Source organism: Phaseolus vulgaris, chromosome 11 (genome assembly GCF_051622355.1).
Source record: "Phaseolus vulgaris cultivar YP4 chromosome 11, ASM5162235v1, whole genome shotgun sequence".
Classification (NCBI taxonomy): domain Eukaryota; kingdom Viridiplantae; phylum Streptophyta; class Magnoliopsida; order Fabales; family Fabaceae; genus Phaseolus; species Phaseolus vulgaris.
The window spans coordinates 42,616,491-42,746,283 of NC_143508.1; the positions used below are offsets into that span (position 1 = coordinate 42,616,491).

The window sequence follows — 129,793 nt, forward strand, 5'->3', positions numbered from 1 at the left end:
TTGGAAAGTTTTCTAGATGTTATATTGTTACCTTTTTTAAAAATTGACATAAAAGAATAAACATATTGCAATCAATTATTGGGAAATTAGGAGCTTTTATGAAAGGCCGAAGAATCAAACTTAATTTCATTTAGTTCGTCTGTAAATATCAAGAACTGCTAGTGAAAGAAATGAATTAATAAAAAAATATTTGTGATTAGAAAGGTTTAGCCTAAATGTGATCCATTACATTGGGCATTTATAGGGTTTGAATTTAAAATTTAAGTGGTTATATATTTACACTTACTTACTGTGTGTACATTTATTAATAATTAAATCGAATCGAATTGGTTTTAAACTAACTATACACTTTTGATTTTGCACTAATGCAAATAAACGAAAAAAAAAATTCAAATAAAAAAAATTCTATTTGCAAAACTACAATCTATTTCAATATGGTCTTATGCAAAACTAAATATTTATTAATTTTGGGGGTCACCTACCACAGTCATTTAGGAATGAATTTTCCAAAAAGAGAAATACGCATTCCAAAAAGTACACACAAAAAAAATAGAGATGAACAAAAATATAATAAATCGGAAACGTGAAGATTAGAAAAGAAAACTTGTGTTTGCATTAAGGGAGATTAGAGTAAATACTAGAAAAAGATTATTGAAGTATTTAACGTGATGATTGTGAAAATATTCTAATTTTTAATGATGTAAAATTTAAATTTACTATAAGAAATTTAAAATTTAAAATATGAATGATTTTTTGTGTGTAAATTTTAATTAATTAAAATAATATAAAATTAAAATTATAAATAAAAAATAAAAAATAAAAAATAAAAATAAAATAATGATAATAAAAATAATAAATTAAATACTTTTGTGTTATATTAAAAATTTATTTTACTATTCATTTTATTAATTAATATTATTTAATTTTATTAATAATATAATTAAATATTTTTGTTAGTTAAGTTTATTTATTTAGATAATTTTAATATTATTTATGATTATTTCATTTGTATTATATTAATTATATTTATTTTATTTATATAAGAATATTTTATTATTATTTTTATATTTATATTATAATTTGATAATTTTTTTATTAAAATTTATTGCTATGCATACAGATTAAAAGAACATAATTCTATTTTGTTTGAAGCTAACGTCCTGATTTTTCTTTGCAAACTGAAGATATGAACAGTACTAATTCATAACTTAGTCACTCCCTTTTTTTCATCAAATTAATAGATCAAAACCTAATTTATTCTCACTTTCCGTCGTCGACAACAGTAGATCAATCTGTTGAACTAAACACAATGTTAAAGTCAACATATCTGTATTTTATATTATGGACCATGACATGTGTACTCCCATAATTTTATCTTCCTAACCTCACCTATTTTATGGAAAAAACTTTATTATTTTTTTTTATTCTCTAGGTACTTACAAAAAAATTATTTAAATAGACTATCACTATTGAAGATTGTTTTAATTATGTGAAAAAGGGAATTTGCAAATTTGTTTAATGTTAAACTTAGAAAAAAAATTATCCTATTAAAACTCTCCATTTTTAGATACTTGAAACAAAGCCCTTTGCTCATGTTGATACACCCATTAACAAAGACCAGCAAAAAATGTTGTATAAGAATTGTTAGAAATTAGAATAGACAACTAATTAGTCTAGCTTCACCCACAAAGTGCCCTAATGTCTAAAATTTAAAATTTAGTGGAATGTAATGCTTCCATGACTAAACATGCCACGTGGTCCAAAATAAATATAATTTAATTTAAACAAGTAATGGAGGGTTTTACTTCCTGCAACCTCATAATTACTAATTGAACCTTATATTAAGAGGGGAAAAAAACTACTACTATCGGCAGCCACCACTGCACCGTTTATTATACCCCCGTTCTCCGTTACTGCTGCAGTCTTCGAGAGGGAAAAGAATAATTGATAAGCTCTAAAAGATTTATTTTGAATGGTTGTTCTAGAAAATTCATTCATGAAAGTATCTTGTGTTTTCCAAAATTTGTTCAAAAAATACTATTTCATAATTTTCATTCCAAAATTCAATTCATGTTTCAGAAAGTTAGTTCTAAAAATCCTATATTCTTGTTCTCAATGTCATGTTCTAATAATTAGAGAAAACTTATTCCAGAATATTTTTGAAATAAATAATCCGAAATTAGGAGGATGCAGAAAGAAAAAACCGTAGTGGGGGAATAATGGTTCCCTTATTCTCAAGTCTCTTCTTTTATTGGATCTTCAATCCGAATGTAAACGAGATATTGAAGGCGATTTTCAGAATATGCTCAAGAAACATAAATGTATACTTACCAGCTGTTTATCTTAATCAGTTCAGATTAAACATATAATTGATGATTCCCACATTCAATATATTCTCTGCCTATAATTATTGTGTTATCTTGCTATATTATTTAGTATCCATGGTTTTTCATGTTTTATCTCACTAGAAAATGGAAAAATAATTACAGTAGTTACAATTTCAGTAAATTATTAATACTAAAGACTTCTACAATTTAGCATTTTCCTAAAATTAAATGTCAACTCACAAAAACTGTTTGATTTTCAATTTTGAAATCAAGTGTATTTTATAATAGCAATAATTAATGGTTGATTGATTGATCAACATACCTAAATTCTCACTCACCAATTCTAATTTATTTCAAGGATTGAGTAACACCATTCAGTGAATTATCACCGTTAACATTATTTTACCTCAGTTCATGTGTCTAAGGGGTAAACCTGTTGTCATGCTCAAAACAAAAGAGTCATTCATGGTTCAATCAACATAGCTCTATAACATTATCTAAACAAGTGGTCATAATGATAATCCGGTTTCCCACAACATACAGAATGGGAAAATAACCCCAAAAACAGTCACATGCAAACTTGTACATCTACATGAAAGTATATACCACTTCGTAACAAAAAAACATTCTTCCAAAGCCTAAAGGAACCCAGATCATATCAAGCCATACAAAATCATCCATAATCTTTCCACAGGAAATGCTCTAAGTACAACCTGACAGGAAGAGAAAGAGAGCACTCTACAACCATTTCCACCTATCCCTTCGGATCAGAAACATTCTGTAATCCAGTGAAAAAAACTATCACAAGGGCGGAATGAAGATGTATGGGATTTATGAAGACATTACTACATAAGAAAGCATAAACAAAAACAGCATCAAAGGTTGTTAACTATAGTGAAACAAGTACTTTGGGCCCAAACAAAAAGAACAAAGGAAAAAATAATGCGCTTGACTTGACACCATCCAATGACAAAAATATAAAACAAAATTCTTTTACATCCAAATGCACAAAGTAGGGACAAAAAGGAGCTAAGCGCATACCTTCAGAGACAGGGATGAAGTGATGAGTTGGCTCCAACTAATCCTCTGCCCAAAGCAACCAACAAATATGAAGTTAATTTTCAACTTCACAAACAGCATAAATGAATTGCACATCAATGACAAAGACAAGCAAATATCAATAATCAAATATAGTGAAATCAAGTGCAGATATGACTATTTTAAATAAGTGGAACATACAAATCACATTCATGTGTTAGAAGACTTCAAAGTAACCAAAGCATACTTAAAATGATTTTTTGATCGAAATAAATTTATCAAATCAACATTCAAACCCACAAATACATTAAATATTCATATTAACAGAAACTTCAACATTCAACCCTAGAATACATTAAATATTCGTATAAACAGAAACTATCTAGTTTTCATCCTGAGTTGATTTATGGCATATGCGTGACAAACCAACAAGAAGTGCAGATAAAACAAGAAAAACACAGCAGTGTATTTCAAATCTAGCAAAGCTCATCAAATGCTGTATTGAGAGTGTTACATCTGAGACAAAAAAGAGAAGTGGAAAACCATAAACAACAAATGATAAATTAAATTGATCATTGTGGCTTACATACTTTCCTTAGAAAAATGAGTAAAAGGCAGTTAACTTTAATATCTTCCTTTAAAAACCCACAACAACTTGCATTTACTCCAAATCCAGAACAAGCTAACATGTTAATCAAGCATGTGCTATGTATGGTAACTTAGCAGTATGACTACATAAACAAACAACAACAGAGACCACAGAAGGCAAAGAAAACTCAATTTTCTTTTAGAATTCATATCTCCCTGGTTGCTTTTCAAGTACATCATTTTATAGGCCAAATGAAAGACACTCTAAATTCCATATTAATCCTCACTAAGGAACCCTTCATGCCCACTAATAATTAACTCCCACTAGTAATTAACTACTATATGCATCATTATTTCCCACCATGTAAACATAAATGATTCACCTTGTTGTATTATTTTATGTTTCCACGTGATCATTCAACCACTTAATTAGAAACATAATAAATAATAAAAGTTACAAAAGAAAAAGAAAACATAATTATATTGACCCTTTAAAGACCATATCAATTTTCATCTTTAACAAGTTAGGAACTCGAAGAAATCTAGTGACTAATCTACGCATTGAAGGAACCTGATCAACAACTAAAATTTGGTAACATACATGATTAAAACTCGAGTGTAGGCTTCTCAGAATTAGGACCATGCTTATCAAGTTTTTTGTTGTTGTCCTCCAATGAATCCAACACCAAAAATCTCTTCAATTCTTCTACTGTAGCCAAGCCTTTGCTACGTGTGAGATCATATCATCATTGGTTTGTGTTAGAAAGGCTACTCTGAGTTGCATCAAAGATATGTTGAATGTTATTAGCAAAAATATTTGAACCTTTTTTTGAAAGGAAGAACATGTCTTAAACAATGTCAAAATTTCTAAGACATCCTCTTCAACTAATTTCCTTAAAACAACACATAATTAGAAGTCTAGTTTCTGCCACTGAAGTTTTTCTTTATCCGAAACAGCAATGACATCTTTCTCCAAATGGATGTAGACCAAAATAAATAGTTTTTCAAATTGAGCTTTGGTGTGGTAATAGTAGGAGTAGTAGAAAAAGTAGAAGTCGTTCCAAAGTCAACCACAAATGGATTTAAGGACAAAAGGAAAAACCCTAGCCTTGAAGGGAATAAATCCTAGTCATGAACTACTCTACCAACGAACCACAAGGAAAAAAGGGAAAAAAACATGTCCAGAAGGTGCCGACGAGACAAACGACGGCGGTCGAATGTGATTCTGACACGGAGAATACAACACGTGGGAGACACACGCCTAATGAGCAATTGGCGGTGCATGGCAACGCATCAAAGAGATTTTGAATAAGTAACCACCAATGATGGGTCATGCTATAAGGATGAAAAAGGGGGACCAGCCCGGTGGGTAGACGTCATTTAGGAGAGATGAGTCAACTTTTTGAACCCTCTAGCCCATATTGGCTCCGACGAGCCACATACAGGGCGAGATAGCCCACCAACCTGCTCTTCTTTATTTTTTGCACTTTTAAAGAGAAATATTAGGCTTTTGAAATTAAAATGGGTGGTGATCAATGTTTTATATAGAATTTCATTTACATTAATTTATTTATATATCATTTGATTCATTGAAATATTGTTGATATTTATTTTATTTTGCTAGGCATTAAACATTCTTTCATTCGAATATTAAAGTTTAATTCAATTTTATAGCTCTTTCTTACATTTTTATTTAACTACAACCAAGTACATAGATCCAAAATAAAAAAATTACAAAAGAAAGAAAAGAATTGAAAGTGGTGGGCCAACTCGCCAACCCAGCCTACGATGGAATGGGATACTAATTTCAGACAGTATAACCTTAGTGGGCCAGCCCGGCACAACCCACTTTTGGCGGGCTAGTGCATGGTACGAGCTAGAATAGGCTGAACTAGTCGTATTTCCACCCCTAGTCATGCTCCTTACGATGACCTAATCATAAGTTTTCCGAAAGAAAGACGACGACAACAGCGATGATGAGAACAACAACGATGGCGAATGGCAACGACACTTGCTGGACAATTGCGACAACTATCAGGGATAGAGATCAGAGGTGACCAGGGCTCCAGATACCAACTTGGATAGATAAGATGGAGAAGATATAGGATATTCAACTTACACTATTTTACCTATATATATGGCAAGGCACCTTACCGTATACCCTAAGCCTAAAGCTAGGTACATAGAAAAGAAAAAAGTAATAAAATAACATTCAATTTCAACAATACCTAGTCCAATCAATTCACAATCAATTTGGATGCATTTGCAATCACATGTCATCAACAAATAAGAAACCATACAATAACCTTTAGAAACAAAAACATCCACACCATTAGAGTAGTTTATCACCATTCAAACATCTTCAAACCCTGTCCACACTGATTCTTGAACCATTGCATGGCAGGAGCTCACGTCTCACAATATTAAAACAATCCACTTAATGATTCAAGACAGAAACACCCTCAATCCCTAAACCTATCATGTTAAACTCCACCAACCAAAACCCAACCCTTTTCTTTGCCTTACAACAAGATAATAGAACCCACAATATCCCCACTAACCTCGATCAACCAAAACCAAAACCTGATACCCTATCACAACCCTACTCAAGATGCACTTGTCATCATTCTATCCAACAACAAAATCACCAAGCTATCACATCAATCCATAACATTACAATAATCACGTTAACTATATTCCAAAATTCTAAACACACGGTCCTTGACATTGCAGACAAATGCAGCAGCAACGCAATAAGAGAATCCAAAATATTGAAGTTGCAACAGAACTCATGGTCACAGACCTCTTTTAAAACCAAGCCATATTCCAATAAGCAATGTTTTAACAGTCCACGAACACCATGAATATAGAAAGGTTTAAAGGTCAACGTTTGGCGTTTCATTTTATTGGGTCCCGAAGACTGCAACTGTGTCCGCATTTTCCAACAATATCAAGAAAATGAGTGTTGGCAGAACACTCTCTAGCCCATACTATATAATTAATTGAAAATTATTGAAAACCTCAAAAATTTATTAAAAGCTACGAATCAATAAGGAAAAAGACTTGTTAAACATGAGGTGCAGGGACTTGCCAAAATTTGTAAATTATAATAAATTTTTGTAATCAAGAGACTATGTTTGCCAACATATTTCAATATTTCCAAAAACTTCAACCGAACCACAGTAGTTAATTAATGTATTCAAAAGACAAAAGGCAGTGTAAAACCGTGAAGACAAGCTTAACCAATGAAGAAGCTAAAAGCCCCTAACCTTTCTTGTGGGGCTGGACCACCGCCTCGCTCCCATCCCCCTCCTTCACCGCCACAACGGCCTCAGCCGTCGCAGCAAGATCATCAGGATAACGCACAACAACCACAGGACAAACACAGTGATGCACACAGTAATCACTCACACTCCCAAGCTTCCCATCGCTCCCGCGCCTCACAGCACCAAACCCACGGCTCCCCATGATGACCGCGCTCAGCCCGAGCCTCTCCACCTCCAAACACAGTCTCTCCTTCATGTCGTGGTCCTTCACGATGTGGATCTTGAACGGAATCTGCACTTCCCTTAACGGTTTCGCGAGATCCGCGGCCTTCGACGCCGTGAACGCGTCGAAGTCGTCCTCCAGCTTGCGCTTGCTGGTGTGGTCGTTATTGTTCACAGCGTTAACGGCCTCCTCATCGGAATTCGGGTCGGTGTTTATGGAGAGGTCGATAGAGCCCCAGTCGGCGCCGAAGAGGACGTTAGTAGGGCTGACGTGGAGCAGGATCACGGCGTCACCGGGACGGATGTAGTGATGTACGGCCCAGCGCACCGCGTAGGCGCTCTCGTCGGAGAGGTCCACGGCCACGCCGATTTTGCGGCGCGCGCCGGCGGTGGGCGTGGGGGTTGCCCCCGCAGGGGAGGGGTGACGGGGTGAAGAGGGATGGTGGATTTTGATTTGGGGCAGCTGCGGGTCGGAATCCAGTGCAGGAAGGTTCTGGTAAGGCTGCATTTTTTTCAAGGTTCTACAGACTTTTTTTTTGTTTTGCTTACTTAGTGAGAGAAGAAGTGAAGAACTGTTTGAAGGAATGAACCGTGTTTGTGTTTTGTTTGTTGGAAAAGTTGAAGTGACTGTGTTTGTGCTTTGTTTGTTGGAAAAGTTGAAGTGACGGTGTCTGTGTTATGAATATATATATAGAAGGGAACAACGAGTTGGGCTTTGGGTTAACTTGGTTGGGCCTACGTGATGACCCACTTGTATGATCTTTCTTCTTGAGAGTTTTGAGAGGAAGTTTCTCAAATATGATATAACATTACTCTTTCAATAATTTATTTCACATAATATGACTACGTTTTACCTTCTTAGAAAAAAAAAAGGACTATGTAATCTTGTAAGTATGTTAAATAAAAGTTACTAGATTTCATTAAACGTTGATGTTGAAATCAAGATGAAACACTTGTAACTATATGTTTTTTTTTTTCAATTAGTGCCAAAAAAACAAGCATATTAATATATGATTAACTGAAATTGCATTTAAAGCTTGTGTGTGTTCATTCAATTATTTTCTAATGTTTTCTACTAATGTTAATATAGATTATTAAAAAGTTTTAAGAAATAAATTAATAGTATTCAGGAACAGATAAATATTTCTCTCTTCAAAATCGTTTTGGTGCGGCTAGGATTTGTGTGGGTGATCGTTCATTCTCCAGTTTGGTGGTGGACGGTGGCGGCGCAAAGGTCGTGGGTGCTGGTCGGTGGCGGCGCGGCAATCTGTCGAGATGCTGGCGATGGCGCGACGACTCTCTTTGTCTGCATCCAATGTGTATTCTTTCCTTCAATTTCTTCTTGAAAATTCTATTGCACACAAACAAAGTTGCCACCTTTTTCAAGTAGTCAGTTCTAATTTGTGGTAAAGTCAAGATATTTATCAAAATTTGTACTAAAGTCAAGATTTTTATCAAAATTTGTGGTAAAGTCAAGCTTTTTATCAACATTTATGGTAAAGTCAACATTTTTATCAAGAAACGTGTGCGGGTACTATTGGCGGGGGTGTCAAAGCATTGCATACCAAGAAAGTTGTCTCCTTTTACATGTAGCCACATCTAATTTAAGGTAAAGTCCAAATTTTAATAAAGAAACGTGTGTGGGTGCTGCAGGCGGTGTGTCAAGGCATTGCACACAACAAAAGTTGCCACCTTTTATGCCTACTCTGGTGCAGCTGGTGCGCAAAGGTGGTGCGGCCAATGGGACAGTGATGGTTGGGGTGGGCTGGTCAGCAGCTTATTAGCCTTTGAGAATGGTGGAGGGTTCTACGGGTTTCCTCATCTCATGGGCTTGTTTGATAGATCGAGAAGTGTTTCCTAATAAGAAAGTGTTTGTTATGCCAAGTGAAATGAAGACTTTTGCTCAGGCTTTGGGAAAAACATGTGGCATTCCTTTGTCCTAACTACCTACTCCTTGTATTAAGGGAGACATGGTTGTTGTCCGGGTTGATGAGGAAGATTACTTGGCTAGTCTTGAAGATTGCAAGACCCATCTACATGGTCGAATTATTCTATCTAAGGGGGATAAACCTCTCTCACACCTTGATTTAACTAAAAAACTGCAGCTTGTGTGGAAGGCTATTGAACCGTGGAAAGCAATCCCTCTTGGGAAGGGTTTTTATGAGTTTAAGTTATCTTCTTTAGAAGACATGCGGTGGGTTCATTGCAATTATCTCCTGGTTTCTTAAGATTGTTTGCTTGGACAAAAGACTTTGTTCCATTTACTATGAAGAGTACTAAAATCCAGGTCTGGGTTAGAATCTACCATTTTCCTTTGGAATATTGGAGACCAAGGGTGATAATTTTCATCACCAGAGGCATTGGTACTCCTTTGTCTTTGGATGATCATACCATGAGAAAAAATAGGGGTTTGTTTGCTAGAGTGCTGGTGGATATTGATTTGTTGTCCCCTCTTTCCGACCAGCTCTTGGTTGAATGTTTAGACTTTGCTTTTGTAGCCGACGTGGAATATGAATGGCTCCCTTCATTTTGCTCTCACTATAAGATGATTGGGCATGAGCTTGCTCAGTTCCGCGTGATTCATGATCAAGGTCGTGTTCTTGGACCTCAACATAAGCCTTTTCAGAAGAAAACTCTTGATTAACGGGAACAGAGGAAGGTCGTTATTCCTAAACAACATAAAGAGTATCGGAAGAAAGATCCGCAAACGAAGCTCGTGGAAAGCCCTATTGTTAGAATATATGGCCTTAAACAATAGGGGGTGAATTGTTTATGAAATATTTTCGCAAACTTTGAAGGTATAATGAAGTTCAAATCAGAATCACATATATAGAAATCCAGAAAGCAATCAATTACAGAAAATCAACCGGTTGTTTTTGCGATTCAACCGGTTGTTTATATCAGCAGAATTGAAAACAACTTAAAAGCGTAATTTAAATGAGTTCAGGGTAAGAGAAAAACACACAAGTAATTTATACTAGTTCACTCTTATGCCAAGAGCTACATCCAGTCCCCAGAAACCACTGGGTATCTACTATGCAATCAAAATCCAGATTACAAACACACCACCAAAGAAGTGACCTTGAACACCTCAAGTCACACCACAGAAATCAGAACACCCTCTGATTATGCACCTACACACCAGTATTCAGAAATACAAGAGATACAGAAAGGATTACACCTGATGAAGATCAAATCAAAAGATTACAGCAATCCTATTCCACTTCTTTGAGAAAACCCAAAAGCTTGAATGCAAATCTTGAAAACTCAAATCTGTTTTCACACTTTCACAAAATGTCTCAAAACTGTTATCAAACTTTAAGAGAGTATAACAACCTCTTTAAATACTCCAAAAGCTGTTAAAAACATTTAAAGCAGGAGCATATTCAGTTAGAAAACATTTAAAGTTGATTTGCAAACATAACAGAAATTTTGTTATGGATTTTCAACAAACAATCAGTTGAATCCTCGAAACAACCGATTCAATTGGTTTGACAACAAAGTCAACCAAGTCAAACTACTTCAAACCCTTTTCAAAAACCTCGAAATGATAAACAACTGATTGAAACGACAAAAGAACATGTTGTTTTTCCACTTCATAAAACAAACTTTTTCAAAAAGGTTTTGATTTCAAACTATTTTAGATTCAAACAAAGAGTGAATTACACATCATTCTACCCAAAACCCACCCACACACACAACAACTCCAGCCTTCCATCAAACACCATGGATTTGTAGACATCAAAGCTTCAAGATCATCTTTGATCAATAATCTCCTTCTATTTGATGAACACAAATCCCTGGTTGCTTATGTTGATCTGTTTAAATCTGAACTAACACCTGCAAAATAGAAACTATACAAACACAGAGCATATAAAGTAGCAGGTTATCAAGGCACACTTACTAGTTTAAAGCATAATTAAAACAACAACAAAACTAGTCTAAAAAGGTGCCAAAAATAGTGAGTGTAGCAGCAGCAATGCAACAGAATTATAAACTTCAAATGAGAGTTTGTAGCAGCAGCATACACAACACATAAACCAACACCTTCTCCCCAATGAATAAAGGGATAAAAACTGAATTAAGAAATAAATTGTCCAAAAATTAAAGCAAGATAAGCATAAACAATAACTAAACTTTGTTTCAATCTTCTTTTCTATACTGCAGCTCAAATAGTTGGTTTTGAACAGCTTCAATCTGTTCATCATGGTTCTGGAAACGTGTATCCATGCTTTGGAATTTTTCATCAAAGTTCTGAAAATTTGTAGCACATAATTCATGGAGATTCCTTTGGTTTTCAGCAAAGTTGTCCATCCTATTAACCATAAACCTCTCAAAAGGAGACATTGAGAGAATCCTTTCTCCTTAATTTCCAACACTTGTTCCAGTACCTATATCAGCAACAACATGTTCTTCTTGAGCATCAACTCCAACACCTTCAGCAACATCAAGATCTTCCTCTTCTTGTCCAGCTTGCACACCACTTGAGGAACCACCTTGATCACCATCTTTGCTCACTCATTTTCCACCAATCTTGGTGAAACTCATCTTGCTAAGTGAACCATTGTTCACTTCAAGAGATGATTTCACAACTTTAGTTTGTTCTTCCTCAAGGTCCACTTCAAAATAATTCAAGAATTTAGAAATCAATACAGCATATGGATAGTGATAGTCACTTAACCTCATTGATTTCTGCATGTGTTCCTTGATGATGTGGATCCAATTGATCTTGACCTTGTTCATAATGCAATACATGTAGAAAAGATTCTCCTCAACAAGCACAAAATGATTGTTCCCCCTAGGTTTGAGCATCCATGTCACAATCAAGGCAATTAGCCTTTCATTTAACTTAAGACCTCCCACTGAAAATTTTCTCACTTTAGCTTGAGGATTCTTCAAGCAATTCTTGTAAAATTGAATTTTGTTAAATTCCTCTATCACACCCATGTTCCCTTTGTTGATTCGTAGTGATGGCAGTCCATACTTCATGTGTAATCTCCATATCAACCCCTTTTACATGAGAAACAAGGTTATTTCCAACAAATTGGAGGTTGGTATAAAATATCTTTATAAAATCAAGATAAATGTTCCCTGACATCTCCAAGAACCTCTTCAACATTTGTTCCTTGAGAAGACTTCTCAGCTCAGCCAGCTTCTGCTCCTTTAACCAATTGAAAGAGATAACCTTTGGGTTGTTTATTGTCTTCCTACTTGTTTCATGAAGATATTTCTCAATCTTTTCATCTTCACCCGAGAACCATGCCTCAATGCGTCCTCCCCTTCTTACAATCCTTGTTTTTATCCTCTTTGATGAAGGGGATGTTGGTTCCATGAAGACAAAGAAAAAAACTGAAAAGCAGAATGAGATTTGTGGCAGATTTACAAACCAACAAGAGATGTGGCAATGGGTTATTTTTTTGAAGAAAAACAACTACATGAATTTATATAGTCACAGAAGACAGTTCCAATCCTTGAAATTTAGTGGGTTTAAGTCTTCAAGAAAGAGAATTTGGTCCAAGACTACACATTGGCACGTCACTCAGTGGCAGATTTCACATGGAAGCACATGAAGACTTTGACTAGTTATAAAGGTTCTTAATTTTCCAAGAAATTATGGAATATATTCCATTTATGACAAAAGTAACACCCTTTTGAACGAAATCAGACCCATGATAAATGCACTTTGACCCATAAATACTTGAAGAAAGAATCCTTTGCAGACAGAATGCAAAAAAAAAAAAAATCAATTTAATACAGCGTTGTCAGGGAGAAACAATCGGTTGTTTCTTGAAAACAATCGATTGTTTTTCTGTGATAGCAACTGAAGCATTTCACAGATTCAGAATTGACAGGCAAAGATGAATTAGAAAGGAAGGCTTTATATACACCTTACATAGATGAAAGATAAAGACATCAATCAATATTTTTCATACTACAGAATTAAAGAAAAATTCAATAGAAGAATATAAAAACAAGGAAAGTCTTATCCTTTTGACAAAGTAGTTCTTTCAATAAGTCATTGTTCATGATCAAGAAATTTCACTTGGCTTCCAAGAGGACTAAGCTGGTACTACACAGTAATTTGAAGTCCAGAGGGTCCCTTCATAAGCTTGATATTGTGAATCAAGACTCCTTGATCTCTTAGTAATCCTGCAAAACCATGAAATCAAGCAATAAGATTTGGTCCCCTTACAAATGTGGGTCCTTTGACATTAACTTTATCACGAGGAACCTCAAAATTTTTGGGAATCCATCTCATAACACCTTTAGGAACAAAATATTCCCTAATATTGCAGAATCTAACAGTGTGGCCTCTCTTCATGCAATAAAAGCAAGTAACAGCCGGTTGTTTTGATTTTTCAATCGGTTGTTTTTCTGGCAGTTTTGAAAAAGACTTTGAAAACTCATTCTTCTTGCCCTGTGGATTAAAACCTAAACCTGCTTTTCCAAAAACAAAATTTTGAGATGCCAAGACATTCTCAAATGGATTTACCCTTTGAAAGCCTATCCACAATTTTCACAAGGTAGTGAACCTTCTTTTCAAGAGATTCACAATTTTTCACAAACAAGAGAGTCACAGTTGCAAGAAAAGTTCTTGTAAAGCATTTCTAGATTTTCAAAATCAATTTTTGAATTCTTCAACTCTTTTTCCAGTGCCTTGACTATGTTTTCAAGCCAGTTATTCAACCATTTCAATCGGTTGTTTATGAGTGCCAAACGATTAGCTTCCTTATGTGTTTCTTTAAAATCTTGAAGAAGTTGACTATAAATTTCAACATTTAAAGAAGTACAAGAACTTACACTACTTTCATCATCCTCTTCCTTGGCCATCAAACACAAATTTGCTTTTTCATCTTCACTTGATGAGGAGCTAGATGAAAAGACATCATTTTCATCCCAAGCAATGTAGGCTTTTTTTGATTTTGCTTTCTTTTCCTTCTTGTTTGACTTCTCTTCTTTATTTGTGCATTCAGCCTTTATGTGTCCATGCTCTCCACAACCATAACAAGTATAATTGTTAGCATTAAAATCATTAGTTTTCTTGTTGCCATACCTTTCTTTATTGGAGTCTTTGTTGCGGTTCTTCTTCAAGAATTTGCCGAACTTTTTGGACAACAAACTAAGAGTTTCTCCTTCACTCTCATCACTTGAAACTTAATTGTTCTTGTGCTTGGCAGTTTTCAAGGCAATGTTTCTTACATGCTTATCTTTACTCTTTTGAATGTTGAGTCTATTCTTCTCCAACTCATGCTCCCTAAGCTTTCGAAACAAGGAGGTTGTAGTCAAAGATGTCAAGTCCCTTGATTATGAGATAGCTGTGACTTTAGGTTGCCAAGATCTATCAAGACATTTGAGAATCTTGATATTCAACTCTTCTTTGTCAAAGACTTTTCCAAGACTCATGAGGTGATTGACAATGTGAGTGAACCGCTTTTGCACATCCGCAATTGATTCTCCTTTGAGCATTTTGAACATCTCATACTCTTGAATTAGAGTATGTTTCATTGCCCTCTTTATATCGTTCGTTCCTTCATGAGTTACCTCTAGAATATCCCACATCTCCTTAGAAGATCCGCATTGAGAGACCCTGAAAAACTCATCAGAATTTAAGGCAAAGGTGATAATATTTTTTGCAATGCAATCAAACTTAGCTCTTCTGTTTTCTGCATCAGTCCATTGGTGTTAGAATGTATGGCTTTAAACTAGAGGGGGGTGAATGTTTTAAAGGGGGTTTTCAAAAACTTTATAGGATAGATTGAAATTCTTTGCAAGAAACCAGATTTAAAAATTCAGTTTGCCAAGAACAAAGCTCAAAACAGAAAAGCAACAGAAAAACAATCGGTTGTTTCGCAGAAACAATTAGTTGTTTATACCAGTAATATAACATCAACTGAAATTAAAGAGTTTAAGGAAGAGAGAATTGCACAAACAGTTTATACTGGTTCACTCTTAACCCAAGAGCTACATCAAGTTTCCCAGAAACCACTGGGGAATCCACTAGGTAATCAAATCCAGATTACATACACACACCACCAAAGAAGTGACCTTGATCCCCTCAAGACACACACTTCCTTTGGCTCAGCACATACACCACCAAGAATGTTGATCTTGACAACCTCAAGAGCACATAACCCTTCTTGGCTTTACAACACCAGAATGTACACAAATCACAGAACGAATTACACCGTTACAGAATCAACTGAAATCAATACAGAGTAATCATATTCCACTTCTCTCTTGAATAACCAAAGCTCAAGTTCAAACTCAAAATGCTTCAAAACTCTTTGAAAAACTCAAATATGTTTTTCTTTCTTGTTGTTTATTATAAAACATTAATAAACTATTTATAGTATTCAAATCTTGGTCAAAGCATTTAAAGCATGACCGTATTCAGTTATGAAATCAATTAAAGCTCATTTAACAAACAAAACTGTTTTTTGTTAGGATTCTAAACAAACAATCGGTTGAAATAGTGAATCAATCGGTTGTTTGGGTTTGACAGCAAGTCAACCATCCAAAACAGTTTTCAAACTTTTTCGAAAACACCTAACTATAAAACAATTGGTTGTTTCGACAAAATAACAGGTTGTTTTTCACTTAGTTTGAAAAAACACTTTAATCTTAAAAGATTTGAAAACACTTAAGCTTTAGATTCAACATAGAGTGGATTACAAATATAATCTACCCCAGATCCTCTTCTAAAGCACCTTAGCAACAACAAGCACATCTAGCCTTCCATCAAACACAAAGGATTTGGATTCTTCAAAGCTTGAACACACTTGATTCAACAATCTCCCCCTATTTGATGAAGACAAATCCCTGGTTGCTTGTGTTGGACTTGATTGAATCTGAAGCAATTCCTGTAAGAACAACATATATACAATCCAGTGTTTCCTACAATAGCAGGTTAGTTTTTCACATTTTGAAAACAATATACCAGACAAACAATCGGTTGTTTGCACGAAACAATCGGTTATTTCTGTCAGCAAAAGCAAAAACAATTATGATATCAGAGATTTTAGCATATTTAAAACACTTTTTCAGAGAAAGACACACAAGAACCAATCAATTCTCCCCCTGTTTTTCTTCACAATAGACTATAACATTTATAAGATAGTTTTAGGAAAGATTTTGAGAGTCAAGAATGTCTAACTCATTTCTTAAAAAGAAGAACCTTTCTTTTGGTAGTGGTTTTGTGAAGATATCAGCTAGTTGCAGTTTTGTCTCAATGAACTTCACTTCACAGTCTCTATTGTTCACATGATCCCTTATGAAATGATGGCGAATCTCAATGTGCTTAGTTCTTGAGTGCTGAATCTGATTTTTGGTAAGATTGATGGCACTTGTGTTGTCACACATCAAGGGAACCTTGCTAATCTTTAATCCAAAGTCTGCAAATTGCTGTTTAAGCCAGAGAATTTGTGCACAACAGCTTCCAGTAGCAATGTATTCAACCTCTGCAGTAGAGAGAGCCACACAAGCTTGCTTCTTACTATGCCATGAGATGAAACTTGAACCAAGAAGATGGCAAGTACCACTTGTGCTTTTTCTGTCCAACTTACATCCTGCAAAATCAGAATCTGAATAGCCAATTAAATGTATAGGAGAGTGAGAAGGATACCGTAGACCAACATTTGTTGTTCCTTTGAGATATTTCATAATCCTCTTTGCAGCTTTGAAGTGGGATTCCTTTGGATTTACTTGATATCTTGCACAAAGGCATACCGCAAACATTATGTCTGGTCTACTTGCTGTGAGATAGAGCAAAGAGCCAATCAAACCTCTATATTTTGTTTGATCTACCCCTTTTCCAGCAACATCTGCATCCATATAACAACTTGAGAGCATAGGTGTGCTTGCTTCCTTGCAACTCTCCATTTCAAATTTCTTGAGAATTTCTTTACAATACTTTGATTGACATAGAAAGATTCCATCCTTTGTTTGCTTGACCTGTAATCCAAGAAAGAAAGAAAGTTCTCCCATCATAGACATTTCAAACTCACCTTTCATAGCTGCCACAAATTCTTCACACAAACTATCTTGTGTAGCACCAAAGATGATGTCATCAACATAGATTTGCACAAGGATAATTTCAGAATTTGACTTCTTGATGAAGAGAGTCTTATCAATCATTCCTCTTTCATAACCATGTGACAAAAGGAAGTTGCTAAGCCTTTCATACCACTGCCTTGGAGCTTGCTTCAGCCCATACAAAGCCTTTTTCAGCTTGAAGACATGATTAAGGTGTTGATGATCTTCAAAGCCCGGTGGTTGATCCACATACACTTCCTCATTGATGTAGCCATTGAGAAAAGCACTCTTGACATCCATTTGAAAGAGTTTAAATCCACTCATACATGAAAAAGCCAGCAGGAACCTCATAGCTTCCAATCTTGCAACAGGAGCAAAGGTTTCCCCATAGTCAATTCCCTCCTCTTGATTGTAGCCTTTGGCAACTAGCCTTGCTTTGTTCCTTGTGATCATACCATCCTCATCCAGTTTGTTTCTGAAGACCCACTTCGATCCAATGATGTTCATCTCAGCTGTTTTAGGGACAAGAAACCATACCTCATTTCTTGCAAACTGATTCAGCTCTTCATGCATAGCTTCAACCCACTTTTCATCCTTGAGAGCTTCCTCAATTGACTTTGGTTCAATTTGAGAGACAAAAGCAGTGTGCTTGCAGAAGTTTGAGATAGAGCGACGTGTAGAAACACCCTCCTTTATCTGCCCAATGATGTTCTCCATTGACAAATTTCTAGGAATCCTCCATTCTTTGGGCAACTCACTCTGCTGCAGAATTTTAATCAATTGTTTCGAGCAATCAATCGGTTGTTTTTCTGCACAGAAGTCCAGCTTCTCCAAACTGATGTTCTGCTCATCCTCTTCAGCACTGTTCTTTGAGATTTGAATGCTCTTGCGATCCACTTCATCAAAAACCACGTGAACAGACTCTTCTACAGTCATTAGCCTCTTGTTGTAGATTCTATATGCATGACTATTTAGGGAATAACCAATGAAGATACCATGATCAGCTTTTTCATCAAATTTCCCTAGGTTTTCCTTTCCATTGTTTAGAACAAAACAGCTGCAACCGAAAACTCTGAGGTCATTGATGTTTGGTTTCCTTCCATTGAAGAGTTCATAGGGAGTCTTCTTCAAGATTGACCTTATTAGCACTCTATTCATCACATAGCAAGAGGTACTAACAGTATCAGCCCAAAAGTACTTGGGTAGAGAAGATTCACTTAGCACGGTTCTTGCTAATTCTTCAAGGGATGTGTTCTTCCTTTCCACTACACCATTCTGTTGTGGAGTTCTTGGAGCTAAGAAATTGTGCAAAATTCCCATCTTTTCACAGAATTTGCTGAATTTGTCATTTTGAAATTCCCCACCATGATCACTTCTTATTGAGCAATGTTGTTGTTCTTTGTGTTTTGCAACCTTCTAGCAACCTTCTTGAAGGTAGAGAAGGAATCACTCTTTGATTCCAAGAAGAGAGTTCAAGTGAACCTAGAAAAATCATCCACAATAACAAGAGCATAATAGTTGCCACCAAGGCTCATGGTTCTTGAAGGTCCAAATAGATCCATGTGAAGTAGCTCAAGGGGTTTTAAGGAAGAAACAACATTTTTTATTTTAAAAGAGTTTTTCACTTGTTTCCCCTTTTGGCAAGCTTCACAAATGTGGTCCTTCTCAAACTTGAGCTTGGGCAGCACAATCACAAGATCTTTAGATATTAATTTGTTTAAGTGATTCATGTGAATGTGAGCAATTCTTCTATGTCATAGCCAAGACTCATCATGCTTAGAAAGAAGGAAACCAATAGAACAAGGAGAAGAGATATCCAAGAGATAAACATTATTGATTCTCTTACCAATCAACATGACCTTTTTTGAGTTGGGAAGATAGATTTCACATGAGTTTGTCTTGAAGATCACTTGATATCCTTTGTCACACAGTTGGCTAATGCTTAGCAAGTTGTGCTTTAAGCCTTCTACATAAAGAACATCATGGATGATCAAGATATCTTTGTCTCCTATGGATCCTCTTCCAAGAATCCTTCCCTTGTTGTTGTCTCCATAGGTTACATGCCCTTCTTGCTTAAAGGAGATGCTTAGAAACTTTGATTTATCCCTAGTCATGTGCTTAAAGCATCCACTGTCCAGATACCATTGTTGCATGCTCTCCTTTAAGGTTTCCTACAAAGTAGATTTTCAAGTACAAAGATTTGGTCCCCTTATGAATGTGGGTCCATTTGGTTTACATTCATCATTTGAAGCTTTACAACATTTGGGAATCCATTTCATAAAACCTCTAGGAACTGCATATTTCCTGATTTTATAGAATCTGACAGAATGACCTCTTTTCATGCAATAAAAACATGTAACAACCGGTTGTTTTGACAGATCAATCGGTTGTTTTTCTAGCATTTTGGAAAATGACTTTGAAAATTTACCTTGCTTGTTCTGTGGATTAAAACTTAATCCTGCTTTTCCAAAAACACAATTTTAAGATGCCAAGACATTTTCAAAGTTGGATTGACCTTTTGAAAGCTTATCCACAGTTTTAACAAGATAATGAATTTTCTGTTAGAATGTATGGCTTTAAACTAGAGGGGGGTGAATGGTTTAAAGAGGGTTTTCACAAACTTTTTAGTCTAGAATGAAATTCCTTCGAGAAAACTTGATTCAGAATCCAGTGAGCCAAAAACACAAAGCAATTTAATACAACACCAGAAAAACAATCGGTTGTTTCGCAGAAAGAATCGGTTGTTTATACCAGTTGACAAATATACAAACTGAAATTAAAGAGTTTAAGGGAGAGAGAGATTGCACTCACACTTTATACTGGTTCACTCTTAAACCAAGAGCTACATCCAGTTCCCCAGAAACCACTGGGAATCCACTAAGTAACCAAACCTAGATTACTTACACACACCACCAAAGAAGTGACCTTGATCCCCTCAAGAAACACACATCCTTTGGCTCAGCACATACACCACCAAGAATGTTGATCTTGACAACCTCAAGAGCACACAACACGTCTTGGCCTATCACAGTAGAGTTTACACAAAGTACAAAAGGATTACACTTGTAACATAATGATCTGAAATTAATACAAATGAAATCCTATTCCACTCTCTCTTGATCAAAGCAAGCTTCAAAGCAATTTTTAACTCTTGAAAGCAAAATCAGTGAAAAACTCAAATCTGTTTTTCTATGATTTAAATCTCAGTTCTTGTTTGTTACAAAAGATGAAAAAACTATTTATAGCTTTCAAAGAATGGTCAAAGCATTTAAAACAGGAGCGCATTCAGTTACAAAACATTTAAAGCTCAGTCAACACAAAACAATTTTTTGTTATGATTTGAAAACAAACAATCGGTTGAATGTGCGAATCAATCAGTTGTTTTGGTTTGACAGCAAGTCAACCACAAAAAACAGTTTTTAACCTTTCTCAAAACACCTAAGAGTAAAACAATCAGTTGTTTCGACAAAACAACAGGTTGTTTTTCACTTAGTTTGAAAAACACTTTCAATTCAAAAGGTTTGAAAATACTTTAGCTTTGGATTCAATCAAGAGTGGATTTACACAGTATAATCTATCCCAGATCCTATTCTAAAGCACCTCAGCAACAACAAGCACATCCAACCTTCCATCAAACTCAAAGGATTTGGATTCTTCAAAGCTTGAACACACTTGATTCAACAATCTTCCCCTATTTGATGAAGACAAATCCCTGGTTGCTTGTGTTGGACTTGATTGAATCTGAAGCAGTTCCTGCAAAACAAAGTTTAAGCAAAGCACAATATCTCTGATAGAAGGTTAGAGCAGTAAATCAAAAACAACATATCAACAACATTAGAATACCAGCCTATCAGCAGAAAAGCAGTAGAATTAAAGCTCATTTAAACAAAACATAGAGTTTGCAGAAAATAAAAGACAACACAACATAAAATCTTCCCCTATTTGTCTTCACAAATAGACAATAAGAAGAGATAAAAAAAAAAGGCAATTGTTCCAGATTATACAAAATTGAAAAACAAAAGCACTTAAACTGATACAGGGCAAAAACAATCGGTTGTTTCGAGCATTCAACCGGTTTTTTTTCCTTTAATCATCCTTGCCATACTGAAGTTCAAAGATCTGATTCTGAACAACTTCAATTTGTTCATCCAAGGTCATAAACCGAGTATCCATGTTGTTGAACCTGTTGTCAATGCTCTGGAAGTTGGTCACACAAAGATCATGGACATTTCTTTGATTCTCGGCAAAGCCATCAAGCCTATTCACCATGTATCTTCCAAAAGAAGACATAGAAGGCATCTCATCTCCTTGATCTCCTGCACTGTTTCCAACACCAAAATTGGTTGCAGGCTGTTCTTCATGGTAATATCCTGCACTGGTTCCAGCACCAAAATTGTTGTGCTCTCGCTGGATGACTGCAACATGATAAATGTTTTAGCTTTGCAGGTGTTTATGGTGCTAACAGATACTTGGTTATATAGTTTTTGTGGAGGGGTCTTAGTTTCTTCACAGGGCCTTGGTGTATTCTGGGAGATTTTAATGATGTGCTCTGGGCGGACAACTGCAAAGGGGGTGACTCCTAATCAGGTTTCTTGTAATGAATTCCTTAATTGGATTAATACTAATGATCTTTCTTGTATGCCTTTTAATGGACCTTGTTATACATGGTGAAATGGAAGGAGATGTTGAACCAAGTGGTGTTCAAGCTTTGAAGAATCCAAACCCTTTGAAGGATGTTGAAGGCTAGGTTGTGCTTGCTGTTGTTGAGCTGTCTTAGATAGGATCTGGGGTAGATTGAGTTTTGTAGTCCACTCTTGATTGAATCCAAAGCATAGGCATTCTCAATCTTTTTAAAAGAAAAGTGTTTTTCAAACTAAGTGAAAAACAACCGATTGTTTTGTCGAAACAACCAATTGTTTTATACTTAGGTGTTTTTAGAAAAGGTCGAAAACTGTTTTTATGGTTGATTTGCTGTCAAAACCAAAACAACCGATTGATTCGTGGAAACAACCGATTATTTGTTTTGGTACCATAACAGAAAAATTGTTTTGTGTTTTGACTAAGCATTAAATGATTTTCTAACTGTTTACGCTCCAGTTTTTAATGCTTTAACCAATCTTTAAATGCAATTAATAGTTTGTTAAGATTTGATAACAAACAACAACTTTGTTTTACAAATAGAAAAACAGATTTGGGTTTTTCACAACTTACTGATTTTGAAAGAGTTGAGATTGCTTAGAGATTAAGTTTGATCAAAGAGTGTGAGATAGGATTTTCTCTTGTATTGAATTCAGATTTCATTCTGTAACAAGTGTAATCCTTGTATCTGTTGAAAGAAACTTTGTGTGTTTGCTGAGAAGTGTTGTGTGTTCTTGAGGGGATCAAGTTCAGCATTCTTAGTGTTGGTGTGTTGGCCAAGAGAAGTGTGTGTCTTGAGGGGATCAAGGTCACTTTCTTGGTTGTGGTGTAAGTGATCTAGGTTTGATTGCTTAGTGGAATTCCTCAGTGGTTTCTGAGAAGATTGGATGTAGCTCTGGGTTTAGAGTGAACCAGTATAAACATCTGTGTGCATTCTCTCTATCCTTAATCTCTTTAAATTCAGTTTTAATATTTGCAAACTGGTATAAACAACTGATTGTTTCTGTGAAACAACCGATTGTTTTTCTGGTGCTGTTGTTTTTGCTTTGTGTTTTGGCAAACTGAATTTCTTATCATTTGTTTCTTGAAGTAATTTCATTCTTGCCTTAAAAGTTTGCGAAAACCCTCTTTAAACAATTCACCCCCCCCTCTAGTTTAAAGCCATCCTTTCTAATAGGAGAGGGTTGCATAGAATTCATATAAGACTAGATAAGGCTTTATGTAAAGGAGTGTGTCTGGATGAATGTAATTCTTGTACATATCAGGTTCTTGTTAAAAAAAATTTAACCATTTCTCTATTCTTGCTAGTCTTGTTAGTAATTCTTTAAGGAAGGTTAGCAATTTTTATTTCTTTTCTATGTGGCTTTAGTACATGAAGCTTATTCATGATTCTTGGGCTAATAAGGTTTTTAGTTGTCCTATGTTTATTTTTCAACATAAGTTAAAAAGGTTGAAAATTGAGCTCCAAGAATTGAATAAAAATTCTTTTGGTAATGTTCACAATGCAATTCTTCTTAAGTAGGGTCTCCTCCTTGATATTCAACAAACCTTAAAGATTGCTAGTTTGTCCGATATTGATGGGCTTCTCTGCTAAGAAAAGATTGCTAAGGAGGAGCTTGACGATGCTCTTCACTGTCAATATTTGTTTTGGAAAGAAAGGGCCAAGATGCTTTGGTTTAAAGATGGGGATAGAATACTACTTTTTTTCCATGTTGAGGTCAAGAGGAGAAATAATTATAGTGGGATTCATCGTCTACGGATTGATAATGAGGTTATTGAGGATCTTAAACTCATCGAGGATCATATTTTGGACTTTTATAAAATCTTTATGTTGAGTCTATTTCTAATGTTCAGGATACAAGCAATATGGAAGATTTTATTGGTACTTATATTTCTGAGTTGGTTTCCTCAGAGAAGAATATGATGTTGATTAAATGTTCTGATTTTTTGGAAATGAAGAATGTTGTTTTTAATCTTAATGGTAATAATGGTCCTGATCCTAATTGTTTTGGTGGTGTTTTCTATCATTCTTGTTGGAAAATTATTGGGACAGATTTTTGCAATGTTGTTCAACAATTTTTTAAACAAACTTGGGTTCTTCCTTGAATGAACAGTAATGTGGTATCTCTTATTCCTAAGATTCAGGGTGTTGAATCCATTAATGATTACATGCCAATTGTTGTTGCTAATTTCAAATTTAAGATTATATCCAAGATACTGGTGGATAAGCTTGCACTTGTGGTTACTAGAATCATTTCTCCTAACCAATATGGGTTTGTGCAAGGTAGATAGATTCAGGATTGTATTGGTATTGTTTCTGAAGCTATTAATATGATTTCTAAAGAGGTTAGAGGAGGTAATGTGGCTTGCAAATTTGAAATTCATAAAGTCTTTGACACTTTGAGTTGGAAGTTCTTATCATTAGTTTTGACACGCTTTGGTTTTCACCTCTCATTTGTTGGTTGGATTAGTACAATTCAACGTTCAACTTTGCTTTCTATCATAATAAATGGCATTTTGGTGGGTTTTTTTTTCCTTGTAGTAGAGGTGTCAGACAAGGTGATCCTTTGTCTCCTTTACGCGTATCTTCTTAAGCTTGCTTGGAACTTTGCATACAGCAACAAACCTTGGTCTTTTCTCCTGAAAACCAGGGTTCTTAAATCAAATATACGAGTTTAGAATGGTTTATAGATCCTCATCTCTTTGGCTTGGAATTAAGAAATTTTATTCTACTATACTTGATAATACTTCTTGAACTGTTGGTACATGTACTTTTATTAATTTCTGGAATGATAAATGGTGTTCTACCACTTTTTTATCAAATATTGCAGGATTATCTAATAGTGCTAGCATTCTGGATACAGTCTCTCAGTTTTGGACTAGTTGTGATTGGAATATTCCCTTGTATTTACAGCAGATGCCTCATTTTTTTAATCATATCACGGTTAGGGAGGAACATGATCTCCCTAATTAAATTCTAGATGAGTCTGGTCGTTTCACTCTTAAATCGGCTAAGACTTTTCTCTTGGAATCAGGAGTTCTCTGTGGTTGGGGTAAATTCATTTGGTTTTCATATATTCCGCCTTCCGAAACTCTAGTACTCTAGAAAGTTTTTCATGGGCGGTTTCCTACATATCAACATATTCAAAATAAAGGTTTGCATATATGTTTTATGTGTACACTTTGTGAAAAGCACGAGGAATTTATTCAGCATTTATTTTTTGAATATTCTAATGTTTTGCATATTTGGAGTTGGCTTCGGCAGATTTTTCTTACTTCTCATTTCTCTAATAAGGATGATATTCTTTCTTTTATTAAAAGTGATGGTAGTCATTTGGTTAAATTGATTAAGCTTGTTGTGATAACTTTTTCTATTTGGATGATATGGCATATGAGGAAATATGCTATATTTCAGGATAAGATTGGTGTTTCTAAAGCTATTTCGTAATTAAAAATTTAACTTGTCTAGTGGAAATTCGTCTAAAGCTTCAATGAAGAATGCTATGTTGGATTTCAATGTGATTAAGTTTTTGGTATTAATACTCGTACTCGTAAATTATGTAAATTTTATAAAACTATATCATATTTCATAACATTGCGTCCATGATTTATGTAAATTTGTCTAAATTGAACTTTTCTTCGAAATTTTATGCACAAATTGCTAACAGAATAGGTCATATAATCACAAAATGTAAGCTCAAAATATGAACTTAGTTAATTGCAGTAATTCGAAAATCAAGAGCAATGTAACGTCTTGCTCAAGCTTTTTCAGTCTTTAACATCCAGGCTTTTGCAATTTATCAACTTTTTCTAGTTTGTTTTTGGATGGGCCTTTTTTTTCACAAGATCACTAACACTTTGAAGTTCTCAATTCTAAAATTTCATCCAATTTGAAGATGTATTTAAGTCACAATAATATTTTTTTCAAATCCAGAGTAAATTCACAAAAAAATGGCAGCAAAGAAGAAACCTAAAGAATTTAATGAAATAGAACAAAACTTCAAGACACAATGGAATCAATGTAATATGACACTACTACTGATCTAATAGCAAGTCAAGAACTTAAGATTCAAAACGAAAAGGCACCAAATGCTTATACACTTAATTTGACTCAAATCACTTTATTAAACAATTTATGTGCTTTTAATTAGAATTTTTTTCCAAACACTTAGTAAACTAGGCACAAGTCATGAATTGATGTCAAATTTGGAGAAACAAGAGGTAAGACATGACATGAAAAGGTCATAAATTGAAAATCAACACCTAATAACACTTTTGCACCCATTAAAATCAACAAAAACTCAAGAAATTACTATACATCACAAAATAGTGAAGAACCTAAGTGAAACTTTGTTATTTGCGGTTCAAGAAAGAATTGAAGAAGTTGAAGAACCTAAGTTTCCTCAATTTGATTTTGATTATGATATTATGGCTGAAAGAACTTTGAGAGAACTTATTGCATCAGATGTTGCCATCCAAACTCTGCATTTTATATCTTGATCAAGATGTTCAATGTGAATTAAAATCTGGTTTAATACACTTGTTGCCAAAGTTTCATGCTCTTGCACACCCACACAAGCATCTAAAGGAGTTTCACATAGTGTGCACCATTCTCACATCTAGAGGAGCACATTAAACTGAAGGCATTTCCATTCTCACTCCAAGAAGCAACAAAAGATTAGTTGTACTAATTACCAACATGTTCAATGACTAGTTGGGAGAATATGAAGAGATGTTCTTAAAGAAAAATTTACAAGCATCTAAAGTCATTTCTATTACAAAGGAGATATGTGGGATTAGACAATTGGACAGAGAAAGTTCCTACAAGTATTGGAAAAGATATAAGAGACTTTGTACAAGTTATTCATGCCACCAAATCCATGAGTAGTTGCTTATCGAGTATTTTTATGAAGGGTTGAAGGCCATTAATAGGCAAATGATAGATACTCCTCTTATTCATTTCCAAAGTGAGTCACTCCATGCAAAACAAGTCCTACATTTCTCATTTCTTTGATTTTTCAAGTGTTTATAAGCTTCAATACTCCTTCACTTGTTGCTTGGTCATGTGACCTTGTAGGTGAACATGTAGACTCTCTTCTTACGTCTCCAATTAAGGTCTTGTTTACTTTCCTAAATGAAAGAGTTGCACCTTGACTTCCAATTAGGCCTTAGACTCTCCAAAACAAGTTCCTATTCATTTTTAGAGGATTAAAAATAAGGAAAAGATTTTAATGTTCTTCTCTCAAATGTTGGTTATTCCTTTGTGAGGCTTTTATCTTCTCCATTCTTCTTAGTCAACAATGTAGTGGTTGGATGTTTTTTTATCAAACGATCTACAATTAAAAGGAAGAAACTTGCATGAAGTGCAAATAAAGAATAATTGTTTGAATAAAGTAATGTATTTCATCTAAGTATTCAAAAGTAGTAAGATTTTCCAGAGTTTTAACTAATCATCTGACAAGAATTAAATATCATATAAAAGTATATTTAATTTGGATTCATGTCTTAATAATCTTTAACTTGACTCTATAATTTAAGGATATTTAACTCGACATCATTTTTTTTAGTTTCTCTAACTTGGTTTCACATCTTGAACATATGTTCCTTAGTTTACGCCTTGAGCATCTATAAATTGACATTGTGTTTAGAGCAAATTTTTTCCAACCCCAATTTCACTAATAACATCAATAAAGTAAATTACAACATTCAAAGTATTGTCTACGTTAGAACTTGGAGGTTTCATTACGATTTTGTTCTTTAAAGACATTTTGGTGATTTAAGAAAAGATAATGTATATGAACTAATTGATTTCGACTTTTAAACAATGTCACATTTTATCATATAAAAACTTGTAGACCAAATTACATCAAATATTAAAAGTTGTACACCAAATTAAATCAGGAGCGTAAAAACTTCAAACAAGTACTAAAAGTTGTATACCAACCTATATAAAGAACCTAAATGATGGTGTTCGCTAGCATTGAAGAGAGTGCTCCAATTAGCTTACAATGAAGAATTTGCAATATTCTACAACGTGCACCATCATCTAGTCGACTACAATAAACATTGTGCACCAATATCTTCTTGATTTAGCACCAAATAGTTGTGTACCATCTAATTTGTAATGCAATAAAGAATTCACATAAATCACTGCTTAAGTACTAAACAGTATGTACTATCTAATTGGTTAGACAATTAAAAGTCTGTACCGATCTATTCATGGTTTAACACGAATCTTTGTGCGCCAACCTCTTTTGTAACCCTTGTGCATCAATTTATGGACTCTTTCTTACAGCACCTCTATATCTTTTCTCACCTTCATAAACTTTTGATATTCTAAAAATGTCTCTATGTAATATTTTGGATTACGTAATTTGGAAGTCTTTTTTCCAAATTCATAATTAGTTTTTGGATTATGTAATCCGAAAGTTTTTTTCAGATGTATGATTAGTTTTCGAATTACATAATCTTGAAGTCTAAATTAGCTTCCAGATTAGCCTTTTTTCAAATGTGTGTCCAGATTGCATAATTCGGAAGCTACTCTCAAACCCCGATTTTCAGATCATATAATTCGAAATACCAATTTTTAAAAATATATTCTGGATTACATAATTCGTAAGCTATTTCCAAATCCAATATTAACTTCTGGATTATGTAATCTAGAATATGGGGTGGCACAACAAGAATAAAAATATTTTTTCATGTTTTGTATGGGGTGGCAAAAGAACATATGAAGGTGCAGAAAGAAACAGTTCAATTTATGCAGTAATCATTATGTATTGACTTTTTCTTCCTACACCTTCATACCTTCTTGTGCCACCCACATACTAAATGTGAAAATACTGTTTTATCCTTTTTTTTGTGTCACCCTCATACATAATTTGGAAGATGTTTTTGAATTCGGAAGTGTTCTTTAGATTTATAAAATCCATAACCCTTTTTTGAATTTGAAATAAGCCTATGGATTATGTAATTCGGATATATTTCAGATTAATCTAGAAGTCATTCTCATATTTAGAAAAGACTTTTGGATTATGTAATCCGGAAGCTAATCACACATCTGAAAAAAAGGCTTCCAGATTACATAATCCGGAAGCTAAACTTATCTATAGAAAAGACTTCCGGATTATGTAATCCAGAATATTAAAACAGGGTATTTTTGGAATACAAAAAACTTATGGGAGTGGCACAAGAAGGTACGGAGGTGCAGGAAGAAACAGCCTTATGTATTACACTCTGTAAAGCCCAAAACATTATTCACCAATCTCTATAAAAATAAGGCTTCTTCTTCCTGCACCCCATGTTTTTCTTCCTACACCCCCATAATTTTAAAAATTCCAACATTACCCTTGACCTAAAATTTGAAAATGGCACCGTTCTGCATTTCCACAATCACTGATCATCTTTATCCTTGGGTATCAACTGCAATGTCAAATTTAAATAAAGTTTACTACAAAACCTACTATAATTGTTGACCCAAACATTAAATAAAGTTTAAATATAATACCAAGCAAAACACTACAAAATCTTGACCCAATATAATTGTTGTTTACTAATTTGAGTAACACAAACACAAACTCATTATTCCGGACACATCAATCCGGTACAATACCGGATCCATAAATTCGGAAGCTTACCGGATCCTGAAATCCGGAACATTCTCGAAATCAGAAATTCAGGATTTTACCATATCCATAAGTTCGGAATGTAAAAAAATGATTATGGAAACATAAATCCATGGAAAAAACTAATTTGTAAATCCAAAAAACAAAGAAATTTACTTACCTCTTTGTGAAGAGCACTCTAAATCACCAAAAAAGAATGAGATTGAAAGAAGAATGTTGTGGAAGTGTCGCTATACTACTGTGGGAGAGAAAAACGCTGCGCAAATGAGAAAATCAACGTTGCCTTCATTTTAGGGTTTTTTCATACTAGGGATACGTTTGGAATTTTGAAAACTAATAAGGGTGATTTCGTCTTTGTACAAGAATGTGGGGTGCAGGAAGAAAAAAGTGGGGGTGCAGGAAGAAATTGCCTAAAAATAATCTAATAACTCTTGGATTAAGTACTAATAGCCGAGCTTCGATCTTTAATAAACAAAAAACTAATAATATACAATAACAACTCCACCAAATGAGGCATCATCTCAAGTAACACTCCCACTTTACATTTATGAATATTTACTCCAAGTGAAATATCTTTTAGAATCATTTCATACTAAGACATTATCCACGCGAAACTATCTCCTCTGATTTCTAAGCTCAACATAAGGATCTCTTACCTTCTAAACATTCATTCAACAACACTCCACATGTTCATAAAAACATTGAGTTTTACAATAATTGCCTTATAAGTTATATTACTAATAATTCCTAATTGATTTGATTGTATTAATAATAAAAAAATGGGATTTTGCATTATAAAGAACCAACAAGCCACAACTTGTAACATTCGGTAATTTATTAGATGATGCACTTCAGAGAAAATATTATCGCTATATAGGGAAAGGATAATGGATGTGTATTGCTTGAGCCAGTAAAAACCCATTTGTCAAAAGGCAACCTCATCAATCCCATCTAAGTCCACCATTGTAATTAAGCATATATATACAAGTGATGGAACAGAACTACAGTGACAAAAATATGCTCCTTAATAAGAATATCTAAATTTGTCATATTTAGCAGAATTACACATGGACATGATGTTTCATTGGGGTCCTTGTGTGAGTCTCTGCATTTCACTCTGGTCAGTGAGAGTATCAATGAGAAGGGGTGGTGCATACTGGGCTGTTCCTTGGTGCTCTTCAGAATCCTGGCAGAATGAGAGAACTATGGTATCAATTGACATCTCCACAACTGCAAAGAAAAGGGTTGCAACAATGTATCCAAGAGCCCAACAAACCTGCATTACACAAAATAAGGTTAAGACAATTGTTGAAAATTCACATTTGATGGTGAACTAGTAGACTTTAATATTTAAACTCCCCAGCACTTGGTCTCTTAAATAAAAATAACTTTATTGAGAAGTAAATATGTAAGAAACTATAAATTAACTTATACATAAACAAATTTTAGATTATAGAACACGTATTTCAATCTTTATCATTTCCTGAAAATATTTATGAAGAAATTTATCTGCACATGCTTTTATTCATGGCAATGTTGAATGCAGGAGTTAGTCACTTGTAATGTGTTTTTGCTTTTTTGGTTCTCAATCCAGCAAGCAGACAATTGGTTGCTTCTCATAAATTGTGCTTTGGAACATGAGCTTCTCATATATGAAAATTGTATATAATAACAGACCATTATATTGGCAGAGAGGTATGAAATTTAATAATAGAAGATGAACAATTTGAAAAACTTTCCCCTATGAAGAGCAAAGAAATTTTTTATGTTTAAATATTGAATTAGTGATTAATGATCCTAGTCATCTAGTCACAAAACTAGAACATAGAAAACATACCACAACAGGTAAGAGTGGAGACGATGTCTTGTTATGAGCAGATTTGTACTTGTGAGTGTCTAACATGAGGAATGCAAACAAAGCACATGAGAGGCTGACACACAGTTTTCCAAGGAACAAAATGACATCTCCAATCACGTTAAGACGACCAATCTTTAGAATATTATTCATTATCAGATCTGCCGCAATAGAAGAAGCACCAAAGAAACTTTTGCCTGTTATAGCAATCTGCAAGTGCCAAAAAGACACTGTTAAAAACCAAGTAAAAAAAGGTAACAAAGTCTGAAGAAACTATTGCAAATTATAGCAATCTAAGAAAATCTAAGGTATATGTACGAGCACGAGTCAGCAGCAGATAAGACAATCTAAGGTAAATAACTTCTGCCAAGACACTTTTATCATCACGTTTACTTTTTCACAGAACTACAATAGCATTTTCTCGATGCAACCTACTAGAATACAGAGCTCTAGGACATGTTTTGCTTTCTACGATGCACACCTTACAAAAAACACACCAAAGCAGGGAAATCAAATTCAGCCTCTATGGAGCACTTAAATCACAATGCAACTGAGTACAAGCGAACCAGCTTTCACTTGCATTTTCTCTTACTATACTATATCCCTATTCTCAAATAATGTATTGCACCACAATAACAAAACACATGCCATCACAATGCATGCATAAAAAATCTTCTTTACTGTAGATTAACAAAATTTACCATGATGTAAGCATTTCGATTTACTGATTTCATGGTCCATTCAATACACTTGAGAAGACATTGTGAAGATTGGTATGCAGCCTTGCCTATGCAACTGTCGTGCCCATCACTTGAGCCTTTTAGTTTGCGACGAATAGCTTCAAGCAGAAAGCGTATTGATTCTACAAATGATACAATCAGAGAGCCAAGAGCCACAGACCCGAGACTGTACCGCATAAGCCGCTTCATGGAGGAAAAGACAGAAAGAAAAGGAATTTCTGGCTGCATTGTGAAATGTGAATCATATTTAGCAGCATAGATAAAAAGAATTTTGTATGTGAAAACCAAAATACTTAATTAATAGATGATCTCATTCATATACATAAACCAAGAAAGCACAAGAGATTTGCAAGTTAGGTATGAATTAGGCTTTTACAAAGCAGTGAATCCACCTCGACTTCTTGACATTTGAAACAAATAGTTAAACACAATCCTGCACCATATTATTGTTTTATTTGATAAAATGTGTCTTTGAATAATTCATTACGGTACTTTATACTGATCAGGAACCAATTCTGAACTCAAACAATTTACTGTGCCATACTTAAGCCGGGAGCAAATTCATTCAATATAATAAAATTGGTGTTCTATTGACTGCATGAGAAAATCACTGAATTATCTAAATTGCATTATGCATTTTGGACAAGGCATACAACTTACAGATGTTTCACCATGGGCCCAGTAATACGACGCAACAGATCCAGCAATCACTGTCGAGGAGCAAGCTATGAAAAATTGTGTAACCCAATAACAGCCAAATAGGTGGAAAAGGATGGCAACTCCAATATGTGGTGTGTAATGAATGCTATAACCACAACAACGATCACAGTTCACCCGTTTTGCAGCAAGATCATATGTGCAGCAGTTAGAGTTGCAATTATTCTGAACAACCTGGCCAGAGCTGAACATATGAAGAGAAGCTGAAATCCAGAACATGTAAAACACAACAAGGATACCGTATGGTATGAGTGGGAAAATAATGAGGGCTTGAACTTCTCCTATCACTTTTGCAGCAACCTGTGAACAAGCATTAAATCAGTTAAATTGATTGACTCTGTAATGGAAATAATTAAGCATTATAATTTCAAGCTTACTGGTTTCTAGCCTAGGCGTTGTGACGACAGGATGTAATAACACTACACATCATATGGGAGTAAAAGTCGCAAAAGTGTGTGGGTTAGGTGGGTAGAGATCATTCAATGAGGATGAGATGCATAGTATATCTACACAAAAAAGTGTTAAAGTTCGTGAAAAGTACAGCTGTCAGAGAGGAGGATAAAAGTTGCAGGATTTATTCATTGTTAAATAAGAGGAATGATAGGTTAAATCTATATGGCCATAGTTGGATAAAGCTGTCAATATTTCCATTGTAATATGGAAAATAAGCAAAATAGCACTGGCTTCAAAGTCTTATTTCCCCCGCACAGATCTATAAGTGTACCCCAACTGCTCCTCCGTAGCCAGTAAAACTATACTCATAGTGTATGGTACTATGAGTATTCATATAATTGATTTATACTGAGATCTTTGGGCTAGACCATGGTAACACCTTCTCTCCAATTACCATGTAGGAAGACATTTTTGACATCCAGCTGATAAAAGGATCAACATTGAAGAGCAACCACGGCTAAAAATAATCTGACTAAGGTCATCTTGGCCCTTGGAGAGAAGGTGTCACCATAGTTTAGCTGAAAGATCTGAGTATAAGCTTTGCAACCGAATAAGCTTTGATTCGACCAACAGTGCAATAAGGAGATCAGACACAAGGGGAAAGCCCAAAGGGGACGAAGGAGGTGGCATCAAAGTAGAGTCAAAAGTTGGCCCGTGTAGATGTTGTTGACAATGACAAATCCAAAGATGAGGCGGAGGTGTTGGGGCATAGTCTCAGAGGGTAAGGAATTGGACTTAATGTAGAGAGAACATTCAAAGAAAGCAACATCATCAGAGATCAATAACAATGAAGGGAGGGTAAGAAACATTTATACCCTATTTGAGACCTAGGGTAGCCTAAAAAGAAACTTGAGACTAAGCTAATAGTTTATCAAGTTTTGGATGATGAACAAAAGAGGTAGATCCAAAGATTTAAGGAGTTAAAGGATGGATAGGGTTGACATGGAACAAAATAGAGCGAGATATTTGGTTGTTGAGGACAAAACTCATGCGATTGATGAGATACCTAGAGATGAAAACATCACCCCATCAATAAGGTGTCGATTCTTATGCTCTACCACCCCATTTCGTTGAGGGGTATATGCATAGGAAGTCTAATGAAAAATACAGTGGGAGGACATGAAAGTGTGAAAGGGATGGGAAAGGTACTCATGAGCATTATCACTACAGAAAGTAGGAATAGAAACACTAAATTGATTTTTAACTTCATCATAAAAGGATTGAAAATATGAAAAATAACTCAAAACGACTTTTTATTATGATCAACCATGTACATAGAAAATAATCATTAATAAAAGTAATAAAATATTGAAATCCTAAAGTAGACTTAACATGACTCAGTCCCGAAATATGTAGTGAACTAAAGCAAAGGAGACAAGGCTAGTTTAGTGATACACTAATGAAACGAACTACGACTATATTTTCCTAATTGACACGACTCATACGAGAAAGTAGATAACTTAAACAGACATGGTACAAGTGTTGAAAGGGGAATCCACCACCGAACCAGCATGAGTAAAAGTCCATAGTAGATGAAGGTCATGAGACTTACATCCGATGACAATCATCCGTCTCAAGCTTCGGTACTATAAGAAAACAGGATCTTTAGTAAAAAGATAAGACAGGGAACGGGTGAGACGATTAAAGGATATAATAAATTAAACATAGATAAGGAGACTAAGAGGACATTGTCTAGGGAGAGAAAAAGAAGATGGACAATACTACCACCACGAGAGTCAGCGCAAAAGCCAGTAAAAGACCAGAAGTGGAAAAGGATGACAAAAGAGACTTGTTACCATGTATATGATAGGTGACACCAGAGACAAGAACCCAAGGGCCAAGAGAGGTGAAGTAAAACAGATTAACACATGAGGTGTTTGTCGTACAACAAAAGCAATGGAGCTAGAGGCTTGATGTTCCTCATACCATTTTAGGAAGTCGTGGAAGAGAGACAGAGGTCCAAAACTATCAGATGGGGAGGCACCAACATCAAGTGTAATAGGGAGGACAACAAGAGTAGCAATAGCTGACTGAGGAGGGTAACCATGTATGGCATAAATTAGTTAATGGTGTGACTGAGCTTGATGGAAAACCATCCAACCCAAATATCCACAAAATAAGGAGATTGAAGACCTAGAGTTTTGTTCAAGGACTTATTAGCATAAATAGACCTAATTGGGCTTTTATCTATCTTTTGTAAGTCCAATAAAAAGGACAAATATAGGAGGAAGAAATGTACAAGTATATCTAAGAAGATCTCCATACCATAAAAGAACAACTAGAGCATTAGGCAACAAACTACAAGAAGACTAGAACTCAACTGGCTTCAACAGGACCACGTCATCATTTTTGGGCCAAACTCTACTTTAAATAATTGTATAGTGTAGTTTAGAATTTCATGGGCCAAGTAGTATAGAATAATACGGCTATGAATTTGGGTCAAGTAGAGTAGGATTTTGGGCTTGTATGTGGACATATGATAGATTAGGGTTTTGTCAAACCTAGCTAGGGTTTTAACTGGGCTTCTAAAGGTTCAAGAGAAACCCTAGGCTAGTCATACAAGGAAAGGGGTGTTCTAACTTGGGCTCCAAGCTAGGGTTTTGTAGTTTGCCTTCCAAGTTTCTCCTGTGTGGAAGGTATGACTAGACTTGGGCTCCAAGTTTCAACTAGAAGCTTCCCTCACACTCTTCCTCTTTTAGATGACCAAACCTCCTATAAATAAGACTACCCTCTTGTTTTTTTTAACTTGGAATTAGTAATGAAATGCTGCCCATTTTAGGTCATTCTACTTGTTCCTAAGTTCTCCCTGGGTTATTCCCCTTCAAGACTCTTTCCCAGTGAGTTGGCCTCACCTCTTACTCTCACATATTCCTCTATTCCTCTTCAAACACGAAATTCTAATGCTTCCACAAACACATTTCCTCCGATCTTCGTCCAAAAAGATAAATAAAATAAAAAGACTAGAAGAAGAGGTTTCCATCAGAGTTTGTACTATTAATGGTCACATTGGGGACGAGGCAGATGACATACCAAGGCAGATGAATCACTAGGGGGCATAAAAGTAGGTATGTCAAGTGGTAACTTGCATGGCACATGCAAAAGGGTGGATCTAATCAAGTTCAATGTGAGCATGGTTAAAGGTCCCAAAATCTGATCACGAACTAAGGAATAATCATCAGGAAGCCCAAACACTGCCATTAATATAAAGAAAGTTTGACATTGCTCGAGTTCCTTAACAGGAGTGGCAAGAAGAGGAAATAGTTCATTCAAGTCATGTAAAAGTCCATGAACCTTGCCCAAGTATTCAACCGTGGGGCTATCAAGGCATTATGGGGATGATACTTAAAATATCCTAGGAAACACCATAGGGGCATTAAGTATCATTGGTGTACAATAACCGGGTTTCCCAAACCCTCGTACAGGTATCATGGGCACGAACGATCTCCTTCAGGGGAGGATGAATAGTTTACATAAGAACACTATAGACTTGGGCATCAACTTTTGTGGTCTAACTTGTCAATGGAGTGGAAATTGACATAGTGAAGATAGAAGAAAGCAACAGTAAGAGAGAGAAGAAACCACCCACAAAGAGAGGAAAAACTTCAAAAAATGCCCAACCAGGAATTCAAAACCAAATGGAAAGAGATGGTGGACCATGGGTCTACCATGAGGGCAAGGATTCAATTGGCTCTAGATACCATGTAATAACATAAGAATATTCATATAGATGAATGGTCGTGTGTTTGAGCACAACCATGGAACATATATAAATTGTACAATATATTATAGAGAGATGGGCCTAGTCCCACATATTGAAAATACATTTAATAAAGTGGAATGATAGGTTCTATCTATATGGCCATAGCAGGAAAAAACTATCAATATTTCCATTGCAAGATGCAAAATAAGCAAAATTAGCAATGGCTTTGAAGTCTTATTTTCTCAACACAAGTACATAAATGTACCCCAACTGTTCCTCCTTCATAGTTTATGGCACTTGATAAGGTCTAAAAAAAGTTACATAGAATTGCTATTAGATATAAATTCACTGAATAAAAATAAACAATCAAATCATAGTTAAATAACTACAAATCATAAAGTGATGCTTGCCTTCAAGACCGATGTTGCCATAAGGATGCGTCGAACAATAGCAATTGATGTAAGGAAGGCAACAACCATGATAAAGGTCATAAGTATAGTGACAGCTCGTAAATGAGTCAGCTCCTAAACGTGACATAATTTCATTAGATCTACAAGAAAAAGTCAACAATAGCGAGAGACAAAGAAGACTCAATTAGGATGTTACTTACCCTCCCATATACACTAATGTAAGGGTCATGTTCACCAATGATGGGAGAAATAGCATCATCTCCAATCCATCCAGCTGATGTTTAAGAAAAATTAATTCAGTACTATTGATAGACGTTTGTCCAACAACCCAATAACAAAACAATAAAATATTATTTGGCTAAACAGTAATATCAGAATAGGTGCCAACTAGAATCACCAATAATGTATAAACTAAGTGAGAGAATAATAATTAATAATTCTTCAGTCAACATATCTCCAAGAAAACTAGGCAGTATAGCACTTTCAGTACTCCATATTTATATATTTCATAAGAAATGCATCCCAATAATTTGATGTGTTTTTAAGTAGTACACTTAAAGCTAAGTATTTTACCAAAACATGTGTAGAATCGGTCGGACCTATGTCTGGCCTGGGAAGCTGTTCTTTGTTTGATGTAAGTTATAAAACAAAAAGTATCTGCACTAAGTGCCAAACAATGGTTTTGCTCTTGCCTCATACAAAATCCAACAAAGAATTTTCTTGTTGATAGGATATAAAAGTACAGTTGATACAAGGGCCTCATGTGAACAGCAAACTCAAAAGTTAAGAGAGGCTATGCTGCTAGAAACGAGCAAGAATTAAACAAATGGAATGGATAAATTAGAACAAAGGACATTAATCCAAAAAGAGTACTAGTACTATTTCAATATATATATATATAATGACATTTTATAAGAGCGCCGATATTTTATTAAAAGAAATAAAACTGAAACAGCCAAAAAGAGTTGCTGACCTTTTAGGTAGTAGAACATTGTGACAGATATTATTAGAACATTAAAGAGAACAACTGTTATCCAAGGCATTGCAGCAACAAAATGTCGAATCATCATCAACCAAATCACAGACAGAAGAAGAGGCAAAATCCCTCCACAAACAATCAGCACAGGCCATGCCTTTCCTATGTCTGCCATGTATCTCTGCAAATTTAGGTCATGTCACATTCAAATTCCACAGCACATAGCACACAAGATACTGAATGGCAGAACATCCAAAATACAGATAATCAACGTTTGGTAGGGATCACAGAAGGAGAATAAAATTGAGAAAATAGGGGAGATGAAAATAGATATGTAATCCAGAGTCCACACATAATGCATATTTACAAGCTTCATAATTTTTACCCCATCACTAAACTATTAACATTTTCGATCCAACCCAGATCCTTTCCTTTTAAGCATTGCCCATCTGGCTAATACATACAAAGGGAGATGATATTGTAGTCAATGAACTACGCAAAGTAGCTGTCATAAAAAATAGTATAGAGAAATGCCAATAATACAATATGCACACAGATAGAACATGGACTTTTCTATGAACAAATCACAATCATAATACCCATAAATAAATAAAAAAAGTAGAAGCAGAATAAATTTAACCTTTAAAACAGCAGACCGAGAATTAATAGACTTGTGAATAGACTTATCAATAACAATGTCTTCATTGATGTTAACTCCGCCCATCTGTTGCCAATGCTTCAAAGACGTGTTTGATGCTCGAGCAATAAATTGGCAACTCCAGTAAACTAGACAAAAATAAGCATTTTAGAACCAGAAACAATAAAAATTCAATATATAGGAGATTGACAGTTCTTTACCAAACCCACCCACCAAAACCCACAAATAAAAGGAGAAGCGAGAAAAAGTAAAATGTGACTTTCGTACAAGGGGCATACAAGCATCCATGGTTAAAAATCAAAGCAATGCACTCACAGAACCATTTGCTAGCATACAACAACAAGTGAAATTATGAATGCATCAAAATGGAGTAGTTTGCTCACCATTTACACTAGGAAATATGACAGGATAGCATGGACCCTGAAGTTGAAGAGAGGAATTTCTCATTTCTGGTGTAAGGAACTCGAAATAATCATAGTTCCTATTAGCCCAATCTGTCATGGAAAGACGAATATCTCCTTCTGGATAATCACACACCCAATTAAGGGAATCTTCGGAAGGTATAGGGCACTCAGACAAGCATATACTGCGGGCATCCCCCAGTTTGAATTTGCTATCCTTCAATCCACTCTCATAAACCTGATTAGGATTTTGCCAATATCTGAGCACCAAGTCACTGAGGCCTGGGTGAGCATTCTTGTCCCCACACACATTCCCTTTGTAGTCGAGTCCATAAGTAAGCCTGGTAAGTCACAACGATAACAGCAAAAAGGAGAATAAAAGTTATGGACTTAATGCTTCTACATAGTCATCCACCAGTTATCTTAAAATCAGAATTTCATGTAATCTGAACCATGCCTTGCACAGAAATGAGAAAACCCATTTACGAAGAAAATGAAATTATTTTTTAGAAATTCTTAATCGGGAAAACTAACCAAAGCCTCAAAACAGAAACAAAAAAGGGAAAACTCATAGACTACAAGCTACAAAAATGCATCCCTTACAAAGATATAATATAAGCACTCAAAGATAAAGTTGGAAACTTTAGACTACTCACCTTAGTGGGTTTCCTTGGTTGAAAGCAAAGCTGGAATTGACAACCATTGCTACCGAAAAAGCTATGAAGATCACAAGCACAGTGATGTCCCTGCATTTCCTGTTGCGTCTTATGATTCCACCCATTTGGGTAACTCCGTCACTCGATGGGAACCTACCTATGACTGCACCCAAAGGACCCCTCATTCTTCAAGTATGTGTGCCTCTACCAAGTTCCAAGCTTTGACTCAATTTAGCATTGGGGGAGAAGAGAGTGAGGAAGAAGGGCAAAGCTGAAAGAAGCTAGGGAGTGTGAAAAGCTGTGTGAATAAGCAAGTGCACTTAGATTTGGGTTTATATAATATAATAAAAATGTTAAGCTTATGACATGCTAAGACAGAATGTCTAAAGTGGGTGTTTTTTTAAGGGCATGTTCTGTGGCTTCTGGAAGACAACACTCGACTTCCTCGGCTCAGGCTCACACTGTTCCAAGACAAAAAAAAAAGGAAAAGAAAAAGGATGGAGATTCCTTTTACAAATTACATGAATTGAAAAAAGAATTTAGTATTTATGTTTTAGTCAAACTGAATTAAATATTTTCTTTTATTTTATATTTAAATTAAGTTTTAATATTTGAAAATTATGGATGGAAAAAATAAATTCATATCATAATTTAAATTGTTTATTATAATTTTTAAAATATAATATAATTGATATATTAAAATATATTTATTACAATAAAATATAAATTATGTTGAAAAATATTCTCTTACTAAATTTTCGATCACAAATAGTAGTTTTAATTTAAAATGAGAGCCGTTGGCTAAGAGGAATATTTAGTGCCTCATCTTTCTAAATAGTTAGATATTAGTTGTGTGAGACGCATTTTACTTTCTTGTTTTATTATAAATAAATTGAAAATAGTTATTTTAGATTATGTTAAATACCGCTCATCTCTTTAATTTTAAAATAGATATTTATATTTATTTATGTTTTTAATTAAATGATGCTTGTTTATGTAAAAACCGACATAACCTTATAATATTAATATTTTTTAGTTTTGTTCAATATTTCCGGATATTCTCCTCATTCTCTTTTGTCCTAAATGTGCTTTTTCAACTTTTACTCGGTATAACATTCAAGTTATTAATAAATGTGTAATAATTAACAGTAACTTATTATCATATTTACAGTGAATGTGTTTAAGTTAAGTGTCGAAATTACTTAATATATCTGTGGTTAATGTTTAAGTATGTAATTATTTGTCTAATTGTAAATTATATTAACAAGGGCACGATGATAATATTTCAAATTTCAATATCATCTCGATCTACGGTAGGACATTGGAACCCTAAATTGGTGGAGCTTCTATCTTAAAGAGTCGAAATTCATATATTCATTGATAGTGGTGACAATTCATGGTTAATACTATCTTCACCATTTATAATGTTTTCGAGAATAATCATTTTGTTTACTTCAATTCGTTGGTCCGCTTAGGTATGTCCCATATAACTTGTAGTCTGTGCTAGTCAAAGGTGGAGCGGGACGAATTGACCCACATAATCCATATAACTTTACAATGTATAATTTTTTTTTTTTGCATCCCCATATTTTCTCCATAGTCTCATATTTTACATTCTGAAATTTTTAATAACATCTTACTACGCATGTCTCATGAAAATAATATTATGAGACAATTTACCTAATGCATCTAAATAAAAAAAATTCAAAATTTTTATTTAAAAAAATATTATTTTCTTAAAATATTTCTTATGTGGGCTGGTCCGCAGGCCTGCGGGCCAACCCTTATGCGAGATGAGCTAGAAAAATCACCCCACAAATTCTATGCGAGACAGGTCAACCCGACCCGCTTTTTGCGGGCCAAGTGCGGGACAGGCCTATGCGAGTCGGGTCAGCTCGCATTGCCACTCCTAATTTTGTACCGGTCGGGACTGGACGACCGGACAAACGACCACCCGAGTCAAATAACATTTACAATGTAATAAATAGCAGTTACAAATAATGTTGAATGAGTCAAATGCACATTTCAAAATATCCGAGAAATATCCCAATATAACGATAAAAATTGATCACACCGAAAAATACACTCCCCTGATATTAGGGAACCACTACACATGTTAGTTGTCAACTAAATATCCTGCTCATAGAGGTAAAAGCCCATGAGTCAACATTATAAATAGAACTTTGGATGAAAGAGTAAGGTACGTTTTTATATTATACCAAAACACACATAAATTCTAGCACTAACTTGAGCGGCGGAGTGCAATCGCTGGTACCCCCGATCGGCGGAGCACCAACGGCGAAGGAAGGAAGCCTGAAGAAACTCAAAGATCACCGACATGTCATCAATTGTGTTAATTGTCAAAGGGCTATGTAGGTCCCTCATTCCCACTACAGGTACAAATTCCATACTTTATAGTCTTGTTAGAGAAAAAATCAATAGGTATATTTTCTAAGGCACTACTTGTATCAGAGTAACTATTGTTCATCTGGATAAAAAAGGAAATAAAGTTTTTGTTTGTATCCAACAATTCATGCGGAAAGAGTGGCGAAAAAAGGTGAGAAAATAGGGATTTGGTTCTTTGGTGTAGTGATTTGCAGAGAAAACCACAATTAAAATGTGATTTTACAATATTATCCTTTACTTTTTAAATAAAACATGTCATTGAACATGTACCATTTTGGAGTTTCCCATACGATTATAATTGACAACGGCTAACAGTTCATTAACCGAGGACTTCAATCTTTTTACGAAGACCTTGGCATCATGTCGGTGACGAGCTTGGTCGAGCACCCTCAGACCAATGGACAGGTCGAAAGAGCGAACAAGGTCATCCTTAATGAACTGAAGAAACGACTTGGTACGACGAAAGGGCGGTGGACTGAGGAGCTAGTCGAAGTCTTATGGGCGTATCACTGCACTTCCAAAACATCAACATAAGAGACACCTTATAGCCTGACCTACAACAAAGAAATGAAGACATAATTAATCTGAAGGGATTTCCATTTATCTTTGTAAGGCTTTACCTCAAGATTGGAATCATGTTACAACTTTTCTTATTGAGAGATCTTGGCTAAGGATAAAAATCCTAGATATTTGAGGTTACTGGGTTATTTTAAGTGATAAATTATCAAGATTTGTTTGAGTAGTTGGTGTTTGAGGATGGACCCAGGTATAGAGTAAGGGAATTTTAGTTATGTCTTTCAAAATCTACCCCAACGATCCAAAAGCACATTCATTTAGGTTATGTTTGGATTGAAGAGTGGAAGTGTGAGGATTTGAGGGAGTGGATGTGTGAGGATTTGAGAGTAAAATATGAAGAAAATTAGTGTATTTGGATTGAGATATGTTAGAGTGGATTTGTGAGAAAAATTTATTGAAGTTTGTGAGTGATGTGATGGTTGTGAGAGTATTTTTAGTTTTTTGAAAGGTGTAAAATATAAGATTAGAAATTTACCCATGTCTTTAACAAAATAGAATAATCAAATATTAGGTTTTTTTTGTAAATTTGGATGAATTAAAATTATTAGTAGTATAATCCGATATAGTTCAATAATTAATTTCTGAAAAAAAAATAAGAGTTACTTGATGAAAAAATAATTTACATGTAAAATTTTGAATATATGTAAAAACTGTTAGATGTTATCTAGAAATAAATAATTTAAATATTTATAAATTTAAAAATTTTAATTAGAAAATCCTTTTGTATTAAATGTAAATAGTATTATTATACTTATAATAATAATTATTGTTCTTGTCGGTTGACCTGGTCACCGACTGACTCTGGAAACAAGTTGTGACTCTGTCTACCTCTGTTGGAATTTGCTCCTTCCTTAGGATGTTGGAATGTGACTCTGTTTGAAACAGAGGGGACGCTACCTATTGATTGCACTCTGATGATCAAGTCAGTACATGGCTTATAGAAACAATGAGTAAGTAAGCAAGTAGTTTCAGTCTTAGAAATAGTGTACCTTTACTAGGGATCTCAAGTCCCTTTTATAGACTACTTTTAAGTTACCTCTTGTAACAACCTTCTCTCACGAGAACCTTATCTCTAGTGAAAGCTGTTGGGTTTAATAGTGCCAAAGTTCAAGAGGGGGGGTGAATTGACCTTTTAAAACTTCTTCGCAGAAACAGTGTTTAACCCAGTTTTACAGAAAATAAATCGATTTATGTGAAAATGAACAGATTTATTTCAGCACTGTTTTTCTGTTTGAAACGCTTTTAATCCAGCAAGATTAATCACAAGATTATGCAGTGAAAATTTCCAGCAGCACACACACAAATATCAGATTTGAAAAACAGTGAAACACAAAACTGCAAGCTTCAATTTCAAGCAAGTGATTAAGGTTCAATTGATAGCATGCTAATTAATTGAGTGATCTTTGCAAACAAGCTGTTCCAGTGGCTTTTAACAGACTATGAATGTTCTTCTTGATGTTAAGCAATTTTCCAGAAATTAAGAACACTTAATCACAGAACAGCAAGCTTCAACTTTAAGCAGTTGTTTAAGGTTCAATTAATGGCGTTGGCAGTTTCTTGAGCAACCTATTACAGTCAATCTGTTCCAGTGGCTTTTAGCAGATTTTATATGTTCTTATCAGATTAAAACAGCTTTTTCAGAAATCAAGAACAGTATGCACTGTGCCCAGAAAGAACAGATTTATTTTCAATTGAACAGATTTATTTCTTTGTTGTTTTATCAATTATGCAGAAACGAAATTGCAGAGAGAGAGAGAGAATGAACACAAACAATTATACTGGTTCACTCAACCTGAGCTACATCCAGTCTTCACCAACAACAGGTGGAATTCACTAACACACAGTACAATCAAGTACACTTCCCACTGTTCTTGAAACCTACAAGAACTTAGGTACTCTTGCTGAAAAAAACCTATTTCAGCACTCATACACACACATCCACTCTCCAAGAACACCTATCAAGAAGAGGATTCAACCAAACTTTTACAAGTAATAAGAAGTGAAACGACTACACCTGATTGAGGTAACAAAGATCAGCCTTAAACCAGTAGGCAAGATTGCTAGAACAGTAGCTGCACCTCACACCAAGCTTTTGGAACCAAACCAAGAACAAGCACTTTTTGATTTTTGAAATCTTTGAAGAACAAATGCTAATCCTTGAAAACACTTAACTCTCTGCTGTCAAAACTTGTTTTTTGCAAATGTATAAACTGTTTGAATCGTTATTAACCTCATAAACAAGTTTGCATTTTATAGAAAGCCAGCTTATAACAGAATTTTGAAAAACAGTTAAAGCTGTTATAAAATGAATAGATTGAAAATAAAATGAACAGATTTATTTTCAAAAGCAGTTAGAGAATCTGTTAAGTGAGGAGACTTAGTCAACCATTCTGGTGCTGAGATAAAACTGAAAAAACGTTTAAGCATGACATGGCACCAGAGGCAAAAAGAATCTATTCATTTACAGATGAACAGATTTATTTTTCAAAACGAAAACAGAGGAAGTTTAACTATTTGAAACTCAGTCGTTTTGAAAAGAAGAAGACTCAGTCAAAATACCTGATGCACAAAATCAAATTTTTACAAGACTTTAGCCAAGGCATCAGTGAAGAAAATGAATCTGTTTATTTAGAAAAGAACAGATTTATTTTTATGCAGTAAAACGTGTTTTTGTGTAAAACATGTGAAAAACAGTTTTAGAAAACTCATGCTTGTTCTTAACACATGGCCAGTGGTTATGAGGTGAGTTACCCAGCAAAAAGCTACTCTTAGACAACCTCTAACACTAACTAAGACATACTTAAAGCAAAGCACAAATACATGGAAAGTACATAAATGTCTTCATCAAACACTACATACAAGTCTTCATCAAACACAATTTTGAAGGGGCAGCAACCATCTTCAACAATCTCCCCCTGTTTGATGGAGACAAATCCCCATAGCTAACCTCATAGCTTTGTTGCTTTAAGCACTTGCACTGCACCAGATTTTAAACCAGAATTGCACCTGCACTGCACCAGATTTTAAACCAGAAAAACAACAGTATTGCATAGCATATGAATAGGTTTAAAAGTGCAGAATTAACTCCCTGTTACAGCTAGCTTCACCTAGCATGGTGAGCTATTTTTCTCCCCCTTTGGATTCATCAAACAGCATATAAGCATAGGGAATAAAGGGGTATAAAGCAGAAATTATAACCATAATAGTTCAGAACCAGAAAACCAAATTGTTCAACATTACAGAAACTTGAAAACTGATAAAGAAAGCAATAAAAGCATAAAACTACTGATCCTTGTAGTAAAGCTCTGCAAGCTGTGCCTGAACTCCTTCAATCTGATGATCAAGGTGTTGGAACCTTGCATGAGTAGCCTCAAAGTGTGCCCTTTGTTCTGCAGACATGACATCAAGACGGTACAACACTTGCCTCTCAAACATAGACATTGGTTCTCCACGGTATTCTGGACTTTGATAGGCAACTATGGCATTTGCAGCAACTTCCTCATGTTCAGATTGGGCAGCAGGAGAGTCATCATCCATAGGAATAGCTTCATCCTCATCTTCATGTTCTGCTTGAGTGTCCTTCTCCTTGAGGACCACCCACTTGTTTTCAATCTTGTGGAAACCCATTTTGGTGAGAGTTGAAGTATCAATCTCACTTACAGCTTTGATAGGGTCATTTCTCTCATTTGTAACATCAATACCAAAGTAATCAATTAATTTGGAAACAAGAATAGCATAGGGAAACCTGTAATCAGCCAACCTTTTTGACTTGAGCATGTGTTCGTTGACAATGAACACCCAGTTTACCTTAATCTGGTTCATGATGCAATATAGGAGAATAAGATCCTCTTCATGTCAGACAGCATGGTTTGTTCCTCTAGGAATCAGTTGCCAAGCTATGATGTATGCAACTAGACGTGGAGTGAGGTTCAAATGCCCTGCATGGAATCTGTTTATGCTTTCTGTAGGATTCCTCATGCAACTTTTGTAATATTGCAGCTTGTTGAATTCTGAAATTCCACTGGTATTTCCTTTCCCTACTTTCAGTCCAGCATATTTTATTCCAGCCACAGAATTCCACACCTCACTTGTGATCTTCATCTTTGTCCCTTTCACATAAGAGACAACATTCTTCCCATCCAATGTGAGGTTAGTATAAAACACCTTAACCAAGTCAGGATAGACATTACCCGTTAATTCTAGCATCTTTTTTAGTTTCTGGTGCTTCAACACAGCCCTTGTTTCTACCAGTTTTTCATATTTCAGCCAGTTGAAATCCAGCACCTTGGGTATGTTGATCTGCTTCCTGCTTGTTTCATGAATGTAGGCATTGATGCCTTCTTCATTTCCAGCGAACCATCCTTCTAACACACCTTGAGAAGTGGTTTGCTTTCCCTTGCCTTTCTGTTTTTGTCTTGAAGACGAAGCCATGGTAACCTGAATTCTTTTCTTGATTTCAAATGGTGAGAATAGAAAGAGAATGGCCAATGTGGGTAGCAAGTATTCACACAGATTTATAGCAGAATAAATGGATTGATATGGCAGTTATGAGAAGATATGCATGAAGATTTTATGCTTCTGAATTTTGTGCAGAGTATCTTTGAAAATAAGCACCAAATCTTTAGGGTCACGATGCATACACTCAAATTCTTATTGAGCACCCAAACCATCAAATCGGTTACATAACCATGACCAAAACCGTCAAAGGTACAGAGGTTAATGCCCACTAAGTCAGTAAAGCAGTCAAAGATCAGAATTTCTCTTTCCTAGTCATCAATGCGTATCAGTGCAGAAAATAAACACATTTAATTGCGAATAAACAGATTTAATTTTTCACTGCTAGGTACAATTGACATTTATAATACCCAATTCATTAAGCAGAAAATTAAACCTATCTTTGGCTAATGGTTTTGTGAACAAATCAGCAAGTTGTAAATCAGTACCAATGAACTTAATATCACATGTTCCATTAGATATGTGTTCCCTTAGAAAATGATGCCTTATTTCAATGTGTTTGGTTCTTGAATGCATGACAGGATTTTTGGTTAAGTTGATTGCACTTGTATTATCACACAGCAGAGGTATATGGTTAAGTAAGATACCAAAATCATTCAATTGTTGTCTTAGCCATATAGTTTGAGCACAGCAACTCCCTGCTGCAATGTATTCTGCTTCAGCAGTGGAAAGAGCTACACAAGCCTGCTTTTTGCATTGCCATGAGATCAAGCTTGATCCAAGCAAATGACAGGTTCCACTTGTGCTCTTCCTATCAATTTTGCAACCTGCAAAATCTGAATCAGAATACCCAGTTAAGCTTAATGAAATGTTACCTGGATACCACAAGCCAACTTCTTTAGTTCCTTGCAAATACTTCAAAATCCTTTTGACAACATTGTAGTGTGATTCTTTAGGAGCAGACTGAAACCTTGCACACATGCACACTGCAAACATTATATCTGGCCTGCTGGCAGTAAGATACAGCAGTGATCCTATGAGTCCTCTGTATTTGGTTTCATCAACAGAAATTCCAGCTTCATCATGATCCATATGACAGCTTGTTGAGAAGGGTGTGCTGATTGGTTTACACTTGTCCATTTCAAATTTCTTCAGCAAATCCTTGCAATACTTAGCCTGACTTAGGAAAATGCCATCCTTGAGTTGTTTGACCTGCAAACCTAGAAAATAGTTCAACTCACCCATCATTGACATTTCAAACTCACTCTTCATGACCTTCACGAAAGCTTCACACAATTCTCCATTGTTTGATCCAAAAATGATGTCATCCACATATACTTGGACTAGAATTGAGTCATCTCCTTTCTTCTTAATGAACAAGGTCTTATCTGATGTGCCTCTGTCATAGCCTTGTGAGGTTAGAAAATCACTTAGCCTCTCATACCATTGCCTAGGAGCTTGCTTGAGTCCATAGAGAGCCTTTTGGAGTTTGAACACATATTCTGGATGTTGATGGTCTTCAAAACCTGGTGGTTGTGAGACAAATACCTCTTCATTTATATAGCCATTTAGAAAGGCACTCTTCACGTCCATTTGAAATAGCTTGAACCCTTTGATGCATGAAAAGGCAAGCAGCAGTCTAACAGCTTCTAACCGAGCCACTGGTGCATATGTCTCATCATAGTCTATCCCTTCTTCTTGATTGTACCCTTTAGCTACAAGCCTAGCCTTGTTTCTGGTGATCACTCCATGCTCATCCATTTTGTTTCTAAATACCCATTTTGTTCCAATTACATTCATCTCTGGTATTCTAGGAACAAGAGTCCAGACCTCATTAAGAGCAAACTGATTTAGTTCCTCTTGCATAGCTAAAATCCAGTTGCTGTCCTTGAGAGCTTCCTTCAAATTCTTGGGTTCAACTTGAGATACAAAGGCCATTGCTTCACAGAAATTGTTCAAGGATTTTCTAGTTGACACTTCTTTCTCAATGTTCCCAATGACATTATCAAGGGTTAAGTCTCTTGGGGTTTTCCACTCTTTTGGCAAACCTGCAGCTGCAGTAGATTCTTGTACAGTATGTGTATCAGCAGTATCAAAATGAATCGATTCATTTTGATTTAAAACAGATTTAAATTCATTACTGTCAGGTTCATCAGCAGTTTTAGATAGGCTATGATCAGTTTCATCAAAAACAACATGCATTGATTCTTCTACTATAAGCAGCCTTTTATTGAAGACTCTATATGCATGACCATTCAAAGCATAACCAATGTGTACACCTTCATCAGATTTAGCATCAAACTTACCAAGATTTTCTTTGCCATTATTCAATACAAAGCATTTACACCCAAATACTCTAAGGTGACTCACACTAGGTTTTCTGCCCTTATACAATTCATATGGGGTTTTCTTAAGAATTGGTCTTATTAAGGTCCTATTTAAGACATAACCTGCAGTATAAACAGCATCAGCCCAAAAATACTTAGGAAGCTTAGATTCATTTAACATAGTTCTAGCAAGTTCTTCTAGTGATCTATTTTTCCTTTCAACAACACCATTTTGTTGGGGTGTCCTAGGGGCTGAAAAGGTATGAGCTATCCCATGCTTCTCACAGAACCTCTCAAACTTAGCATTTTGAAACTCTCCCCCATGATCACTTCGAATTGATTTAATGCAGCAACCATTTTCATTTTCCAGAATTTTTGCTAATCTCTTAAAGGCAGAATAAGCATCATGTTTATGTGCAAGAAATAGAGTCCATGTAAATCTAGAGTAATCATCCACAACAACCAAAGCATACAAATTTCCAGCCAAGCTAGCAACTCTAGATGGACCAAATAAGTCCATATGCAGCACATCCAATGGATTTTTTGTAGAGACAATATCCTTTAACTTGAAAGAGGATTTGATTTGTTTACCTTTCACACAAGCATCACAAAGCCTGTTATCCTGAAATTTAATGTTAGGTAAAACAGAAACTAAATCTTTAGATTTCAATTTATTCAAGTGATTTGTGTGTATGTGAGCTAACCTCCTGTGCCACAACCAAGACTCATCACTTCTGGACAGCAAGCACTCATTTGAAGAGTTAGTTTCCATGATATTCAACAAGTAAATGTTATTCACTCTCTTACCAGTAAACAATGCCTTACTAGATGAGTTACTTGATATTGTGCAGCCACTTGACTCAAAATTCACTTTGTATCCTTTGTCACAAAGCTGACTTATGCTGAGAAGACTATGCTTGAGTCCTTCTACATACAACACATTCTCAATGGTTGTTGAATTCCCTGTTCCAACAGTTCCTCTGCCCAAAATCCTCCCTCGGTTATTATCACCATAGGTCACATGTCCTTCTGCTTTGAGCTTTAAGCTGGTGAACTTTGTAAGATCTCCAGTCATATGCTTGGAACAGCCACTGTCCAAGTACCACTGGTTTTTCTTGCTCCCAATCTGCAAAACAGAATAAAAAATTCACAAATGGTACCCTTTTTCAGTATAGGGTCCAGCACAGATTAACACCTTCTCTTTGGTAGCCATTTAGCTAAGTTCTTAGGCACAAGATGCTTTCTAGCAATGCAAGACCTAGATGTATGACCAGATTTCATGCAGTAAAAACAGGTTACATGAGATGCCTTTTTGCCACTGTTAAAAGCTGAAAAAACTGATTTTGCTGGAACAAAAAAACTTGAAAGCTTTTTGACATTGGTTGTATTTCCAGGGGTATAACCAAGTCCATTCTTATTGAAAACAGCATTCTGTGATCCAAGGAGAGACTCAAGGTTTTCTCTTCCCTTGGTGAAATTGGAAAGGGTTTTCAGCAAATATTCCACTTGTTTTTCCAATCTTTTGCAGTTTTCACAGTTTTTAATAGAGGCATGCAAGCAAGTCAGTTCAAGGCTTACCAAATCTGTTTTGGCCTTATACAATTCTTCCTCAAGTGTTTTTACTTTAGCTGCAAGCACATTATTTACCTTTTGCAGCTTATTGCATATTACAGCTAGCCTATTGGCTTCCTCATGTGTCTCCTTGAAGGCAGCAAGCAAATCATCATAGTTATCAGAATCAGCAGAAAAATTACTTACTGATTCAGAGCTTGACTCCTCATCCTTCATCATGAAACACAAATTGTTCTCCTCATCTTCTGTTGAAGAGCTGCTAGTTGAGGATACTTCATTTTCCTCCCATGAGATGTAGGCTCTTCTTCCTTTGTTCCTTTCAAACTTCTTGCTGGCAGATTTGTCCCTTGTTTGATTGTCTGGACAATCTGTTTTGATATGCCCTGTTTTGCCACATCCAAAGCAAGTATATTTAGAGGAATTTGAATCATTGGGTTTAGGATACCTTCTTTTCTGCTGGTTCCTGTTTTTGCTTTTCTTCCTCAGGAATTTGCTGAATCTTTTTGTAAGAAGGCTGATTGTATCATCATCTTCAGCATCTTCTTTTTCTTCCTTGATCTCATCCAATTCAGTTGCTTTCAGTGCAAGCCCTTTGGGTTTTCTCTCTGTTGTTTCCTGCTCTTTAAGTCTTTTAAGCTCTAGCTCATGCTCCATCAGCTTTCCAAACAGTGCAGCAGTTTCCAATTTTGACAGATCACGGCTTTCAGAGATAGTTGTCACCTTTGGTTGCCAGCTTCTGTCAAGGCACTTCAATATCTTTGTGTTGAGCTCCTCTCTGTCAAATTCTTTTCCCAAGCCAGTGAGGTGATTCACAATGTGGGTGAATCTCTTCTGCACATCAGCAATGCTCTCCTCGGGTTGCATTCTGAACAGCTCATATTCTTGGATGAGTGCATGTTTCCTTGACCTTTTCAAATCTTCAGTACCTTCATGAGTCACTTCTAAGACTTCCCACATCTCCTTAGCTGACTTACATTGAGATATCCTGAAGAACTCATCCATTGTCAATGCAGAGGTTATGATGTTCTTGGCCACAAGATCATGTTGAGCCTTTCTCCTTTCGGTCTCATTCCATTCTGATCTTGGCTTTTCCACTTGTTCATCCTTGACAACCTGCATTGGCACATAAGGTCCATTGACCACAGCTTCCCAAATTAATGCATCAATGGATTCCATAAAAATTCTCATTCTAACTTTCCAAAATGCATAATTCATTCCATTAAACATAGGTGGTCTATTAACAGCAGAACCTTCAGCAAAAAGCACATTGAACTCAGACATTATTACAAACAAACTTGATTAAAATACAAGTCCTACCTCTTGATACCAATTGTTGGGTTTAATAGTGCCAAAGTTCAAGAGGGGGGGTGAATTGACCTTTTAAAACTTCTTCGCAGAAACAGTGTTTAACCCAGTTTTACAGAAAATAAATCGATTTATGTGAAAATGAACAGATTTATTTCAGCACTGTTTTTCTGTTTGAAACGCTTTTAATCCAGCAAGATTAATCACAAGATTATGCAGTGAAAATTTCCAGCAGCACACACACAAATATCAGATTTGAAAAACAGTGAAACACAAAACTGCAAGCTTCAATTTCAAGCAAGTGATTAAGGTTCAATTGATAGCATGCTAATTAATTGAGTGATCTTTGCAAACAAGCTGTTCCAGTGGCTTTTAACAGACTATGAATGTTCTTCTTGATGTTAAGCAATTTTCCAGAAATTAAGAACACTTAATCACAGAACAGCAAGCTTCAACTTTAAGCAGTTGTTTAAGGTTCAATTAATGGCGTTGGCAGTTTCTTGAGCAACCTATTACAGTCAATCTGTTCCAGTGGCTTTTAGCAGATTTTATATGTTCTTATCAGATTAAAACAGCTTTTTCAGAAATCAAGAACAGTATGCACTGTGCCCAGAAAGAACAGATTTATTTTCAATTGAACAGATTTATTTCTTTGTTGTTTTATCAATTATGCAGAAACGAAATTGCAGAGAGAGAGAGAGAATGAACACAAACAATTATACTGGTTCACTCAACCTGAGCTACATCCAGTCTTCACCAACAACAGGTGGAATTCACTAACACACAGTACAATCAAGTACACTTCCCACTGTTCTTGAAACCTACAAGAACTTAGGTACTCTTGCTGAAAAAACCTATTTCAGCACTCATACACACACATCCACTCTCCAAGAACACCTATCAAGAAGAGGATTCAACCAAACTTTTACAAGTAATAAGAAGTGAAACGACTACACCTGATTGAGGTAACAAAGATCAGCCTTAAACCAGTAGGCAAGATTGCTAGAACAGTAGCTGCACCTCACACCAAGCTTTTGGAACCAAACCAAGAACAAGCACTTTTTGATTTTTGAAATCTTTGAAGAACAAATGCTAATCCTTGAAAACACTTAACTCTCTGCTGTCAAAACTTGTTTTTTGCAAATGTATAAACTGTTTGAATCGTTATTAACCTCATAAACAAGTTTGCATTTTATAGAAAGCCAGCTTATAACAGAATTTTGAAAAACAGTTAAAGCTGTTATAAAATGAACAGATTGAAAATAAAATGAACAGATTTATTTTCAAAAGCAGTTAGAGAATCTGTTAAGTGAGGAGACTTAGTCAACCATTCTGGTGCTGAGATAAAACTGAAAAAACGTTTAAGCATGACATGGCACCAGAGGCAAAAAGAATCTATTCATTTACAGATGAACAGATTTATTTTTCAAAACGAAAACAGAGGAAGTTTAACTATTTGAAACTCAGTCGTTTTGAAAAGAAGAAGACTCAGTCAAAATACCTGATGCACAAAATCAAATTTTTACAAGACTTTAGCCAAGGCATCAGTGAAGAAAATGAATCTGTTTATTTAGAAAAGAACAGATTTATTTTTATGCAGTAAAACGTGTTTTTGTGTAAAACATGTGAAAAACAGTTTTAGAAAACTCATGCTTGTTCTTAACACATGGCCAGTGGTTATGAGGTGAGTTACCCAGCAAAAAGCTACTCTTAGACAACCTCTAACACTAACTAAGACATACTTAAAGCAAAGCACAAATACATGGAAAGTACATAAATGTCTTCATCAAACACTACATACAAGTCTTCATCAAACACAATTTTGAAGGGGCAGCAACCATCTTCAACAAAAGCATGTTTGATTAGTGTTGCAACTGCACAAAATCTTATCTCCTTAGAGTGGCTAAAATCTTAACAGAATAACCACCAGAGTATCAACTCATGCACCAACATTAGGGGTCCGATTTGTCCCTTGGAGGCATACAAGCCTCCACGTACCATGCATGCAACCTATTCTCCTAAACCCTAGCGCTCTTGGGCTTAGGCTTTATAGAGAATGTTTTACTTGTGCTAGACACCACATGTACTAAATGTACCCCTATGTTCACAAATACCCTTCATTAGTAACTTTATGCTCACATATAAAAGATTACTTCAACTACGTCATACTGACCAAACGTGGTCCATTTTACTGGCCCAACAGCCGAGCTGACCTGCCTATACCATGCACCGAGATTTGACCCTCGAGAACTCGGCCCCAAGCACTCTGTCTAGTACACAAGCCCCCCAGTCTCGAGCTGAGCTTGCTTCAGCGAAGAGACTATTGAGTGCTCTGGTGGCTAACACAACAGTTTCTCAGGGGGTAGGTGATAACCCAGTAAACCTCAACTAGCTTAGGCCAATGCATGCCTTAATTAACTGATGGTAATATAACGAACAACCTTATCAACGTAATGCATCTGATTAAGCATGGTAAATCATAGTGCTATCGGTGGATCTATATTATGGACGATATGTACCTTCTGGCCGCAAAGGAAGTTTCACTTGCTCGAGCAGTAAATAGCTACGTGAGCAAGGAATTAATTTGATCGTGCAGGACTTTGTTCACTTGGAAAGTTTAACTGCTTTCCTCACACATCCTTCCCCAAGATCAGGGGTGACCTGAGCATCTGACCTAGGGTCGATCTTTATACCAAGTTTGCCCTTAAATGGCATTTGGTGGCTTAGAGTATCTAACTTGAGTGTTACGCACTAAGTCTACTCTTAACACCTTTATGGTGCAACTCTACCCCCACAAGGTTATCTTGCTTCTTTTCCTCAAAGTGCCTGAGCTCAGATGGTTTCACCAACGCTGAGGTCGGTTGCTCTTTATACCCTTAGCTGCGTGCTTCTTAGTTACCACTAACTGCGGTTTAGTACCTCCTGGACTCAAAATCTTACTGAGACAAAGGTCGTCTTTCTTAGCTCAAACCAAACGATGGCGAGCTTACAAACATGACTCGAACCCATACAAGGGCGAGCTTCCAACGTGGCTCGAGCCCCTACAAGGGCGAGCTACCAACGTCGCTCGAGCCCATACAAGGGCGAGCTACCAACGTCGCTCGAGCCCATACAAGGGCGAGCTTCCAACGTCGCTCGAGCCCATACAAGGGCAAGCTACGATTAGGGGTACCTGAGCTCAGAGTTTCTCTGAGCAAGAGGTATTCACACCTGAATCGCTACGAACCTTTCTACTCCTTGAAAGGGAGGTTCCACTGTGGTTCGTGCCAATACAATGGTTGTTGAACAAGATGCTTTAATGTCTCCAAATCCAAGAGGAAAGCTTGAAGACCTTGTTGTCGGGTGTGTGTGTGTGTTGTCTAGTTGTTTGAAACTTGTTAATTCACTCCTTAAGATGATCCAAGTTCATTTGAATCTTTAACCTTTTGAAAATATGGGTTTTCTAAAAAGCTGTTGAAATTTCAACAGGTTGAAATTTGGAAACAACAGGTTATTTTACCTTAGTAGTTTTTGAAAAGCTTGACTTTGCTATCAAGTCAATTCAACCGATTGTTTCGACAAAACAATCGATTGTTTTTCTGAAAACCTTAACAGAATTTTGTTAAGTGGTTTTAATATGTTTTAAATGTTTCTAACTACCTTGACTCCTTTATTAAATGCTTTTGACCACTTGGTTGGTCTATATAAAGGTGGTTTTACGCTCCTAATCTTAGAGTAAGAAAAAGAGTTTATCAAAAACAGTTTTTCCAAGATTTGAAAGAACTTTGGATCATTCTTAAGTGTGTGGAATAGGATTGAGTTGTAATTCTGAACTTTAAGCTTTTTAATACCCAGGTGTATTATATTCCCTTCTTCCTTGATTACTGTATTTCTGTAGTTGTGTTGCTAATGAGTGTTGTGTGTTCTTGAGGTGTTCAAGATCAACATTCTAGGTGTGGTTTGTCAAAGGTAGTGTGTTTCTTGAGGGGTTCAAGGTCACTACATTGGTGTGTGGTGTTTGTAATATGGTTTTGATTGTATAGTGGATTACCCAGTGGTTTCTGGGGACTGGATGTAGCTCTTGGTGTAAGAGTGAACCAGTATAAATCTATTTGTGTGATTCTCTCTTTCCCTGATCTCACCTATATCTGTTTTAAGTTGTTTTTATTAACTGCTGATAAAAACAACCGGTTGAATCGCAAAAACAACCGGTTGATTTTCTGGAAATCAACTAAAACAGCTTTGTGCATTGTTTTCCTTAGTTTCTTTCTCTATGATTCTTCATTGGCTTTCATTATACCTTTAAAGTTTTCGAAAATCTTTCATAAACAATTCACCACCACTCTTGTTTAAGGCCATATATTCTAACAATGGCGAGCAACGATCAGGGGTACCTGAACTCAGAGCCTCTCTAAGCAAAAGATATTCACGCCTGAATCGCTATGAACCTTTTTGTTCCTTTAAGGGAGATTTCACTATGGTTCGTGCCAATACAATGGTGAACGACGATCAGGGGTACCTGAGCTCAAAGCCTGTCTGAAGAAAATGTATTCACGCCTGAATTGCTGTGAACCTTTCTCTTCCCTCACAAAACCTGAATCTAAATGACTGATATCCTCTCATATATTTGCTTGTGAAGAATACATCCACATCCTCTTATATATTTGCTTGTGAAGAGTACATCCACAAAAACAAATAAACCCTTAAGTTCAGATAAACACCCAATATTTAGTATAATTTTTCTTCATTTAAAGAGTATTCAAGTAATTAGTACGAGTTCATGAAACAATTATTAACTGATTTAAACAAGTGCACACGTCACAGATTAAACCAAGTGTGCAAAAAATTCAAATAAAAACTTATCAAAATTTCATGGATTTTCCTTACATGTCTAATGTTACCATCATGCTGTAACTATTTGATACCTATGCATATCGTTTATCATAGATCGTCCGATGCATAAAACTTTTGGATAATTTACTTGACAAGTATTCTATATCATTTAGTGCATATATTGAGGACCAATTATGTATATCAGAATGTTCAGCTCAGCAAACAGAGATAAATACAATATAAAAATTATTCCAGATAAAATACAGAACCATTGAAATTTTAAGTAATAAAAATATTCAAGTATATAACCTAATCCCCTAATAATAATTTTTATTTATGGGTAGGAGGAAGTGATGTGAGTTTTGAGAGTAGTTCTCAAAAGGATTTATCAATTTGTTCAGTGATGGAAACGGTGACCCTTTAAAGCACCTGGTCTTTCCTTTCTTCTAAAATCTTAAAACGTTTATCAACCAAAGATCGTTCGGCCATAATTGCTTTATTAATCATTTCCTTGACCTTGACAAGTATGACTTGATTCCAGTTAGTTGAATCAACTACTTCATTGATTGGAGCAGTGTCTATTGCATTGAAATGGGCATCGTCTATTACATCGAAATGGGCATTGTCTGTCTCATCCTCTCCAAGACATATTATTTCAGTTTTATCACACGAATGACTCTTGGCAGCCTCTGACTGATTATGTCTTTCTTCCAATAAAGTCTTTATTTCCTCAAGAGAGGAATTGTGGAGAATAACCTAAGACTCATATTTGAAGGGATTGCACCATCTTCCACAAGGCAAAACCAGACTCTTGTAAGACCATTGTTGTCAAATCGTCTGGTGAGTAAGTGTGTGCTGGCCTTTGGAAAGAGATTTGTTTAACTAAGGGGTGAATCTAAAAGACTTTGGTACTTTGATTCCCAGAGGTGAAGTCTTCCAAAGTATGTTTTGCAGGATTATCTTGTCATGCAGAGGTAGCCTCAAATAAATTCCTCGAGAGTCCTAAGAAAGCTATGTTTCTTGTTCAACACATAACTCTAGTCCATGGGTACAACTTTTGCAACTTCTTTTGGATGTTGAAGACATGGAGTAGCATGCTCCTTTAGCTTTCTAAAGTTTATGGTTGGGAGACGAGGACATATTATGTGAGGTGATCTTAAAGATTGTGTCCTGAGTCATCCTCATGGAAGGGGGAATATGGAATACATGAGTTTTTACCCGAGGCTTGTATTGAATGTTCCCAATAATACTTACATCTCTAGAATCAGGTAGTAAATCATTTCTATCAAATTGGGCAGTTTCTTTCTGCACCCCTACATTTTTCTTCCTGCACCCCCACAATTTTGTAAATTTCGAAACTGACCCTCACAATTTTGGGATCTGAGAGTGTGTTACGGATTCATCAATCCAGAAGTGAATCATGTTGCATTCCGGATGAAAGGGTGTTTCGGAAGAAAAGTTTGCATAAATTATTGATTTCTGGATTGCTGAATCCGGAAGCTTAATTTCTATTACGAATTGGTGGATCTAGAATGATTTTTTTCAATTATGGATTTCTGAATCCGGAATGAATATTTTAAATTACAGATTTGCAGATCCGGAATGGTTTTTTCAATTATGAATGTTTTGCATTTTTTTTTATTTTGGATTAACACTATCATTCATGTACTACTGGAAGCATCAATCCAGGAGATTACCGAATGCGTCAATCCGAAAATTTACCAGAAATACCAATCTGAAAATTTACCGGATTTCATAATCTGGAATACAAAAAAAAAAAATAAACGTACAATTTATAGAGGAACACTTTTGTCTTTGCGCAACCTTGTGGGGGTGCAGGAAGAAAAATGTAGGGGTGCAGGAAGAAACTACCCTTGATAGAAAGGTCCATGGGCCAGAAGCCCAAGATTTTTTCAGGTTTGCCATATTTGGTCAATCTTGAGGTGGTAGGGTGAGGTTTGAAAGGACAAGGTAATCTAATGAGGTTTGTTGGATAAATGGGTATTTCTGTTTCTCTAAATTGGATCCGGGTGATTATTAAAAGCAAATGCCTTTTCTATTTGAATTAGAGTGTTTGTACGGATTGGGTGACTTGGAAAGGCAAGAAAAGATGAGAGTTGGTTCTTCACTGCTTTAAGAAGATTTGCATAAAGAGTTAAGCCATCTACTATCTTACCCATTGTCAGCAAGTACAAAGCAAATCAGAAAATCGATTTTCTTGTGTGTGAACCGATTTTCACACATAAAATTTTTGGACAATCGATGTTAGTATTTTGAGGAATCGATTTTTGATATTTCATGTGAGAGATAATCAATTATTTAAATGCAAAATTCGATTATTCCTTTGTTTTTGAATATTTTTTTTTTTTGTATTTTTTTATGTATGTATTAGGACAAAATATCTAATCAATTTAGAAATACTTACCTCTCAAATGTTGCTTATAATGGAACGTCTATATGAAAAGTTTTTCTTGATAGACGATGTATGTTTTCATTCCAGCATTCTTTCCAGTTTGCTTTGCTGCTTGTTTTTCTTGATTTCTTCCCTTGTTTTTCCATCCTAGGAATGTACACCTTTTTTCCATGGTGAGTTGCAAGCACCCATTTCTCCATTTCCAGTGCGGGATCCTTTTGTTAGATCTTTCAATATCTGCACAAGGAAGAATTTTTTCTTTTGGTACCTACACTTTATTGGGTCCCTTTTTGTTAGCCTTTTTCAAGGGTTCCCGTTTTCGAACATACAAACCACTTTATAGGAACTTTAGAAGAGGAGGCTATAAAAATCCCTTTTATTATGAGATTTTTGCTTTCATAACCAAGTTTTGTTTCAATCAAATCTTTTATATCAATATCCTTTTCACATAATGTCTCCCTTAATTTGATAGTTTAGAGTCTAATCCTGAGATTCTTTATTTTCCTTAAGCATGATTAATTTTTGTTAATCCTTTCTAGATAAATATTTTGAATTTCAAGTTTATTTTTTAGATCTAAATTTTTATTATTCAGCCTAAGATTACTTTTAATAAGTTATGCATTTTTATCAGTTATTCAATTTTCCATTTTCCCCACATTCAATCTCTTTGCAAGTTTTTCTAAATTTATTTCTTAGACATTTATATGCATATGCTAATTCAGTATAAATAAAAATGACCTCTTGATAAGCCTTTCTAAGAGATGTAAATCAAGAAGGTTTACCTCTTTAGTGAAGTCACCAACGCAAGGATTTTTCAAAGAATCTGTCACAATATTGTCACATATTTCCTCATCAAATTTTTCTGATGCTAGATTGTCTACCATGAAACATATGTGATCAATCTCGATGTTAGATAAGTCTGAATTGCTTCTGGATTCTTTATAAGATACAACAATAGTCTCCTACATTTCTTTGAGACTAGTTATACTAATAACTTTTATCAGTTCTTCTTCAGATAATGCACCTATAAGAATATGTCTAACTCTAGCATTAAGTTGATATCTGTTCTTTTGTTGTTCACTCCAAAATTCTCTTGTTAGCAACTTTCCAGAGGAATTAAATAGAGAAGAAATACCCTCATTAATAATAATCATCAGATTTTCATCCATGTAATTCATAAAGTTTGTAATCTTCCCTTTCCATAGTTCACACTTCTCTCCCTTGAACAAACGTGGCTTGTTGATGATTTTTGTATCGAACTGCAATAACCCTCGAGGTTAACTCTAATACCAATTGAAGGTTCAATTGGCTCCAAAAAGGGCGTTGAATGTAGCCTAAACTCAATTTGCGAAGTATCAATAATAACAACATTGACTAATAAAGAGTTCAGAGAGAGAGACATAGACACATAGAGAAAAATTTATATTGGTTGACCTACCAACAAGGGCTACATCTAGTCCCATTGAGCAACCTACTCAAGATCCTTTCACTATCACAAGTATTCTACACCTCTTCAGGTACACCAATATTCTTACACCTCTACAGGTCACCAAGTATTCTTACACCTCTACAGGTCACCAAGTATTCTTACACCTTTACATGTCACCAAGTATTCTTACACCTTTACATGTCACCAAGTATTCTTACCTCTTCAAGCAACTAATCATAATCTCATCTCTCAATATATTGAGAAAACACTCTCATTCAGAACCCAATTATGAAAGATTTACAAAGGTCACAACCCAATTTTCACAGGTCGCTCTACAATATCATATATGGATGTATATGCACAAATTCTAAATACACAATTGTAGTAGTATTTTTGCACTCTTAGATTACTAGTATATTACTTCTTTGTTGTGTTCTTAACCTTTGAGGTCTTTATATAGAATTCTATGTATGATCGTTGAAACTTTAAGGTTCTTCACTCTTCATAATAGTCGTTAGATGCTCGATATAGAAACAATTGTTTCTGATTGATCTTTGTGTGTCTTGAGCGTGTTAGGAATTTAAAATACTCTTTTTATATTTGATAATTATTGTTTAGCAGTCAAATTAAAAATATTCCATTGTAGACCGTCTAACGAGGTGATAGATTGTCTAACAAGATGATATATCGTCTAACGCCAAAGAGAAGATAGTATAGATAAGGTCAGATGATCCCAAGTCATCTCCTAACGAATCCAATCCAATAGTGAATCCCATGAAATCAGTATTGAAACTTATCTGCAATCAATGAAATTTAGCAATGACGGTAAAAGAAAGGGGGGTTGTGATTTTTCAGCAGGAAAATATAAAACATGATTAAAAATAGTAGAGAATACAGGTTGACACCCAAGTTTATTCACCACACATTCTTTATTGGTTTACCTAAGATTATCATCCTTTAACACACAAATGTCAAACTTAATCAAGCAAGCGTCAATCAAATTCAACAAATTTCTTATCAAACTAAGAAGCATCTAATGATGTATTTAGTATCTCACTAGTTTCAAGAGTATACTCGTGAAATGTTGATCTTCTACATATTGAACTAAGCGAACAAGAGATTGATTAAAACTAAGAGAACTAAACAAGAAATCTAATTAAACAAAAGAATTAAATTCTCAACAAGCATTAAAAAGCAATTCCTTTAATAAAAACTCGATTCCAAAAGATAAAAAATAAAGCCTAATTTGCTACAAAAAATTGAAGAATTTAATGGGAAATCATAAGGGAATCAACCCATAAGGTTTGAGCATTCCATGCAGAAGCAAAAATAATAAAAATAGAAAAAGAAAAAAAAGGTCTAAAGTGTGTTATGCGGCTATGAAACGCGATGCCAAAAAATGTTACCCATTGTTCATCCTTCAAAGTCTCTTTTATAATCTTCTTTTCTTTGCACAAAATTGAATTCAAAATTTGCCTTAGGATATTGTTTTACAATTATCCAACTTTTCCTTTCTTTTATTTCGAATTATCAAGTAGATATCTTCTTTCCCAATCATTTTCAGATCTCTTTCAAATATTCTGTTTCAGAAATCGATTCAAATTTTCACATTTATTATAATGAAACCCAACACTTCTGTGAGAGATATTTGAAGAAGATTTACTTCGAAGGAGATTTGCTCTATTTTTAGTGCGTAGTACATGATATTTTTAATTTCAGAATTTCGAGAGAATATCCCTGTAGAAGATTTGCTTCCAATTCTTGTTCTGCAACTTGGACTGTCACGTTATTTGGGTCACTCGCAGTGGTAGACACTTCTATGATATTGTCTAGTCAGACACTTCTATGATATTGTCTAGTCAGACGCTTCTATTAGACCGTGTGGTCAGACGCTTCTATCAAACCATCAGGTCAAACATTTCTCTCAGACCTTCTAGTCCGTCTTCTCTGAGATATATTAGATTGTTTATTGCGATTAAAACACAATATTAGCATAAATAACAATTAAGGCCAGTAAACCCAATTAGATGAATGTCAATTAAAACAATGAATTTATTCATGATTGTAGTCTTAGAATCTATGATTAAAGCTTTAAAGTTTGAATGGAATTATATTCATCAATATTTTGCAAATATGAACGTTGAGGCTTTAATACTCTTTACACAAATATTTGCTCGAATCTGCTACATTGTTCTCCTCCTTGAATGTGCTAAACACTTGAAATGGAAATTTATGATATAATGCAATCTGAGCATTCTTGAGTCTTTATAAGCATTTCAAATTGTTCCCTTATCTGTTTTTATTTTGAATGTTGAAGCTTGAATCAAAGTCCAATTCAAAAAATATCCCTACAAATGATCAAAGCAACTGTTAAATTGTCTATGCAAAATTTAAGTCGTAAAATACAATTTTTATGACTTTTTTTTAAATTCTAATATTTTGGAGAAAATACAATAAAAAATATGAACAAAACAAATATATATAAAAAAATACAATTAATCTAAAAAAATTATAGAAAGTCAAGAGATATCACATTCTAAGAGATGTTGTCAAAACCTAAATATATATGTTTATTATTTGTTATAATCAAAGTATAGGTTTCTTGGACCTAACATATAGAATAAGTTTACACTATCATGTATGCATGGACTATGCGTATTCATATAGGCCAGATCTCAAAAATTTTAATTTTCAATATGTTGCCATTCATTTGAAATGCATTAATTTAAATGTGTGGCTATTAATTCTAGGATTATAGAATTCATATAGCTCATATCAAACACGCTACGTGGAGCTCGTTTTATTTTGTCCCTGATTCAACATAATCTGTGTTCATTTCGTGCAATGGAAACAATAATTTATAAATGCAGAGCGAAAGGTTGAATAGTATTTTTTTTATTTACTTTTATTTATTTTGATCTATAACCCGAGGACTTCTTTTTTCATCAACGTTATAAGTATTAGTCATGAAATCCAAAACATAAAGAGTCTTTGCTACCAAAATTGGAGAAATTTCGAATGTACAAAGTTCAAAAACATTGAATTTTTGAGTTTAGTCTTACTTTGGGTATCATAAAGTATTTAAAAGTCCATGGTTGGCTCATGAACACATTGCATAGAGTAAAATTATAATACACAGCGTTGACAACAGTCGCTTTCATCTGTAAAAATAGTTTTATGTCATATATATCTTTCTAAATTAACTAATTTCTATAATATATTTTCTGTCATAAACTATGTTAGTCTTTCATATCCTACTAAAATAATATACAGGGTAGTTAATATTGGGAAGACTCTTTCACGTCAAATTATGCAATTTCTCTTACGATTCATTTTTCTAATCGTGCAATTCTACGATTGACTTTGTCATTCAGTTCCTCTGACAGTTCATAGAATTACTCTACCGAACAACTACCATTGTAACATTCGTTTTCTGCTTCTTCGTTTATTAATTAAGCTCCTAATCATACTTTGTCATGGTCATGCCCTTCTTGTTCATAGGTCTTTACTCTCACAGAAACTCATCTTCTTCAACCCTCTACTTCAGAGAAAGCCCAAAAACTTGAGCATCATGCTTGCTTAAGATATTTGGAAGTCATTCCTTCCATAACATCACAATGTTGTTTATTTGGTTCTTCTTGTTCTTATACATGACTACAACTTCCACTGCTGCTTTAGACAGTTTAGCAGTGAGCCAATCCATTCAAGATGGTAAAAATGAGACTTTGGTTTCAGCAGGTGGGATTACTGAACTGGGTTTCTTCAGCCCTGGGAATTCAGCAAGGAGATATTTGGGAATATGGTTCAGAAATGTATCCCCTTTGACAATAGTGTGGGTGGCTAACCGAAATACCCCTCTTGAGAATAACTCAGGAGTTTTCAAACTCAACGAAGAAGGGATTCTTCAGCTTCTCAATGCAACAAACAGCAGCATTTGGTCTACATCATCCAACGTATCAAGCAAAGCAGGGAATAATCCAATTGCTCGACTAATGGACTCGGGAAATTTGGTAGTGAGAAATGCACAAGAAACCAACGAGGAGGATGTGTTGTGGCAGAGTTTTGACCATCCATGTGACACATATTTGCCAGGAATGAAGCTTGGATGGAACTTGGAAACTAGTCTAGAAACTTTTATATCATCTTCGGTTAGTGATACCGATCCTGCTGTGGGAGAATATACAATAGAAGTTTCTCTTAGAGGGTATCCTCAAGTAATGAACTTCAAGGAAGGTGTTTTAGTAGCCAGAGCAGGTTCATGGAATGGCTTGTCACTGGTTGGAAATCCAGGTCCAACTCTTGAAACGTCACCAAAACTTGTGATTAGCGAAAAAGAAGTGTATTATGAGTATGAGCTTCTTGATCAATCTGCATTTTTTGTGTATATACTAACCCCTTCAGGCACAGGAAAGAGTTTGTATTGGACAACAGAAACAAGAACAGCACATGTGGTCTCAACTGGGGAGCAAGATCAGTGCGAGGATTATGCCTTTTGTGGTAACAATTCTATATGCAGCTATGATGGTAACCATCCAAGTTGTGAATGCCTCAGAGGGTACGTTCCCAAGTCTCCTGAGCAGTGGAATATATCAGTCTGGCGCAACGGTTGTGTTCCAAAGAACAAATCTACTTGTGAAAATAGTCATACAGATGGCTTCATCAAGTACACATACATGAAATTGCCAGACACTTCTTCATCATCGTTTAATACAACGATGAACCTTAATGAATGTCATAATTCATGTCTTGGAAACTGTTCTTGTACAGCATATGCAAATTTAGATGTTCGTGGTGGAGGAAGTGGATGTCTACTTTGGCTTGATAATCTAGTTGACATGAGGAGTTTCTCTCAATGGGGACAAGACTTCTATGTCAGAGTCCCTGCTTCAGAATTAGGTACTCAATATTTTGTATATTGCATTCTACATATAGTTTCAATTGTTTAGAATTGAAATGCACGATAAGTAGAGACATTAGTTGAAACAAAGATCTATGGATTGCAAGATCTCTAACAACTGCATAGAAATTAATTATCATTGCATGCTTTTAGTTTTCCATATTAAGTACAATGTATTTTTTCCTTCTGCATCATGTCTAAAGAAACTACTCTCATCTCATCCTCTAGCTTCAGTCAGTAGATATGTTTATTTTAAAGTTGGCGAGTGATCATATTCTGCTTCTTTTAGATCACGCTGGCCAAGGAAACCTCAAGAAAATGATAGTAGGAATCACTGTTGGTGTGACTATCTTTGGATTACTCATCTCATGTGTATGCATATTTATAATTAAGAATCCAGGTAAGTATATAGATAAAATTTAGCATTTAATCAAGTCAATTAGACGCAAAAGAAAATGTCCATATTATGTGTTATTTTCCAACCAACTAGGTGCTGCAAGAAGAATTTTCAACAGGCATTACAGAAATATAGTACCCAGGAAGGAAGAGATTGATTTACCAACTTTCGATATGTCAGTCTTAGTTAATGCCACTGAAAATTTTTCAACAAGAAACAAGCTTGGGGAAGGTGGATTTGGACCAGTATACAAGGTGATAAAGAAAATTGATATCTAGTCCATGTATTTTTCCTAAGGACATCCTAAGTTTCTAACTAAACCAGAAATTATTTCAGGGCACACTAATAGATGGGAAAGAGATTGCAGTGAAGAGGCTTTCAAATAAATCTGAACAAGGGTTGGACGAGTTCAAAAATGAAGTGGCATTGATTTCCAAACTTCAGCACCGTAATCTTGTAAAGCTTTTTGGTTGCTGCATTGAAGGAGAAGAAAATATGTTGATTTATGAGTATATGTCAAACAAGAGCTTGGACTACTTTGTTTTTGGTTGGAGCCCTTATGATTTATTCTACACATCTTATAACAATCTTTTTATTTCCTACATATAGTTTAGGAAATTATGGAGACAACAATTGCTAAATCTGTGTGTATGTATTTGACTAGATGAAACCAAAAGAAAGCTCCTAGATTGGCATAAGCGTTTTAACATTATTAATGGCATTGCTCGAGGACTTCTTTATCTTCATCAAGATTCCAGGTTGAGGATTATTCACAGAGATCTAAAAACTAGCAATATTTTGTTAGATGAAAATTTGCATCCCAAAATATCAGACTTCGGCTTGGCTCGATCACTTTTGGGAGATCAAGTTGAGGCAAACACAAACAGAGTGGCTGGAACATAGTGAGTTAGATTCTATATATTAGTATTCTTGGATATTGTGATGCCAAATTTTAATTATTTTACTTTGAAACTTTTACTTTCAGTGGTTACATACCTCCTGAGTATGCTGCACGTGGGCATTTCTCAGTGAAATCAGATGTGTTTAGTTATGGTGTAATAGTTCTAGAGATTATAAGTGGGAAGAGAAACTCAGAATTTTTGGACCCATGGCAAGACAATAATCTTCTAGGATATGTAAGGATATTGATTTGATTATGTTGCTAATTAGTATAACTTGAGTTATTTCAATTGCACTGAATCAATAATTATTACCATTTTTAGGCATGGAGATTGTGGACTGAAGACAGAGCCCTGAAATTATTGGATGAAGTGTTAGAAGAACTATATTGTGTGCCCTTTCAAGTCATACGATGCATAGAGGTTGGGCTATTATGTGTGCAACAAAGACCAGAAGATAGACCAGATATGTCATCAGTGGTTTTAATGTTAAATGGTGAGAAATTATTGCGAAAGCCAAAGGCTCCAGGATTTTATACTGAAGTAGATGTTACATCTCATGCGAATTCTTCATCAGCAATTCTCAAACCCAACTCTCATAATCAACTTTCCATCACAATGTTAGATGCGAGATAGCAAATGTGAAGGCTTTATCTACCATTGCTTGTTTAAACATACATCTATTTATAATGTATATAAATTCTAGATCATGTCAAATTTTTTGCTTACCTGTCATTTTGTCTTTTAAACAACAACACTACTAGCTCCTTCAATCTCATAATAGCTCTATTTAGTTATTAAAATTAATCACAATAATTGTCATTTTCACTACTTTATCATTATTTTTTAAATATTATATAGATAAAGATAAAGGTATATTTAGTTACTATTTAGATTTAGGAAGCTAGAGAGTATATATATAAATGTGTGTATATATATATATATATATATATATATATATAAAGAGTGTGTGTGTGATAGCATCTTCTTCATCCGTTGGAGTTTTCTTGGATAGAGGTTGGAATTAGCAGAAGCAAATGGAGGTGATGAGTCAAGGAGAGTTTCATTTGAGCCATGGTTTTCTTGGAGTTGACGTGAGGTGCGGGGAAAATGATTGGTTCGGCTAAATAACTAAGAGAATGAGAGAAGAGAATAAAAGATGTTTATCCTAGAGAGGCTAGACAAGGGAGTGATAAACTTGCAATTTGACAGCATAACACTCATATATCTGATCTACCAAAACATCTCCTTCTATAGGTGAAGGAGGCCGGCCAATGATTTCAAAAAGAGGTGGGAAATTTTAAATACAAAACGTTTGAACTTGGTGCCTAGAGAAACTCATAATGCAAGTGTGACATGGTGTGACCTGTGTGCCTAATTAGGTTTAGGAGACTGACCTAGGGTTTAATTTGAGCTTTTAGAAACCTAATCCTAACCCTAATCTACTCAAGGCCAAAATACAAACCAAAATCCTACTCTACTTTTAAGTAAGAAAATTAAATCCTACTCTAGAATTTATACTAGGTTATGACACCTTCAAACATGTATAAGAGCGTGTTGCTGAGCAAAACAAAAATGTATAAGAGAGTGTCTCTGCTATTAGTAGTAGAGTCTCAATCTTGCTATAACTCTAGTGGTTGGTTTTGAGCTGAGGCCTCTGCCATTAGAGAGAGAGAGAGAGAATAAATGAGCATTTTTTCCACATAATATGTCTTATATTTCCACAACATAAAAAAAAACCCAACAAGTGGTATCTATATTCATCATTCTTATATGACCTGTAGAATGGAAGAAGAAGAAAAATTATTAGAAGTAGTTATTCCACTTTCCAATGGAGAAAGCTCTGGTCTATGGAATGTAATAATACAAACTTATCTAGAAGGACTAGATGTCATGTTTATTTGTTGGTATTTAACAAATAATCCTAACTCGAATCATGACCCTAAAATTGGGAAATATTTGAAAGGAGTATGAGAAGGAAATGAGAAGATTTGAGGCATGAAAATTTTAAATTTGATAGCAAAGTTTGAGCTACAAAAAGGTGAAAGAGTTCTAGACCTCAAACAAATTGTTAGGTATCACTAACAAGATAAAATCATTGGGCATAAGGGATTTTCTGATCTAAACAACTTAAAAAAAAATACAATCATGCCAAAAAGAATAATACGAAGCATTTATTACTTCCTTGGAAAATGCAAATGATCTATCTAAAATTACTTTGGTAGAAGTGATACATTCCTTGCAAACACAAGAGTTACAAATATTAATGAGAGAAAACTGTGTTGTTAAAGAGCTAAATATGCTTTTCTTTACAAATCCCGATGTCGTATATTGTCAACTTTGGATGGATTATCCACTTCGTGCAACACTGCACTTTATACAAATTCAAGGAAATGCACACTCACCAAGAAGAGATTAATACATCCAACTATTGGGATGTCATGTAAAGAAGAAAATGACATTTATTTCTACTTAAAGTGCATCTAATGTATCCTTCAATATGAAGCTTATCAAACCAAAGAAAGACATTAAGAAAGAGTTGAAGTTGCTCAACAACCAAAACTCATTCTATATAAAGCAACTCAAGAAGAAGAAAGTAAGAGACTATGTTGTTGTATTGAAACTTTATTGAAATTTTTGCGCTTGTCAAAATGCTTCATAAAAGAACATTTTGCGTGTTCTATTAACTAACTAGAAGAGAATGTACAAATATTATATACATTAATAGACGACAATCCTCTGTAGTGAGCAATTTGTGTGATCTATTGATCACCACTCATACGTCTCTTGTATCTTAACCAAAAATGGTTGTTTGGCAAGGAATACTGAATTATTAGCTAGGAGTGACTGCTATTCAAAGAATACTCATTGAGTTAGGTGTAGGTTGTGAAAGAATACTTGATTGAGCCATAATTGACTTATGAAAGAATACTTGGTTGAGTTAGAAGTGATTTGTGAAAGAATACTTGATTGAGTCAGAAGTGACTAGTGACTTAGTTGAGCCAGGAGTGACTTGCGAAGAGAATACCGAAGGGATAAGACATAGACAGGAGTTGGTACGAGGCGAAAGAATACTCACATTGTACTTCACATTATTAGTTTGCTTAATGGAACTCAATCTATTGATTAAGAGCTGGATGTAGTTTGTTGCGGCAGACAAACTAATATAAAAATTACCTTATATATTTCTTCTCATCTCTAATTTATTTTTCATTTTATTATATCATCGTCTCTACTAACTCGGAAATGAGAATCATTATGAGAATAGATGTTAAAAGAGAGCATTTTAGTCCACTAAATTAGTTAAACTGTAAAATTGTATTTGTTATATTCTACTATATGCAAAACTCTCTATCTAATCACTTAGCAAACAAAACTATTAATCATAATCATAACAAAACCTCAAGCAATGGATATATGTGGATCTAGAAGAACTTAAAAATAGTATCAAACGTAATGGATATGTGGATCTAGAAGAACTTAACATATTCCTAATATAGTATCAAACGTGTACTTAAAATCTTAACAGAGAGTCTAACGTTGAAAATGGAACATCTGGATCACATCTTCCGTTGAACCCAACTTTTTCCAAAGCACGCCATTAGACTTCAGTTGTGAAGAGAAAGGAAAAAAAGTCAAAGAAATGCCAAAATGAAAGTAAGAAGTGAGGAAAATTTGCCCGGCGGCCCTGTTAAGTATTATATAAAAATAATATTGAGATATACAAAAAGCTTTAGGTAATTTTTTATTACTATTTTTATTATTATATTAAATTTAAAATTATTGGTCTTTTACATAATTGTAAATAATGGAAGAATTGTTCACCTCAGATCGTGTTTATGGGATCATTATATAATTAATAACATAAAGAGATTCTAATTAATGTCATGGTGAATCCTTAAGCCCATTTTTCATCACACTTGGTTGAGTTCTTCCTAATTCTTTTCTATGGCTATCTACCCTCATAGAAGCTCTTCCTCCTCAGTTTAGTATTAGTGGGAGAGCAAAAACTTGAAGTTAAAATGTTATTTATTTGGTTCTTATTATTATCCCACTTGTCTAGAATTGGCAATTCATTAGATAGTTTAGCAGTGAGTGAATCCATCCAAGATGGTAAGACTTTGGTTTCTGCAGGTGGAATCACTGAAGCTGGTTTCTTTAGCCCAGGAAATTCAACTAGACGATACTTGGGCATATGGTACGCAAATGTATCCCCTTTCACAGTGGTGTGGGTGGCCAACCGAAACACTCCTCTTGAGAATAAATCAGGAGTTCTCAAGCTCAATGAAAAAGGGATTCTTGTTCTTCTAGATGCTGCAAACAACACCATTTGGTCATCATCCAACATCTCAAGCAAAGCAGGGAATGATCCAATTGCTCAGCTCTTGGATTCTGGAAATTTTGTAGTTAAAAAGGGACAAGAAACCAATGGCGTCTTGTGGCAGAGTTTTGATTATCCAGGTGATACATTTATGCCAGGAATGAAACTTGGATGGGACTTGGAGACTGGTGTAGAAAGGTTTGTATCATCTTGGAAAAGTGTTGATGATCCTGCTGAGGGAGAATATGCTCTAAAAATGAATCTTAGCGGATATCCTCAAATGATGATATTCAAGGGACCTGATAAAGAGTTTAGAGTTGGGTCGTGGAATGGATTGTCTCTAGTGGGAAATCCAGGTCCAACCTACGGCACGGCACCAAGATTCGTGCTCAATGAAAAAGAGGTGTATTACGAGTACGGGGTTGAGGATAGTTCGTGGTTTATCGTATATAAAGTGACCCCTTCAGGAGGACAAATTTTGTATTGGACAACTCAGACAAGAAATCAACAAGTTGTCTCAAATGGGGAGCAAGATCGATGCGAGAATTATGCCTTTTGTGGTGCAAATTCTATATGCAATTATGATGGTAGCCATCCAAGTTGTGAATGCCTTAGAAGTTATGTTCCCAAGTCTTCTGATCAGTGGAATATATCAATTTGGCTCAATGGTTGTGTTCCAAGGAATAAATCTAATTGCACAAATAGTTACACAGATGGCTTCTTGAAGTACACACACATGAAATTGCCAGACACTTCTTCATCACGGTTTGATGCGACTATGAGCCTTGATGAATGTCAGCAGTCATGCCTTATGAACTGTTCTTGTACAGGTTATGCAAGTTTAAATGTTCTTGATGGAGGTAGTGGCTGTCTACTTTGGTTTAATGATCTAGTTGACATGAGGAATTTCTCAGAGTGGGGACAAGACTTGTATATCAGAGTCCCTGCTTCAGAATTAGGTACTGAACTGTTACTTTTTTAATTGTTTCACTATGTTTCTGATATCTTTTCTAGTTCAATTTTTGTTTATTATTCCATTATTCTGGGAGAAAAGGGTGCTTTAGGGTAAGGCAATGAGAATATTGAAAGGTGAGTTGCACAAACTTTCTATTATAAGAGCATGAAATTCTTCCAAAGTGGAGGCAGTACTTGGAAAGACCTTAAAGTTGATTGATTTTGCTATCAGCTGCATACAAAATCATTAGTAATGCATGTTACCTTTTATATGTTATTTTATTTTTCAAGTTAAATACAATGTGTTTCTCCCCTACTCAGTCTTAAGAAACTAGGCACCCTTTCTCACTCTCAGATTTAGTAAACATAGTTGTTTTTTTTAAACTTAGAAACTAACTACGATCTGTTTGTTTCAGATCGTGGAAAGGACAAGAAAAGCATTGTAAGAATCATTGTTGGTGTGACTATTTTTGGATTAATCATATGTGTATGCATACTGGGAATTAAAAAGTCAGGTAAGTATATAGATATAATTTAGTTTCTACTACAGATCATTAGGTACGAAAATAAACATGTGCATATTTTGTGGCCATGTTTACACACTGTTATGCTCTAACTCATTAGGGGCTGCAAGAAAATTTTGCAACAAGCATTACAAAAATATGCAGAGGAGGGTAGACACAGATTTGCCAACTTTCGATTTCTCAGTCTTAGCCAGTGCCACTGGAAACTTTTCAATTGAAAACAAGCTTGGGGAAGGGGGCTTTGGACCAGTATACAAGGTGATAGAGAAAACTGAATTCCAGAACTTATATTTTCCTCAAATACTTTCTAACTGTAGCAGAAAATTATTTTTCAGGGAACATTGATAGATGGGAAAGAGTTAGCTGTGAAAAGGCTTTCTCAGAAATCTTGGCAAGGGTTGGACGAGTTCAAAAATGAAGTTGCATTGATGACCAAACTTCAGCATCGTAATCTGGTAAAACTTCTTGGTTGTTGCATTGAAGGAGAAGAAAAAATGCTGATTTATGAGTACATGCCGAACCATAGCTTGGACTACGTTGTTTTTGGTTGGAACTTTTTATGATTTATTATTCTAAGTTACAATTATTCTATTTCTTATTTATAGTTTAGGCAATTATGGAGACTTGAACTTCTATGTAAAATGTGTGTATTTGACTAGATCAAAGTAAAAGGAAGTTGCTAGATTGGCGTAAGCGTTTCAACATTATTACTGGTATTGTTCGAGGATTGCTTTATCTTCATCAAGATTCTAGGTTGAGGATTATTCATAGAGATCTAAAAACTAGTAATATTTTACTAGATGCAAATTTGGATCCCAAAATATCAGACTTTGGCTTGGCTCGATTGTTTTTGGGAGATCAAGTAGAGGCAAAAACGAATAGGGTGGCTGAAACATAGTGAGTTAGTTTTTATATAATGTGATTCTTTGATTTCTGCTGTCAAGTTTTAATTGTATTACTTTGAAATTTTATTTTCAGTGGCTACATGCCTCCTGAATATGCTGTGCATGGACATTTCTCAGTGAAATCAGATGTGTTTAGTTATGGTGTCATTGTACTAGAACTTCTAAGTGGGATGAAAATCCGAGAATTTTCGGACCCAGAACACTGCAACAATCTTCTTGGACATGTAAGCATACTGATTTGACCATATTGCTAATTAGTATAAAATAATTTGTTTAATGGTACTAATTGAATTCTCATCATCTTAGGCATGGAAATTATGGAGTGAAGACAGGGTACTGGAGCTACTAGATGAAGTGTTAGAAGAACAATGTGCGCTGTTTGAAGTTATACGATGTATACAAGTAGGTCTATTATGTGTGCAACAAAAACCAGATCATAGGCCAGACATGTCATCGGTGGTTTTAATGCTAAATGGCGATAAATTATTGCCAAAGCCAAATGTTCCTGGTTTTTACATTGAAATTGATGTTACTTGTAAAGCAAACTCTTCATCAGCAAATCACAAACCACTCTCAGATAATGAACTTTCCATCACAATTTTAGACGCAAGATAGAATAGTGAAGCAAGTAAATGTCAACGCTTCACCTTCCTATGTGGAGTATGTTAGTTATTTGAGCATACACAACATGATTATATAAATTGCTATTCCAGTTCTGCCTTTTCATTGTTCCATGTCTCCTAAAAACTGTGTTTTTTTTACATGACTACCATAAGTGCCTATATTTTAATATGAAATATTACTGAAATTATATACTTATCACTTTATATGTTCTCCAATTCGTCTGACATGATCAACCATTATTTACTAATAAGATCATCTGACAAGTTCTCTAAATCATATGTACAAGACAATAGATAAGTTCATCAAATGAAGATTACTAGACAAAGATCTTCATAATGTATGAAGTCTAATAACAATGTTGTTTAAAATCAAAATGCATAATCAAAGTTGGAAACTCAAATGTTTGAAACATTAATAAATGACATCTTTAGAACTTTCATACACATTGTAATCAAAAAGAGATTTTATATAGAAAGTATACATCCTTACATTATTTTCAAAGAAACATGATATGCTTTAAACTACATTTAAATATTACTCTTATTATATTTGTTATATGTTTTTGAATTTTTTCTTATTAAAGAGAAGTCAAAACCTCCTTCAAATCCAAGTCTTCCTAATCAGGCTTCCAAGCAGCACACATCAATGGATGCAATGCAAAATCAAAGTAGTTGACAAAATGTTTTGAAGAAAATCGAATCATAACATATTTGTTGAAGCATCAATCATCTTTGATGACCAACAAGAAGGCATCAAGATGAAGAAGAATACTACACAAATTTACATGAAAGTGTTATACAACATTCTAGTGTTCGTTAGTATAGAGTCAGTTGTTCCAACAATCCTAAAGTCATAAAATTCTTTCCAATGACCCAAGATTCAAGAAGTTATTATACTATTAACCTAAAATCACAAATGACAGTCTAATTAGGTATGATACTACTGAAATATTAATCGATGTCCATGTTAGCGCAAATGATTGCTTATAACTCCCAATTTTGTTTCAATAACATGATTTAATTGTATGTTATGTTTTCATGATCTACGAAATAAATTGTAATGCTTTTAAACTAATGAAAGCTTTTTAACAAACTTTTACCCCGTCATTTTTTCGAAGCAAGACTTTACTTTAGAGGCTACGAGCCACCATCGAAGAAATCAAAATGATTACGACCTTACCTATAAATGGTGTAATCCTAAAATACTAATCATCCAAAACCATTAGTCTTTCACTTACCTATTTAACATGATCATCAAAGTACTGGACTACATAGGTCGTAAGCAAGTCACATAAATCAACTACCAACATCTAGTTCAAGTTGTTAATCATAAAATCATCCACAACTTAGTATATATGAAAATTGATGCTAACTTGATATAGACGATCAAGTGTTGGAAAAAAAGTAGTAGGATCTTCACCTAAGTGTGCATCGTGAAGAATCAGGGAAACACTAAATTGTTTGTACAAACTAGAGATTTACAAAGGTCATGAACTGTTTGTACAATACTTGGTGAAATGATTCGTGACTTACAAGACAATACTTGCACGACGAGTGCGACATAAGAATATATATATCTATCTAAAGACAAAAATAAATTTAATCATGTTTTCCAATTGCCTTTTACCATGTATATGTTTTTTTTTCTTTTTAATTCCATTTGTTTCTCTTTCCTTCTTCTACTTTAAAATAATTAAATTTTAATTACCTTAGTTAAAAATTTAAATCTTTCATCATTAAATTTTATTTTATTAAATTTTTTAATATTATATCAATTAATATACTTTAATAAATATATAATAAAATTTTCTATGTTAAATAACCCTTTTTATGCCAATTCATCTGTATTTATTATAAATTTAAATTCCTTTTAAGATAATTTTTTCTAATAATATTTTTTTTATTTTAACCATTTTTAATTATGTAATTTCAAAGTATTATATAAAAAAAATGGAAAATTATATTAGATTCGGTCTTTCCGTGGTCTATGTAGACTAATGGGGTTCAGAATTCAGTTTGTGTACAAGAAATTGGCATGGTTGACTTAATAATGCTGACAAAGTTGATTTTTATGATTTAAAAAAATTAATTGGTAAAACAATTCGTGAAAAAGTCTATAAAACATAATTTTTTTAGAGGGATGATAGTGACAGGTAAAATACATAAAATAGTAATGTATTTTATCATATTGTGAAAAAATAGTAATGCATTTTATCATATTGTGAAAGTAGTATTTTGAGTACTTTTAACAATATTAATTCCTACTTAAAACACCACTAACGAGAGAATGAAGAAATATTTGCGTCACTCAAATTAAGTCCTTTCCATAGTAAAACACTACCTACTTTTAATATTATATATAAATATCTAATATAATATAAATAATTTATGAATGTGTAGCTGATAAAGATGTAATTTATTGTGACAACATGCACCATCAACCCTAAACTATGAAACGGTGTACATGGTCCATACAGATCCATCATAAACAAAAAATACAAAACGATTTTTCAGAATTAAAATACTATAATTAATTAAATAATTAAAGTTTTAGACAAATATTATCTTTGAAGATAACTTGGCACACCTAAAGAGTTCCAGCACAATGCAAAGCTAAAAAATATAGGAAATGAGCGTGGGTGGTTCAGTGTGAATTAGATAGGAGATATGACTCTATTAAATAGAGTTCCTGAAACTTTAAATTCACCCAACCAATGAATATAAGTGTGAATTGAAACTTCATTGCCAAGGTAATCTCTGTGACATTGTACCCAAAAGAATCTCTATGTAGCCATGTGAGTAAAGTGTACGCTTGACATGTGTTTAGTGGAAGAAAAACATTGCTTGTGAGAAAATCAAGTTGTGTTGCACGTCCTTGCAATTAAAGTTGCAATAGTGTGAGTAACTTTTTCATTTTGTGCCTATGTAAAGTTGTCAACCATGAAGGAAACTTTAAATAGAAGTTGCCAATGGTGAATGCAACTTTTTTCCAAGTTGCCAATGGAGAAGGCAACTTCTTTGTTATGAAATTGGAAAAAAATAAATGAAACAAAGTGTAGCTTAGCGTGATGGTTTTCTATACACAAATGCCACAAAGATTGCTAAGGATTGAACTTCTCAATACAAATTTTAATAATTATGTTAAAATTATATTTAACTCAGACACACATTTGCTATATAATGGAACAACAATGGAGTCTTCTACACAAATGCATTCTTCCTTTGTTCTACACATGTTCTTGACTTAATTCCTGTATCCAAGTAAAAAAAATTGAGGAGAAAGTTTGTGGGAAACATTATTTTCTCCTTCTAGTGTAAAGTTCAAACAAAATTGTCAAGGTAATACATTCTTGTTTATCATCTTATTTCCTCCTATTTAGGCAACACATATAATATATATATATATATATATATATATATATTTGTATAAGGTAATTTTATTTCTTTTAAAATGCAGATGGACACGTGGAATATCGGTGGAACGTCACTAAACAAACATGAAGAACCAATAATTAGAGACATCGTGGACGACATAAGTGAAGATGGAGAGAACTACGACTTTGATTTGGATGATGAAGATCAGTTCAACAGATCTTTTTCACAGTATATTCCGTCTGGTAGTCAATCCGAACATAACATTGACCGCGACCTCAATGAACACATGTGTTTCATGTCAAAGGAGGCGACATTGAATGCCATAAAACAATACCACATAGACAACAGTTACAAATTTGTTGTCATGGAATCAAAGTCAGACAGATATGTCACTCGGTGCATACATGATGAGGGAGGGTGCCAATGGAGATTACATGCATCTTTTAGTAAAATCCGAAGTCAATGGGAGATAAAGAAAATTGATGCACAACATAGTTGTTTATCAACAAATCTTTCGGCAGACCATGTTAATTTGGACTCAACCCATATTGCGTCCATGGTGCTGACTTCAATAAAAGCAAACCCTTCGGTCTGAATTAAAATCTTAATTGCATAAATAAAAAATTTGTATGGCTATACTATCACATATAGAAATGCTTGGTTGGGAAAACAGAAAGCTCTTGCTTTGCCATTTGGCGATTAGGAACAATCCTACAATGATCTTCCTAGATGGTTGGAAGTAGTAAAAGAGAGCAATCCGGGGACAATTGTGCAGTATATTGCTTCTCCTTTTATGGTTGATGGCGTTCAAGACAATTCTTGTTACACTTTGAATCGTGTGTTTTGGTCTTTCAAGCCTTGTATCGATGGTTTCAATTTTTGCAAGCCCATTGTACAAGTTGATGGGACTTTTTTAACCGGAAGATACTATGGAACATTGTTGACCGCAATCGCTCAAGATGGGAATCAAAACATATTTCCATTGGCGTTTGCGATTGTTGAAGGCGAGACTCGGGAGGCTTTAATTTGGTTCTTCTAATTATTGCGACAATATGTGACACCTCAACCAAATTTGTGCATGATTACTGATAGAGGAATCGGTATAATTTCAGCATTACAATCCAAGTTGGATGGGAAGGAGACGACCTCGTTTATGTGTATTGCATACGTCATATCGCATCGAATTTCAACAAAAAATTCAAAAATGCCTAGCTCAAACAACAGTTGATTAACATGGGTAATAACATTGCTTACCTTCTCTCATAGATAATTATGACTTTTTACCATTTAACTAAATTCATTTACTTCTTTATGACAGCTTATGAGATGAAACAACCCACAGTACAGGCAAAGCTATCAGTTATAAGATCTGAGTTCAAGCAAGCATTTTCCTGGATAGATCGCATACCGTTAGAGAAATGGACTCACGCATACGATGGGGGAAAGAGGTATGGTCATATGACCACAAATCTAGCGGAATGCATTAACCGTTAGAATGGATGAATTTAAACTAGAGGAGGGGTGAATGGTTTAAAGAGGGTTTTCGCAAACTTTTAAGTCAAGAATGAAATTACTTCGAGAAACAAATGATAAGGAAATCAGTTTGCTAAAACACAAAGCAAAAACAACAACACCAGAAAAACAATCGGTTGTTTATATCAGTTTGCATATATTAAAACTGAATTTAAAGAGATTAAGGGTAGAGAGAATGCACATAGATGTTTATACTGGTTCACTCTAAACCTAGAGCTACATCCAGTCTTCTCAGAAACCACTGAGGAATTCCACTAAGCAATCAAACCTAGATCACTTACACCACAACCAAAGAAGTGACATTGATCCCCTCAAGACACACTTTTCTTGGTTAGCACACCAACACTAAGAATGTTGATCTTGATCCCCTCAAGAACACACAACACTTCTCAGCAAACACACAAGGTTTCTTTCAATAGATACAAGGATTACAGTTGTTTACAGAATGAATCTGAAATCAATACAAGAGAAAATCATATCTCACACTCTTTGATCAAACTCAATCTCTAAGCAATCTAAACTCTTTCAAAATCTGTTAGTTCTGAAAAACCCAAATCTGTTTTTCTATTTGTAAAATGAAGTTGTTGTTTGTTATCAAATCTTTAACAAACTATTAATTGCATTTAAAGATTGGTCAAAGCATTAAAAATTGGAGCGTAAACAGTTGGAAAATCATTTAATGCTCAGTCAAAGCACAAAACAGTTTTCTGTTATGGTACCAAAACAAACAATCGGTTGTTTGCACGAATCAATCGGTTGTTTTGGTTTTGACCGGAAGTCAACCATAAAAACAATTTTCAACCTTTTCTAAAAACACCTAAGTATAAAACAATCGGTTGTTTCGACAAAACAACAGGTTGTTTTTCACTTAGCTTGAAAAACACTTTTCTTTTAAAAGGATTGAGAGTGCTTATGCTTTGGATTCAATCAAGAGTGGATTACATATTCAATCTACCCTAGATCCTATCTAAAAGTACAGCTCAACAACAACAAGTACAACCAGCCTTTATCATCCTTCAAAGGGTTTGGATTCTTCAAAGCTTGAACACCACTTGGTTCAACAATCTCCCCCTATTTGATGAAGACAAATCCCTGATGCTTGTGTTATACCTGATTGAATCTGAAGCAGTTCCTGCAAGACACAATTTTATGCAAAGCATAGAACTTCTGATATTTGGTTAGCACAGAAACAAAACAGAAATTCAGAGCATAATATCAGAGCAAAAACAAAAACAATATAATAGCAAAAACCTATAAGGTTTCACCCATACAAACTTTTTTGCAGAAAAAAATTAATAACTAAAACCAAACACAGCATAAAAATCTCCCCATATTTGTCTTCACAAATAGACAAAAAGAAGAGATGAAAAAGATAATTGTTCTTAATACATCATATTTAAAAAGCAGAAAACAAGAAAACAAGAAAAATTGATACAACCATGAAAAACAATCGGTTGTTTCGATACATCAACCGATTGTTTTTCCTCTTCATTCATCATCAGCATATTGAAGATCAAAGATCTGGTTCTGAACTGCCTCAATCTGTTCATCTAAGGTCATGAAGCGTGCATCCATGCTATCAAAGTTGTTATCAATCCTCTGGAAATTGTTGACACATAGATCATGGAGATTCCTTTGGTTCTCCGCAAAGTTATCAAGTCTATTAACCATGAATCTCTCAAAAGAAGACATGGTTTGCATTCTATCTTCTTGATTTCCAGCACCAACACTAGGTCCAGCATCCTGATTTGCTTCAGGTTGATCTTCATGTTGAAAAACCATATCATCAGCATGTTCACCTTCTTCAAGATCAGCAGCGGCACTTGATGAGGCACTAAGATCACCATCTTTGCTAATCCATTTGCCACCTACTTTGGTGAATCCCATTTTACTGAGAGATCCATTGTTCAACTCTTGAGTTGACTTGACCAACTCAGATGTTTCATCCTCTAAATTCACTTCAAAATAGAGCAGAAATTTAGAAATCAAAACAGCATATGGATAGTGATAGTCACTTAACCTCATTGCCTTTTGCATGTGCTCTTTGATGATGTGGATCCAATTTATTATGATCTTCTTCATAATGCTGAAGATGTACATCAGATCCTCCTCTGTAAGAACATAATGATTGCTCCCCCTTGGTGTTAGAATCCAAGTCACAATGAGGGCTAGCAATCTTTCATCAAGCCTTAAGCCACCAACTGAACAACTCCTAACTTAAGCATTTTGGTTCTTCAAGCAACTCTTGTAGTATTGGACTTTGTTGAAATCCTCCACTACTCCAAGGTTCCCCTTGTTGATTCTGAGGCCAGAGTACTTCATGTGTGATCTCCATATCTACACCTTTTACATGAGAAACAAGGTTGTTTCCCTCAAACTTGAGATTTGTATAGAAAACTCTTATCAAATCTGGGTAGATATTCCCCTTCATCTCCAAGAACTTTATGAGGAATTGATCTTTGAGGAGCCTTATGACATTGTCCAGCTTTTGGCTTTTCAGCCAATCAAAGCAAACAACTTTGAGGTTGTTTATCACTTTGGTGCTAGTCTCAAATCTATACCTCTCAATTAGATCATTATCACCAAAAAACCATCCTTCCAGCCTTCCTCCAGACCTTACTACTCTGGATTTGACTCTCTTTGAGGTGGGCGAAGTTGAGTTCATGTTGGCAGAGAAGAAACAGAGAGAAGCTCACACAAGAAATGCAAGAGATGTTGTAATTAGTTGTTCTTGTGGAACAGATCAGCTACAACAGATTTTATAGCAATAATAGAATCAAAAAGCATTCAATGACATGAGTGGGTACCAGATTTTCAGAGAGAGAAGACTTGACCATGCCCTGCACTGAAAACGTCAGAAAAGCAGAAAATCACATGGTTTTCACATGTGATCTTTGACTAGTCATAAAAGCTCTTAAATTTTCAAGATTGTGGAATATATTCCTTTATGACTGTTTTAACTTCCTTCTGAGCGTGATCAACTTTCAACACAGGTTCATTGACCAAGGATTCTTTCTTTAATTTGATCTGCAACGGATAGAAATTAAAAAAAGAAATTAAATTGATTTCTTCACAGTGTTGTCAGACTCAAAACAATCGGTTGTTTCGAGGAAACAATCGGTTGTTTTTTTGCAGCAATTAAAAAAGAGTTTGAATTTTCAAGCATGAGCAGAAAGAATTTAAAGCAGATGAAATTGAGCATTTTAAAGAAGATATTCAATCCTGAAAAATGAACTTAAAACAGGAATTAAGAACAGAGATAAGGAAGGTCTTATCCTTTATGTTGTTCTTTCAATGAGCCATGTGCTTTGTGATCAAGAAGCCTTATTTAACTGTTGAGGGCCTTTGGACAGATGCAGGACATTGATTTAGCTTCAATGTTGGTCTTTTTCTTCCAAGAACTTGATCAGATGACTCAGTCCTTCACACTTCTTTTAGATTTCCTGCACAAGCATGAGTTCAAGCAACAAGATTTGGCCCCTTCACAAATGTGGGTCCAATTGATTTCTTTTTCTCATTTGGAACCTCACATCCTTTAGGAATCCATTTCATGAAGCCCCTGGGAACAGAAAACTTTCTTATTTTGTAGAATCTAACCGAATGGCCCTTTTTCATGCAATAAAAGCATGTAACAACCGGTTGTTTCGACTTAGCAATCAGTTGTTTCACTGGCTTTCTTGAATTTTTTTTTGAAAACTTATCTTGTTTGTTTTGTGGTTTAAAGTCTAAACCAGCCTTTCCAAAAACACAGCTTTGAGATGCCAAGACATTCTTAAAGTTAGATTTTCCTTTCGAAAGCTTGTCCATGTTAGAAAATGGCTTTAAACTAGAGAGGGGGGGGGGGGGGTGAATTGTTTAAAGGGGTTTTCGCAAAATTTTCAAAGCTAGAATGAACTTATTTCAGAAACCAATTGATTCAGCAATTCAGTTAGCCAAAACAGCAAGCAAAACTGTAATACTAGAAAAAACAATCGGTTGTTTCTTCGAAACAATCAGTTGTTTATACAAGCAAACAACAAATAAACTGAAATTAAAGAGTTAGGGATAGAGAGATTGTACACAATTGTTTATACTGGTTCACTCCAAACCAGAGCTACATCCAGTCTTCTCAGAAACCCTGAGGATATCCACTAAGCAATCACCACAACCAAAGAAGTGACCTTGATTCCCTCAAGACACACACTTCTCTTGGTCAACACACCAACACTATGAATGCTAATCTTGATCCCCTCAAGAACACACAACACTTCTCAGCAAACACACAAGGTTTCTTTCAACAGATACAAGGAATTCACTTGTTTACAGAACGAATCTGAAATCAATACAAGAGAAAATCCTATCTCACTCTTTGATCAAACTCAATCTCTAAGCAAACTCAACTCTTTCAAAATCTGTTAGTTCTGAAAAACCCAAATCTGTTTTTCTATTTGTAAAACAAAGTTGTTGTTTGTTATCAAATCTTTAACAAACTATTAATTGCATTTAAAGATTGGTCAAAACATTAAAAATTGGAGCGTAAACAGTTGGAAAATCATTTAATGCTCAGTCAAAGCACAAAACAGTTTTCTGTTATGGTACCAAAACAAACAATCGATTGTTTCCACGAATCAATCGGTTGTTTTGGTTTTGACAGCAAGTCAACCATAAAAATAGTTTTCAACCTTTTCTAAAAACACCTAAGTATAAAGCAATCGGTTGTTTCGACAAAACAACAGGTTGTTTTTCACTTAGCTTGAAAAACACTTTTCTTTTAAAAGGATTGAGAGGGCTTATGCTTTGGATTCAATCAAGAGTGGATTACATATTCAATCTACCCCAGATCCCATCTAAAAGGACAGCTCAACAACAACAAGCACAACCAGCCTTCATCATCCTTCAAAGGGTTTGGATTCTTCAAAGCTTGAACACCACTTGGTTCAACATTAACTTCGTGCTTAAGGGAGCTCGTTCCTTACCGATTTTCGCTTTGGTTAAGGCAACTTCGAAAAAATAAAAACATGGTTTCATGAGCGAGCCTTCAAAATAGACACCATGTTACGTGCAGGTCATCATTATCCAGAAGATATCACAACCTTATTTAGAAAAAATCAACAAGATTCGACTATGTGTTTTGTGGAAAGGTTTAATGTAGAAAATTCTGAATTTGATGTCCAAGAATTAGCCACCCCACAACATGGTCGACGACCTCAGTCATATACAATTAGATTAAATGATTAGTGGTGTGATTGTGGCCATTTCCAAGCTCTTCGACTTCCCTATCGTCACGTTATTGCTGTTTGTTCCTCTTGTCATTTATAAATTGATCCTGCCTGTTGACCAGAACGCTGGAAACTGCCTCGTCAAAGGATCGACGTGTGCACCGCTTCAAACCTCCGTTCTTCTTCGAGATCCACCTCAAGAACCTGCAAAGGAACAGAGCGGCGCCGCTGCGGCCGATCGCACTCCAACGCCCAAGTCAGTGACCGAATCACCAAATACTAAGAGAAAACTAAGAACAGGAACCGTGCAAATTCTCTCTCACAATAAGCTCTATAACTCGCAAGCGTAAAGAGTGTAATCTGAACGCGCGTACCTCAGAAAGTTCGTTGAGAACTCTTATATACCTGGTCACTTTCTCTCTCCTGGCAGTTACAGACCTGGACATGTGGCTCGCATCCAGTCGTACACGTGCCACCATCTGGAGCCTCCTTGACTTGGGCGCTGCTTCTGATTCTCTTTTTGGCTAAGTTACTTATGCATGGTATTGCCCAGTGCATAGCTAACTTGGGAGTGCGATCTTTACTGGAACGGGCGAGTTAGGGTGCTCTCGTACACCTTCCCTGTGGTCTCGCCGGCCGCCTTCATAATCTGCACCGCCTTCGTCTTCGGCGATGTGCTTGTTCTGGCGATCTCCAATCACTTAGTCGCCTCGGTTTACCATCTGGCGACTTCATCTTCAACTAGGCGATCGCCTGGCATGCTGAAGATCGGAGCACGCCAACTTAATAACTGGCGATTACACGAACCCCCCGACTTCCTTCCCTTCTGCAACTCTGGCGCCTTGTCCACACGCCTACTCTGTGGCTTGGTGCCACGTCATCACTTCCGACTATCAGGGCGGTACACAAGCCCCCCAGTCTTAAGCGAAGACTTGTCCAGCGAAAAGACTGAAAGAGTCACGTCAACACCGGTCTACGTGGCACTGACGCAGAATTCCAAGCGGTTGTACTTTCTGCTTCTCTGACGCTCCACCAAACCCCTCACCCATCGTTCGACACGTGGCTTCATCAACGGTTACCTTCAGTTACCGTTTGCGCTTCCCAAACCCATTTCGAAAAAAAAAAAAAACTCTTAAACCCATTTTCACTCCACTGTTCCATCACTTTTCTTCGTATTCTCAAACGCTCTCACCTTCTCCTGCAAAAAACTCTCAGCGTTCTTCAACATTCTGAATCACCAGCATCCTTCATCGTCTTCCTGATCATCAAAAGGTAACTCCTTTCCTTCTTCTGCTGGTTTTTCTTGCATTTTAACCGATTCGCATCATCCTGTAACTGTCTGGTGCATACGTTGTGGGTTGTTTTTCCATTTCTCCTTTCGCGTAACTTAGGGCTTCGTCAATCATTGCAACGAACCTTCGTTCGTTCGTTTTTCACCCTTCTCCCATGATCGAGTCAGCCTCTGCGAACCCTGATCGTTTTTCCTTTTCTTCTTCCTTTGCAGCTTCGAGAATGACTCGCTCAAAGATCACCCTGAATCCTCCTCCTTCATCGCGAAACCCCTCTTCTCAAGCACTCAACCCACCGCGAGCACGCGGTGCTTCATCTTCCCAGGCTGAGAGGCCTGCACCTTCCCGTCCCAACCTGGCCCAGGCGACTCCACCTATCACCGGAGGAGCCCCTGTTCCCCCACCAGACTTCAAAAAACTCTACCCCTGGGCCAACTCGACCCTGTTGAGGGAAACGTCTTCCGTGAACACTGCTGGGGCAGTTTTGCGATTGACTAAGGGGGATGAGCCCCACCAAACATTTCATAAGGAGCACGATGAGAAGATGATAGTGCTACCTTGCCCCCCCGATCTGCCCGTTTGTGCCGACGACAAGGCGAGCAATGACGGGCCCTTCTGCTTCGTCTACACAACGCTATTCAAGAAGGTGAAACTGAAGTTTCCCTTTACCCGTTTCGAGAGGGAACTCCTCACCGAGCTCAACATTGCCGCCGCCCAGCTTCATCCCAACAGCTGGGCGTTTGTGCGAGCATTCCAAGTGATGTGCGACCATCTGGGGTTGCCCGCATCCGTAGATGTATTTTTATTTCTCTTTGAAGCCAAGCACCCGGGAGACCGCCTATGGGTTAGCCTAAATGGGATTGCTGGGAGGTCGATCTTCTCCATCTTCCAGCAATCCTATAAAGACTGGAAGGGAAAGTTCGTCCTAGTGCGCCCCAACGACAAGGACACTTCCCTACTCGACGGTTTCCCCTTGTACTGGGTGAACAAGGGGAACAAGGAGTCCAAGAGCTGCTTCAGGAGACCCAGAAGTCCTGATAGCATGGGTGCGTTGGACAGAGATCTCTGCCTCTTTTGGAAGAGTGTGGCGAGTGCCAACATCACCTTCCTCACCACGACCCTGATCTGCTTCGAATTCTTCGAGGACCAACTCGAAATTCGAATAGGTTAGAACATTTAACCCTTTGTCTTGATACTGCTTCCGTTAACTGTTTCTGGGCGTCTTGTGCATTACGCGCAAGACTTTGGTTTTATTTTTCTGCACTCTTTATCTGCTTTGCTGTTGCATACTGCCTCGTGCATTGACTCTTCTCTCTGAACTAACCCATGCACTTTTGCTCCATGCAGATAACATGTTGGGCCAAGGCAAGCTCGCGGAATTGAGGGCGCTCGCCCGAACCCACGGGTTGGCGACGGGCTCTCAAACAGTACCAAATTCGGTGGTGGAGATCGCCGCCGCACAGGGTCGATCGCCACCTAAGGGCCCAGCTCCCTCTGACGTCCAGCCCGCCGCCCAACGTAAAAAACTTGTCCTCAAAAGGCCCAAGAGGAAAGCTCCCCAGGTAGTCCACGAGGAGGAGGAAGAAGACGACGAGGTCACCGAAGATGGCCTTGTTACAAAGAGGAAAAGGGTGGCACCTTCTTCACCACCTGCCCCACCCCCTCTTCCAACCTCAACACCTCCATCCACGCCCGCTCCACCTCCAACTTTGCCATCTCCACCAGCTCCTGCCTCACCTGTCCAAGCCATTCCACTGGCAACCGCGCCACCTGCGGTTGAGGCCCAAGAGCCAAATTTCATGGAGGACCCCCCGAGCGCCTCCACACCATATATATCAGCTGGAGGGGGTCCTCCTTCCAATGCCTCAGCCGCAGATGTTGCTCTAATCGGGGATGAGGTTGCCCACACCTCTCCGATTCTGATCACCGAGTCCCCGACGTCGCCACCACGAGCAGAAGCGCCTACTGAAGAACCAACCAAAGAAGGTGGCAACGAAAATCAACAACAGGCCCACCCAGCACCTCTACAAGCAGCAAACCTCCCTCTTGAGGTTACGAGGATGTGGGAGCCTCTATCTGCTAAGCTGAAGACGATAGCAGAAGACATCCCCGCCATCATAACCAGAGCTGTGGAGAGCTCCACCAGGAAACTCCAGGACGACCTCTTCAACCTTAAAACTGAAAACAGCACCATGAGGGTCGAGGTGGAGAAGTTGTCCTTTAACCTGACACTCGCGGAGATTGAACACTCCCGAGTAGAGGATGCAATGAGCACCGAGCTCAGATTGGCGCGCAAGGAGGCCACTGAACTCCGCCATAAAGTGCAGCAACTTGCTCAAGAAAAGATCGAACTAGAGAGCAAGATTGTGCCTTATCGCGTCAAGGTGGCTGACCTGGAGGCTCTCATAAAAACCGACGCCGTCAAGGTGAAGAAGCTGGAGCAAAGGTCAGCCGACCGGGAGATCTTCCTTGGCAAGGTGGAGAAGGCGAGGGATGACGCCATCGCTGAGCTCGACGAAGCCAATAAGAAAAATGGGGAGCTTGCAGCTGAACTGGGCAAGGTGCCAGCAGAATCCAAGAAGGTTGCTGAAGACCTTCTCCAGGCTCAAGAAATCAACGAACAACTCAAGAAGCAAGTTGAGGAGCTGGAGCAGCAGAATAAGGGACTGAAAGAACAAGCTGAAGGACTCGAGAAACAGATTGAAGAGCTTAAGAAGCAAATTGAAGATCTCAATCTGAGTTCCGCCCAAATTCTGGCTGCTGGATTCGAGGCTGCACGGGAACAGTTCGCCTGCTTGTTCCCTGATCTGGATCTCAACATGGTGTCTCTAAATAATGAGGTGGTGGATGGAAAAGTGGTGCCCGCCGAAGACTAATCAATTTACTCCATCCACTGCTTTTATACTTTCTCTTGTGTATAACTTGTAATAAATTTTATATCTTCCCGCACATATGTTCTGAACTGGTATTTACCTATAATGACAAAAGTCTGCGCATTTTCCCTCACGACTTCTTCAACTGCTTTAACTTTCTTGCGTATTTTTCTTGCGTATTTTACTTCAAAGAAAAGACTTAGCGAAACTGCAGGCACGATCTTTGACTTAACTGCTTCGAACCACTTCAACTTTAAGCAACAATCACTTTAACAACTCGTAATCTTAAGGCAAATATTCCTCAAGCAACAAACTTTAACTCAGCTACTGGCTTAAACACTGCTTCACCCGATCTGCTTCATCAAAACGGGTCTTTTAACTTTCTCGCCACTATTTGAACTTTTCCTGGTCGCCAGAGACTCTTGGCGATCAACTTCTTTCTGGCTTCACGCCCTGGCCATTGTTCTTTGATCTGGGGGTAGAGGCGCCTTTCGGATCCTCCTCTACCTTCCTGAACCTCAGGACCACAGGCCGGGTGGCTAGGCGCTCTCTTCGAACCTGCCTTAGCCACCTTCCAAGCGTCGTCCACCCTTAACACCATACCTGAACTCGTTCGAGACGAGAAGGATTTTATCTTGCCTGAACTCACTCATAGGCGAGAAGGTCTTTCACTTGCCTGAACTCGCTCATAGGCGAGAAGGTCTTTTACTTGCCTCTACATTGCCCCAGGGGTTACATCTTCTCGCCCCCAGAAACACTGAGGACTTTTCGCTGGTGCCTCTACATTGCTCCAGGGGTTACATCTTCTCGCCCCCAGAAACACTGAGGACTTTTCACTGGTGCCTCTACATTGCTCCAGGGGTTACATCTTCTCGCCCCCAGAAACACTGAGGACTTTTCACTGGTGCCTCTACATTGCCCCAGGGGTTACATCTTCTCGCCCCTAGAAACACTGAGGACTTTTCACTCTTCCTCGCCTGCACTCGCTCAACGACGAGGAGGTCTTTAACTTGCCTCAGGACGCGCGAGGGCGTTGAGGTCTTTTAACTGGTGCCTCCGATCGCCGAAAGACGATGAGGACTTAAAAACTTTAGCTGATGCCTCCGATCGCCGAAAAACGATGAGGACTTAAAAACCTTTTAGAAAGCATGCAATATATCTTTAACTTGCCTTGAGTCATATATAAGTGACAAGGTCTTTCTTCAAAACTTTTCTGAAAACAACAAGCACGCAATCTAAAACAACTGGTACTTTGAAAACTTCTCTTTATTGGGTGGCCTCATTAAAAACCCTCCTTAGGGAAAAAAAGAGTGCCCCCTTCAAACTGTTTCAACAGAGACATTGTAATGTAACTTTGTGTTTATCTTTACTTACAAAGTTCTCAACTGTAATACAACTTCAGGTGCGTGGCGTTCCAGGTGCGAGGAATAGCCCCTCCTTCCAATGTCTCTAAGCGGTAGGCGCCGTTCCCGAGCGCCTCGGTTATTCTGAACGGTCCAGTCCACTTGGGTGACAGCTTGTTCTCCATCTCGTACTGGTGGGCTTTTCTCATCACCAGGTCGCCTTCTCTAAATTGTCTTGGCATCACCTTCGAGTTATATCTTCGTTCAATCCTTCTCTTCACCGCCTCAGCCTTCAATCTCGCCTCTTCCCTGACCTCATCCAGTAGATCCAGGTTCAGCCTTCTCTCTTCATTCGAGTCTTCCTCTACAAAGTTCTGGAATCTCGGCGAGCTCTCCTGGATTTCTACTGGAATCATCGCATCACACCCATAGACCAAGCTGAACGGGGTCTCATGGGTTCCTGACTGCTCGGTGGTGTGGTATGCCCAGACTATACGGGGCACCTCCTCAGCCCAGCTTCCCTTGGCCTTTTCTAGCCTTCTCTTCAAACCTCTCAGCAACACCCGATTGGCTGACTCCACCTGGCCATTTGTCTGAGGGTGCTCGACAGATGCAAACACTTGTTGAATTCCCACCCCTTCGCAAAGCTTCTTCAACAGGTGGCTTGCAAACTGAGTCCCATTGTCCGACACCAGGCGCTTAGGCACTCCAAACCGGCACACGATGTTCTTCCACACGAAACCTTCGATCTTGTGTGCGGTGATCTGGGCCACTGGTTCTGCTTCGATCCACTTGGTGAAATATTCAATCGCCACCACCAAGTACTTCATCTTCCTGATCGCCAGCGGGAAAGGTCCCAGGATGTCGATTCCCCAGGTATGAAACAGCCAAGGGCTGTAGATCGACTTCAACTCCTCGGGAGGCGCCTTGTGCCAATCGGCGTGCTGTTGGCATTGCTTGCAACATTGGGCATACTTCTTGCAGTCTTCTCTCATCGATGGCCAGTAGTAACCTGCACGGAGAGTCTTCGCGGCCAGAGCTCGACCCCCGACGTGGCTTCCGCATATACCTTCGTGGAGCTCTGCCATGATTCTCGTGCACTTCTCGCCATGTACACATTCCAGGAGTGGGTGAGTGAACCCAAACTTGTACAGATCGCCATCAATCAACGTGTACTTGCTAGAATTTTTCTTTACCTTCCTAGCCTCTGTCGGATCCAGTGGGAGAAGGCCATCTGCCAGGCATCGCTTGTACTGTGTTATCCAGGTGTCTGGCTCATGGATAGCACACACCTGCGTCATGTTCACCTTCTCTCCTCGACATGCTCTAACTCTCGGCGATCTCAGAGTTTCTTGCGTTAGGGACTTATGACTTCTCGCTGCTTTCTCCGTCGACTTGCTTATCTGAAGAACCAGGTGATCTGCCACAAATGCTCTTGGCGTCTTCAGAGTTTCTTGAATCACCGTCCTCTGTCTACCCCCCTTGCCTGAGCTGGGGAGCTTAGCTAGCAAGTTCAGCTCGGGCATTCTGCTCTTTGGGCACATGCACTACTTCAAAGGAGGCAAAGGAACTCTTCAATTCCTGCACATACTCCAAGTAAGCCGCCATTTGTGGATCTTTAGCCTGGAACTCGCCTGTTACTTGCCCCGTGACTAGCAGCGAGTCACTCTTAGCCATTAGCACCCTGGCTCCCATCTCTTTGGCCAGCAAAATCCCGGCGATCAGCGCCTCATATTCTGCTTGATTGTTACTGGCTTTGAAGGCAAATCTTAAAGATTGTTCGATCAGCACGCCGTTGGGTCCTTCCAAAATGACTCCAGCACCACTACCCTGCTGGTTCGACGATCCATCCACCGAGAGTACCCAACGGAAATCGTCCCCTTCAACTCGCGTTGCCTCAGATGAGAGCTCGACCACGAAATCTGCAAAGATTTGCCCCTTGATCGGGCCTCGGGGCTCATATTTAATATCAAACTCTGACAATTCTACTGCCCACTTCACCATCCTTCCCGCAACGTCAGGCTTCTTCAAGACCTTCTGGATGGGCAGGTCAGTCATCACCAGTATGGTGAAGCTATGGAAATAGTGGCGCAACCTCCTCGCCGAAAATACCACAGCCAGCGCAGCCTTTTCTAGGGCCTGATATCTCGTCTCGGGGCCCTGCAACACCTTACTCACAAAATAAATAGGCTTCTGAGCCTGATCTTGATCCTGGGTGAGCATCGCACTCACCGCCCTCTCAGTTACAACAAAATACAACCTGAGAGGGGTTCCCACCAGCGGTTTGCACAGAACCGGCGGGCTCGCCAGATACTCCTTCAGCTTGACGAAGGCTTCCTCGCACTCCTTCGTCCAAACAAACTTATTATTGCGCCTCAGGCACTGAAAATAGGGATGACCCTTTTCTCCGCTAGCTGACACGAAGCGAGACAGGGCTGCCATCCGACCTGTTAGCTGCTGGACTTCTTTCACCGTAGCTGGGCTCCTCATCGCCAAGATGGAGGCACACTTATCAGGGTTGGCCTCTATGCCTCTTTCAGTCAAGAGGAAACCCAAAAACTTTCCAGCCTCCACGCCGAAAATGCATTTCTCTGGATTAAGCTTTAATCTGAACTTGGCGATCGTCGTGAACAATTCTTCCAAGTCTGCAACGTGCTTGCTCTTTTCCGGTGAGGTCACGACCATGTCATCGACGTACGCTTGCACGTTCCTTCCCAGCATTGGTGCAAGTACTCGATCCATTAGCCTCTGGTACGTGGCCCCCGCGTTCTTCAGCCCAAAAGGCATCACCTTATAGCAATAGCACGATCTCTCCGTCATGAAGGCTGTCTTCTCTTCATCCATGGGATGCATCTTGATCTGATTGTACCCCGAGAAGGCATCCAGGAAGCTCAGCAACTTACACCCTGCAGCACTATCTACCAGGGCGTCTATGCTTGGTAAAGGATACGAATCTTTCGGGCAAGCTTTGTTCAGGTCGGTGAAATCGACGCACATGCGCCATTTCCCGTTACTCTTCTTCACCAGCACGACATTTGCCAGCCATTCAGGGTACTGGACTTCCCTGATGTGGCCTGCAGCGAGGAGTTTCTGTGTTTCGTCCCTGATCGCCTGCCTCCTCTCCTCGTTGAACTTTCTTCTTCTTTGTCGCACTGGTCTCACCAAATTATCCATCGCCAGATGATGGCACAAGAAGTCGGGGTCGATCCCGGGCATGTCCGAAGCGGACCATGCAAACACGTCCAGATGCCGCTCAATCACCTTGGCGATCTGGTCCTGGAGCTCAACCTCCAGGGATCTTCCCAGCTTGAAGATCTTTCCCCCGATTTCTCTCTCGAGCCACTGCTCGACGGGTTTTGGTCTGGTTTCTCTGGCGATCACCGCCCTGGCGATTCCCAGTTCTCTCGCTTCCTCAGGGCGATTCCTTGCCTCTTCCTCTTCCAGACCGGCATTCCCCTCCCCTAGCTCAGCATCCACCATCTCCACGTCCCTTCCGGCGGTCTCTTCTGTTACCGTCGATCTGGGCTTCACACCAGGAGGCGGGGTGGTTGTTACATAACTCACCGATCTCTTGTTTTTCAGGCTATTCTAATAGCACTTCTTTGCTTCCTTCTGATCGGATTTGATGGTGATAACCACCCCCTCCATGGACGGCAACTTCACCTTCATGTGCCGGGTCGATGGTATGGCACCTATCCTGTTGAGCGTGGGCCTTCCCAACAGGATGTTGTATGCTGAAGGAGCGTTTACAACGAGGTACTTGATTTTCTCCGTTCTTGAACCCGCCACATCTGTAAACGTTGTCCTCAGTTCTATGTACCCCCTGACCTCCACCTGGTCACCAGCGAACCCATACAAACACCCTCCATAGGGCCTCAGCTGGTCAAGGGGCAGCTCTAGCTGCATGAAAGTCGGCCAAAACATCACATCTGCCGAGCTTCCTTGGTCCACCAGCACCCTTTGGACCTTTCTTCCTGCTGTTATCAGCGAAATTACTATGGGATCGTTGTCATGAGGCACAACATCCCGGAGATCTTGCTTGGTGAATGTAATATCCACTTCTGGCGAGTGGTCTTCAAACATATCCACCGTCATCACAGACCTTGCGTACCTCTTCCTCTGTGATGCGGTGCATCCACCTCCTGAGAAACCCCCTGCAATGGTGTGGATTTCTCCGTGCGTGGGCATCTCGTGCTGCTGAGCTTCAGCACCTGCTGGTTGGGAGCTCGACGCGCCCCCCGTCCTTCTGTCCAGCAAATAGTCATTTAGGAACCCGCTCTTTACCAAATCGTCGAGCTGGTATCCTAATGCTAAGCACGAGTCCACTGTATGGCCAAAGCCCTGGTGAAACTCACACCAGGCGTCCGGCATTGGTCCCAGCACCTTGTCGCCCACCTTTTCTGGCGCTTTCAACCTAGCGGATATGTTGGGAATGGCGATCAGATTCGCCAATCCCATGACAAACTTGTGCTTAGGCGAGCGATTATATTCCCGGCGTTCTGGTTGCTGGCGTCCTTGGCCCCTACCCTTGTTCTTCCTTGGATCATAAGGATGGCGAGTCCTCTGATCCCTCCTGGCCGCCGCTGTCTCCAGCACCCTCTGTGGCTGGATCCTCGTCTGGGCGCGTGGCCTAGCGGGAGCCACGCTTCCTCTCTTCTCGGCGACTTCGCTCTCGTCGGCGATGTGGGCCACCGCAAGGTGCCTAACCTCAGCAAACGTGGCAGGGTGTGCCCTGATCAACACCTCGCAGAATGGTCCCAGCAACACGCCCTTCTTGAATGCATAGACCAGCATTTCTTCATCTTTGGCCGGCGATCTGACCATCTGCGCCCCGAAGCGATTCAGGTAGTCTCTGAGGGACTCTCCCTGATATTGCCTTATATCGAACAAATCATAAGACACCCTGGGCGGTGCCTTATTCACAATGTACTGCTCGACGAAAATCTTCGAGAACTGTTGAAAACTGGTTATGTAATCGTTAGGCAGGCTCACAAACCATTCCAGCGCCGTTCCCTGGAGCGTGCTCACGAACATCTTGCAATACACGGCGTCTGATCCCCCTGACAGCATCATCTGCGTATGGAACGTGGTGAGATGAGCCTCAGGATCCTCCACGCCGGTGAAAACAGCCTTAACAGGAACCACACTCGCAGGAATAGGCGTATCAGTAATCGCCTGAACAAAAGGCATAGGAAAAACACGAGGTGGCGACGACGGCGCAACCTCTTCAGCAGAAGAACGCCCTTGCTGCTCCTGAAGAGCTTGACGTAGCTCCTCAGTCACCTTGCTAAGCTCCTCATTCCTGGCGCGAGAGGCGACCAGGTCCTCATGCATTCTCGCCTGTTCTATGCGCGAGGCTTCCACAGTTGCCTGCAACGAACGCATCATCTCTGCCATCTGCGCCATGGTCATGGCAGCGGCGCCTTCAGCAGCGACGGGCGCAACTGGACTTGAACGATTGCTTCTCATTTTTCTCATGAAACTCAGCGAATCACAGAATGCAGCGAACAACACTTACTTCAGCTACGATCGATTCAGCGATCAATCGAAAAAAAACTGTGCGAAACTCCGCAAGAAAACTCAAGAACAGCGCAAACCTTCAAACAAACCTGCAACTCCACTAGAAACCACCGCTTTTCCCGCGGATAACCACACGAGCGAAAGAACTCAATTCCACCGAACAAATTACGCGTGAACAGCAGAAAAACCTCACTTCACCGATCAAAAACCCAAACGAACGGTATAAAACGCGAATTCACCGAACAAATCTCAAGCAAACAGCGAACGATGGTTGCACCAGCACACAACCACGCAGAAAACTTCGAAAACCTTCAAGAACTCACGCTGTGGATGGGAGCAAGTTTTACACGGCCCCACGGTGGGCGCCTGATGATCCTGCCTGTTGACCAGAACGCTGGAAACTGCCTCGTCAAAGGATCGACGTGTGCACCGCTTCAAACCTCCGTTCTTCTTCGAGATCCACCTCAAGAACCTGCACAGGAACAGAGCGGCACCGCTGCGGTCGATCGCACTCCAACGCCCAAGTCAGTGACCGAATCACCAAATACTAAGAGAAAACTAAGAACAGGAACCGTGCAAATTCTCTCTCACAATAAGCTCTATAACTCGCAAGCGTAAAGAGTGTAATCTGAACGCGCGTACCTCAGAAAGTTCGTTGAGAACTCTTATATACCTGGTCACTTTCTCTCTCCTGGCAGTTACAGACCTGGACACGTGGCTCGCATCCAGTCGTACACGTGCCACCATCTGGAGCCTCCTTGACTTGGGCGCTGCTTCTGATTCTCTTTTTGGCTAAGTTACTTATGCATGGTATTGCCCAGTGCATAGCTAACTTGGGAGTGCGATCTTTACTAGAATGGGCGAGTTAGGGTGCTCTCGTACACCTTCCTTGTGGTCTCGCCGGCCGCCTTCATAATCTGCACCGCCTTCGTCTTCGGCGATGTGCTTGTTCTAGTGATCTCCAATCACTTAGTCGCCTGGGTTTACCATCTGGCGACTTCATCTTCAACTAGGCGATCGCCTGGCATGCTGAAGATCGGAGCACGCCAACTTAATAACTGGCGATTACACGAACCCCCCCCCCCGACTTCCTTCCCTTCTGCAACTCTGGCGCCTTGTCCACACGCCTACTCTGTGGCTTGGTGCCACGTCATCACTTCCGACTATCAGGGCAGTACACAAATGATGACATTCATTGATCTGGTTTACCAACCTCCACACGATTAGAAAGGCATATCAAGTTGAATTACATCTCGTTCGAAATGAGGATTATTGGTCTACTTATACCGGACCAAATTTCATACCTGACCCATATGCGACGTAAAAACTCGGGACGACAAATTACAACTCGTTTGTGTAATGAAATGGATCAACCAATTCAGAACAAGCCAAAAAAAATGTTCTTACTGTCGCAATGAAGGTCATAACAGAGGAAATTGTCCATTTAGACAGTAGAATCATCCTTTGTAATGTTGTTCTTATCAAATATTTTAATAACATCTTCTTTTAATGACTTCTATTCAATATTTTCATTTATTTTTTAATACATTTATTTTACATAAATACATGTATATTATTACTTTTTACATATTATATAATTTATATTTTCATATATTATATAATCTAAAAATTTATACATAAATCATATCACATTTTTATAAGTGTATTTTTAACTTTAACAATATTTAAAAAATAGTAAATCATTTTAATTTATCACACAACTCATTTTTAGCTCAATTTATTTAAAATTATTGTAAAAAAAGTAATTTTAATTCTTCAACTTTATATACCATTTTTTTAAATTAAATTAAATTAAATTTTGATATTATAATTAAAATAAAATTTTTAACTATATATTTTTATTTTCAAAAATATTAATTGTCATTTCTTTTTTAAAAAAATCAACTGAACTTGTCAAGCAAATTGATAACTTCAATGGAGTGAAATTGTGAATCCAGTATCCAATTTTATTTAAACTGAAGTTGTCAACTCAGTTAGAAACTTTAATTAAAAAATAAAAAGTGGATAGATTTACAAATTTAATTGATGTTGGCTACATCATTGATAACTTTGACAAAAAAATTACCCATTTCTATAATTTTTTCTGTTTTTGTCCCTAAATATGAAAAAAAAAATGCACCATTGGTGAAAAACCCACTAAAATAATACCGTGCATGAAGGGACAGAAAATTGAACTCCATAGCTTCTGCGTATTTGCTGTTAGACGTGGAGAAAGTTTCGAACGTTTACTTTATTAACTTTTTCCAAGCACATTTCGTTGGTGGCAATACTTTTCAACTAGTATGGTGCTTTTTTCTCTATGCTATAAGCCTGCAATAATGGACCCAGTCATTTACTCTCACAACTCTTCGTACAACAATTGGCTTTGTCATTCCTTGTTACGCTCAACCTTTTCCACTTTTATGAACATTCTATAACTAAGAGAGGCCAAAAACTTATGTCAGTGAGTCTCATGTGTCTTTTATGTAATTTAGAAGTCATTGCTTCCCTATGTTGGCAATGTCATGTTTTTGCTTCTTGGTATTCTTCTGCATGTGGGGGACAAGCACATCACTGGAGAGTTTAAGAGTGAGTCAAACCATCCGAGATGATAAGAATGAGACTTTGGTTTCAGCAGGTGGAATTATTGAACTGGGTTTCTTGGACCTGGGAAATTCATCCAGGAGATACTTAGCTATATGGTACAGAAATGTATCCCCTAGAACAGTTGTGTGGGTGGCTAACAGAAATACACCTCTTCATAATAGATCAGGAGTTCTCAAACTCAATGAGAAAGGGATTCTTGTGCTACTCAATGGCACACACAGCATTATTTGGTCCTCCAACATCTCAGGCAAAGCAGTGAATGATCCAATTGCTCAGCTCTTGGATTCGGGAAATTATGTAGTGAAAGTCAAGGAGAGTATCTTGTGGCAGAGTTTTGATGATACGAGTGATACAATTTTGCCTGGAATGAAGCTTGGATGGAACTTAGCAACTGGTAAAGAAAGATACATGTCATCATGGAAAAGTGTTGATAATCCTGCTGAGGGAGAATATAGTGTTAAACTTGACCGTAGAGGATATCCTCAAGCAATTTTGTTCAAGGGATCTGAGATGAAGTTCAGACTTGGGCCATGGAATGGCCAGTCATGGGCAGGGTATCCTGTTAGAAGTCCTCAAAGTTCACAAATATTTGTATTTAATAAAACAGAATTGTACTATGAGTTCAGGCTTCTGAATAGTTCAGACATCATCAGCATATTTCAACTAACCCCATCTGGTGTTGGTCAGAAAATATTTTGGAAAACTCACAACACCACCGAGAGAGTTCTCCTGCCTCAGGAGAGAGATCAATGCGAGAGATATGCTTTTTGTGGTGCAAATTCCATATGCAGTTATGATGGTAACCATCCAACTTGTGAATGCCTGAGAGGATATGTTCCCAAGTCTCCTCATCAGTGGAACATGGCAATTTGGGACAAGGGTTGTGTTCCAAGGAATAAGTCTAATTGCAAAAACAGTTATACGGATGACTTCTTACCCTACTCACACATGAAATTGCCAGACACATCTTCTTCGTGGTTTGATACAACTGTGAACCTTGATAAATGTCGCGAGTTATGTCTTAAAACTTGCTCTTGTATTGCATATGCAAATTTAGATATTCGTGAAGGAAGTGGCTGCCTACATTGGTTCAATACTCTAGTTGACTTGAGGAATTTCTCTCAATTGGGGCAAGACATTTACATCAGAGTCCCAGCTTCAGAATTAGGTACTCCATGAATTTTTTTCCTTTGTTTTCTTTGCTCTCTTCTCCCACTTGACTTCTTGCCATATACTACACTATTTTAAGACAGAAAGGGGTATTAGGGTAAGACCATAAGAACATTATTCAGTGATGAGATGATCAAACATTCTATTATTGTTGCTGAATTGTCATATTGAAGTGGGTTGCTAAAAACTGTAAAGAAGTTATCAGTAATGCATATTATTTCTTGTATGGTACTATTTCCCCAATTAAGTAAAATGTCTTTTTACCCAACTAAGTAAAATGAAACTAGACTTGTTCCTAAGCTTCAATCAATAGAGCTGTTTATTTCAAAGTCTTGTGACTATGTTCTGTTTCTTTCAGATCATGGTGGCCATGGAAACATGAAGAATAAGATAGTAGGAATCACTCTTGGTGCGATTATTTTGGGTTTAATCATCACATGTGTCTGCATACTGATAATTAAAAATTCAGGTGAGTATGGCACATATAACTTAGCATCTATCATCTGCAGTTAGACACGGAAAGTAGGTAACCATCTATATTAACCATGTGCTTCTTAATTCTTTGTTGTGCACCATCGGTATTAAAAAAGCATTTGAAAATTCTGGTCCATAATATCAAATTTTAACATGCAAAGACACTAGTCGTAATTGATTAATTTTTTGGTATTCCTGCATATTTTAGTGGCAGCAGGTGTATATTGTCATATGGTACAACTTCAATGGCGGAAAGAATACTTCAGATTGAGGAATGAAGACATGGATTTTCCAACATTTGAGTTGTCTATCATTGCGAAAGCCACTAATAATTTTTCCAGCAGCAATAAAATAGGGGAAGGTGGATTTGGACCAGTTTATAAGGTAATACTGCCATATCTTATAAACACCTTGATTTTCTCAACATTTCATAATCCAAAAGATGCTTTCCAGGGTACACTGCTAGATGGGAGAGAGGTGGCAGTAAAAAGGAACTCATTGATGTCTGATCAAGGACAGAACGAGTTGAAAAATGAAGTTGTTTTGATTGCAAAACTTCAACACCGTAATCTTGTTAAACTGTTAGGTTGCTGCATTCAAGGAGAGGAAAAGTTGTTGATCTATGAATACATGCCTAACAAGAGCTTAGACTACTTCATCTTTGGTTAGTGCCCTTGAAATCTAACTTTACATTTAAAAAGTTTATGGCCACTGTGTTTACAATTGAAATCTGTTTATAAAGCCAGTATTGTACTAAACATATAAGCGAAATGAAACTAGATGAAACCAGAAGCAAGCTCTTATCCTGGCATCAACGCTTTCACATCATTTGTGGCATTGCTAGAGGAATTCTCTATCTTCACCAAGACTCTAGCTTAAGAATTATTCACAGAGATTTGAAAACCAGCAATATCCTATTAGATGCCTATATGAATCCTAAAATCTCAGACTTTGGCATGGCTCGGACTTTTGGCAGTGATCAAGTTGAAGACAAAACCAGAAAAGTGGTTGGAACGTAGTAAGTTAACTTCTACTTGTACTTATTGTATAGTTGTTATCTGCAATTCATTTTTATGACTTATGTTGAAAATTATACCTGTAGTGGCTACATGCCTCCAGAGTATGCTGTTCATGGCCATTACTCTGTGAAATCAGATGTCTTTGGTTTTGGTGTGATAGTACTAGAGATAGTTAGTGGAAACAGGAACAGGGGATATTCTGACCCAGAACACTCTCTTAATCTTCTTGGGCATGTAAGCACAATTACTATCCACTTTACTACAAAAAAGCTGAATTCAAAACAGATTAAAAGTATGTTTGTGCTAACTAATTTCCTTGAGTTTAGGCATGGAGACTATGGACTGAAGAAAGGCCATTGGAACTAATAGATAATCAAATACTTGAAAGATGCCTTCCTTTTGAAGCCTTAAGATGCATACACGTAGGTTTGTTATGTGTGCAACAAAAACCAGAAGATAGGCCAGACATGTCTGTTGTCATTCCTATGCTGAATGGCGAGAAGTTATTGCCTCGGCCAAAAGCTCCTGGATTTTACACAGGAGGCTGTATTCCTGAATCAGTATCATCATTGAAAACATGCAATCTTTTATCAAGAAATGAGATGTCCCTCACAATTTTTGAGGCAAGATAGAACATGAACACTCAAGTAAATGATGTGTTTACTTGATTAGTATGTAATGGTGATTTGAAATTTTATTAGAATGTATATAAGATGCTTTGTCAACTTCGATGATTTGGATAGTATTATCTCATTTGTTTGCGGATCTATTGCTGAATTGATTCTGTAAATTTTTCAGTGGTATGTGAACCATTGAAGATTGTAATGCCATTTTCTGTTGTTGAAGTATCAGTGGATCCATATTGAATGAATAATCTTATGCAAAACTGAAAGCTTTACCTTCTACTAGATTGCAATACGTACAATTGATATAAAATTAAAGTACAAAGACCATCACAATTTGTAAATGATTATCTTAAGCATGATTCCAAGGGGTTGAATTCCTAGTTATATGTATGGAAAAGACTGATAGAATAATTTAAGACCCAAATAAGTTATCTCTATGTTTCGAAATAATTAGTCTCTAATTGTTGACTAGAATACATCCCTGTTGCAAAATAAAATAGATTGAGTACAAAGAACTTATCCATAACATTGTCATATTTGTGAACTGATCTATTTCTTCATTCTAGAAATTGAAATGGTTGTGACTTATCCTGATACTTAGCTTTCAGTTGTCACCTACATATCAAAGTTTAGCTTTCAAGTAACTCTTGCATACTAAAGCCCAACGAAGCCCAGCTTTTGACTAGCACCTGCATATAAAGCCTAGTTTCTGACTAGACTGTTTCTTCCTGCACCTCTATATTTTCTTCTGCCACCTCCATACACAACATGAAAATACATTTTTGTCCTTCTTGTGTCACCCCCCATAGAGTAGTTTCTGGATTATGTAATTCGGAAACTCATTTGAAAAAAGACTTTCAGATTACATAATCCGGAAGTTAAATAAAACTTCCGGATTATGTAATCCGGAGAATAATCATGCATCTGAAAAATGGCTTCCGGATTAGTTAATCCGGTAGCTAATTACAAATTTGAAAAATGACTTCTGGATTACGTAATCTGGAATATTATAAAGGGCCATTTTTGGAAATTTGAAAACTTATGGAGGTGAGAGAAGAAGGTTTGGAGGTGCAGGAAGAAACAGTCTTCTGACTAGCACCTGCACATGAAGCCCAACTTGCACTGACACCCACATGTTTATTTTCTCCTCAAGCCCAGCTTCTAACTAGCACTTGATACTAAGCCCCGTTTCCAATTGGCACCTGCATATTAAGCCCAGCTTTCAACTTCCAGTTGTTGACTACATACCCAAGCCCAAACTTATAGCTAGCATACATATTTTTGGGAAAATGATAGTTTGAGAACCTTTAGAGTTGTATACAATTTTTAATGTGATGAGTTTATAAATAAATATATATAATAAAAGATAAATTTAAAATTAAATCATATAAAAAATATTAAAATAATAGTATTGAGAGTTGTGTTGGAGATCCCACATCGACTAGAGATAAGGACATTTCATAATATATAAATGGGTGCAAACCTCACCTTATCGAACCGGTTTTATGGGGTTGAGTTAAGCTTAAAGTCCATTTCGTAATAAGTTGTAATGTAGTTGTATAAAAATGTGAGTTGTTAATGTATCATTACCCATATTTTTGTTTTAATTGTAGCAATGATCCTCGTATTCAAATGTGATATGTTGAAGTTAGTTTATATGTAAGTTTGTCTTTGAGAAGTTTGATCTTATAATTACTATTAGAAAGTCATCAAATTCATTTTAAAACTTATATTTGTGACAAGATTTTTAATTGATTAAAATATTTTAATCTATTAAAATATTTTTGTCTGAGTCTAAAATGAAAGTTGAGAGCATTTCAATCTATTAAATATTCGTTTTAATAGATTAAGATTATTTAAAGCTTTTCGTAGTTCGGTGGGAATGTTTTTAATGTGTTAAAACTAGTTTTAATATATTAATCTTTCGTGTGCTTTCAAAAGATTTTGACCTACTCTATTTTAATTTATTAAAAATTAATTTAATCTATAAATTTTACTAGTAAGTGGAATTAAAAAATTAAAATACAATTTAATCTCTTAAAATTAAAAGTTTAAAATCAATATAATTCTCTTATTCTTAAACTTTTCAACACAATTTTTGAACTTGAAATCTTTTTTATTTTTAGGCAAGAGTTATTTCTGAGCTTGTGAGTTTTTTTGGAACTCTCTTGATGTAATTTCAAGATCACTCCCTGTGTGTTAGAGAGAAACATAGAGTTTAACCTATATTTTCTTCTGCTATTATGTTAGTTGCATTTCAAGTGAATTCGCTTCATTGTACTTTTCAATTTTTTGTATTTTTGTTGTTCCTAGATAGGAAATGTTTGTTGTGTTTTAAGTAAAGTTCTAATGCACTAACATGGTGTTATTGTATTGGACATTCACTCATGTAGGGTAGAAGATTTGATTTCTTGTGTTTTTTATATTAGACGAGTATTTGTAATAACATTGACATAGTGTGAGCTTGAATGGTGCGGCTAGGTAACTTGATGTAGTTTTGAGAAAGAGTTAACCATAATAATTCCTTATGCATTTATTCTTTTCTCTCTTTATTCTTGTCTTTTGCAAATCAGTTTTGTTCTTATGTTGTTCTTAGTTATGAAATATTTTTATTGAAGCAACTAAATCCTAAAATTACTTGGATAAATAAAGCTTTTTTGTCAACAAAACAAATTTAATAAATATATGGGAGTATTTAGGGTACTCTGACCCTTTTACAAATAGAAAAAGTTCTCTACATTAAAAAGAGAGACGAGGTAAATAGGAGTTTAGTGCGGCCCAACTTTCTCACCCTCACAAAAGGAACCCCAAACATAATGAGTAGAGTACTACCTCAACTCCTATGTTGTTCCATAAACATGGAAAGGGACATATTGTCATCTCTAAAAGAGAAACCATTTGTTTTTGTCACATACTTATCAAGTAATTAATTGCATTGTGATATCCCTATTTGCTAAGTTGTATCATGTTCTAGCCTTGAAACAATTAGATTAGCAATTTTTTGTTGTCAAAATTTTGGTCTTAGTTAATCTTCTTCACCTATTTTTAGTTAAAGCAATTGTGGAATTGGTTTGAATTATTCTCCAAAACACAACAAGTCTACTTGTTATCCCACATAACTCAATGAACAAAATTCAGGTTCAAAAAGTTATTATATTTTGATTACATTTGTCCCAAAAATTTCCAAGCATGTAACCTTTGCTAGATTGGGAATTAGTCATTTTACTCCCTGTGTCTTTAGTTGTACTCTTTCATTCTTGCACAAAACTTGTTCCCCTATCACATAAAACATTTGGAACATGTTGCCACCAAACTAAATTTTGCATTTTGTATTAGTGGGACTAGTCCAACCTTGAGATGTATCAGTTCATATATCATATATGGTTGTCATTATGATATATACACTTGTAGGTCAACAGTCATATAATGTTTGTGAGTATTTAGTCCTCGAAGAATTTCATATATCTATTTCACTTTGATTGCTTAGAATACATTTTTTTGGATTTATTAAGCACCAATCTGAATAAGATGAGTATGCCATATTTTATTTATTCATAATCCATGCCCAAGATTTTAGTTGAGCTTGAGCGAAAATTTCCTCCCCATCTATGATATATTTCTAAATATGATATTGTTTCTATGTTTCCAAATTTTTCTTATTATCGGCATCCACACTATTTTTCATACAAGATTACCATTCTTGTTTAGTCACGGCATGTTGAATTGATGAAAATGTTGTACAATCATATTATGTGCAACATGTGCTATATTAACTCATCTATTGGTGATGTTCCAAACCAAGAGAAATACCCTTCATGTTAGGAATAAATGTTGATAGGATTCATGTTATTCTTTGGACATGATACATAGCTTACATAATACATGTATATTGTATAACAAATTATCCCTAGTTGCAATGCTATTAAGGCCCAATCCTAAAAATGTTTTACATTAGGGATTGCATTTGGTTTTCATAACACTCTAAAAAACTTATCCATGTCAATATCATATTCATCTCCCTTGAAACCCCATTTATTTGAGCCTTATAATTTTGGTGCTTCTGCTTTTATTGTATTCATGAACTCTTCAAGTAGAGGTAATTCCCACATAAACCATTCTTTTCTCCACTCTAATTTCCATTCCATGACATACTTTTCCGACTTCCCCATTTATAACATTCTTTTCATTCTAGATCATTCAGTTATTATATATTCTTGGATATTTTTTAGCTAGACTTATTCCATCTAATCACCATCAGTTCAAAAGTTCATACTTGTTCCTATTCTCATATGCCAAGTAATACTATTGACTGATTAAAATCAAGTTTTACACATTTTAAACGGTTCAGACGCATTGAAATTTCTTGAATCATCCAAAAAAAGTCACGGTTTAGATGTTCTTTGCATGCACTGGTTGCTTTTAATTTTTTTTCTTGCAACTTTAAGCAGTGAAATCAACTTAGATTAGGTTCATTTTTAGCTTATAACTTGACCCAATCATGTTTGATTTCCACTACTAACAAATCACTAAATAAAAATGAATTTTAGAGATAAAAAATAATTAGTTTCTAAATTGGTATTTAATTAGCTACCGATTATTTATATTTTAAAGTTGGTAGATACCAATTTAGAATTTATTTATCAATAATAAAAACTAATTTAGATACCAATAATTTTTTTATTCTCTAAAATAGTATCTAATTTAGTGAATATAGCGACTGATTATATTTGCTCTCTAAAATTAGTTTCTATTAAATGATTTTTTTGTAGTGGTCATGTGATTTCAAAAAATTTATGAATTCTTGTTATCCGCTTGAGTTCACCACCTGTTTGACAAGATGCCTCAATGAAATCTGTTAGGTGTTTGTTGTTTTACTTATATGAATTATTTTTTTTAATAAGCTTTGTTGCATTTTCATTTTGTGTGACTTGAGTTTCTAAATTGGTTTAGTACATAACAAGTTTCTTCATACATCAATTCATATCATGTCTTGAATTCTTGTTTAATTTTCCTTTAACTCTATAGGTTTCTTTACCTGAAACTTTGGTTCACAAGTGCACTAGATTGGAAAATTTGTTCTGAACAATTTATGTCGAATTTTGTTATCAAATTTTAAACATAAACATTTCAAGGTATTTATAATGTTGCATTAAAAAGGCACATCAAAATTCAATTTAGAAAAAAAAAATTATAAATTGTAAAAGTCAGATGCTTAGTGTGAAAATTTTGAGTTGTGACTTTTATGCTTTCTGTAAATTATTTGTTAAAATTCTAAGTGTGTTTCTTGAAATAGAACTTATAACGATGATTCCTTATTGTATTTTGAAACTGTGGTTAAAATTTGGGATTCAAATTTGACCTAGAATAATTTACATAAAGTTTATATGAATGTTTGTCGGTGTTGTAACTAGTCTTGAGCATTTGTGATCCTGGTTGTGTTTTCGCCTAACTTCTTTAATTTATTTGACATTGTTTTCTTGATTTTTTTGTCTCCAAATGTTTTTCTCAAATCATAAGTTGTGTTAACCAATCTATCATAAAATTTTGGTTCCTTAATTCGATCTACATTTTTCTCCATAAAAATGTTATGAGCCTTAACCAGATCATTCTAGAATATTTTTTTTTTTGGTTTAGATAATATACTTGATCCTGCCTGTTGGCCAGAACGTCGGAGCCTTGCCTCGTCTTTACTGGATTGGCTTTGTGCAGCGCTAGCTTCTGTCCTTCTCCTTGATTCACCTCAACAACCTGCAAAAGACAGAACGGCGCCGCTGCGGCCGATCGCACTCCGACGCCCAAGTCAACGACTGAACCAGCAAAATACTAAGAGAAAACGAAGAACTTCGAAGAACCGTGCAATGTTCTCTCTCAGCGTACTCAAGTTCTCTTAAGTGCAAAAGGTGTTCTGAATGCGCGCGTACCTTACGAAGTTTGTTAGAGTCTCTTATATACCTTGGCATTTTCTCTCTCCTGACGGTTACACATCTAAACACGTGGCTTGCATCTAGCCGTGCACGTGTCACCATCTGGAGCGTCCTCTGCTTGGGCGTCACTTCTTACTCTTCAGGCTTCCTCGACTAAGTTGCTTATGCAGGGAGCAACTCAGCGTATAGCTGCCTTGGAGCGCGATCTTTTCTGTGTGGCGAGTACGGGTGTCTTCATACACACCAACCTTGTGGTCTCGCCTGCCGCTGTTATATTCTAGTTTACTCACTTCACTGTGCCTGCTCGGGTAGGCCGTTCCCCGACCTCAACTTCTGGCCAGCCAGGGAATGGCCACCTGACGACTTCATCCTCTCGGCGATCTCCGGTCACCTTGTCGCCTGGGTTCACATCCGGCGACTACGACACAAACCTTGTGACCGCCAGTTTAGGTATGCTAGAGATCGGGGCACGCCAACTTAACGACTGGCGACTACACGATCCCCCGACTTCCTTCCCTTCTGCCAGCCAGGTGTCCCGTTCAACACGCCTATGTTATAGCTTGCTGCCACGTCATCTATTCCGACTACCTGGGCGGTACACAAGCCCCCCAGTCTTAAGCGAAGACTTGTCCAGCGAAAAGACTAAGGTGTCACATCACTGTCGACCTACGTGGCGCTGGTGCAGAATTCCAAACGTTTGTACCTTCTGCTTTCCTGACGCTCCACAAAACCCCTCTCCCCGATCGCTCGACACGTGGCTTTATCAACGGTCATCTTCGACTGCCGTTTGCGCTTCCAGAAACATTCGAAAAACCCTTAAACCCTTTCACCTCCACTGTTTCATCATCTCTCTGCATTTTCAAACGCTCTGAGTTTTCTCTGCGAACTTGTGAAGCTTCTTAACTCTCTCAATCTTCAACTCCTTCCCACGCTCATCCGATCATCGAAAGGTACCTCTTTTACTTCATCTGTTGATGCTTACTGCATTTTAACCGATTCGCATCATCCATTATCTGTCTGGTGCATACGCTGTGGGCTGTTTCCTCCTCTCCTTCTTTTCGCAACTTGGGGCTTCGTCTTCTATTGCATTCGTCACAACGAACTCCCGTTCGTTCGTTCTCCACTCTTCGTCCATAATCGAGTCGCTCTCTGTAACCTTTATTCATCCTTTTTCCTTTTTCCTTTGCAGTTCCTGCGATGGCTCGCACGAAAACCACCGCGAACCCTCCTCCTTCATCGCAAAACCCTCCTTCCCAAGCGCATAGCCTACCACGAGCATCTGGTGCTCCTTCTACCCAGGCTGAAAGGCCTGCAACTTCTCACTCCAATCCCGCTCAGGCAACTCCACCAGTCGCCGGAGGAGCTCCCTTACCTCCAAGAGATTACAAGAAACTTTACCCTTGGGCCTCCTCAGCCTTGCTAACAGAAACTTCTTCCATAAACACAGAGCTGGGCGTGCACCGCCTCTAGAAAGGGGACCAATCCGAGCTCACATTTCATAAGGAGCACGACAACAAAATGGTTGTGCTGCCTTGCCTCCCAGATGAGCCAATCTGCGCAGATGAGAAAGCAAATAACGGCGAGCTGTTCTGCTTTCTCTATGCGACGTTTTTCAAGAAGGTGAAACTCAGGCTTCCCTTCACTCGTTTCGAGAGGGAGCTGTTAACCGAGCTCGACATCGCTCCCGCCCAGCTTCATCCCAACAGCTGGGCGTTCGTAAGAGCGTTCCAGATCATATGCGCGCACCTGGGACTGCCGGCTTCGGTTGACGTTTTCCTCTTTCTTTTCGAGGCCAAGAATCCGGGAGACTGCCTCTGGATCAGCCTGAACGGGATTGTTGGAAGGTCAATCCTCTGCATTTTCCAGCAATCTTACAAGGACTGGAAGGGAAAATTTGTGAAGGTGTGCGCCAACGAACAAGATCCTTCTCTGCTCGACGGCTTCCCTTTGTACTGGGTATACAAGGGGAACAAAGACGCCAAAGAGAGCTTCAGGAGGCCCCGAAGTCTTGACACCATGAGTGAGCTAGACAGGGATCTATGCCTTTTCTGGAAGAAAGTAGCAGCTGCCAACATCACCTTCCCTACCTCTTCAATAATCTCCTTCGAGTACCTCGAGGGCCAGCTCGAAGCTCACATAGGTTAGCCTTTACCTCACCACTTGGGTTCTCGTTTTGCGCTGGGACTGATTTCGCATCTCTGTGACCTGCCATTGGACGTCTTGTTTGTCGCATGCTAGTCTTGGGTTTGAATGCATGTGCCACTTGTTTACGTTATTCGTGCATACACTCGTGTATTTTATCTTTGTCATTATGCTTACTGTTCTATCTTTACCCTGTGCAGACCTCATGTTGGGCAAAAACAGATTAGCTGAACTAAGGGCGCTCGCCCGAACTCATAAGTTGGCGACGGGTTCCCAAACCGTGCCCAACTCGGTGGTGGAAATCGCCGCTGCCCAGGGCAGATCGCCTCCTCAGGGTCCCGATCCTCCAGAGACACTGCCTGCCCCTCAACGAAAAAAGCTCGTCTTGAGGAAACCAAAGAGGAAGAACCCTCAAGTGGTTCACGAAGATGAGGATGAGGATGATGAGGCAACTGAGGACGGCCTTGTCACCAAAAGACAAAGGGTGGCACCTTCTTCACCGCCCGCTCTTTCAACACCAACACCGCCTTCTCCCCCAGCTCCAACACCGCCAATCCAAGCAGCAACTTTGGCGGTCACGCTCCCCGTGGTTGAAGGCGACGATCTCAACTTCCTAGAGAACCCTCCTAGCGCCTCCACGCCGTTTGTGTCTGCTGGAGAAGTCTGGGAGCCCTTCACAGCTAAGCCAAGGATGATGGCAGAGGACCTCCCCTCGATCGTAACAAAGGCTGTGAAGAGCTCCAACAAGAGGCTTCAGGACGAGGTCTCAGCACTCCAGGAGGAGAACCGCCTGAAGAGGATTGAGGCAGAAAAACTGTCTTGTGATCTGATGATGGCGGAGTTCGATCACTCAAGGTTGGAGGACGCCATGGACGCTGAGCTGAGGGTTGCTCGCAAGGAAGCCTCCGATCTGCGCCAGAAACTGCACCTCCTAGCTCAAGAGAAAATCGAGCTGGAGAGCAAGCTGGTTCCCTACAGGCTCAAGGTGGCCAACTTGGAGGCATCAATGAAGGCGGATGCAGCCAAGGTAGAGAACCTTGAAAAGAGGTCAGCTGATCGGGAGGTTTTCCTTGGAAAGGTCGAGAAGGAGAGGGACGACGCCGTGGATGAGCTCGCCAAGGCGCAGGAAGAAAACCTGAAGACTGCTGCGGAGCTGGCCCAGGCGCGGGACGAAAACAAAAGGGTTGCTGGAGATCTCGCTCAGGCTCGCGGGGAAAATGAAGAACTGAAGAAACGAGCTGAAGAGTTAAAGCAATAGGCGGAAGAGCTCGAGCAAAGCTCTGCTCAAATCCTGGCCGCGGGGTTCGACGCCGCTCTGGAGCAAGTCGCTTGCCAGTATCCTGAGCTCGACCTCTCCATGGTGTCGATTTGCAATGAAGTGGTGGATGGGAAGATCGTGCCTTCCGAAGATTAAATCGCTTCCCTCCATCACTTGTTTTCTGAAACCTTAGCGCATCTCTTTTTGTGCGTTTTTCATTTGTAATAATTACTTGTAATATATTTGAACTGCTACTGCTTCTATCGCAACTTCTTTCGTCTTTGCGCCTAGTCTCTTTATTTACTTCGCTTTTCCTTGTAGAGACCGCTTTAAACAAATTGACTTAGCGATTCCGCAGGCTTCACCGTTTACTCCCTGATTTGCTCCCTCGCGGTGGGCCTTTGCTTTCGTCATTGCCCGGAATTCTTCCAATCACCATAGGATTCTGGCGGTGTGAACTGTCTTTGTCCTCGTAACTTGGCTATTGTTCCCTCGCCTGGGGGTAGAGGTGCCTCTCGGAGCCCCTTCTACCTCCCTAAGTTCCAGAACGACGAGCCTTCTATCTGGACCTACCTTAGCTATCCTTTACTTCTTCAACCCTTCGCATCATACCTGAACTCGTTCGCGACGAGGAAGACTTTATCTTTCCTGAACTCGCTCGTCGGCGAGAAGGACTTTATCTTGCCTGAACTCGCTCGTCGGCGAGAAGGACTTTTTCTTGCCTGAACTCGCTCATTGGCGAGAAGGACTTTATCTTGCCTGAACTCGCTCGTCGGCGAGAAGGACTTTATCTTTTCCTCACCCCAGGTCATGCGGGGGCGTTGAGGTCTCTCTGTTTATTCGTGGCTGGTGCCTCCGATCGTCGAAAGACAACGAGGACCTTAAAAATTTTAATCTGATGCCACCAAAAGACGATGGGGACTTAAAAACTTTAACTGAGAGTATGCGCTTTTTCTACAAACTTTCAACACAAACATGCATGCAAACTCAAGAAACCTTAAGCTTGAATACTCTTCTTTTATTGGGTGGCCTCATTAAAAACCCTCCTTAGGGAAAAAAGAGTGCCCCTCTTCAAACTGTTTTAACAGAAAGCCTTTTACGTTCGTTTCTACTTACAAAGCTTTAACTGTGATATAACTTGAGGTGTGTGGCGTTCCAAGTGTGAGGAATCCCCCCTCCTTCCAATGTCTCTAAGCGGTAGGCGCCGTTCCCGAGCGCCTCAGTTATTCTGAACGGTCCTGTCCACTTAGGCGACAACTTGTTTTCCATCTCGTATTGGTGAGCCTTCCTCATCACCAGGTCGCCTCCTTTAAACTGTCTTGGCACCACCTTCGAGTTGTATCTTTGTTCGATCCTCCTTTTCATTGCCTTAGCTTTTATTCTCGCCTCCTCTCGGACCTCTTCTAGCAAGTCCAAATTTAACCTTCTTTCTTCATTCGAGTGTTCAGCTACAAAGTGCTGGAATCTCGGCGAGCTCTCCTGGATTTCTACCGGAATCATTGCGTCGCATCCATAGACCAGGCTAAACGGGGTCTCATGGGTTCCCGACTGCTCAGTGGTGTGGTACGCCCAGATGATGCGGGGTACCTCCTCGGCCCATGATCCCTTGGCTTTCTCCAGCCTTCTCTTCAAACCTCTTAGCAACACCCTATTGGTGGATTCTACTTGGCCGTTTGTCTGAGGGTGCTCGACGGATGCAAACACTTGCCGAATTCCCACCTCTTCGCACAACTTCTTCAGCAGATGACTTGCAAACTGAGTCCCGTTGTCTGATACCAGGCGCTTAGGCACACCAAACCGGCACACGATGTTCTTCCATACAAAGCTCTCGATCTTGTGTGCGGTGATCTGGGCAACTGGTTCTGCTTCGATCCACTTGGTGAAATATTCGATCGCTACCACCAAGTACTTCATTTTCCTGATCGCCAATGGGAAAGGTCCCAGGATGTCAATTCCCCACGTATGAAACGGCCAAGGGCTGTAAAGTGACTTTAACTCTTCTGGGGGCGCTCTGTGCCAATCGGCGTGCTGCTGACATTGCTTGCAACACTGTCAATACTTCTTGCAGTCCTCCCTCATTGTTGGCCAGTAGTAACCTGCACGGAGGGTTCTTGCGGCTAGAGCTCGACCCCCGACGTGACTCCCGCATATCCCTTCATGGAGCTCGGCCATAATTCTCGTACATTTTTCTCCGTGCACACATTCCAGGAGTGGGTGTGTGAACCCAAACCTATACAACTCGCCATCAATCATTGTAAACTTGCTGAAGTTCTTCTTTATCTTCTTAGCTTCCATCGGATCCAGCGGGAGAAGGCCATCTGCCAGGCAGCGCTGGTACTGGGTCATCCACGTGTCTGGCTCATGCATGGCGCAGACTGCTCTTATTTTCGGTGATCTCAAAGTCTCCTGGGTCAAAGACCTGTGACTCCTCGCCGCTTTCTCCGTCGTTTTGCTTATCTGAAAGACCAGGTGGTCTGTCACAAATGCTCTAGGCGTCTTCAGAGTCTCTTGGATCACCATCCTCTGCCTACCCCCCTTGCCCGAGCTGGCGAGCTTAGCCAGCAAGTCTGCTCGGGCATTCTGCTCTCTGGGCACATGCACTACTTTAAACGAGACAAAGGAACCCTTCAACTCCTGCACATATTCCAAGTACGCCACCATTTGTGGGTCCTTGGCCTGGAACTCGCCTGTTACTTGTCCCGTGACTAATAACGAGTCACTCTTAGCCATCAACACCCTAGCCCCCATCTCCTTGGCCAGCAAGATTCCGGCGATCAGCGCCTCGTACTCCGCTTGGTTGTTGCTGGCTTTAAAGGCAAACCTCAAGGACTGTTCTATCAGCACGCCGTTGGGCCCTTCCAGAATAACTCCAGCACCGCTACCCTGCTGGTTTGACGATCCATCCACCGAGAGCACCCAGCGAAATCCATCCCCTTCAACTTGTGCTTCCTCTGACGAGAGCTCGACCACGAAATCGGCGAAAACTTGCCCCTTGATCGGTCCTCGGGGCTCATACTTGATGTCGAACTCTGATAGCTCCACCGCCCATTTCACCATCCTTCCAGCCACATCAGGCTTCTATAGGACCTTCTGGATGGGCAAGTCGGTCATCACCAGTATTGTAAAACTGTGAAAATAGTGGCGCAACCTCCTCGCCGAAAATACCACTGCCAGTGCAGCTTTTTCCAAGGCCTGATACCTCACCTCCGGGCCTTGCAACACCTTGCTAACGAAGTAAATAGGCTTCTGGGCCTGGTCTTGGTCTTGGGCGAGCACCGCACTCACCGCCCTCACAGTCACAGCAAAATACAACCTGAAAGGGGTTCCCACCAGTGGTTTACACAAGATTGGCGGGCTTGCCAGGTACTCTTTAAGCTTAACGAAGGCCTCTTCACACTCCTTCGTCCAGGCAAACTTATTGTTTCGCCTCAAGCATTGGAAATACGGACGGCCTTTCTCTCCGCTAGCCGACAGGAAACGAAATAGGGCGGCCATCCGACCTGTGAGTTGCTGCACCTCCTTCACGGTAGTCGGGCTCCTCATTGCCAAGATGGTAGCGCACTTATTAGGATTTGCTTCTATTCCTCTCTCAGTTAAGAGGAATCCTAGGAACTTCCCCGCCTCCACGCCGAAAATGCACTTCTCGGGGTTCAGCTTCAACTGAACTTGGCGATTGTGGTGAACAACTCCTCCAGGTCCGCGACGTGCTTGCTCGTTTGTGGCGAGGTCACGACCATATCATCCACGTACGCTTGCACATTCCTTCCCAGCATAGGTGCAAGTACCCTATCCATCAATCTTTGGTACGTGGCCCCCGCGTTCTTCAGCCCAAAGGGCATCACCTTGTAGCAGTAGCACGATCTTTCAGTCATGAAGGCGGTCTTCTCTTCATCCATGGGATGCATCTTTATCTGGTTGTACCCTGAGAAGGCGTCCAGGAAACTGAGCAACTTACACCCCGCAGCACTGTCGACCAGGGCGTCTATGCTTGGCAAAGCATACGAGTCCTTTGGGAAAGCCTTGTTCAGATCAGTGAAGTCGACGCACATGCGCCACTTCCCATTGCTTTTCTTCACCAGCACGACATTGGCCAACCACTCAGGGTACTGTACTTCCCTGATATGGCCCGCAGCGAGGAGCTTCTATGTTTCATCCCTGATCGCCTGCCTCCTCTCCTCATTAAACTTCCTTCTTCTCTGCTGTACTGGCCTGACCTGGCTGTCCATCGCTAGATGGTGGCACAAGAAATCGGGGTCGATCCCTGGCATGTCTGAGGCAGACCATGCAAAAGCATCCAGATGCCGCTCTATCACCTTGGCGATCTGGTCTTGGAGTTCAGCTTCCAAAGATCTTCCCAGCTTGAAAACCTTTCCCTCGATCTCCCTTTCGAGCCACTCCTCGACGGGTTTTTGTCAGGTTTCCCTGGCGATCACCGCCTTGGCGATTCCCAGTTCCCTCGCTTCCTCTGGGTGGTTCCTCGCCTCTTCCTCCCGATCGGCGTTCTCCTCCCTTGATTCAGCATCTATCATGACGACATCGCTGTCGGCGATCGCCTCCATTGCCATTAGCCCGGGCTTCACACCGGGAGGCGGGGTGGTCGTAATGTAACTTACTGACCTCTTATTTTTCAGGCTGTTTTCATAACACTTCTTTGCTTCCTTCTGATCAGATTTGATGGTGATCACCACCCCCTCCATAGACGGCAACTTCACCTTCATGTGCCTGGTCGAAGGCACAGCTCCTATTCTGTTGAGTGTGGGTCTTCCTAACAGAATGTTATATACCGAGGGAGCATTCACGACGAGGTACTTGATTTTCTCCGTCCTCGAGCCCGCCTCCTCCGTGAATGTAGTTCTTAACTCAACGTACCCCCGGACCTCCACCTGATCGCCAACAAACCCATACAAGCACCCTCCAAAGGGTTTCAGCTGGTCAAGGGGCAGTTGCATCTGCGTGAAAGTCGGCCAGAACATCACATCCGCCGAGCTTCCTCGGTCCACTAGCACCCGGTGAACCCTCCTTCCCGCTGTGACAAGCGAGATAACTATGGGGTCGTTGTCGTGAGGCACAACGTCCCTGAGATCTTCTTTTGTGAACGTGATGTCCACATCTGGCGAGTGGTCTTCGAACATGTCCACCGTCATCACCGACCTCGCATATCTCTTCCTCTGCGATGCGGTGCATCCACCACCCGAGAAGCCGCCAGCGATGGTGTGGATCTCATCATGAGTGGGCATCTCATGCTGTTGAACCTCATCACCCGCCGGCTGGGAGCTCGACGCGACCCCGTCCTCCTGTCCAACAGGTAATCATTTAAGAAGCCACTCCTTACCAGGTCGTCAAGTTGGTACCCCCTGCCAAACAAGAACCAACGGTGTGACCGAAACTCTGGTGGAACTCGCACCAAGCGTCTGGTTTTGGTCCTAACACCTTGTCGCCCATCTTTTCGGGTGCCTTAAGCCTGGCTGCTATGTTGGGAATGGCGATTAGATCCGCCAATCCCATGACAAACTTATGCTTTGGCGGGCGATTATACTCCCTAGGGCGCCCTGGGCCCCGACCCTTTTCTTCCTTGGGTCATAAGGATGGCGAGTCCTTTGATCCCTCTTGGCCGCCGCTGTCTCCAGCACCCTCTGCGGCTGGACCCTGGTCTGAGCACGTGGCCTAGCTGGGGCTACGCTCCCTCTCTTCTCGGCGACTTCACTGTCGTCGGCGATGTGGGCCACCGCAAGTCGCCTGACCTCAGCAAACATGGCGGGGTGAGCCCTAATCAACGCCTCGCAGAAAGGTCCCGGTAGCACCCCCTTTTTGAAGGCGTATACCAGCATCTCCTCGTCTTTAGCAGGCGAGCAGACCATCTGTGCTCCAAAACGATTCAGATAGTCCCTGAGAGATTCTCCTTGGTATTGCCTTATGTCGAACAGGTCGTAAGACACCCTGGGTGGCGCCTTGTTCACAATGTACTGCTCGACGAAAAGCTTCGAAAACTGCTGGAAATTGGTTATGTGACCTGTAGGCAAGCTCACAAACCATTCCAATGCCGTTCCCTGGAGCGTGCTCACGAACATTTTGCAATACACAGCGTCCGAGCCCCCCGACAGCATCATCTGCGTGTGGAACGTGGTGAGATGCGCCTCGGGATCCTCCCGCCGGTGAAAATAGCCTTCACGGGTACCACGCTCGCAGGGATAGGCGTGTCTGTGATCGCTTGAGCAAATGGCATGGGAAAAACGCGAGGTGGCGAGGAAGGCACGACCTCTTCAGCGACCGGGCGTCCTCTCTGCTCCTGAAGAGCTTGACGCAACTCCTCAGTCACTTTGCTGAGCTCTTCATTCCTGGCCTGAGAGGCGACTAGGTCCTCATGCATCTTTGCCTGTTCTGTGCACGAGGCCTCCACATTCGCCTGCAACGCTCGCATGACCTCCATCATCTGCGCCATGGTCATGGCGCCTTTAGCAGCAACTGGCACAACTGGACTTGAACGGTTGCTTCTCATCTTTCTCATGAAAACTCAGCAAACCAAAGCTCGACGAACGAAACCTTCAAACTCCCACGAGCTTCCGAAAACGCAGCCGCGAAACACCGCCGACAGATTCGGACGTCGAAACCTTCAAAGAAACCCGCAACTGTATCACAGAACCACTTCTTCTCCAGCAACCTCCCGATTCACTAAGCGGAAACGCAATCGAACGGCAAAAACGTCGAACAAACACCTGGGCGGTACACAAGGGGTTTTGTGGAGCGTCAGGAAAGCAGAAGGTACAAACGTTTGGAATTTCGCGCCAGCGCCACGTAGGTCGACAGTGATGTGACACTTTAGTCTTTTCGCTGGACAAGTCTTCGCTTAAGACTGGGGGGCTTGTGTACCGCCCAGGTAGTCGGAATAGATGACGTGGCAGCAAGCTATAAGATAGGCGTGTTGAACGGGACACCTAGCTGGCAGAAGGGAAGGAAGTCGGGGGATCGTGTAGTCGCCAGTCGTTAAGTTGGCGTGCCCCGATCTCTAGCATACCTAAACTGGCGGTCACAAGGTTTGTGTCGTAGTCGCCGGATGTGAACCCAGGCGACAAGGTGACCGGAGATCGCCGAGAGGATGAAGTTGTCAGGTGGCCATTCCCTGGCTGGCCAGAAGTTGAGGTCGGGGAACGGCCTACCCGAGCAGGCACAGTGAAGTGAGTAAACTAGAATATAACAGCGACAGGCGAGACCACAAGGTTGGTGTGTATGAAGACACCCGTACTCGCCACACAGAAAAGATCGCGCTCCAAGGCAGCTATACGCTGATTTGCTCCCTGCATAAGCAACTTAGTCGAGGAAGCCTAAAGATTAAGAAGTGATGCCCAAGCAGAGGACGCTCCAGATGGTGACACGTGCACGGCTGGATGCAAGCCACGTGTTTAGATGTGTAACCGTCAGGAGAGAGAAAATGCCAAGGTATATAAGAGACTCTAACAAACTTCGTAAGGTACGCGCGCATTCAGAACACCTTTTGCACTTAAGAGAACTTGAGTACGCTGAGAGAGAACATTGCACGGTTCTTCGAAGTTCTTCGTTTTCTCTTAGTATTTTGCTGGTTCAGTCGTTGACTTGGGCGTCGGAGTGCGATCGGCCGCAGCGGTGCCGTTCTGTCTTTTGCAGGTTCTTGAGGTGAATCAAGGAGAAGGACAGAAGCTAGCGCTGCGCAAAGCCAATCCAGTAAAGACGAGGCAATGCTCCGACGTTCTGGCCAACAGGCAGGATCAATACTCTAGAGCTTTCGGTAGGAACTCCTATTGTTGTGCTTGATTTTATTTATTTTTATCCATTAATTGTTCCTTGTCATAATTTTTGGTATTCTTTCAGTTTTTCCATATAAATTCCATTTGAGTACAACTTTCCAAATTTTTTTTCTTGGTTTAATTTGTGACCTCTTGGATATGGCATTGAGGAACATAGATCTTGAAGCAAGTGAATTCTACTTTTTCAAGCCTAGAGCTTGAAGTTGCTTGTCCTACTACCAAGGGAAAAGGAGAGATCAAGAGGAGTCAATTTCAGTTCTGAAATTGGGATTCCATTTTAAAGACCAAACATGATTTTTGATTTTTTTTAAGGAATGACAAGTGCAATAGTTTATAATTTTCCTTGACATTGTGTTGTGAAAAATTGTTGTAATTTTTTCTTTTATTGCATTGCTTATATTTTCATAAAACTTGGAAAATGCCTCAAAGGCAATCCTCTTGAAAAACATTGTAATAGTGCATGACTTCTTAGGGTGGAAGTGTGTCAATTCGTTTCGAGTGTCAGTTGCACTTTCACTTAGGTTATCGTCTAGTTTTTATCACTTACATTAATTTGTTTTCTTTTTTATTTTCTTCCTTGTTATCATTTTTTGATTGCTTTCTATGTCTCCATGACACCTAGGGAATTTGATTCTTAACTCGCTTAGTAGACCTTCCTTTGGTCTTTACATTGACATTTGTATCACACACACTTGTGTATGCAAAATTGTTTTGAAGACTCTCCGAGTATACATTAGTGAGCACTATCTAAGGTAAGCTGTGGTTATAAAAGCCTTGCTACTTAAGTGGTCCTAGTTGTTGGACATCTCAAGGATTCAACATTTGGGTTTGATGAAGCCTTCTTGAAGATTTCATGTCATATGTGTCTAGGTAGTTTTGTCTTTAATTTTGCCTTGTGTCTTTGATTTATTTTTCATTTAAGAGATGATGATGAATCCAAGAACAAACTTTTTTAACTGGTTAAAAAAATTTCAACTGGTTTTTAAATTGATTTCTCGAAAGTTACAATTTTTCAATCTATTAGCTTTTAGATCAATTGATTGAAAATACTTACGATTTTTAGCATTTTTTGAAATAAATTTTATATACTGAAAACCATGTTTTAATATGTTATATAAGAAATGTTTTCAGTTTGAATTCTTTCCATATGAGAAAAATCATACTTTATGCTAGTTATATTTCTTTATATAAAATCAACAAGTTACTTCAAGTTTTTCAACATATTGATTATACTAAACAACAACTTTTTAATAAATTTCCATTGTGAATTCTCTAAAATAAGGTCTGCATTGTATCAGAATAAGGTAACACATAAACTTTTAACTTTACATCTAAGAGAACTTTTGTGAATCATTTTTTTTTTTTTGAGAAATTATTTCTGAGAAATCTTTGAGGTTTCTTGGAGAAAAATTTGCATCATCTGGTTGAAGCCAAAGATATTTTACTATTGTTGTGAAATTAAGAGATCTAGTTGTATTTCTTGTTCACTATTTAGGTTTATTCATTATATTCTTTATTGTATTATTTTTTTTGTATTGATTGTTGGCCAATATAAGGTTTCTTGGTGGATTTTTCTATTGTAACAGGGTGTTGCAGTGTGTGTTTTTGTTCTTGTAGTGTTAAAGAACAATTTTGTGTATTTCTTGTAAAAGAATTTCATTTTTTAGTGAAAACCACCTTGGTATGAGATGAGACTAGATGTAGCTCTTTAAAAAAGTGAACCAATATTGCCATAGTGAGAGATTTCAAAGTAGTCATCATAATATATATTATTACCAACACATTCCTAGACAACCAAGAAACAGGAATAATTGTATCCCTATGGAACCTAAGGTTGACTTTCCTCCTTTCTATGGTAAATAAAATGTTGAAGATTATTTGAACTGGGAGATGAAGGTTGAACAATTTTTTTACTATCACCATATAGACCAGGAAAAAAGAGTGACCTTAGCTACCTTGAGTTTTCAAGGTCCAGCCATGACTTGGTGGACAAAACTTATTAGAGACCTTTAAGTTCATCATAACCCTCAGATTAGGATATTGGAATGAACTTATGGCTGCCCTTAGGAGGAGATATGTGCCTTCTTACTATGATAGGGAGGAGTTAATGCAAAAACTCCATTGCCTTCAATAGTGAGACATAAGTGTGGAAGAGTATAGCCAAAAAATGGATTTACTCTTGTTAAGGGAAAGCATTAGGGAAGAACCAAGATTATCCATAGCTCGATTCCAAAGTGGTCTTAATATTGACATTAGGGATAAAGTTGAGCTATTATTAACCTATAATGATTTAAATGATTTAGTTCAACCTTTTGTTAGAGTAGAGGAACAAATAAATAAATAAAACATCTTATAAGAAAACACACTCTAATTCCTCATTTATCATAAAGGATTATAAAAGGGAGGGATATTCGTCCAAAGAAAAAAAAAAAAGACCACGAGATAAAGATAGGCAAAGGGAAAAGCAAAAGGAAAAAGAAAAACATAATAAAGACTCTTCTAAAGAAGTTATAACTAAGGCTACTCAATGTTTTAAGTGTCTTGAAAAAAAGGACATTATTCTTCTGAGTGTTCTTATAAAAAAAGAAATATAATTTTAAAAGAACAAGACACTAAAGAAGAAATTCAACCCTGCACAGGGGAGTTACTCTTAGTCAAATGGTTGCTTCAAAGTAAACCATCTCAGTTGGAAGAATCTCAACAGGAGAATTTGTTCCACACACGCTGTAAAGTTTTAGATATTTGTTCAGTCATTGTGGCTAGTAGCTCTTGTTGTAATTATTGTAGCTCTAGATTAGTTAAGAAATTGAACTTAACTATTATACCCAATCATCACCTTCATAAGCTAGATTGGATAAATCAAGATAGGGGTATCATAGTTAAAAACCAAATTAGTGTGCCATTGTCATAGGGAAGTATAAAGAACATATTTTGTGTGATATTGTTCCCCTGGAAATAGGACACATTATCCTTGGTTGACCTTGGCATTTGGATCATCAAACCTCTTATGAAAGTCACACAAATAAAATCACTTTTTCTTTTTAGGGTAACAAGTTTCACTGCAAAAAAAAAAATCAGATTTTTCAACAGATTATTACACATGGAATGGAATCCGTACGTAAATTCAACATTGTCTACAAATATTACCCACAAATCTAGATACGTTGGTAAATTCAACATTATTTACGAAATGTTATCCACAAATCTAAATCCGTAGATAAATTCAACATTAACTACAGATAAATTCAATATTATTATTAATATAAATATTTTTTTAACATTATTATTAATATTAATATTTCAATTTTTATTATTGTTATTGTTATAATATATTTATATTAATATTTACACAAAGATCTTTGTTCGTAGGTAAATTTTACATTATCCACAAATTATACCTACAAATCGATATCCCTAAGTAAATTCGTTATTAATATAAATATTTTTTTAAACATTATTATTAATATTAATATCTTTAATTATATAATTATTATAATATTAATAATATTGACAATATAAAAAATCTTAATAGTTTTAATAATATGAATAATATTAATCATATTAATTATATGAGTAGTATTAATAATATTATTATAATATAAATAATAATCATAACTAAATTTATAAATAATGATCATAAATAATAAGAAAAAATTAAAAATAATAATGAAAAAAAATTAAAAAAAAATATATACAAGATTACTTTTGAATTTATCGACGGACTGAAGTTGGTAGGTACTACCTATCAACTTAAGTTTGTAGGTATTACCTACGGACTCAAGTTAGTGAGTATTACCTATGGACCCTAGTTGGTAGGTAATACATACACACTGAAGTTGGTGGTATTACCTACGAACTAGAATTAATGGGTATTACCTACAAACTGAAGTTGGTGGATATTATCTATGAACTAAAGTTGGTAGGTATGGATATTGTTCTTGTTGGTTGACTCTCTCGCTAGTTGACTTGGGTGGGAAGCTCCGTTTCTAACCTATCTCCTTTATATTCTATTCGGCGTCTTCTCGTTTCCTAGAACTTGGTTCCGTTGGGACATAGGGGGTTCTACCTGTTGATCACACTCTAACGATCAAGTTAGTAAGAGAATACAAAATAAGAAAAGTATTTAGAAACAATGTACCTTTACTGAGGTCTCAAGTCCTTTTTATAAATAACTATCCCTTTAATAACTTTCTCTTAAGAGAATATAATCTCAATTCAAAACATAACAAAAGGAATATTCTGCTTACGTGCACCTTTACTCACGGTGCTAACTTGAAAAACAGAATCTCGTGCGCCCTTATTATCGGGTGCTCACCATTTAACTAATATCGCCATGTATTCAATTAATAACTTTACGCACCTATTTATTTAACTAACAACTTATATTCACATATATTCTATTCTAACAGCTTAATGTATATATCTTCACACACACACACAGACACACACACAGAGACACACAGAGACACACACACACACACACACACACACACACACACACACACACACACACACACACACACACACACACACACACACACACACACACACACACACACACACACACACACACACACACACACACACACACACACACACACACACACACATATATATTTAACTAATAATGTTTGTTATTTTTTCTATTTAAATCATTCTCCATCGGGTTTACTAATGAAACCGGGTCGAACTCATGACCCACCTTTTAGACCCAATAACTGAGCTGACCACACCCACGCCCGTGGACTGAGGTCTCAAGCACATGAGCACTCTGTCCAACACAAATACTATTAACATTATAAAATTAATAATATTAATATAATATATGAATATTATTAATAATATTAGTAATATTAATATTATTAATAATAATATTAGTACTATTAATGTTATTATCAATAATAATATTATTAATGGTATTAACAATATTAATAATATTAGTTATTATAATAATAATATTAATGATAATAATATTTTTATTAGTATTAATAATATTTATAATAATAATCTTAATAATAATAATATTAATAATAATTATAATTTATACTTATATATAAAAGGGATTTTCCATTATAACTGTTTTCTGTGTACACAAATTTGTTCCTATTTTATCCTTATTAATATTTTATTTTATTAATTTATTTTTGTTATTTTGGTCATTTTATAATTTCAACCGTTAACAAAGCAGTGTTTTATTTTTAAAAATGTATTTTATTTTTATTGACACTTAATGGTTGTTAGATGTGGACCATGTTATTTGGAGAGAGTGGAAAAATTGATATGCTACTGCTTTAGACTCATTTTTTTCAATTTGCTATTATACAATTATGATTTTCCTATTTTATCCTTATTTATATTTTATTTTGTTAATTTATTTTGGTTATTTTTTAATTTCAGCAGTTAACAAAGAATTTTTTAGTTTATAACTTTATTTTATTTATTAACGGTTGCTAAATGTGGACCACGTTATTTGGAAAGAGTGGAGAAATTGATACGTTGTTGTTTTAGACTCGTTTTTTTTAATTACTATTATACTGCTATGAATTTATGAAATTTGTGATTGACTTTACGTTGACTGTTTTTAATCTGATTGATTATGGCATAATGCTTCTTATTGCTTTTTTAATCTTCAATTTGATTCAAATTAGTCATGGAACAGTTTGATCTTGAGTTTTTGCCAATTTGTTTTGGAAATGTTTTTTTGTTTTAAATTGGTTATTGTTCTCTATTTTTAAAATTAAAAATATTTGTAAATTTAGCATATATAACTAATATCTTTGCTATGTTTCCTTCACATATGAGTAGGTGCACTTAGATAATTTATATGTCTTCTTATGTATATTCATATTTTTTAAAATGTATTATAAATTTATATTGTTAATATAAGAGTGCGAATAATAAAATTGTTCATTCAAATTTTAATATTAAACATAAATATATATATAAATGATAAAAAAATACGGATACTTGCACCTGTTCCGCTAGTATTCTTAAAATTAATAATATGAATGATATTAAAAATCTAATGGGAAGATCCATCAAACCACAACTCATGCTAAGATAAGCATATGTAAATAGTAAAAAAAATTCTTCAAACCGCTAAGATAAGGATATGTAAATAGTAAAAAAATTCTTCTTGATATTGTATTTTAGGTCACAAGTAGAATAGGAACTAGAGGTTTAAAACAAACTTCTAGACTTGTCATGCAAGCTAGGATTTGAGTAGTTTCATGAGCACGCTACTTCTTCTCTTCCATACCTATAAATAAGAACCTCTTTCTCATGTAAATCATTGTAAAAGTGAATCTAAGCTTCAATAAAAAAAAAATGATGAGCCCGAGCGGTTTTAGTACTAAAATATGGCATACAACGACCATCTTTTATTCAACCGTAATTGTTTAGGACTTTGACGTCTCTTTGAGTTGGTAACCATCATCCTTTTAGACATTGAAGACCGTCTTGGAATACCCATAGTTTTAAGCTTGCAATTTTTTTACATAATTGCCTGCGTTTTCTTAGACTATGGCTTCTAGCTAAGTGTCATTAAAAACATTTGTAAAATGGCATTATTGCACTAGTGCTTAGTCTTCATTTCGTTTAATTTTCGTGATAACTGATATCAATCTTTATACTTTGTGGCCATTAAGTTAATTTATGTTTATTTTGTAATTTATGTATTGACCTATTCATTGTTAGTATTTTCTTTCTGCTCACAAATTATTGTTAGTACGTATATAAATTAAGTATTGAATTATTCAACAATACAAGAGAAAGAAGATTAAAGGGTTTTTGACTATGATGAGATTTTTTTTTTCTTTTTACCAAAATGAGCTTCGTTTAAAAAAAAATTACAAATTTAGACAAGTCGTGCCAATTCGGCACGACTTCATATGCACAAATCGTTCCAATTAGACACGACTCTGTCATGTTATACTGAAGTCGTGTCAACTTAGCACGACTTCTGCCACGTCATAATTGTTTTTTTTTTATTGTTTATATATTGGGTAGTAAGTTATGTAATGTTAAAAATTAATTTGATACATAATTTTCTAAGAGTGTTAGTTTTAAGGAACAAAAAATTGGATAATCGTGTATGGATAATGTTTGACGGTAATGTAATACAATAACTTGATTATTTGATTAATTAAAAAATGAAGAAAATTGTTATTGAATTTGGAAATAAATAGATAAATGAAAAATTATTGTATTTGGAAAATAAATAGAGAATTATTGTTGTGAATTTGCAAAATAAATAGTTTGAGAAATAATGATTTTACAGAACACGTAATGATGAGAAGAGATTAATTAGAACTAAACAATTTAGTAAGATTCATTACGAGATAAAAAATAAAAATATAAAGTTGAACTAGAAGTAAATTATTTATGGGAAGACGTGCCACAATGTGATCTTCGTATTTGTCGTCGAGGTCTTCGTGGAAGATGATCATCAACGACATGTTCATCATCGTTGTTATTGGCTTCATTATGAGATGCTGGTGAGGGCATTGTGGGTCGATAGTGCATGGATGATGTTGAATTATATGCAGAAAGAGGGATGAATGCCGAAGTTCCAAATATATTTGGTGGAGTGGAAAAAGTACTCGAAGGAGAAGGTTCATTTTCTTTATCTATGTATTTATTCATAACACTCTTAGAACATTAATTTTATTTATCTATATATCTATTCATTCAATTTAAACATAATCCATACACGATTATCCAATTTTTTGTTTCTTAAAACTAACACTCTTAGAAAATTATGTTTCAAATTAATTTTTAACATAACATAACTTACTACCCAATATATAAACAATAAAATTAAAAAAAAATAAAAAAAATTATGACGTGGCAGAAGTCGTGCCAAGTTGGCACGACTTCAGTATGACATGGCAGAGTCATGTCTAATTGAGACGATTTGTGCATATGAAGTCATGCTAAATTGGCACGAGTTGTGCATATGAAGTCGTGTTGAATTGGCACGACTTGCCTAAATTTATAAAAAAAATTTAAATGGACCCCATTTTGGTAAAAAGAAAAAAAAATAACCCATGATGGTCAAAAACTCAAGATTAAATTATATTGTTTGTTCCTCTTTAATTCTTACCCTCCCATTTTAGTTTGTTCTATTTTTTCGTAATTCTAATCTTCATATATATATATATATATATATATATAAAAGAAAAATTCATTTAAATTGAGAATTTGATTAAAATTGTGAACTTTTATTTTATAAACGTTTAAAGATTAAAATTAAAAACCAAAATTAAAAATAAAAATTAGCAGTCAAAATATAAAGCGCTTATCATAGAGTCGACAAATAAACGAGAACAATCATATTATCATTAAGTTATGTGAACCTGAACATTCTCTGTTACAAAATTACATCATTCATTCTTGCTTTCCTTGCTTCGATGATTCTTTCATTACTCTCTTGACATTACAGCTTAGTGGAACAAGGCAAAGAAAGACAAGACAGAGGCACCGACCAAGGAGCCAACAAGGGGAAAGGCAGCTGAGGCTCCACTGCTAGGACCAGGGGCGGGAGCGGGAACCTCGGCGGCAGCCATGGTGGCGCTGACGGAGGCGGCGGCGATGAGAATAGCGCAGGTGACCTTCCTCATGTCCATGATGAATAGATGTGACTTTGTTTTGGAGACCCGCGGGTGTGCTGATGAAACAAATGTGTTTAGTTTTGTTGTGTTATTTGCTTGCAGGTCTGAGGAACAATTGTGCTGTTCATTGCCTTTTAAAGATGGGGCTTGAGTTATTTTAGAAAAGACCACTATTTTTGGCTTGTGAATCGGTCGTAAGTGTATGGTCTTGCATTGTTTTAGGGCTTGCTTCGAAGGTTTAGAATGGATGTACATCGAACATGTTTTATTCGGAAACAAAAGATTTTTCAACCACATGTTGTGCTTAGACAAGTTGCAATTCAACTATAACCATTTAAATGCCTACACGTGTTTAAATTACTCAATATTTTTAGTTTTTTTTGTTCTCCTCCCTGTTCCTATGTAATTAGTTATAAAGTTACTTAACATGGAAAACATTAATATTTATATTACTAAATATGTTTAGTTTTTTTTTTTTTATATCTCCTTCTTTCTTATATAACTTTTAGTTATATATATAAGCAATTTAATATGTAACAAAATTTATATTAACAAATCTAGATCTACTAATTTATATGGTATTGGTTCTAAAGGAGAAAGTTCTAAAATTTACATGTAAGTAACTTTTAAATATTATTTAATATTATTAATATTATTAAATATTATTAAATATTATTAATATTACTAATATTATTAATATTATTAATATTATTAAATATTATTAAATATTATTAATATTATTAAATATTATTAATATTATTAAATATTATTAATATTATTAAATATTATTAATATTATTAAATATTATTAATATTATTAAATATTATTAATATTTTTAAATATTATTAATATATTTAAATATTATTAATATATTTAAATATTATTAATATATTTAAATATTTTTTATAATTTATGAAATATTATTAATATAATGAAGTATTATTAATATTATGAAATATTATTAATATTATTATATTAATTTTATAATATTAATAATATGTTATACTTATTAATTATGATTATTATTATTTATGAATATTATTTATAATTTTATAATTAATTATATTATAATAATATTTTTAATATTATGTATATAATTATTATGATAATAATTGGTAGGTAATAGGATCCGTGGGTAATAATTTTTAGGTAATGCTAAATTTATCTAGAGATTTAGATCTGTAGGTAATATTCATAGGTAATGTTGTTCGTATATAATATTTTAGGTAATGCTGAATTTACCTACAGATTAAAATTCGTGAGTAAAAATCCGTAGATAATTTTGGTTTTGTTTGTAGTGTATATTCTACAGAGTTTGATAACTTCTATAAAAAAAATGAAGACATTGTGAAGAACTATAGTGTTTGTCATACACATAGTAGAATGGGGTAGCTAAAAGGAGGAATATGACTTTGTTAGAAAGAGCAAGGTATATGTTATCTTAGTCTTGGTTTGATAAAAGGTACTAGGTTGGAGTCGTCGCATGACATGATTTTTTTGTGAACTATTCTTTGTCTACAACTAATGGATTCAAGACTTTATTTACAGTGTGGCCTAACAAGTCAGACTTTTAGTCAAGTGTAATTATTGTTCACATACTTATTCGGATGGTGTTGCAAGAATGAAACATCATTTTGTTCTAACAAAAGAAATTATCATTACATGTACATCTATTTCAGACGATATCAAAGACATGTTTATGGTGTTATTAGAAAATAAAGAAAACATCAAAAGAAACAAATCTTCAAGATTGTTTTGAAAAAATGGATATCCAAGAGAGTAATAAAATGGGACATTGGAGTCATATTCCAAGAAGGGGAAACAAGGAGTTATAAAGCAGAAAAACATGAATTAAATGTTCAAAGATAGAGAATTGATTATTCTAGACATTTACAAATGATAATATTATACCATTTAATTATATGATAATATTTT

At 37.2% G+C, this 129,793-nt stretch overlaps 6 protein-coding genes across 9 annotated transcripts; 3 read left to right on the plus strand and 3 right to left on the minus strand.

The window, feature by feature from the left end:
• Nucleotides 1–2,793: 2,793 nt before the first annotated feature.
• LOC137818681 (universal stress protein PHOS34) lies at nt 2,794–8,105 on the minus strand. 2 transcript variants are annotated; one of them, XM_068622357.2, is made up of 3 exons: nt 7,223–8,105; nt 3,369–3,413; nt 2,794–3,105 (listed from the first exon to the last, which is right to left on the minus strand). In XM_068622357.2, exons 1-2 carry the CDS (start codon nt 7,947–7,949, stop codon nt 3,406–3,408), a joined length of 735 nt encoding a protein of 244 aa, XP_068478458.1. In that variant the 5' UTR covers nt 7,950–8,105; the 3' UTR covers nt 2,794–3,105; nt 3,369–3,405. The 2 variants fall into 2 exon arrangements, with proteins under 2 accessions (XP_068478458.1, XP_068478377.1); XM_068622276.1 differs by having other exon boundaries at nt 2,794–3,172; nt 7,223–8,098.
• A 22,505-nt stretch (nt 8,106–30,610) lies between these two features.
• Nucleotides 30,611–40,767, minus strand: LOC137821118 (choline transporter protein 1). The gene is made up of 10 exons (XM_068625562.1): nt 40,303–40,767; nt 39,629–39,987; nt 39,228–39,373; nt 38,585–38,768; nt 37,812–37,885; nt 37,612–37,725; nt 32,992–33,348; nt 32,293–32,553; nt 31,574–31,801; nt 30,611–31,012 (listed from the first exon to the last, which is right to left on the minus strand). Exons 1-10 carry the CDS (start codon nt 40,485–40,487, stop codon nt 30,818–30,820), a joined length of 2,103 nt encoding a protein of 700 aa, XP_068481663.1. The 5' UTR covers nt 40,488–40,767; the 3' UTR covers nt 30,611–30,817.
• A 24,312-nt stretch (nt 40,768–65,079) lies between these two features.
• On the plus strand, nt 65,080–68,616 carry LOC137822535 (G-type lectin S-receptor-like serine/threonine-protein kinase At4g27290). The gene is made up of 7 exons (XM_090297338.1): nt 65,080–66,493; nt 66,784–66,894; nt 66,985–67,145; nt 67,228–67,438; nt 67,556–67,793; nt 67,877–68,027; nt 68,115–68,616. The coding sequence occupies exons 1-7, from the start codon at nt 65,215–65,217 to the stop codon at nt 68,424–68,426; spliced, it is 2,463 nt and encodes an 820-aa protein (XP_090153464.1). The 5' UTR covers nt 65,080–65,214; the 3' UTR covers nt 68,427–68,616.
• A 3,071-nt stretch (nt 68,617–71,687) lies between these two features.
• LOC137832424 (G-type lectin S-receptor-like serine/threonine-protein kinase At4g27290) lies at nt 71,688–75,154 on the plus strand. Of its 2 annotated transcripts, XM_068640595.2 has the most exons (8): nt 71,688–73,070; nt 73,482–73,580; nt 73,690–73,847; nt 73,925–74,135; nt 74,249–74,302; nt 74,390–74,486; nt 74,568–74,718; nt 74,801–75,154. In XM_068640595.2, the coding sequence occupies exons 1-8, from the start codon at nt 71,813–71,815 to the stop codon at nt 75,107–75,109; spliced, it is 2,337 nt and encodes a 778-aa protein (XP_068496696.1). In that variant the 5' UTR covers nt 71,688–71,812; the 3' UTR covers nt 75,110–75,154. The 2 variants fall into 2 exon arrangements, with proteins under 2 accessions (XP_068496696.1, XP_068496688.1); XM_068640587.2 differs by having other exon boundaries at nt 74,249–74,486.
• Nucleotides 75,155–98,575: 23,421 nt separating this feature from the next.
• LOC137831182 (G-type lectin S-receptor-like serine/threonine-protein kinase At4g27290) lies at nt 98,576–102,390 on the plus strand. Of its 2 annotated transcripts, none has more exons than XM_068638761.2 (7): nt 98,576–100,023; nt 100,384–100,494; nt 100,708–100,883; nt 100,953–101,163; nt 101,280–101,517; nt 101,602–101,752; nt 101,845–102,390. In XM_068638761.2, exons 1-7 carry the CDS (start codon nt 98,760–98,762, stop codon nt 102,148–102,150), a joined length of 2,457 nt encoding a protein of 818 aa, XP_068494862.1. In that variant the 5' UTR covers nt 98,576–98,759; the 3' UTR covers nt 102,151–102,390. The 2 variants fall into 2 exon arrangements, 1 of the variants encoding a protein (XP_068494862.1); XR_016517366.1 differs by having other exon boundaries at nt 98,604–100,023; nt 101,242–101,517; nt 101,845–102,361.
• A 25,174-nt stretch (nt 102,391–127,564) lies between these two features.
• LOC150023269 (uncharacterized) lies at nt 127,565–128,148 on the minus strand. The gene has a single exon (XM_090297546.1). The coding sequence runs from the start codon at nt 128,111–128,113 to the stop codon at nt 127,691–127,693; it is 423 nt and encodes a 140-aa protein (XP_090153672.1). The 5' UTR covers nt 128,114–128,148; the 3' UTR covers nt 127,565–127,690.
• Nucleotides 128,149–129,793: the final 1,645 nt, after the last annotated feature.

What these genes read in the sequence shown, in the direction of transcription:
- LOC137818681 (XM_068622357.2), bottom strand. Translation starts at nt 7,949, where the DNA reads ATGCAGCCTTACCAGAACCTTCCTGCACTGGATTCCGACCCGCAGCTG.
- LOC137821118 (XM_068625562.1), bottom strand. Translation starts at nt 40,487, where the DNA reads ATGAGGGGTCCTTTGGGTGCAGTCATAGGTAGGTTCCCATCGAGTGAC. An exon ending in ACATTAGTGTATATGGGAGG is followed by an intron (nt 37,726 to 37,811) that starts GTAAGTAACATC and finishes TGTCACGTTTAG; the next exon opens with GAGCTGACTCATTTACGAGC. An exon ending in GGGCCCATGGTGAAACATCT is followed by an intron (nt 32,554 to 32,991) that starts GTAAGTTGTATG and finishes TTCACAATGCAG; the next exon opens with CCAGAAATTCCTTTTCTTTC.
- LOC137822535 (XM_090297338.1), top strand. Translation starts at nt 65,215, where the DNA reads ATGTTGTTTATTTGGTTCTTCTTGTTCTTATACATGACTACAACTTCC. An exon ending in ATTTATAATTAAGAATCCAG is followed by an intron (nt 66,895 to 66,984) that starts GTAAGTATATAG and finishes CCAACCAACTAG; the next exon opens with GTGCTGCAAGAAGAATTTTC. An exon ending in CTTGGACTACTTTGTTTTTG is followed by an intron (nt 67,439 to 67,555) that starts GTTGGAGCCCTT and finishes GTATTTGACTAG; the next exon opens with ATGAAACCAAAAGAAAGCTC.
- LOC137832424 (XM_068640587.2), top strand. Translation starts at nt 71,813, where the DNA reads ATGTTATTTATTTGGTTCTTATTATTATCCCACTTGTCTAGAATTGGC. An exon ending in ACTGGGAATTAAAAAGTCAG is followed by an intron (nt 73,581 to 73,689) that starts GTAAGTATATAG and finishes CTAACTCATTAG; the next exon opens with GGGCTGCAAGAAAATTTTGC. An exon ending in GCTTTGGACCAGTATACAAG is followed by an intron (nt 73,848 to 73,924) that starts GTGATAGAGAAA and finishes ATTATTTTTCAG; the next exon opens with GGAACATTGATAGATGGGAA.
- LOC137831182 (XM_068638761.2), top strand. Translation starts at nt 98,760, where the DNA reads ATGTTGGCAATGTCATGTTTTTGCTTCTTGGTATTCTTCTGCATGTGG. An exon ending in GATTTGGACCAGTTTATAAG is followed by an intron (nt 100,884 to 100,952) that starts GTAATACTGCCA and finishes GATGCTTTCCAG; the next exon opens with GGTACACTGCTAGATGGGAG. An exon ending in CTTAGACTACTTCATCTTTG is followed by an intron (nt 101,164 to 101,279) that starts GTTAGTGCCCTT and finishes AAATGAAACTAG; the next exon opens with ATGAAACCAGAAGCAAGCTC.
- LOC150023269 (XM_090297546.1), bottom strand. Translation starts at nt 128,113, where the DNA reads ATGTACATCCATTCTAAACCTTCGAAGCAAGCCCTAAAACAATGCAAG.